A 121,840-nucleotide genomic window follows, 5' to 3' on the forward strand; every position below is an offset into this window, starting at 1 on the left:
CAACTGACAAATGCTATGTAGATTTACGAGGATATTCAAACTTTTTTATGCCATTACATTTACTATGTATGTATGTATGTATGTATATATGTATGGATGTATTTCTTGTACATTTTGGCTTAGGTGTTTATACTTATTTTAGGATGATTTCTGTTTCTCTACAGCTTTATCTCTTTTGTGTAGCAAACTGAAACTTTAAATGAGCAGAGGCAAAAGGAAATGGAATAAGTTTCGCTTTTGGCTTGTTATAAATTTTCTATGCGGTTTTTGTGTGACGAAAAATGAAAGTTTCTTTTTCATTCTTTTTCTGTTGGTTTTGTTTTTTATTTTTGTGGCTGTTGTTGTTGTTGTTTTGCTTAAATGCATCGTAAAAAAAATTCAAGTTTTTTTATGTTTTATGAGCAGAAATCTAGGAGTAAAGCATATCATATCTCTCAATGTGTCAGAAGCAGTAAACATAAAAATACACACATACATACATACATATGTATGTACATACATATGTAGTATCAGTATTTGTATGTACAATGTATATATTTATGAGCCTGGGCGTTGTCAATAAACAAAAATGTGGCATAAATTTCACCTGGCTAAAAGAAGGAGCTAAATCTTGGCAATGCCAGTCAATGAACCAACTTAGGATTTTTATACGTCCTTGGCTCTTGAACTTCTTCTTTCAAGGCGACATCTATTATGCAGAGAGCAGAAAGTTGGCAGGTGCGACAGAGGGCGGTGGCGGAGCTCAAATCTTGAGGAATAAAATTCAGTTACATAAATTATCAGTAAAATGACTTTTAGGACTTACAGAAGAAGCTCATGTTACATTTTATTGACAGTTTCGAGATTTTATGCATGTTTCCTCAGTTCTTGTTAGGCATAAAATGCCAATTATGGTAAATTGCTTTTCTGTACACCTCTCTGTCTCTCTCTCTCGGTCCGGTGTGGCTCTGTTTTTGCCTTTAGGGCCTCAGGAGTGCAATCCTTGATGACATTTAAATTAAATTTCATAAATCAGAAAGCATGTTTAATATTCATTTAACAAGCATTCAGGGGAATACCCAATACCAATAACAAATTCCAATTCCATTCTGTCAAGTGTAGGGCTTAGGTGCTGTCAATTACACACACTGACATGGTAACACACCAACACACACACACACACACACACACATGGTATATACTTGAATACATACATCCTTCTTGAAGTCAGGTGCCTGGCATCTTTTGTTATCTGCCATTGGGTAGCATCCTTCTCATTCCTCTCCCTCCCGCCATCTTTGTCTTCCTCTAGACATTCAGCTTATAATTAAATTAGTCTGCACTTATCGTTTTGGCATGGACCAAATTGTGAAAGAGTCTCTCTTCTCTCTCTCTCTCTCTCTCTCTCTTACGTATCTCGTCTTCATTGTTTCACTTTTTAAAATATGCTCAAGCATGGACCGCCGCAGGCAATTGACCCACTTTGCCCAGGTTCCAGGCTCATTTCCAGCTGCAGAGAATGAAAATGACAGCTTCAATTGTGAACTGTGTGGGGGAGGGGGAATGGGTGACTCCAACACCCACTTTTACTTACCTAATTAAGACGAAAAGCACTTCTCAGACACCAGCAATAAATAATATGAAAAATGCCAAATGAAAAATTCATTCCATTCAACGCACTGGAAAAAATCTGCACATTAAATATGCATTAAAAATGGCGAAGAAGTCATCAACTCAGTTGAACAGAACTTGACACTATTACTGCCATAATTTCAGTCAACTCTTAGTATATTTTTTCTCTTTTGAATAACTAGAGCTAAATTTGGTCTCCAGTAAGATTAAACTCTGATGCTTTAACTGCCCAATTTTTGAGGTTCTGTTTCTCTTTTTAGGTATATAATAATCATTATATCTATGATTGCTCTGTGACATCGTTTTCTGATTATAATCCTCTGATCTTGTTTTTTGACTTTTGACCTGGAGGGCTTTGCTAAATAAGCCTTGACTCAGGTTATGCCTTATTTATTTGATGGAAAGATGAATCTGCTTTGGAAACAATCAAAAAAAGACTTCAACGGCAGCTGCCACAAGGATATGGAGAAGCTTTATCACTTCACCTGGTGAAGAACTATGAATTTTCCTTTGCAAATACAAGTTACGAATCTTAAGTACGAGTCTGGTCCATGGATACGAGTCTGGTCCCTAGTCGGGAGCCAGCTACGAGTCTATCATATGTGTCTCTATGTCGGGGTGTGGCATTACCATGATCTTTCGGATACACATGTGGGATGACACACAAGACTCTTTCTTTAACCACTAGTTTACCATAAAACTAATTACACAGAAGCTTCGATTTAATGTTATAATTAGTTTGTTGATCACTTGAATGTACTTCTGGTTCCGAGGCCAGACTAAGACTTAAGCTACTCCAGAGATCGGAGACTTAAATATACCTCAAGAGGGCTAATCAACGTCTATTGATCGTACTGTCGATGTTGAGAGTAGGTCACTCTTCAGGTGAAGTCAGCAGGTTACAAAGGTGAATAGAAAAGTGTTTATGCTATGTGAAAAAAGGAAGTTAATATTGGGTGAAGCGTTACTTTACTTACTCTAGGTATAGGAAGACATTAATGGAACAAGTGGATAGTGTGGATTATTATGGGTCACAATGTACTTCCTAGGAATATGGGATGTGTGTGTTGTCAACGTGACTTTTAATGAGAACGGGTATACTACCCGGAACTTGTTCAGCATTATTCAGTTTCTGGTATTGCCTCTCGTCTTGCTGCATCATAGTTGGTCGTGGTGCAGGGCACGGTTCTACTTGTTCTGTAGGAGTCGGCGTATCGTAGAGAAACGCGTGTGCTAACTTACATATAGTCTGGTTAAAACAATCTCTTTCACCAAACGAAACACCTTTTTTAGCAATTTATTGAATCAACATCTTTTGATTGCTCTAACTATTCCTCTATACCAATTTATTCACTTCCAATTTGAAAACTAAAGCAATAAAAACGATTCTTTGACAGCAAAGAAAATCGAATTAAATTTCTACATTTTGATACTTGACTGTTCATGCATTTCAATTTCCTTCCCAAAGCTCTATAGAGAAAGAGAAAAAGAAACACTTATATTCCGATTATTATGCACTATTTGACTCCAAATGAAGAATTGAAAGTGGCCACTCACAAAGAAAATAAATTTTACGATCCAATCAAGCAAGTACATAAAAAAAAGCAAACAAAAATGCCAGTTCAGGAAAAATTTAGCAAACTAACCAGAAGAAACTACACACACACATCCACGCACCCACAATCACACACACACATGTGTGGTGAAGGAGTGTTTTGGCGACCATAAAAAGCAGTGTAATAAAATTTGAAAAACAAACCAAGCAACTAAATGTCTTTCACTTGCTATGCCCCCCAAAAATTTCTACGTTCCCTGTTCCACTACCTAGTTTTCTGTCATTGGCTAATGGTCAATGTCAGATCATGGAGTGAAAGAGGCCTGCAGGCATTTGTAGCCAAAAGGGTGTTAAAGTGTATGTGTGTGTCTGTGTGTGTGCTTGTGGGTGGACATGGGCGTAACCAGGATATCAATTAGATAAGGAAAGTCTCCGTCCAAAAAAAATAATTGATTGAAACTGTAAACAAAGTGTGGATTACTATATAGAAAGAGTTCCTCTAGAAATTGTTTGATAGCATTTTTAATTATTAGTGTAAATAAGTAGTTCATATTTTAATAGCAAAACGTTCATCTTAATTTATAAAGAAGACCGTATTCCTATGGCAAAGATTTGCTTAATATTTGAAAGCATATTAATAAAGTAAATTGTACGGTCATAGATATCCTGGCGACATTGTTCCTGTGGAAGTTAGAAATGTGTGTCTACAACTGAAATAAAACAAGTATTAAAAACAATATTCAATTCTTATCTTATACGAGGTAGAAAAGGCAGATGTTACTATATTTGGAGTTGCCAAAAATAGATTTTATTTAAGGTTCAATTGCTTGTTGAAACATTCTGTATACACCTGCCCCTTTGCTACGCCTATGTGTGGGTGTGTGTGTGTGTGTGTGTGGGTGGGTATGGGTGTTTAGGGTAGATAGAAACAGAAACAGACATAAGCGTCTTATTAGATTTTCGTGTGTATTATGTGTGTGTGTGTGTGTGTGTGTGTGTATGAGAGAAAGCTGAACATAAGTGCAAGACATACACATGAGTGGATTAGTTGGGAGCACAGGGAGACGAGACAAGAGAGGAACCCATAGGAGCCAGAGGACTCACATTAACAACTTCATTAAGACGTACAGCGATAGAGACAGAGACAGAGAGGGAGAGAGAGAGAGAGATGGGCTCTCCTGCTCTCGCTAGTTGACAGCTGCCGTTAAACTCAACTGTGAAGTACATTAATTTTTCTTCCAAAAGGATTTGACCATAAATCTATCTCTCTCTCTGTCTTTCTCTCGATGTGCCTGTAGGTTGTCGACTCATGAATTGACATACCATGTGTGTGTATGGGTGTGTGTCTGTGTGAGTTTTTTTTTTTTTGTCTTTCAAGATAGCTTGAAATTTTGAATGCATTCGTAGTCCAGAGCAAATTAGGTTCTCTTTTTCAAGTCATGGAATAGAAACTAAAAATTAATTAGAGAGGATTTTCATTTTTGTTGTGAGTGTTTTTTTTTTGTTGCTTGTTTCAGACACAATGAAAGCAATAGCAGCAGCCACAATACACCAGCAACAACAAAGCAACGGCAACAATGGAGAACAGCAAGAAACAAATCAAATTACACTAGCTGCTGCACTACTGTACTGGCTTTTGCTTCTGCCACAACGAGCCAAACATGCAACACACTTGGCCCAAATGAAAACTAGTTTCTGCCCAACATTTTTTGGCAACGTTTCAATGTCAGTAGCGACCCAGAGAGACAAATGTTGTTTGCCTGACCAACCCCCACTCCCGTTCATACCATTGCCCAGCACCCCTCCCTCTGTCAAGTGAAGGGAATTACTATTTGCGAGTGGAAAATGGAAAAGAGAGAAAAACCGTTTAAAGCACTTGAAAAACATGAAAATATGCTTGAACACCAAACAAAAAGAAAAACCAATTCAATTCACTTAGCAGCAAATTTTCAATTGAAGCATATAAAGTGCTCCGAGACACACACACACACACACACAAACTTCTAACTGGGGGGCAAATCTATCAAATGGAATGATTTGGGAACAATTTATTTAGAGTTTTGGAAATGTTCTACAAACATAAGTACATTCATATACATCTACATATATATAAACAAGACATTCATACTTAAGCCTTTGAGTAGATTTTGTAATCATTCATTATCAAGTAAGCTTAGTTTTTTTTTTTTTTTTTGTGTACCATTGCGTATACGTTATATTCTATTGCAGGAACGATTTTTCACTTGAAGTGGCCAAAGAAATATTTCAATATCCTGACATGGCAAAAAAATCTTAAAGAACTTTAATAGAATTACTTTATCATCTATCTTACTTTATGGGTGTAATACTTATTATTATTATTATTATTTCACTGTAAATACATTTGTCTTTTTAAAATAAGTATATACAATTGATATTCTTTTCAAATTGATTCATTTTGTCATACTTAACGAGAAAATTCATGAATTTCTTATAATGTTGGAAATATTATTTAGAGTTAAATCAAATTTGGTTGTTGTTCAACAACTTTATTTAAGTTATAATATTCTAAAATGTTTTAAGACAACTTGGAACTCTCATATGTTTTTTTTTTTTGTTTACTTACATAAAGATTTGTGTTTTTCGTGAAACAAAACCAATAATTATTGATAGGATGTTAAAAATATCTATTATTAGAATGTTATAATTTACATTTATATATTCAAGCAAAATATTTAATAAGGAGTCTTCAGTTTTGTCGTAGTTGATAACAATCAAACTTAATCACTTAATTTCTGTCAACTTTTGGAACAAATAACAAACATTTACGTCTAAGAAAAGTGGAATATTGTCAAGTTCTAGGAATTTCACACTAAGAAACTCAAATTTTTGTTGCACTGCATAATTTTGTTTGGTCTTTCAGTATATACATACATATATCTCCTTCACAGCACTTTGTAGCAACATTGCGTATACGTAATATTTTATGCTTCCTACAAAAAATAACAGCTGCCTGCTTGGTCAAAAATCTGCCTTCTTACCATTCCTGCTGAAATTACAATTAAGTAATGCTTTTCGTAGAGTACTCAAATAGTAGAGTGGTACGTTGGTTCCCCATTGGAATAGTGGTTTTCCTTCTGGTATAGGACCTAGAGAAGAGGTGAATGTCATCCATAAGTTCATGTATACACAGCCATTAGAAACATCATGCCAAATACAACTTTGTATACTTTTTATAAATATTTTATCTATTTAATCTATTACCCCTTGCAAAAACTTAACAATTTAGATATTTCAGAGCCCCTCATAGCTGATTAGTCCGTCCCTGTTGTGGCAGAACCTTACTCCAGTGCACATTAATGATAGCAAACACAGAGAAAATCTGCTTGCAAATTTCTTCTCTTTCTCCTCTAACTTGCATGTTCCTTCTCAGTCCTTTGACTGGGTCTGTCTCGCTCAGTGATTTTGCAATATAATATCGTTGACAGTTTTGTATTCTGTGTTCTGTTTTCTGTTCGCAGTCAAAAACATTTGTGTGCATGTGGTTAAGTATTCAAAAGTATTTACATTAAGGATACCAAAAAAGACGAAATTCTCAATACATGTGAAAGAAGAAGATTGTGGCAACAATAAATAACATTCAAAAGGGAAAATCGACACACACATACACACACAAAGGGAACTCTGACATAGAATTTGAATAAAAACTAAACATTATGCTGAAAATCATTTCAATTTAATTGCAGACATATCAAAGGAAAATGTTCTCTAAATTTAAATGTTTTTGTCTCATCAAAGATTTATAGAAAATTGTTATAATTTCGCTTCTGTCTCTGTGAGTGACTTTCAACTAATGAGATTTCAAACTTAATATATTTTTCAGCCGAAGTTTTCTTTAACATTCCATTGCTAAAAGCTGGGAGATGGGGGCTAGGTCGAAGGTCGTTTTGTGGCACGTCTCTTTACCGCACATTAGAAACAAAATAATTTTCTTTAAATTTGTCGATTTAATTGAGCGCAGCCAGGAGAGGAAACCACAAGAACGTGTGTGAGTGTTTGTGTGTGTGTGTTCATGTGCGGGCCCACTACCCCCTTTCCCTTTGCTCCTAATGGCAGCGGCTAAAAAGGGCCTGTTAAATTACGTTGATGATTACGACAAGTTTTAAAATGCGTGACAGAAACGTTTTCAAAGGCAATTAAATTGTCTGAAGGGTGAGCAGAAGAGAGCGAGCACAAAAAAAAAGTGAGGTGTCTGTGTCCTTTTTAATGGAGATGGAGATGATGGTGTAATATTTGCATACATGCATACGTAAGCGAGCAAATTAAAACTACACTGTCGTTTTATACCCATTAAACCAGAGAAGAGAGACGACCCTTTACACTCGACAACAAAGTTTATCCAGTCTAACAGAAACAGCTTATTGCTTTCCCTTTTCTTCGATAAGCCGTTGCTAATTATGGGTCAATATATCAAGTAAATGTTAAGCCCAAGGCGTTTTTTCCTAATCAATGAATAATAAATTTAAACCGTGAGACGTGTAATTAGACTAAAAGACAAATGTTTTGAACTGAAACAGGCTTGACTATGTGTTGGGTAAACCTTTTCTAATAAAACTGAGAGCAGTTCGATGGTATCGTATTGTATCTGTAGATTAAGTTGAATTCGTATAAGTTTAAAGAGTTTAGTTACGTACAGATATGGCTAGATCGACTCGACTGTTGATCCTGATTTATTATATGTATACTTTATGAGTACGGAAATGCTTCCTTCTGTTAGACGTTAATATACCATGCATCCTATGGGTACATCCTCATGTACCCTCAGGTACATCCTCATGTATCCCTTAGAGATCCTCATCTCTAAAGACTAACATGGCTGTTTCCACTTATGGGTTGAAAAAGCATACTTTTTCATATTGGCAACTTTGATATAAGTATTATCCTTTTCGCAGTTGGTATACAATGAAGTAAATGCCATAAATTTAACACTTTTTTGAGGCTGATCAAATTCAACTCGGCCCATAACCAGGCACTCCCAGAGGAGTTTACACATCGCGTACTCTTTCAGGGCATTCATTGAGTAGTTAAAAGCACTTTATGTTTCTGTTGCAATTAGCCCTTTGTTTACATTGCTTTTAAAAGTTGCTTACAATGTTTTTCTTCACTCGGTTTTCTAGTTGATTCTTGCATACTTTGTTAGTCTTGCAATCAATCTAGGTAAGTACAAGAGCATTAAGCTCATAAAGCAAATGAATAGATTTTCCGGCTTATGCCCTAGAGTTTTTTCAATTTTTATTTCACGGAATCGGAAGTCATCAAATTAGTTAAACATTCCAGTTCCATGGGGAGAGAGAATGGACTCGATGGTTGTCTCGACTGCATTATGGGACAAACTGAATCATTATTAGACAAATGCATGACAAGCGATTCAATTAAAGAGCCATAAACTGTCACACGACAACGACAACAAGGACATCAACAACAGGACGAACAACATCAATAAGGATTTCCAGCAGCTACCACCGCCATCGCCTCCCATCCTGTTTTACGCTGTGATTTTCCATTATCCTATATGCGGGTGTGACAGTCCTGTCACATGGGCCGCCAACCAAGTGGGCCTTCTCCATCTCCATCTCCAATTTGGCTTAATGAAGCCGCTTTTATTGCGTGGGGGAAAATGGGGGAAATTGCATTTCATTTCATTTCAGTTTTGCATTGATTGACGCTATTGGGACGGGATGATGGGTTGGTACTTTACCAAAACAGGACCAATGCAAAAATTTTTGTGGAATTTAATATTAAAATTTTCATAAATATTCAGTGCTTGATTCTGACCTGAATACGTTTCGCTTCGTTGTTATGTACCTGATTGTGATTTGGCCTATTAATTAACAATTCCATCAGGCATCTCGTCCCAATTTGCCAATGTGTGTGAAAATTGGTTTTTAATTAAATTGCCTTGTAATGTTCAGTAATTACTATATACATATATATATATATATTCGTCGTCTTTTTCTGGCCCTTTTAGAAGGTAATTAATGAGTTTTTAGTTAAAATAAAGAAACAAAACTCATTTCTAGGACTTTAGATGAAAAGTGGGTTGAGGTGGCTTGAGGAAATGTGGGTTGGGCTTGATGTTAGGAGAAGAAGCCAGAAAGCTAAAATGTGCCTGGCATTTTCAATATATTTAAGTACATGGCAAGGCATCGCAGAAGCAGAAGAGGAGTCTGAGTCTGTAACTGAGCTCATTAAATGCTTTACATGCTCCCCTCTTAACCCTCTACCCTCTGGCCCTACCATCCCTACTCTCACGCTCTTTCTACTTCAACCCATTATCCTTCGGGCTAGCTATGTGTTCCACATGTAATTTGATGATACAAAAGTCAAGAACCAGAATCGTTTGCAACTTCAAGAAGAGGCAAGAGAAGAAGCAAGAGCATAAGTCTTTAATTTATGCAAATGCCAGTGCGTATGTGTGTGTGTGTGTGTGGGAGGGAGGGAGGTAGGATATGTGTCTGTGTGTGGGTGTGCGTGTATGTTGCCTCATCAATTTTCCATTGACACAAAGAAAAGTTCTTCGTTTTGGGCCCAAAGGGCCTGGAAAATAAGTATGTACGAAATAGTCTCAGACACACACACACACTCACACACACTCACACACACTCACACACACTTGGACACACTTCGACACACATTGAGAAGAAGAAACTCGTTTCTATGCAAAAAGAATTGAAGAAAAACTCAGCCAAGTGAAATAACCATAATTTAAGTTACATATTTGGCTACAGAATTGTTAATATTATACGCGAACATTTCTTCTTATTTTTTTTTTTCGAAACAAAATTTAAGATTTAAAGATTTTTCGGAATCATCATATTCTGTAAACTTAAAAAAAAAAATTAAATTTGGGCTTACATACCTAAAGTTGGCTGGATAGTTGAGTGGATACTCAACTTGCTTAAAGCTGACGTTGAGGAAAATACTCAATTGGACCTTCGTTTCATGCTTGATCAATCTGACTAGTTTACATTGATGACTACTAAATTCAAAACTACTAAGTAAAAAATTCTAAATTATAGAGTGCTGGCTGCTGGGGCCTTCGACTCTCTCGTTGTGATTATATTTGGTTTACAATTTTTGTTTGGGCGAGGAACTTAAGGATAATATTTACATTTTTTTGGAGATGGTAGGGAAAGGAGTTGAATTGGGTTAAGATTTTTTTAAGAGGTTTTTAGGGATTGACATTCTTTTAGGATATGGCGTAATGTTATTTCTGTATTATCGCAGAATGGACATGATGAATTTAATGTTGGGTTGATATAGTGTTGGTGGGTAATGTTGGTGTGGCCAAGTCTAAGTCTTGTGATTTTAATTTGTTGGGATCTTGACGTGTTTTTTGGGGCTTTGTATTCAAGAGTCAAGAGTTTGGTACCAGTTTGATGTTTGGAATTAAAGCCGTTCGTTGTGGCATTATTGAATCAAATTTAAAGAACAAATTTTAGAAATTATAGATACATCCAAATGATCGTCTGGAAAATTACCTCATTTGCAATATATTATTCCATGATATAGGCATAATATTGCACTAAAAACATTATTATTTTATCCTATTAATATACTAGGCTTGATTCAACAGAAATTTACAATATATCAAAGAGTTATTCCTTTGTTATAAGGCATAATATCTTACACTTTGGATATGGTTCTATGAGTAAAATTTGAACCAAAAAGTATGCTATAGGGATTCCAAGAATTGTCTCCAGATTTCACAAAATCTGGACGTGATAGACAAAAACCAAGTATGCAGTTAGAATCATCGTATCCGAATTAGTTAGGAACACCTCTCAAGTCAGCAAAAATCATATGCCAATGTGATTTGATTGATTAATCTTTGAAAATAAACCATTAACACTGCTTTTTTTTGAAGCACATTGCTGCTGCTGAGACTTTTCAATATTTTGTTTATCAGTTTGGTTTTGAAAGTTATCAAAACAGGCTCTAGTTACCCTAACCAAAGGTTCTGATGTATCGTCCTTCCCTTCATCGTTTGTTTTTTTCATTCGTGGAAATAAAAATAAGTTAAATAAGAGATTTGAAATATCCCAGGTTTGTTTTATCGAGAGTCGACTGTTTTATTAAAAGTAATTATGACAGTATGGACTTAACTTTGACTTTACTTGAAGTTAATCAAATGTGGGTTTTGGCTTTTTTACATATTACAAACAACAAGTTAGGCCTTGGCAGTTCAAAAGGTTATCTTATTATGAATACCCAACTTTTGACATTACCGCCTCTCTGAGTTTCCCAGAAACAGATTGTTGGAGTCTTTATTTTGACATCTTAGTCAGAGTTCCAAGTATGTTTCGTAATATCAGTTGTTGTTACAGTTACAAGTAGAAAAATTACTTTGAATAAATAAACAATTTAGACGAAATTTCTGTACTAAGCATGATTAAAAAAGTTCATTTTGTTGTACATACATATGAATGTAAATACTATACACATGTTTTAAAAAGCCATTTCTTTTACATTTTGAATCCCCAAGCATTAAGAGCAAATGCCAAAAGAAATCCTTAAGATTTCCAGGCTTAATTACAATTTAACTTAAGGACTTAGACGATGACGACGACAACGACTTTCTTTACGCTCTCTCATCTGCCCCGACTCCATTCATCCTATTGCTCTGTATTGATGCAATGGGCTAGATAAATCCCCCAAAGATGGCTCGTCTTAAATCACTGTCTCTGGGATTATCCTTGACTTTTTATGTTTTGTTTGGATTTTTCGGTTTGAATTTGATGGCAAAAGATGAGAAACAGAGAGAGGGGACATTGGGATTTCTCCAAATCCATCAATATTAAGACAAACCCTCGGGCATGTGTGAGTGTGTGAAAACATAACGGTATGGGAGGATTACTGGTGTGGGAGGGAGTGTGAGAAATGATAATGATTAATGAAATAGATAACAGAAACCGATAAGGTAGTGCAAGAGTGCAGAGAGCGTGTACGAAAGAAAAAGCTCTTTACGGGCTTATCTTATCACAGCTTTTTTTTTTTTTTGTCGGCGGTGACTAAAGCCAAAACAGAAACAGAGAATCAAATTCACATTATAGTTGGGAAAGAGTTATTTATTGGAAAATCGTATACACGATTTCGGAGCTTTTTTGTGTTCAGTCCCTGATAAGATATGGCAACGAAAAATATTTGAATTTATTTAGAGCATAACAAATTAGTTTTCTATAGGAAGTAGATGAGTAAGGCAGTGAATGAGTGTGAATATGAAACGACTAGTGAACTTTGCTCTGCTACTTATACTGCTGTTTTCGAGCGGAGGATTGACTGAGAATATTGATGCCGATGATGGCGACAACCAGATAGATCGTTTCTGTTATCCCGAATCGAAAAAGAACTCACGTCTCTCCTGCGAATGCAATAACGTGAGTGCCTCCCCATGGGGCATGCGAGCCCTGCATATTGATTGCAGCTATAAATATTTCAAAACCGACGATTTAAACGCACAATTGCCGCTCTATATTGACACTTTGGACTTGTCGTGGAATAATTTGAATGGCTCTCCACCCATATTCATAGGCGATAGTCTGCATCAGTTGAATCTAATGCACAATAATATCAGCCAATTGATTAACAATAATTTCGCCAAATTGAGCAGTCTACGTGAATTGTATTTGGGCTGGAATAGCATTAGCCAAGTGGGCGAGAAGGCCTTTTCGGACTTACCGCACTTGCAGACTCTGGATTTGGCTCACAATAATTTGTTCTCCCTGCCCGGGCAATTATTCCTGCCATTGCTGGTGCTGAACAGTTTGGATTTGTCATGGAACCGGAAACTGAATCAGACAACAACGAGTTCATTGGATTTGTATGGCCAATTGGGCATTAGCTCCAAACTATCAATACTCCGTCTGGATGCCTGCAATTTGAGTGAACTGTATTTGCCAGAGAAGGTCCCCTTGAAGGAACTCTCACTGCGTCGTAATCTGTTTGAGCGTGTGCCCAAACAGCTGCCATCGAGCCTTGTACAATTTGATATCAGTGATAATTTGTTGGAGCAACTGCTACCCGAGGATACGGCCAACTTGTCACAAGTGCGACAGCTCTATGTGGAGGATATGCCCCGCCTACAAAGCATAGCAGCCCATGCCCTGGTACCCATGGAGCTACTGGAAACTGTGAGTTTCCAAAATAGTCGTAAACTCTCCCATTTGGATAGCTATGCCTTCGGCATCAATCCCGGCAAAGTGCCCACAAATCTCAAGACTCTGATATTTCGTGGCACTCTTTTGCGTGGTTTCAATAGCACTTTCATGCCACTTTTTCAACAACTTACCGAACTGGATCTCAACGGTGTCCCGCTACACTGTGACTGCGAATTAGTCTGGCTAAAAGACCTGAAAAGTGAGACCAACGGACGGTGCTATAAACCATCCAAAATACGCGGTCTTCTTGTCTCTTCAGCGAAACGCAATGCCTTCAGTTGCGATACTTGGCCGAGATGGGCTTATGGCTTGATCGTCCTCTGTCTGATTGCTCTCTGTGCTGCTGGTGTGTACTTAATTGTGATGGGTCTTCGGCCACATCGAGCTGTAACCATGAGAAGGAAAGTGGGCAGTGGCAGTCCCTATGCCAGAGTCACCATAGAACCCAATAGACAGGAGAATTTCCATCATTAGTAAAGTCCACAATCCATAGAGTTAAAGTCTGTAAGCAAAGTTTTACATAAAATAAGTAAGAAAATAAATAAATAAAATCCAAGTATATAACATTATAAACCGCCCCCACATTATCAGCCTGGCTATCTATAACCCACGCCGAATTCCACTCTATCATTTTTATTTATTCGTAAACTGGGGATTACTCATCGACAAATCAACACGTAGACCTTCAAAGAGAAATGCATGGTGTTCATTAGATTACAGACAGTCCAAAAACTGATGGTATTGAGAGAGTATATCCAGATAAATTTAAAACGAAAAGACTTTAAGTAGATAAAAACAAAATATTTTGAACGATTCGCTACTCTAATCCTATGGCTGTCATCTAAAGCAGCAACTTCAGTAAATTTTTAAAAATGTTTTTATTGGAAAAGAATGAAGGTTAGGATTATTTTATTCAGTCTAAGTAAAATGTTGTTCTCTTCGAATAAGGACGAACTATATACATATGTATCTTTCTTTCTTTTAAAGGGAGTAAGTCTTTGATTTTGCATCGTCTGCAGAGGCTTCAAATGAAATATATAATTTGTAGCCGATTAAAGAAAACCCTTTATATTTAGTCAAATGATGCCAAAAGAAAGGCGCTACGAATGCATATAATATTTCGAAATATATACAAATGTAGGTATATATATTCAGTTCTAATTCCAAAGAATTCATTATTGTATTGGCAATGTCCTTATATTAAAACGCAGCAACGTGGCTGAGATTACAAAACATTAGATAACAGAATTTACAGTACATCACTTCAACACGTAAATCAAAAACTACTTGTAAGTAGGAAAGTCGGAGTTAAAAATATCTCAACATGTTTAACTCATGACGACAACTTGAGCATAAGGTAAAAAGATGATTGGGTGTTGGAAATCTCGAAAGTTCGAATCTTTCAGGTATTAAGACCAACCTCTTAATTCAGAATTCTATTTACTTTTGCTGCGATTTTATTTGTGCAAAAAGGGGGTTTCCCTTAGCATACTCGGATGTACACACGTACTCATTAAGACAGTTCGGTTTGGAAAAGACAGCAGTTCAACGATAGATAGGTAACAACACTAAGAAAAACACTTTAACTTCTGATTTTTATGACAGACAAAGACTAAGACCAAACAAAGACAGGGAAGGTCTTTAATTTACACGCATTAAAATATCCTGAGATTGAAAAACAACTACATAAATATGTATTGTAGTAATATTTGAGCTAAGTATAAGGATCCCAAATGATAAACTCCAATAACACCCATTGTGCATAGATCTTAAGATACAGATAAGCTTTCTCTCACAACGAGATAGATAATCTTGAACCACGATATAAATCCAATAAAGAGGTATTCTGTGAGTAACAATTGATGTGAAAGGACGTGCTTTACTCGGTTTCGGTTTTCCAATCAACAATAGAACAAGTGCACATTTATCATATCATATCATTAGCATCGTGTTCCCGACTGAAAAACCTGTCGCAAATATGAGATTTTATGAACAACTCATTTACAAAGAGGTTTTAATTAAAGAGCATATACACAAATCTATAAAAAATAAGAGGAAGAGGTGTAATAATACTTAACAAAAAAAACAGAAATTATTGTTTATTAGTGGTATTTTAAGTTTCGGGTCCCAAAAAATAAAAAATAAACATTATTTGTTTAGAGATAAGTTACTTGTTCAAAAGTTTTATACTTATATAGAAGAGATGTCATAAAATTCGTTGCCTACTTTTTGGATGAATTCAAAAATTAGACTTATTTCAAAAAAGCACAAATAGAAGCAATACAACTGAGGTACAAATTGGTTTTAGGCACTAAAGTCTGCTTTTTTGTAGTTTTAGAGAGATTTAGATTAGTTCTGCTTTACTCTCCTGCCGTTGTGTTGGATAGGGCTAATGCATCTACTTACCTTACAGAAAATCGATGCACTCAAATTCCACCATAGAATGGAACCCTGGCATTAATGCGGCCCACAATAAAAATTAGGGCGACCTGGACGTAAGAAAACTTGTAGAAGCCCAAATGCAGTCGTGGTATCGGGAAAATTATTGGACCAGATTGAGAAGTATCATGAAAGGCGTCTACAGCGATTCTACGAAGGATTTCAGGAAAATGACAAAAAAGGAACAATTAATTTTAATACAACCGTTACTTAATAACATTGTCCATTGGATGGATGAAACGATTTGAGCTGAAGCTGAGCTAAAACTGTCAGAAGGTCAAAATACTGATTAGCTGACTTCTTTGAATATATCACTTCTTAATAAATCATACTATATACTTTCTTCGTTTGATGCTTAACACTACTCACCCATCTTCTAACGATTTGAGATCGAGCGGGCACGATACTGCTTGGAGAACAATCGATTAAGCACAACAACGAAGTTATTGAGAAAAACTATATGATATTGTGATCCGATCCGGCTGAAACTGAGATATACAACCCCTCTAAGTCCACGTGCAAATTCAGCTCTCTAGCTTTAACAGTCGATGAGGCAATCGTGTCCATCCAGACGGAACGACATGGCTATATGAACTTGTCTCGTCGTGCTGATCTGGATGGTTATATGGTCGGAAATGCTTCCTTCTTAGCGCTGCATCCTTCTGACCTAAGTTACTATATCTTTTATGGACGGGTAAAATAGATGCAAAATAGTCTAAAAGCTCGAAGCAAGAAACTAAAAAGTTCGAACAAAAAAGTATTATTAAACAATAATTCAAAAAGATCCCTTAACAACCCATGAAACAAGGTGGAACTGTGACGAAAATTGAATTTATAAAAAGCGTTTGTGGTTGTTTTCAGTAAGTCATGAAGTCTGTAAGTTGTTTCATCCTGGTTGTAGCACTTATTTTCTTGATTAATGGAAAAACCAAAGGAGATTTTAGGGGCACTTGTCAGCTACCGAAAAAACGCGAATTTTCTAACTTTTGTGACGAATCGATATGTCCAAATAACTTAACGCACTTAGGCTGCGGGAATCAAAATGTAAGTAAAAGTAGTCAGAGACCTATAACACAAAAGAACGCAAGTTACTTCTTGGCCATTATTTTCTTTGTTTATAGACTTGGGGAGAATCTTGCGGCACGGGGCGACGCAATTACCGAAACACCTCCCCAATTAAAGATTTTATTTTACGGCAACATAATACATTTCGAAATATTGTGGCCAAAGGATCTCTTCAAAAGCTGCCTCCGAGTGGTCGCATGCTCACCATGCGATGGCACAATGAATTGGCAAGAATCGCGGAATGGGCAGTGAAAAGATGCACCTTAAGTCCACCAACGGAATGCATTTCGACGGAAGAGTATGAGAGTCCTGGCTTTAACGCGGCCTACAATAAATTTAAGGGTAACCAGGACGTTCTAAAAATTGTAGAGTCACAATTGCAGTCGTGGTATCGGGAAAATCGTTGGGCCAGATTGAGCAGTATCATGAAAGGCGTGTCGAAAGGCGGGTGGGTAAAGAGCAACTTAACTTATCTTTATTAACTTTAATTATTTGTTATTTTATAGTCACGAGATAGGACACTTTCTTCAATTGATAGTTGGTGAGGCCGATCGCATTGGATGTTCCATATCGAGGTACACTAAAGAGGAATGGAATTATCAACTACTGGTCTGTATCTACAGCGATTCTACAAAGGATTTCAGGAACCCCGTTTATCTAATTGATAGAAGATCGGCTACAGATTGTGAATGTGGTGTCAATCATAGCTATAAAAATCTATGCTCGACAAGAGAAACTTCCAAAATAAAAAAAGGCAAAAAAGAAAAATGAGAAAAAAGGAAACGATTTGAGCTCAAATCAAACTAAAATTGTCAAAAGGTCATACTGATACTGATCAAATATTTCACTTCTAATAAATGTTTTGCCGAATAAGGATGCTTATTATTATGTTTCTTTTAATACCCTTGCAGAAGGTATTATAAAATTGGTCAGTTGTTTGTAACGCACGGAAGAAGACGTCTCCGACCCTATAGAGTATATATATTCTTGATCAGCATGAGAAGCTGAGTCAGTATAGCCATGTCCGTTTGAGGAATGATTGAAGATAAAGGAAAAATTGTAGAAAAGAGTTGAGTTGAATTGCAGAAAACAATTTTTCAACATGTAAAATTATAATTGCCAAGGACTGTAAGGGTATAAAAGCTTCGGCAAAGCCGAAGTTAGCTTTGATATTTTACTATTCAAATAGAATGGAATATTAGGAGAAAAAAGTCACTTTTTTACTAAAACGCAACTTCTGAATTATTTCAATAAACCTGCTACTGAATGTACCGCATTTTGTTAAGATTGGACCTAAATAACATATAGTTCTCATAGGAACAAGTGGGGATAATCAAGAGGAGGAGTCGTATATAGCACGGCACGAATCACGTGGACATATATCTATGGAAAACAGACAAACGAATTAAAAAAGTTAACTACAGTCATTAATGAAAGTGGGAAAGAATATCTAGTTTTAGTACAGGAAGCAGAATTAGGGGTTGAAAATGAAATGTAACCAGAACAGAAGACCCCGAAATAAGTATAGCCTAAATAGTTGATAGAACACGAAGTAAGAGATAAAAGGATGTATAGAAATTCTAAATGGTACCGATAGATTAACCTTTAAAACATGCTGTGAGATTAAGATTAATAAGAGAAGGAAAGAAAACTACGCAGGGAATCATTTTAAACTGATTCATTTATAATCTGATGTGCAAGATCCTATAAGATTTACTATTGAATAGAATGTTTAAGTCAGTTATTAGTTGAAAGTTAATTTATGGTCCATCAGTATTTACTTATGTATTCTTGAAAATAAAATGTGTTAACTTACTGTGTTATTGTTAAAACCTAACAGTCCACAGAGACTAAGGGTTTAAAATATTGTATTTTTTTATGGTCGGTCAATGGTCAATCCACGAGGCCTTCAAGGCAGATGTTCACTTACTATCATAGAACTAATTCAGTTATATTTTCAACAGAATCATTCACAGTGATAAAAAAAATCTAGTATCAGACATTTTAAAAAGTACAATTATCAGTGAATCTTGAGAAACAGGTTGAAGTGATCGAAAATCCCTTGCTAAGGTAGAGGATTTCAGAAGCCAATAGAACGATAATATTAAAAATTTTTAAAATAAAGCAGAAAGCCTAAGTGAACCCAATAGTAACATAATCAATCTCTAAGCCTTACTATTAGTCTCTTTCAATCTCAATTGAAAAGATACATAAGAGGAGTGGGCGATAGAAATGGTCGATTCAGATAGAAACAAAATAAAACGGCGAATTAATAGTTAATTAAGCACCAAACCAAAGAACTTAAGTTGAAAAAGAATAAATTCAAATAACAACAAATAATGAATGCTCAAAAATGCGAAAATCAAAGTCAAATCAAATGCTAAGGTAGATAACAAAAAACAAAAAAGAATTTCTGTTGTCTTCAACGATGATAGTAGTAATTAGTTAGTCAAAAAAGATTTCTTGGTAGTGTAGAAGTGAGAAGAAAATGGAAGGACTCGAATCCTATTATGACAGGATATCAGTCATGGTTTCGCTTTAAAACATGGGTATGTACATAAATGTGGGATGTGCATCAATCCCTCTGTCTACGAAGATGAGAAACTAGACAACGATCAAAGAGAGAACGTAAGCGTGTGAGAAAAGACGATCAAGAGGAATGACAAATGAATGAGAGATGACGACCAGAGAGTTGGTTTTTGCGCGTCGAACAAGACGGACGTGTTTTGAGGTCTTGCGTCATAGTCGGATGCAAGGTCAAGTTGAGTACGATAGACGTGTGCTAAAAATCAAGTGTCAAAGCCGAAGCGTCATAGACGGACGCCAAAGTCGAGCCGAGCCAAACGTCGATTGTCATTTAGCATGGTGTAATCTCTATTTAGACGTATCTAGACTATAATTATATCGTAAATAAAACTAAATTTATATCGTAAATAAATATCATCAGCATACTCTAAAGAGGCAAACCTTATCTCTTTTTATACCCTTGCAAAAGGGTATATTAATATTGGTCAGAACGCATAGAATATCCGACCATATAATGTATATATATTCTTGATCAGCACGACGAGGCGAGTTCAAATAGCCATGTCCGTCCGTCTGTCCGTTTGTCTGTCTGGATCAGCGCAAGCTCCTCCTAGACCATAGGAGCTACAGAGCTTTGTAGGTTTGTATATACTGCAGGGATTGTATATCTCGGATTCAGACGGGTCGGGCTACTATATCATATAGCCTCCATACAAACGGCAAAGTCACGAACTGTGACTTTTCTCAATAACTTCCGTCTTTTCACGAGCTTGTCGTGAAATTTATATAGGTGAGTTTATTACACCATTAAACGACTGTGTCAAATTTGAGGTCGGGCTACAGCTATAGCTCTCATAGGAACAATCGGACTTTCATCAGTAAATTCGTTATTTGCCACGCCAATATTCTTTAGCAAACATTAGGCTTTTTAGATAAAACGTTTTTCCACTTTCCACAAACAACTTGCAAAGGAATACAAATTTTGACGCGGTCCAAGTAATTCCCGGCCCTCTGGTCTCTATTTGTATTCACATTTCGTTATGAGAAACTAAAAAAAAAATATATCCAAAATGCTTTTAAAGCCTGAAACAAGAATATCGTTAAACCTTAATTCGAAATGATCTGTTAACAATCCATGAAACTAGGTGAAACTGTGACGAAAATGGAATTTTTAAAAAGCCTTTGTGGTTGTTTTCAGTTGGTCATGAAGTCTGCAAATTGTTTCATCTTGTTTGTAGCTCTTTTTTTCTTTTTGTCGGTTAAAAAAGCCAAAGGAAAATTCAATAGAATTCGTCACCAGCCGATGACAAGAGCCAACCCTTCAAAGTTTTGTGACGAATCGATATGCCCAAAATATGTTGAACACGTACTCTGCAATGCAAATGGAGTAAGTTGAATTGATATCACAAGTCCATATACCCACACGTTTGATTTAAGAGCTACTGAGATGATGCTACGTATGATTTCAATTAGGCTAGGGAGATGGAACAAAGTCAAAATCAGTCAGAGAGTCCAATTGGCCATACCAACTAAATACCTTATCCATCAAAGAAATTTATAAATGAAAATCGATTCGATTCCAATTTATTAATCAAACATAATTTTTTTTTTTTTTGTATACAGACATGGGAAGAAACTTGCGGCTCGGATCACGAGATATTCATAATGACGGGTAAAATAATAGCAATTATTTTACGGCAACATAATACATTTCGAAACATTGTGGCCAAAGGATCTCTTCAAAAGCTGCCTCCGAGTGGTCGCATGCTCACCATGCGATGGCACAATGAATTGGCAAGAATCGCGGAATGGGCAGTGAAAAGATGCACCTTAAGTCCACCATCGGAATGCATTTCGACGGAAGAATATGAAAGTCCCGGCTTTAACGCGGCCTACAATAAATTTAAGGGCAACCAGGACGTTCTAAAAATTGTAGAGTCACAATTGCAGTCGTGGTATCGGGAAAATTATTGGGCCAGATTGAGCAGTATCATGAAAGGCGTGTCGAAAGGCGGGTGGGTAAAGAGCAACTTATATTTTCTTTATTCCCTTTAATTATTGTTTTTTTTTCTAGTCACGAGATAGGACACTTTCTTCAATTGATAGTTGGTGAGGCCGATCGCATTGGATGTGCCATATCGAGGTACACTAAAGAGGGATGGAATTATCAACTACTGGTCTGTATCTACAACGATTCTACGAAGGATTTCAGGAACCCCATTTATCTAATTGATAGAAGATCGGCTACACATTGTCAACGTGGTGTCAATTATAGTTTTAAAAATCTATGCTCGACAAGAGAAACATCCAATATAAAAAGGGCACAAATGAAACTGGAAAAGAACAACCATGAAACAACTGCACTCGCAGGATCCATACAAAGTATTAAAGGCTGGTATTCTGACCAAGCAGAAACTAGAACATAAAACTGATAAAGTGACTTTTTCAAATGATATCCCGAGTAAGAACAACGAGGATACGGGTTCGAATCATTCATACTATGAATGTAGTTTTCGTCTAAGTCGAAGGTGATAGTTGCTAGTGCTTGTAAAATATAGTTAAGCTTGATAGTTTATAACTATATCGTATACTGCTAATAATTATAAAAAAAAAAACCTTTTTTTAAGACAACAATTTATTTGGTCGAAAACTTTGGGGTGTTTTGCTATAAGGATGATTGATCTAGTATTCGGAAAGGTAAGTTTAATAAGTTTGCCTTATTTTTTTCAACAAAATAGATTTAAAATCTCAAATTGTATTATTTATTTATTATCAAAAATATTTCGAAAATTTGCGTCAAGTGATTAAAGTCAAAAATCTAATGAAGGCAAATTGTAGATTGTCTATATTTGACGAATCAAGAACTAATATAGCTCCTTTCTGTGACAAAATTGGTGAGAAATTTTTATTTACTCACTGAACTTGGCAATTTTACACTGTGAGATAAATAAATATTGTAAAAAATTCATAATAAAGAACACGATAATGTAGAATGATTATTTTTTAATCTATGTCGTATATTTTTTGATTTTGTATATCAGACTAGGAAAAAATTAAGCCTAAAACTATGCAAAAATGTAGTATATAAATATTTTTGTGCAATTCGTTATAAAAACCGTGATGAATTGGAATAAAAATTTCAAAAAATAATATATATATATATAAATTTTAATTTCACTATGCCCACCTTTATCATTCACATTGGAGTTTATGCCAAAAAAAAGTCAACCTGTGAGCCCCACTGTATGTATTATACATATACATATGCATTGCAAGTCGTAAAATATTTGCTAATTTCGAATTTGATATGAGAATTAGGCAATTTGTTAAGCTCAACAAGTGCGAGACGACTTAAAGTGCTTAAAGTCAGTTGATATATGCAATATGAGAAAATCGGTAATCTTTATTTTTGCTCTTGCATCAATTATTGAAATCAGGGCGGATGAAAAGAAGCCGCCACATGAACTGGACTATTGTCATCCGGATCTCTGTACTAAGCCGAAAACCAAACACCTCGCTTGTGGTCATTCGGGGGTAAGTATTGGTAAACGATTTAAAAAGAAACCATGAAATTATTTCTAGTGTTCTTTGTGTCAAGGAATTCGACGAAGGTTGCGATCCAAAAGCGGTGATACATCGTATAAACACCAAACTAAAACATCTGATTCTAACCAAACACAATAATATGCGTAGTCAATTGGCCATGGGCTTACGTCACTTTACGCCAGCCAAACGAATGGCCACAATGCGTTGGAGTTCCGAATTGGCCTTCTTGGCCGAATTGAATGTGAAGCGATGTTCTATGGAACGCAGCAAATGCATTGGAACTGTGCGTTATCCACACGTGGGACAAAACTTGGCTTACAATATGTTTCGAGACGAGCAGAATGTAACTGCAATCGTTAGCAGTCAGATTAACATGTGGTTCCAAGAGTATATGAAAGCCGATATGGGTAGCATTTTGACGGGCAAGATTCCCTTGCATATCGAGCATTTTGGTGAGATCAAGCACTTCCTTCAAATGGCTAGAGATCGTGCCGATCGTGTTGGCTGTGCCATAGCGCAATATCCCTTGGTTGATGTATGGCATGTCCAGAGCTTGACATGTGTGTACAATGTGGGTGTCGATGATTGTTATCCCATCTATGCTTCGTCGGCTGTTGGTGGTAAATCCTGTCTCACGGGCATGAGTACACAATATCCGTTTTTATGCAATGTGGGAGAGAAATACGACTATATAATTTGTCCATCTGAAAAATTTATGGGCTTACCCAAAGCGCTATCCAAGCCAAGCCCATGTAATCCTCTTGCGAGTTCAGCTGTAACCCAGAAATCGTCCTTACTTGAAAATATTAGAACATGGTACAATGCGCAATCTAGAACAGGTGATGAAAACAAAGACACTAAATGTTGAAGCATCTTCGAAATTGAATTTAATTGTAAAGCTTGCTTCAAGTGACATTAAATTGATGGCAGTCAATTGTAACTGAATAAAACGCAATATTAATAATAATAAAGTTCGTAATTCATATTATTTCTTGTGTGTGGCCATAAATACTCAACTGTTGGCCATGTCGCACATGCAGCACGACGACAGCAACTGCAATTGAGCCCCACACCCCCAAAACCAGTTCGCCATCATCCTGGCCCATTTGTGACCTCTCCAATATGCTGGCCACAAAAAGATTTACGAGCAACACCCATGGACCAGAGCCCCCTACCGAATCCTCATACACCCAAAAACAAACTCTCTCACTTCAGCCAGCGGAATGCGGCGCATAAATAAATTTTCTTTTCATGTGTGACAACAAATTACACAGGCCGACATGATTTTTGCTGACGTTAACTTGAGAGGTGTTCTTAACTAATTCGGGTACGCTGATTCTAACTGCATACTTGGTTTTTGTCCATCACGTCTAGATTTTGTGAAATCTGGAGATCTGGGGTTGAAAAATAGGCACCCAAAAGTATACTATAGAAAGTTTGAAACAAAAATTTTCAACTTTTTTTACGGATTTTAGAATATTTTGTGTAAGAAAATTAGTTCTTGTTTGCACATATAACTAATATACAATTTATAAGACGCAGCAAATTCCCACAATTCTTTAAAATTTAAAAGCAGACAATGTTTGAAATCCCTATAGCATACTTTTTGGTTGCAATTTTACTCATTATAGAACTATATCCGGAGTGTAAGATATTATCCATTATAACAAAGAAATAACTCTTTGATATTTTGTAAATTCCTTTTTAATCAAGCCTAATATATTAATAGGATAAAATAATAATGTTTTTAGTACAGTATTATGCTTATATCATGGAAAAATATATTGCAAATTAGGTCATTTTGAATAATTTGAACGCATTTTTTTCGAAATCCTGACGTGATGGAGAAAAACTAAGTACAGGGCCGTGATTAGCAGCCCCCAATTACTATAGGAGACCTATTGAACTTCAAACACTTTTTCATGACCTCAAAAATGTCGGCCTGTGTTATTAATCTCCAACTCGATTCGAGTTCAGGCTCGAATGCCAATTATTGACACTTCAACGCGAAAGCAAAAAGCATATGTTCATACGGAAAAATATACATATGAGTGTTTTTTTTTTTTTTTTTTTGTGGTGTTTGGTTTTTATTTCTGCCTCACTTATTGATGGATTTATTTATGAGGCAATTTCGAATCCATTCGTATGCGAATTTAACAAATTAATTTCACTTATATCCGTAAGGCATTCTGATTTTAGTGTCAGAATGTTTTGATGGGAGGCTCTTAAAATAGAAACCAGTTCAAATTAATCCTAACATTTCTTTTTACAAGTTTTACGATTCTTTTAAGGGTGCAAGACCAACTTTATGTATGTGTTTGTGTGTGTGTGTGTAAGTGTCTATGCCTTTTTGAGAAGCCCTGGTTGTTTATTTTTACTCCGAAATTTTGTCTAGACCTCCAATCAATTACAACAGTGGGCCACAGTTTAAGAGGAATCGAGTGGAGTCTGAGGAGTTTTAACTGAATTTTCTAACTAATTTGCTTTAAAAACTAATTCAATTAATGTTTCGAATAAAAGATATTGAATGCAAACCAAGTCAAGCTAAATCTATTTTTGAAAGTACATAAAGTATTTTCGATTATATCCTTTAGATACTCCTTGGTAACCTTCTTGATGTATACTGTGCACAATGTGAAATATTCGAATAAATTGTTTAATTGATAAAATATTTGAATTAGATACTCAAACTCTTAAAATATTCGAAAACTTTAACAAATTAAAATTAATTGTATTATTTTAGATTATTTTAAGAAAAATGTAAAGAAAAAAATAAATATTTTATGTGCATATTTCGTTTATATATTTTAAAATATATTTAGAATTATTTAGTTTACAGATAATTAGAATTTAATAACAATTTGTAGCTTCTTACAAATATTTCTTCTATATTAATAAGTTATACGGTTTTTGTGTGAATAATGGTTAAATAATGTTTTACTACAAAAGAACAGCACATCTTAATCTAAAATAAATATTGATAAGAATCTACAAATTGTTATAAAATTATAATTATTATATTTGAACAAAAGGATTCTAAATTTACTCAAGTATAATGAATGCACATTTCTTTGTGTCATTTATTTGTCACATTTTTCAATTGCCAAAAAACGACTTTAATTTTTTTATTTGTTGACTTAAAGTACCTACGTATTGACCTGACTTAAATATAATGAAAAACGTATGTGGAATGTTATCGTGCAAAGTATATGAAGGAGGCAGGCAATTTGATTCCAAGAACGGCCTGGACAACCATTTCCCTGTAAATACTTCAAAATTTGTACATCTCACTCCCCGATCGTGCATTTGAAGTTATTTTTAAAAACGGAGGATTCCGGAGACAAAAATATGAAAATAATCTTAAGTTTGTTACAAAATTTTTATTTTTAATGATTGAACCTATTCAGTTAAACGGAAAAAAATCACTAATTCTGATACTCTCTCAGAAGATAAAAAAAATAAAAAATAAGTCAAATGTTTTTGAAAATGGTACTTCAGCGTTTTATTCTAATATGATTTAAGAATTAAAGAAAGACACAAATTATGTAAATCGGAATACTGGTTTAGGAATTATGGACAAATTCCTACCTCTGAGATCTTGAACCTATTCAGTTGAGCGGCAGTGTAAGTTTCAAGTGATTCTCAATGGATTGTCGGGAAAGAGTATGAGGAAAAATAACCCAAATTTTGATATCAAAATATGATTTCCTCTAGATGATCCAGTGAATAAAGCCTGTTCTTCTATTCCCACAAAATCGAGTCCCTCTGTTACTTTAGACGCAATGCCACATTACTCGATTCGAAGTCTTTTTTTCTTGACAACAAAGTGGAATAAAAAGTAATTGCTAACATTCTCAGAAATGCGTTAACGTGTTTAAATGTTTTGCAATTACAGCAATTGAGTTTTATTTTAAAATTTAAATGCTTCTTGGAAATTTTCAATATTTGGAAACGTTGAAAATATGCAAATGTTTAAATTTTATTTGATTGGAAAATTTTGTAGATACAAGAGAACACAGAGCAGTTCTTTACAAAAGAGATTTTAATATTTGTTTTTTGCTATTTAAATATCACAGAAAAAGTATAACAAAGTATTACAAATTTAGACCATAAAACAATAATAAATTTTTTCTTATTATATTAAAAAACAAATAAGCTAAGACAGGAAACAAAAGTTTTTGTAGGTGAATCCTTAATTAAGCGAGAAGAAGCTAACTTTGGCTGAGGATCATAACAACGATTTCGCTTTCCAAATTTTAATACAGTTTAATTATAATATATTAAAATAAAGATATATTTTTACTATTAAAGAGAACTTTAGGTTTGCGTATCATCGATTTGGATAAGTTTTGGATATGTTGTAGAATACCCGCCGAGCTGCTTGAAGTACACTCGGAGTTTTACCTATAAGTCACAGAAGCTACAACTTTAAACGCGATTTATTAGGAAAATATAGAATAGTGCGCCGAAATATTGCACACAGCTTCAAATGACGGGGTATTCTACAACATATCCAAAATTCATTCAAATCCGTGATTTGCATACCTGAAGTTCCCCTTATAAGATACTTATCAATAAAGTAGGCCCTTCAATAGATGGTTTCTCAGACGGCTATAGTAGTCCGATTCGACTTATGGTAACACTTGATCGCATTTAAAAGCTTAAATGTTAAGCTGCTCACTCTGATCAAGAACATAAGATTAGGATAGAAAAATCTTAAATATAATTAAACTTTTAAAACTAGACCAACTTCTTAGATATGTATAAGTCCTTGTATATTATTAGTCCTTGTAAAAAGTTTGTAATTTTACTAACCTTTCGTTCTATGTTTTGTTTAAATAAAGCTTTTGTTATAATTTGAAGTCAATATTTATTAAAATCATTTAAAGTTTTAAAAATCCCTTACAGGATACATAGATATTCTCATATGGGATTAAAGCCAGTTGTAAGTTAACAAGTTAATGTCTTAAGTATTTTAAAGACACAACTCAAAACCATATTGAGTTATTTATATTTAAGTATAATCGAAAATTGAACAATAAGCTTAATGCAGTAGAAAGCTGTAAATTGATCAGTACATTAACCTGTTAAACAAACCATTCAAGCATTATATGGTTAGACAAGTTGCACAAATATGTTCAAATTATAACATTTTCAGTCCATAAATCCGCTCACATGTGGTTCCGCTTTCGAATAGATCGACTGAAAGCAATATTTAGATAAAAACTTAATGCATGGAGTACTTTAAAAGTAAAAAAGCAAGAAGGACAATACTTTGATTTCCATAAACAAGCGTTTTTATGCTAAAGTAAATTCTGAAAAGAATTTCATATAAGACGCCAGTGAAGTGAATTCTCACAACGCTTGCGCATTTGTGGCGTGTGCCAGTGCCCCAGTGTGCCACGAGTTGCATGCACCGAAAACGAATCCACGGAAAGACTCCGAAAGGCGCCCAGAGCCGACAACCAAGCCAGACCAGGCCAGCATCCAAAAAGGCATTTGCCTCAGTCGAACGAAGCCAGCCAAAGGCAAAGCACATTGAATGCGCTTCAAAAGAAATAGAATAACAAAAATAACAAAACATATTCATACAAAAATAACAAATATTAGACAACAAAAAAAAAAAAAAAACCCAGAAAATATTACGTATACGTAAACAACGTAAAATCTGTTGTGAAAGCGCGTAAAGTTTCGATGTAAATAATTAGGCACAATTGAACAAACAGAAAGATGACTACTGATACCCCTTATGTATGGGCAAACTGATAGTGTTTTGTGTATGTTGTGTTAAGCCGCTTTGGGCTCATCAATAAGTTAGAATGCCTTCGATTGTAATGCCGATTGACGGGAGCATCATCCATGGCGGCATGGACTTAACTCCATGAATAAAATATCAAAAAAAAAAAAAAGAAAAACGCGCATTTCTCCCACACACGTCGCCCTCTGACTCACTTACGTCCTTATCGGCGGCAAATATGTAAGAAGAAATGCTTAGGCATTGTTGTTCTTGTTGTTTTTCTTGTTGTTGGTGCTGCTCCCCTTTTTTGGCATACCTTTTTGCATTTATTAAATATTCAGTCAAAGCAAAATCTCTGTTGTGCCTCCTTCTTTTTCATGCCTTTGATGTTGTCGCTCTCCTCGTTCGTTCGCTCACACAAAAGTGGCAAAAAAAAAAAAAAAAAACAAAAAAAAAAGGAAAAGAGACACCCAGTGGAGACAATGTGGCCACACATTTTCCTTGATATTCTCTGCCCCTCAATCCTCCTTTTAGGTTGTATCATGTTTACGCCAAGCAAACTATTAAGTGCCTTCTGTGTGACTATCTTGTTTATGTTTAACTCAAATCTCTGGGGCGTGTCAAATTCAAATTTCATTCCATATTAGTTAGTCTAATTGCAGGCAGCTAGCAGCAGCATCTAGCAGCAGCAGCCACAGCTGTTGTTTTGTTTAACAAAAAGCACAAATACGGCAAAAAGAAAATAGCAAAAAGAAAAGCATTTAAATAGACTACAAGAAAAACGACATGCTCACACTCAGCTGGCGCTCTGTGAAAAGTCATTAGACGTAGGCATTATCACACCTGCAGGACCACATTAGCAACAACAAATGAGCAGGGCATACCATTCTAATATGAAAATGACGCAAACCAGTTGGGAATTATTAGTCAGATAAGAAGGTAAATGAGAGAATAACCGCATGAAATTCTGAGAATAGTCTTAAATTCAATTTGAGACAAAATTTAACAGTTTTCATACCATTTTGCTTGGAATGTTTATTTTGTGGCCCTATCCAATTATTTGTAGCTTGTTTTTGTGGCAAAAATAGGTAGTTAAAGTTAAAGAAATTTGCCTCCCCTAAGTATGCAATAGACAGTCGAAGAATTCATTATATGAAAACTAAAAAAAAAACATTTTAAATATCCTTCTGTGGCTGAACAACTCTCCAAAAACCACTTTGTCTAACCACCGACATTCCAAAAGTTTTTAATAGTTCAAAAGAAATGAATTCTTCAATTACCTTTGGCATAGTTTTGGAAGCAAATTTCGTCCATTTATCAAATAGTTTAAACTGGATAGACTTGCTTGAAATTAATTATATGGTTAAGATATTTATGTGTATTAGGTTTATAGTTAAGGTGCATTTCCAAGTTTTCAACAATTTTGTCCCAAACTCCTCATTAAAGGCGTCCAAAGAAGTGAGCCAGAGAGTGTTTCATACAGTAGTTTCAACAAAAGAATGAATTGAAACTAAAGAACCCCATCATGAGTATATAACAGCTTATGAAATATATGTACATACATACATATGAATATGTCAATAATAAATACAAGTGGAAATTATTTGAAAATATTTAAAAACTAAAGCAAAAGAAACAGAGAAAAGGCATAACAGAAAAGCGTTTTCAATGGCTACAAGATAATCTTAGTTTTATGGAAATAAACAATTGTCTAACAAATCTCAAAGATCAGCAAACACATTAATAGTGTTTGAATACACCAAATACACTCGATGTTTGAATTTCCCATTCTTTTGAATCAATTTGTCAAGTTTGCTACTTTCACTCGTTTATCTAGAAAGATTCTGTTAGAATTACTTTTATTATTCTTAGTTGCTATTGGTTTTTTAAAGCTATATAGAAAATATTGAAATATATTTTCAAAATTATGGCAATCTTTCAGAGATTTGAAAAAGTTACTCCTCGATTCGCTCTTTGCAATTCCTTTCTTGTAATGGGTATTAAAAAAACGGCCAATCAATTTCCTGATCTTATACAACTTCTTATCCTTTTCTACAAATACAAAAATTAAGCTTAGGATTACCTAGTTCTGTCGCAATCGCTTGTTGTTGAATTAAATGAACAAAAACAAATCACTGAAGAGTTTCCTTAACAATATTTCCATAATTTTGTCAAGTTTTACATTAAATAAACGTTTTTTTTTCTTTTCTATATTAAATTTCGTTAATTACTTTTCTTATATAAATTTAATTCCATTAATTTCTTTCCTTTTTTTTGAATTTGTGAGTTTTCTTTTTTGTTACTTTTTTTGTTTAAGTTTCAGTCCAAAATCTTTAGCTAAGAGACGAGATTTTTGGGCAAGTTTCTTAGCCTACTCTTTGCGAAATGCTTGAAGATTTAACAAAAAACACCTTTTTTGGCCAAGTTAAAGGAAATCTTGAGCCCAAGTCTTTGACAAGAGGAAAACATAAAAAGGACTTGCTTACTTCAGCATCCACTAACACACACACACACACACACACACACACACACAGTTTCTCTCTTTCTCTCTATATCACTTCACGTTTTGCTCCCATTTGCAAACCTTTTCCATGTTGATGTCTTTCTGCTGCTGCTCCATCTCCATCTTCGCCTCTGTTGGCCCTCTCATCGTCCTTTTACTGATGGCATTTGCCTTTTTTCTTACTTGCGTTTTTTTAATTTTTTATGCGTGCCTTGCTGCATACTTTTGTGCCCAGGCAGAAAGAGTACCAACAACTGCAACAACAATAACGAGAACAGTAACAGCAAAAGCGACAACGACAACAACATCAACAACAACAACAACTACTCAAAAGTGCCAGGCACACGACAAGCCCAAGACCCAGACAAAGAGGCCGTGCTGAGTTCGAGGTAGAGACAGAGGAAGAGCCGTCTCCACCATTTAACTTCATTTACTTACATCTAAAAACGCAGTTGAAATAAACGACTTCACGACGCTGGCGGATTTGCTAAAAAGTAAGTAAAATCTCCTTCATCTTCATTCCGCCTCCACCTGTTCCAGCTTTTGCTTGGCATTCTTTCACCTGTCTCAACTGCTCATTAAATGCCACCAGCGGTGAGTGAAAGCATGAAGAACAAGAATGAAATGAAAACCAACGTCAGCTGTTGTTCTGAATATAATGACTAAGTGCCAACAAAACAAAACAAAAAAAAAAAAATAACAACAGCAGGAAAAAGTGTCTAAAAGGGGAAAAACTTGCTGATTCAATACTTTTTATACGAACTATAAACTTTTATTTCTATGTGTGTATATAAAAACTATAAACAGGTAGAATCTGACAGTTTGTTCCCGTTAACATTTTGGAACGGGAAATTCATTAGAAATTTCCGCGACAAAATTTAATAAAATATATAGAGACCTAGCAATGAACACCACACGGCGTATACGTAACATTTTCAACTATTTCACTCTGCTACTTCAGCAATTGTTTGCATAGAATTGAAGTAGTTTATAGAATGTTCCACTACTTCAACTATAAGCAAACTATTCCATTTTGTAGTTCATAGACTAACAACGATTTAGCTAGTAACTATGTGGGTAACTAAGAATTTTATTGAGTCCCATTGAAAGGTTGCTAAATTTTCGATCCATATTCAATTTTCTAATCTTCAACCTTTTAAATTGTCACACTTTTGTATGGCAAACAAAAAAGGAGAAAATTTTCCACCAAACAGCACATTTTTTTCGTGGCATACTTTGAGGCGCTGCCTGCGGCCTTTTCAATTTCCTCCACATCCATTCAGAGGCAATTGCAATTGGCCACAAAACGGAAAGAGTAGGCAAAAGGGGGAGACGTAGGAAATCGCATGTACATATATAGTATGTGGGCGTAAATAGGGGCTACCATGGCCATGGGCGTGGTATCGGTATGATGGTTGGGCTGAAGGCAGGATGCAGATGATGCAGGTGGCAACAGCTGCCAGCAGCAGCAAAAATATGAAAAGTTTTCCAAATACCTTTGTAGCACACACCGGCACACACACACACACTTATGCATAGAATGTTGCATCTGCCACAACATGCTGCAACCGAAAAATGTCACACAAGTTGAAAAAAAGGGATTTATGACAATGACAGGACAGGCAAAAAACCATAGAAAAAAAAAACTTTTCATATATTTGTGCTTGGCCAAGCTTAACGTATGCGTTAGACAATAATTTCAAGTGGAACCACAAAACGAAATTTCTGCGGGAAAAGAGACGAGATGAAGAGGAAGTGGCTCGGGCTATATGGCAGGAGCAGCTGCTGCACGCACACACACAGATACACACAGAAGGCCAAACAGAATAATGCAACATTAAATGAATAATACAAAAATATACAGAGCCAAGGGGGAAACCCTCTAAAATAAAATTATGTTTATTTTTCGGTTTTTCTCCCCTCTCATGAAAAGCACTTGAAAAAACCCGGAAAGTAAAGAAGAAAAAAGAAAACGACAGTAAAACTTGCCAACGACATAAGAAACTTTTGCTTGAAGCACTCTTCAAATTATGCTTATGCTTTTTTCTTTGCTTGTTCTCTCCTTATGTTGGTGAAGAATGAAAGGCGCATGGGAAGGATGTTGGGTGGAGGGACGGACGGGACATACAACTTGCTTACAACAAATTCAAGAGATGTTAACAGCCAAACAGGGACGTTGGCTGTGGGTGGGGGCGAAAATTCTATATTTATCTAACACATAGAATAAGTCGAAGTAGCGACAGCCACCGAAGTAGATGTTGCCAAGGATATGAGTAGGGCGGGATGGCTAGGTTGTACGTGTAAGGCAACGGACGAGATGATGTCACGCTAATCAATTTGTTTAAATTGGTATTACCATTTACAAACCGCTTTCATAGCATACACACACACACGCACACACCCATACACCCAAACACTTACACATTTAAGCAAACACGAAAGGGATGCTGATGAAAGTTCGATTGCTTTAGTCAAAAGGCAATAAGCACCGTTTCGGTACAGTCTTGGGTTAACTGAAATCGAAACCAGCCAAGGCAGTTGTTTGTTCGACGAACATTTGTTCACCATATATATAGTTCACTATTCTATTCTCTTATCTGTATATCTAATATTTACTGCTACTAACCACTTAAGGAAACACACGCTTCACACAAATTTCGTCTTCTAGGGAATCGATAAATTCCTGATTATTTTTAAATTCTCAATAAACTTTTCATTTTTCTTTCGAAAAGTAACCAATTTCCAAGAATGGAAATGGTATAGCGTAATCGAGGACGGTGGTTTATCTGATCCTAAAAGTCTAACCAGTCCAACAATTTGAGTTTGGAAAAAACAATTATTTAAAGCAATCATAGTTTATAGACAAAACATACAAAATATTTTCAATTTTGAGATGTATTATACATTAAGTACCTAATAAGCACATTTTCAGTCTATTGCATACTTTAAAGGGCAAAGTATGGTCAATTTACGGCCCTAAACCTGCGTATGTAAAGGGTGCCTTAGGCTCAAGCATTTCTTTGGTATGTGACAACTTTCCTTTATAGATAGCACGATTAACTGACATATCTTATCATTAATGTTCAGAAAACAATATGAACAATTAAATAATAGACCGTAAGCAAATTTCTTAGCGGTAAATGGCCAGTTCGTTTTGAGAATGGCCAACAGAGTCTGCAGTTAAGAAAGTATCAGTAACTGAAATTTCTCATTAGTTCTATTTGATTTAACTAAATATTTCAAATTAGAGGTATGTATGCATGGATGAGTCCCAAACCTCTTAGAACCCCCTTTAGACCCCTGATCTGATGTCATATTTATAGTTTATACTTGTTGTTAAATCATATGGAATTATTAATATTTTTGGTATATAAAAACAAGCGAAAAGTTTTCATTTAAAAGAAAATATCTTTCACTAAGAGTAAGGGAAATTGAATATGCTTCGTCTTTTAGTCCCAAATGAAAACGAAATTAGCTTAGAATAACCTTCAACCTTTAGAGATTAAAGGAACATTAATTAAGAGATAATGTTGATTTGTACATTTATCATTTTAGGAAATTCATTTTAGATAAATGACAAAGTGAGATGATTAAGATACTTAAGACACCTGTACATCTTTTCAGGGTTTTGTGTTCATTCTTTGATCATTTCACGATGTCAGCTCTAAATCTGTCCTGCAGACAAAGATGACAAACACTTGTCACACACACACATGTACCACACGTGAACCGCCTCACACATACACATTTAGAAAGAGACAGAGACAGCGAGAGAGAGACAAAAAGAAGCTTGAAATGTTATCACTTTGTGTTTATCGGGCTGCGACAGTTCCATTCCATTGTGCCAAATTGTTAATGCTGAGCATTCATTCTATTTTCTATTCTGTTTTGTCAGGCTTTTGCCTTTGGAGCTGCTGCCGCCGTTTGTTGTTATTGTTCTTGGCATTATCATTGTATCATCGTTCAGCATTCACATCCATATCCACTTCCACTCCATCCCAATCGACTCCTCACCATCCCACACCCATTTCTGACTTTCACATTTTTATTTTATTTTCTGCTTTTTCTGCTATTTTTTTCTTTTCTTCGTCTGCCACAAGAGAGAGAAAATTTAATGCTTTCTCTGGGTTCTTTCCTCTAGCGGCGTCTGGCGGTCGCGGCGCCAAAGTTTCTTTATGACCTTTGAGTGTGTGTGTGTGTGTTGAAGAGTGTGTGTGAGTATATATCCTAGATATATCTGCCTTACTGCTTGGCTGGTTTGTCCTGAATTGATTGATAAGGTTCTGTTGTTGTTGTTGTTGTTGTTGGTTCTTACTGTTAGCTGTGTGTGAACGAGAAACACAGTTGTCGCCACCAAGTTTATGATGTTTATGCGTAAAAATAACGCCAAAAATAACAACAACAACAAAAAAGAACAACCAAAAAAATGTAAGGAAGACCGAAAAGAGAGAATACCGCAAAAAAAACAAAAAGAAAAACTTTAAGCGGCCTTTGGCAAAAGCTTCAACTTTGACTATAAAAAATGAGAGAAAAGAAAGTACCGCAAAAGCATTTAACCTAGCCTAGATTATCCTTGACAGAGCTTTAATTCCTTTTTTTCTTTTTTTTTTTTTTTTGGTTTTTTAAAGCAAACAAACGCTTTAGGCTTCATGCGAGTGAATGAGCCGAGGAGAGAGACGTCCAAATCCCAGGCTCGTTTGCGTGGACAACAAAATTGTTATTGTTCTTGTTATTGTTGTTGCTGTTGTTGTTGGTTAGTTTGCCATTGCCTATAAAAATACTAACAAAAACTCAACTTGCCCACTAATTTGACCTGCGTTGAAAGTTTTATGAACCATCGCCCCGGGCCCGAAAGTTAAATATACGACTAATACTAATTACATGTGTTACTTTGTGTGAATAATTGCATGAGGGACGAACTGCCAACTGCTAACTGGGATTCTGAACCTGGTCTATTGGGATTTGGTTAGTTTTAATTGCTTTTCCACCACCTCATTTTTTTTTTTTTTTGCCGAACAACAACACCCACATTCATTGAGCCTAATAGTCATTAGATGGCTATTGATAGATAGGAGCAAAGTGCATCCAAGTTATTGCCTAATTGTTCGGAAACCAACATGACAATGCATCAAATTTTGTTAATTGATTGGCTTTTTTTTTTGGTTATTCTATTCATTTATGTAATCGAATCTCAAATACGTTATGAAATACAATATGATAATCAAATTGGTTTTATCTACTTAATCTGTTAGTTTTAGGGATATTTGTTTTTGATTTGGTTTTATCTATGAATCAACAAACTAGTAAACGATTCTGATTATAGTTGAACATTTTCCCATTAGGCATATACAATGATAAACTATTGTTAATATTTTTTAACATAATATATAAAAACCTTGCCCATAATGGTGACCCCGACGACTTTTGTCAAGTTTACTGTATGTACGCCCAAATTTATTTTATGAATAATAGTTCTTTATATAAACTGATGTTATAGAGACTTGACAATAGTTTTTAACTTTTATGTTAACTCTTTTTTTTTTGACTACCGCCATAAATTGTAATTTTAAAGTTTCCTCGTTAATTATTCTTCTTAAATTTATGAATTTTCTTTTCTGGAAAACACTATCGATTTTAACTTTGTGACCATATTGCCAATTTCTTGCTTTAAAAACTTTTCCTACATTATTCATAGAGTTTTATAAAAGTTGACATCTTCTGCTTCAACATCGAGAAAAGTTTGCCTATTAAACAATATTTAACCAAGTTCTCGATACGCCAATTGAAACGGTGACCCCGACGTTCCTCTACTCAAGTTGACTGGGCCAAAAGCTTTTAGCTAATTTCAAATATAAATATTATCATATTTTATTAGCTTTTTGTTTGATATTTATAATTTAAGTATAAAAAATATGTTTTTCCCACTTCTAATTATCATTTTGTTTTGCCTGGCTTAATTCGCTGATCCCCCAACGTCGTGGTCGTTTTTTCCGCTCCCGTCCCTAGAGTAGAGTTTAAAATATTTGTCGTTGTGTTTCGTTGGATGTGGGAGAAGTTTATGATACAAGTGAAATATAATTCATATTGTGCATACCAGAGCAGGAAAAAAAAAAAAAAAAGAAATTTTAATGCCGCCTGAAAAATAACGCTCAATAAATAATCCTTAATGTCCTTGCGAGTATGTGGGCGAGTGGGTTGACGCTGCTGTTGCCAATGCCATTGTTGCCGGTGCTAGTGGTGGCTCTGTCTCTGGTTTATGCTGCCTGATGTTGGCCCTTCTGCTGTCTCTCACTGGTTGTTTATATATTGTGTCGTATGAGCTTGAGGTTGACATAACTGTAGCTGTTGTTGCCATTGTAACCGCATCCCACACACACACACACACACTGAACACACACACTAAACCATTGAAGGGACCCTGACAGTGTTATGACGTGACTTGTCGCCTGGTTTCTGGCCCTAGTATCTCTGTGAAACATTGTCGCGAGTCCAAAAAATTTGTCAACAACGAGAGAGAGAAAAGGCAAATAAATTTCATGATTTTGTTGGTTTTTTGTTCCTCTCATTCCACCATTTTCCCGTAACCTCTGCTTAATTTCATATAACAACGTTTCATTTTGTTTCCTTTTTTGCTTCGTTTTTGGTTTCTTTATTAATATTTATGATTAATTTTCAGTTTTTCTCTCTCTGGCCACAATTTTACACCAAAACAATTCCCTCGGCTGCATGCGAAAGCCCGCAATGCTGTTCATCATGTCTGATGTGGATCTGGGCGATGGCTCCAATTTAAAATTACGTATTAACTGATAAATGAGTGACTTGACCTCCATTAGGGCCATGCGGTTGCCTATGCAACTCCTTTGACCAATGCCAAAGGGCAAATAACTAAATGGTTTAATCTCGTGCTTATGCTCCTCATCGAAGCGTTCGGGACGAAATTCGTTGGGTTCGTCAAAGTTTTCAGGATCATAGTGGAGAGCTATGATAGGGATATGAACTAGATCGTCTTTCTGTAATTTCAACAAGACCTTATTCTCATCCTCGTCGACCAAGTCAAAGTTTTCGGCACATAGCCGATCGATAACTATAGCTGGAGGCCATTTCCTTAGCGATTCAGATATAATGCAATCCAAATACTTCATCGACATCAAAGTGTCATAGTCTAAAGGTTTTCCCTCCAATCGATCTTCTACTTCCAAAATCTCTTCATAGAGTTTTTGCTGTACTTCCGGATTCATTTGCAGCTCATAGCTGGTGAAGCTCAAGCAAGTGGCCACTGTCTCGAACCCAGCTGAGAAAAAGAGCAAACACTGAGCCAAAAGATCCTCATCATTGAATTCGGCACGATCAGCCGAAGCTGGAAGACCCTTCGTCGATTCTTGTTCGAGTTTAAATTGTCGCTGAGCCTCCAGCAATTGTTGTATCATATCGGGACGGATAATAGTGTGTTCCTTGCGATACTTAATTGTTCCGAAAACCAGTTTCTTAAAATATTCCACATTATTCATGTCCATAACGGGAACACGAAGAGCCTGAAGACAAAATAAAACGATAGATTAGTGGTCAGAGAGTTGGAGAATTTTCCCATGAAACTGCAGTCTTATTTATATAATTAAACAACTACTAATTAAGTAATGTCAATTTGTGGTCAATTTTCTTCTTAAGTAATTGCTAATTCAAGTAATTTGTTAACTAACTATTTTATGGCAAGTAGTTAAACTTTGCGTTCTTTTCAATTATTAATTTTATAGGTAAATACTTTACTTATTTAAGCAAGTAATTATTTGTTTGATTTTAATTTCATGAAGTCAGTAAAAGTAATTAGATATACCTAGAAATTTCTGATTAACCAATTACTATATTAAGTGCAGAATTGAATTATAGAATAATTTACTGAGTATTTGGACTTAAGCAAAATAATTGTTTAAAATTTAACAAATCTACAAAATAGTGAGTTCAATTACTTCAATTATTTAGGAAAAGTCATAAGCAATCAGTTACAAACTCACCTTCATTAATTTGGGTAGCAGAATATACAAAGCCACTTTAAGTCCACCCCAGAAGCTGAATTGAGACACTCGTTGGCCAATTGTGTAAAATTCATTTTGTGGATCTTTAAAGGAATTGACCTGGACACCAAATGCAGCAGTGGCTATCACATCGTTGGTGTATCGTGTAAAGAACTCTTTGAGCTCCAACTCCGAGTTATTCTGCTCCTGCTGGATTTCTCGCCCAATGTATTCCACAGCCTCCAGATTGCATGCATGGATCAATTCGAACATCAAGCGTATTTTTAAACTGGTAAATGTTGGCGTCAAAGTGCTCCTCATTTGTTTCCAGCGGCGATCGCGCAGGGAGAGCAAACTCTTGAACATGACACTAGTGTCATTTGCCTCACTCAATCCCTTCCGATGATTGGCAAAGTTGTCGAAACTCTTAATGCCCACTTGGCGTATCAAGTGGGGATCTGCCAGATAGTACAGGGGTTCCCTCAAATTGTAGACGCCATAGACTTTATGTTGCTTCAGCTTCAAATGCAGATCAATGCTGAAAGGGAACTGAATTGCTCTCTTATTCGAATAACCTCTCTCTTAACTTGCTCTTACCTGTGCTTGAGATAGGAGCCCTGCCCTCTCATCACGGCGAGAGGGACATTGCCCAGCAGCGGCTTCGGTTTCACATGGGCCACATTTCTTTTAGCAAAATAATTGAATGGGGCCACCGACCATTTGTAAACTAAGTAAGCTAAAACTATTGACAAAAGGAATAGTTCAACGAGAACCATGGTTCAATATGTTGAAATGGCTCTTACTTTCGGTTCTTTCGGTGTTTGTCAGCCAATTGCTGAATTACCACTGAAAGCAAACAAAAAAGTTCTCTTTGCTTATATAGAAGAAACAGCTGACGAGAGAGCTGGTTAGAACGAGAGCGTCAACGTGAGCGGGAGATTAACAAATACAGGGTAGTTTTGGCCATAGCGAAATTCAGATACCCTAACGAATTTAGTTTGAGTTGCTTATTGTTAAAACAAAGCATCTGAATCAATATTCATCCATAATTTCCAAAAGCAACTTATTTGATAATAAATTGTAATCATAAATTTAACATATAATGCTATTTAAGAGTAAAGAGAAATACTTAATTTAGTTTGAGCTTAAATGTATGTATATCATAAAAATCATGACGTATCCGCCATGGTGGACACAGAAAGTCAAATAACCTTTACTTTTGAAGAGTATTTAAACAACCGGCAAATAATTCGTGCGAAAGAGACATTAAATTTGTATATATGATTCTGAGAGAGTTTTCTCTTTTAAAAAATATATTATCACTTAGCATAACTAACAAAAAGTGTTGTTGTTATTTCAAGGTGAAATATTATAAACAAAAATAATCCCATTTAATCACAACTCTATAACTTATCAAGTCCTAACTATAGATAATGCATTTAAGTCCATTTTACGCAATTTTTGTCAAAGATTGCATAAAATTTAAACAAAACTTAAAATTATCTCCGATTCTTTAGACGGAGTAGATAGTGTATTAAATATTCTACTATTCGTTGGATGTTTGTGGTTTGTTTACTTATTTCTTGAGCTCTATAGTTTCTCTTTCATTTTTAGTTTGTTTATTTTTAGGGAAAAATTTGGAAATAAAAATGGAATTCGAGAAACATTTCGACTGCTATCGAAATAATTTGTTGGTTTCTATCACGATTTGCACTTTAATCAGAGATAACAAACAGCAAACATTATCTTTCGCTCTAATAGAGGAAACTCCACAAAACTGATTTTAGCTGATGTAATGAACTAACTGCCTGATGTTTTTATGTTCCCGTCCCCTTCTTTCTTTCTTAGTTGGTTTTTGTTGTTTCCATTTTTGGTTTTTTTTTTTTTTTTTTTGCTTTTTGGCCACGTCATGTCGGTAATCTCATTGGCATAAAACTAATTTCAACATTAATCCCCCTTAAGTGACTCAACTATTTATTATAAAGGACTTAGTGTAAGAAGACAGCGAGAGACAGCTAGAAAGAAAACTAAAGTTAGAACTAAGCAAAGAGACGGCTGTTGGCCTCAAAATGAAAGTTCCCCAAAGAGTTTCTACCCAGATGTATAGTGTGTGAGTGAGTGTGTGTATGTGTGTGTGTCCAATATATACACCAAGTATGTGTTCAGGTTGAAAACTTTCTGCTTCTTCTTGTGGCCTGCACTAATTTGGTGGCTAGGCGATGGCATTTCCTTTTTCTGCAATCGAATCACGTCTGAAACAAATGACAAAATTTTCCCTTTTGCATTTAGCGGGGACAGTAGCAAAAATTTGGTGGGCGTTCACATAATGAAAATTTTCGTAGAAAATGCTAATGTTATTTGATTGTGTGTCTGAGTGATTCTTGTGGTGGCTCCTCCGTTCAGTTGTCCCTGTAACATTTCCAGGAATTAAATCTTTCATTCATTCTCAGTCATTCTGCCTCGTAATGTGTTTACTTTGGCAGCCAACCGAATGGCAGTTCATGTAGTCGTACTTGAAGCACTTTTTGTGCACTTCATTGCCAGCCATTGGAATTGGCCCAAAATGTCCTTCTCGCCTTGTTCGTTGTCTTTTCGTTTTTCGTTTTTCTCTTTTCTTGTTGTTCTTCTTCTTCTATTCCTGGCATTTGTCTCCCACTTGAAAGTGAACTGTCTATTTGTAGAGCCAGTTTTCCTTCTTTTTTTGTTTCTTTACCTTTTTTTTTTTTTTGGTTCTTGGTTCGTAAAACAGAAAGTTTTTGATACATTTCTTTTCGGTGTGGTGTAAAATCAAATGACGGCAAAGTCATTGTCAACCCCTTTTGCTCAATGTTGCACTGCCCCCTTAATTAGTGCCCCAAAATGTTGTGTTTTCATTAATTAACGGCCCAAATTGTCCAAATGGATACATGGCCCTAAAATGATATAATGCAAATATTTGCTTACTGCCAAGTAAATAATGCCCTTTGGCCCACACTTTATTCCCTGGCTATTTGCTTTGCCTACCCTTTACCCATTCTCCTGCTTTTCCATTATAAACCATAAGATGCTCATCGTCCTTTCAAGTGTTGGCCTTAGCCATATGCAAACGCACATCTGTATGTGTGTCTTATATTCTTATGCACATGTTTGTATTAGGACATACTTCACATTTCAAGCACACACACACACACACACACACACACTCGAAGTAAAGGGTTTGTTGTTCTTTTATTGAGGTTTTCCTATTCAAGATTTTAATTTTCCTCAAACTTGAGTTTCCATTTTCCAACTCAAACCAATCAATGTGAAGATCCATCAAAAAAACTATATTCGACCACATGGCATTTGGTCTTATGGATTTATGTGGTAAGTCCTTAAAATTGATGACCATAAGTTTGATAAATTGGTCAATGAAAATAATTATATTCGAAATATGATGGGAGCCTAAATTGGGTTGAGTTAAACACGTATATAAAATTGCATTTATTGTTTAAGCCTTTCATTTTGAAATGTATTTAACTTTGACATTTAATATGAACATTCATTACGTAACGGTATCAGATGACAGAAGTGTAAGGTGGGATAATCCATATTAAAGTATTCCATAAACTATTTTAAACTTTTATGTACTTGTAATTTTCAGTTGTGTTGGAAGGAGAGGGGGTTAAGCATATTTTGTAATGAGAGAGGGAAAGGTAGTTCAAATGAATTTCACTTTATCCACTTGCATTCCTTTTCACTGCTCTCCTTGAAATTAACCTTAACTACTTAAAATACTTGAGCTTTAAACCTTTCAGCAAAGTTTCACAGTGACAATTGACCTTTTGTCCTTTTTGCTGACACTGAACAAAAAGTTAGTAATTAAATTGTTTACTAAAATTTGTTTGCCGCTTAACTATGTATGTATATAAATAAGTAGAGCTACTTAAATAAATGGTTAAGCTTGTTTTATCAACCGATAGATGCATTTTTATGTAAACAATAATTCAAAAGTAATAAAGGAAATTAAGTTTTTCGTTTTAAGCACAATGTAAAAAATATTAATCAGCATTTCCATAGCAAAAAAACACACTTTTGTAATAAATTATCTCTTATGATATAAATAAATGAAAATCGAGCTTACAATTTACATGACCAGATTCGACAACCCGCAACAGCATTACTTTAGAGCTGGAACACCATTAGTAATGATTTTTTTGCTTTTTAAAACTATGGACATTTATTAACTAAAAATATACCTTTTAAAAATGTGTATACTTTTTTGGATAGAAAGAAAGAATCGAAAAACCTTCATCCGAGGGCAAAGATTGGAAGATAATGATCTGTATACAGTCCTCTATAGATGAGTTGCCTAAATGGCCCAATGGGGATAAGGGTTAAGGGTAAGGGTTCTTTTGATACCAAATACTTTTATAAGTATTGAGAATACTCTCAGTTCTAATTCAAAGGATTATCTCAAAAATGTTATGTAAATTTCTTTAGTCAATAATATGTTCACCAAAAAAATTCCAAAAAAAAAAGTAACTACGAAATGTGAATAAGTTTCCTTAAAAATTTCTTGAAAATTTCGATGGTTTTTTAAGCAAAACTAACTCTTAAAAAAAACACAGAGACTTTTTGCATTAGGATAGTCGGAACCAACAATGAGTTTAAAGTTTAAACAAATACTGATTATCGATGTGTCTAGATCGGATATCAATCCAGTCCTTAGATCAATTCTGTGGCTCTAGTTCTATTTTTGAAATTCCACTCATTTCTAATCTAGTTGATTTAAGATATATTGATTTATGCAATTCATTAAGCCTTTTGATGGATGTGCCAAGCAATATATTTATAGCAATTGGTTTATCAGTATTCTGTTTCGCATATATCAATACTTTGTTAGCCTTATTTGAGCCATTCTATTTATGTAAATTTTCTTTTCAATCGAATGTGTCTGACCGAATTCTGCCTAAGCAAAAGTTTCATAGCATACTTTAAGGCTGTATGTATGTATGTATGTATGTATGTGTATGAGCCATATTTGATTCGTAGATTTTATGCCATTTGTCATATAAATCTTTCAAGTTGAGTAGGAATAGGCCACAGAGAGAACAGCATGGAAAGAGCCATAAAATGTTTGTCGAGTTTGGCTTGGGCAAAGCCAAAAACGAAAATCCCTTTTGACTAACTGCTTATTGGGAATGCCAAAAAAAAAAAATAACTGAATGTGTATGACTCTGCGTGTGTGTGCGTGTGTGTATGCGGATGTGTGTTTCATGATAATCGCACCATAAAAGGCTTATACAAACTGCATAGTGGAAAAATGTTTTGTACACAAACACAAACAAACAAACTCATATGAAATGTTAATTTATAGCCCATATTATTATTATACAATCGCAATCGAATGGAAAACAAACATTTTCATTTTCCATTTCCCCAACTGGCCATTGAATGCATGAATTATTTATATTAGATTCTCACATTGGATCGCAACGTATTCTAAAATTGTTCGGCCACAATTGTTGGTGTTGGTTTTTATTCTCCTCTTGTTTTTATTCTGTTTTGCCAATAAATAAATAAAATTGAAACAAATATGGATTTTCATACACGCACACAGAGACACCCATACCTGGACATACGTGACCTCTGTTAAATTTATGTTCAAGTGGAAAATCGAAGTTATTAGTAAAAACCAAAACCGTGCCCAAATTTTTCTCAAATCAGTTTGAGTTTTTCTTTTTGGGTGTGTGTGTGTGTGTGTGTTTTTTTATGCATGCATCAAATTTATGGCCTGGCCCACATGCCTGAGCCAATATGGCACAAACAGATAACTGGAATCCGAGAGTCGCTACACGGAGTTGGAGTTTGTAGATTGGTTTCAATGGTTTTACCGCAGCTCTAGCCAGCTTGACATCAGCAGTCCCAGCAGTGTTCGAAATTTGTCTGTCAAATATTTGCTCACAGAGATTGCCATTGGCGGATTGGGTGACGCGATTTGATTCGCTTGTCAATCCCATAGAGATGTGCCTAGCTGGAGTTCTCTCACCCCCTCTCCCCCTCTCTCTCTCTCTCTATCTCCATCTATTTGTGTGTTTGTGTGTTTATATTTATGTTTTGTGGCTGCCATGGGATGCGCTGCTGTGTTTGAGAACTGGGTCAAAACACATTCAGGACTGTCACTTCAAAAATTCATATAAAAAAAAAAAAAACAAAAACAAAAATAACAAGAAATGTGCAAACAACAAAAATTGCCTAACAAATAGTCAAAAAACAAACAGGAATTCTCGACTAACAACCGAAAGCAATTTCGATATAGACAAGTTATGGTATCAAAAAGATTTCATGATTTTTTTTTTTGTGAAAAGGATAAAGTGTTCCATTTTAATATCCTGAAGCGGTCTCTGTCTTCCAAATGACTTTCAAACTATTCTCAGAAGTAAATTTTATCAAATTATAGACATTTTTTCTATTAAAATTTAATTTGGTTTGTTTTTGATTGATATTAAATCGTTTGTTTATCGACCTTGAGTTTTATTTTAGATGTTTCCAATACTTTTTGATCTTCTTTTGGAAATCATCTTCAGGGGATTATGTTCGAGTTTTTAAGTTCCGTTTGAAAATTTATGACTGAAAACAAAAACCCCAAAGAATATTTTATCCTCCAAAGAATATTTCAATATTTTGAAGAGGTGCATAGTAAATTGTACATAAAATATCAAATTTTATTTAGAGTTGTTTCTTAACTAAGCTTAATTGTATATTTAAGATACAGTTCCAATGTTATAATTTGATTTATTTAGGGGAATCTGTATTTAGATCTGTATCTAAAAATCAATTTTGAAGAACCCATATCACTGTGATAGTTTTTTGAGAAAAAGACATGGCAAAATTTGATGTTTTTCCCCAATTTTCGGTCCTGCAAATCGAACTGCATCTTTAGTTTTTTAAGTTATTACAATGTTTTCATACAAAATTTTCTCCTAAAGTTTTTCATCAAAGTTGCCATTTTTTCGAAAAGGGTCTTTTTTTCATTTGCTTCTAACTTCTAAAATATTCATTTTTTTTACAAACTTTCTTCAGCAAAGTTTCTTAGAATTGAAAGGGCTACAAATGTTGGCAAGATATCTAGCCTCTAAATTTGACCGTTCCTGAGCTTTGTGACATAATGTAAAAAAAATAGAATCGTGACCCTATTTCTTTTATGTTTTCTTTCTCGCTTGATCTTAATATGAGAAGAGACACCAGACCTAATATTCATTCATTCATTGTGTGCTTTATTTCCAGTAATATAAATGTTTTATTAAAGCTAATGTTTAAGTGAGGATAACAGTATTTTTATGCATAGGCTTTTCATCTGTGACATTCAAATAATAACTTGTCAATTATTGTACAAGCCTTTCGATATAGACAAAAATTTCAAGATAACAATCTTAGACTATCTTATTTCTACGACCCAGATAATAAAGGAAGCTAACTTCAATTTCAGACCTAATATAATCATTTAAATGAATTGAATGATTTTAGATATGTTAACGAAATTAAACTAACTGTATTTCTTTAGTTTTTGAAAAATATTAAATATATTTAATCATCTTCTAAGAGAATTAGAACAGTTTTTTAATCTGATATGCAAATATGCAGTTGCGAACTTCAAAATAGAATCAGTTGCTGAGGTAATGTGTTCAAAGGATTCCTAGGCTTATTTTAAGGTTCAAGGAACATGTGAATCCTTTTTTGAACGTAAAATACTTTCTACTAATGGAAGCAAAACCAGAGGGCCGGGGCTAACTTCGACCGCGTCAAAGTTTGTATACCCTTGCACCTATTTTGGTAACTCTTTCCTTACCTATTAGCCATCAATGTGGAAGAACGTTTTATCTAAAAAGGCTTATGTTTGCGAAGGAATGGACAATCATAGGAAATAACGAAGATATTGATCAAAGTCACTGTTTTCCACCGATCGTTCCTATGGGAGCTATATGATATAGTCACCCGATCTTTATCAAATTCGACACAGTCATTAACAAAAATATTAAATTAAGCAATGTTTAATTTGAAAACAATCACGTTAAAAGTAACGAAGTTATTTACAAAAGTCACTGTTTTCGACCAATCGTTCCTATGGGAGCTATATGATATAGTCACCTGATCTTTATCAAATTTGGCATAGTCGCTTATAGGCGTAGTAAACTCTCTAATATTAAGTTTCACGACAATAGCTCAGAAAATAACGAAGTTATTGAGAAAGTCACTGTTCGTGACTTGGCCGTTTGTATGGGAGCTATATTATATAGTCACCCGATCTTGATCAAATTTGGCACAGTCGTTTATAGGCGTAATCAACTCTCTAATATTAAGTTTCACAATAATAGCACGGAAAATAACGAAGTTATTGAGAAAAGTCACTGTTCGGGACTTTGGGGTTTGTATGGGAGCTATATGATATAGTGGTCCGATCCGGCTGAATCCGAGATATACAACGCCTGCAGTATATACAAGCCTACGTGCAAAATTTCAGCTCTGTAGCTCTTACGGTCTAGGAGGAGTTTGCGTTGATCCAACATTTTCAAAGATTTTTATAAAAATCCTTGATATACTCAAAAAATACCCATATACATATGTAAGTTTCATACGATATTTTCCATAACGCAAAATAAAATTTACATACAAAACTGGATTTTTGGTATTGTTGGATAACAATTTTTCAAGAAAAATTTACTTAACATTTTCATAGCCGTTTCAATACAAAATTTCGTGCTTTATTTGAAACTCATTTAGTTCTAAACTAATATACGTTTGTGAAATTATTTTAAAATTCTCTGGTTTAAGAAATTATAAATTTGAAAAGCAAAATTAAGCATTTTTATACATGTTATTTTTTTCCTGGTCATATCTAATTTTGGTTTCAACACAAAAACCGCTAATTATGCACAGTGAATTACCCAAAGTAAAAGGCTCATCTCTAAGCTGTGGGCCAAAAAGGCAGACAGACCCATGTCTGATAAGGACAATATGCCTCAACATATACATACATACATATATATATATCCCCTATCTACTGTGTGTGTGTCGGTGTGTGCTCACTCATTCAAATTTATGCTTATGCCTAAAGCCGCTGATTATGACAAATATGCCACGCTTCACTGGCCTTGTCGCTTATTATGATTATTATTTCGTTTGCTTGTTTCTGGTCAAATGCAAAATCCTTACCTTACCCCAGCCACCATTGCCATCGTCACCCAAAAATAAATAAAACTTTTATTATTAGCCCTGAAAGCCGGAGATCTAAAAAGCCCAAGGACCCCATACATAACACACAGACAAGCATCAGCATCCTAATGATGTCACACACACACACACATGTACACAGATAGATGTGTGTACACATACATACATATATACGATATATACAAACATATATCGTCAATTATCATGTGTAAATTGTTTGATGTGTGTCACCTGCCACATTTGCTTTATTGCCGCTCATTAGAAGTGCCCCAGCTCCTGGTCTCAGGCTTACAGTCTCACCTTAAGCTTCCACATGCTGCAAATTTTGAATGAATCCCCAACAGCCACTTCTTCATACGAGTCACCTTTAGCATGTTGCCTGTTTGACTTCTAACACGTTTTAGTTTTTATATCCCTCCCTGCTCGACTCCTTCTCCGGTTGACTTGGTCTACCGATTTGTTTGCGCTTCAAGTGACAAAGATTTTTGTTGTTGGTTTTGACATTTTGATGAATGGGATCAGTTGGCAGGCCAAGTCAAGCTAGTTATTCAGATGCGGGCGGGCTCAATATATCCTTGTCACATGGCCTATATATAGAACAGAAATTGTAAATAATTGCAAAAGTTATTACAAATTTGTTGCATTTAAGCTACAATTTTTTCTAAATGTGATATTGACATTATGTTATTGAAGTTTGTTTTCACAATAAATTGATTGGCAGCACTAATATTTTTTTTCCTTAGATTTTTCTTACATTTTCTAATACTGAAAAATATTTTGCAATATATATTAATTTGTTTTTACATTTTTAATGAGAACATTAAACATTAAAACACAGTTAAACTTAAGATTTTGTCATAGGATATAATGCATTATGCATTATAATAATTAAGGAAGACAGTTGCTTCACATGTACATTTGCAACACTGAAAATAATGCTTTGCTTGTGTATTCAAATTTTTGTAATATCTTATGAATAGAGTCGAGCTACATAACGAAGATTCATCAATAGCTACTTATGATGAAAGTCTCGTTAGAATATATCATAAAATCCTTAAAAATATGTTAGTGGAAAAGGTTCTGACATCTCTACAGGATACTACGTTTACCAACACTTAAAGTAACGCGCTAAGAACAAGTTTAATGGCACCACAATTTAACAATTTAATCATTATTAGAAAACATATTTTCACCTATTTTAAAGTCTTGCTAGAAGATTTAATTCTCAAATGTCAGATGTAAGAACTTGTTTTTCTGCTGAAAACTCCCCAACTCCACTGTAAGAACTTGTTTTTCTGCTGAAAACTCCCCAAACTTACCAACACTGAATTAAATTTTATGCTTGTTTCTTAACGTTTTATGATTGGAGAAACTTTAAGACAAAACACAGTTTAACGTGGCAAGTCTCGTTAGCAAATGGAAAATAGCCAACTTAGTTACGTTATGGCGTTGCCACTTTATTGTAACTTTTCACATTTAAATTTGCTGTACAAAAGCTGGGTTTTACCGTTACGTTGGTAACTAATTCCAGTTGATTTTATGGGCACTGCGTATAAGCTGCATAATTGTTTGCCACTAAACAATGGGAACTTGTTATTTTTACCGTTTTTTTATTTATGTACCTCCATATACATACATGTGTGTATGTGTAGATGTATGTATGTATGTATAGGTTTATGTATAGCAATCTTTTTGTTGGCGGGGTATCATTGAAAACAATCGTTTTGGGGCTTAGCCAAAATGGTCAAAATAACAATAACAACGGCTGGCAACCTTTCTAAGCCAAACAATAGAGAGGGGGCCAACAAAACCAAAAATAAAATCAAGGAAAAAAAAAAAGGAAGGATTATTTTGATTATTTGGCGTGTTTCAAATGTGGCCAAAGATAACAACAACAATCGAGGCCCCCCAAAAAAACAAGCTGCTGTTCATTTCAATGAACTTGCTTTTCAAACGAAATTTTTATCATGCTCGGTCAGGCAGGACTTTACGTTTTTTTTTTCTTTTTTTGCTCCTTGTTTCTCTCTTCCTTTTTTTTTTGCACATTGTTCTGCTAACAACAACAATAACAAGGCTATTGAAATAAAAAAGAGAGAGAAAAAAATGAACAACTACAAATCTGGTGAGGAAAATTTGCTTATGTTTTGCTTTCGTTTCTCTTTCTTAGACATTCAATCCTTGTGGCTAACGAGGAAACGGCAACGGAATTGGAATCATTCAGCAGGCCAAGTCCGACTGGGTGAGTCTGAGGAATCAGAGGCTCAAACTCTGGGCATTTATACGCTACAACAGCCGCATAAATTTCCGCTTCAATTGGACGTGTACAGCAGTCGGAGTGGCGGAGGAGGAGGCGGAGGAGGTAGCAACATCAGGGGCAGCGGTCGTGGTAATTGTAGCTGTGATTACCAGTTCCAGGACTCAAAAGCTTCGACAGCGGCAACAACTCAGCGACAACAGCAGCGGCAATCAACACTTTCCGAAACCAAATTTATTGAAAGTTCAATGGGTAAGCAACAACACCAACAATTACAGCAAAAGAGAATGCGTGTGAGAGAGAGAGAGAAGGAATGAAAAAAAAAGAAAGAAATAAAATAAAGCAATCAGCAGGCTGACTGGCTGCTTGCTGTTTTCAATAAGAATTTAAATTAATATTTCTCCCCTCTCGTTCTCATTGAATGTGAAAAGTTAAAATGAGATGAAATGAGATTCTCTCCATTCGACCAGAGCCATGAATTCCGGCTTTCGTTCTACTTAATTTGTCAATGGAAAAAGAAATTAAATCGATTTTTATTAAAGTTTTTCGTTTTGCAATGATTTTCCGTTTGCCTTTTTCGTGTTGATCCTCATTTCAAATTCGTCTCTTCTTCTTCATCTGGCTTGTGTAACAACTGTTAAGCTCTTGCACCAAATCGCATTAAGTGGCAACGCCAACAGTTTGAACTTTCGCTTAAGTAATCAACAAAAAGTTACCACAAATTGTGTTTCTTGCGAAATAAAATATGTAAATTTTTATGATCTTTAGAACTTTTAACTTTAATGATACTAAACGTTTAAAATTTCAAATATTTCAATAGTTTAAGCTGGTTGCTTATATTTGTCATGAAATTAGGATTTAAGACAGATTTGGAGCATTGTTAGTTGCAATTTTAAACTTACACAGTTCTTTTCACAAAGTAAAATAAATATAATGTTGTTAACATAAATGAAATATGTATAATCAAATGATTTAAGAGAAATTAACAGTGTGAATGCAACAGAGTTTTAATGAACTCGCAAAAATTAAATTTTTATGAGACCTTTAAACATCAAATAAAAAAAAATCAGGAACTTACTTAAAAATATCAATAAACTGAGGCTGTGTCATTTGAGTAAATTTCATAGGGATACTCCAATTTCTTCACCTATGTTCCTCCAAAAACTATATGATATAGTGGTCCGATCCTAATGATTCTCATACTTTATCTCACCTGGGTTATAAGTAGCTCAAATACCAAGTTCCAAGCTCTTAAGATGTCTGAGTAAAACTCATACGCACCGACGGACAGATGGACGGACAAGCGGTCATGGCTATATCGACTTAGCTTCTCATGCTGATCGACAATATATATGTACCTATATACCTTATGCGGGTAATGCCTCTGTGCAATACAAACTTCTGACCAATTTTTCCCTCTGCAAAGGTATAAAAACCAAAACTATTTTTCAACTGCACAAAGTAAAATTAACCCCTGTTCTCAAAATAATCAAATCAAAAATATAGAAACTATTTAAAATATGCAAGTCTTTGGTATGATCGATATTACTACTAAAGTATTTTAATTTTAAGTTCAAATTTCAAGTTCATTCTCACAATAATATGGAGTTTTTGTCATAGGCCTGTTGTTTTTGACCCTATAACCAATTGCTAAAGTCACACCTTCCTGCCAAAAACAATCAAGTCCGTCATTTTGTTAAAAAAAAAAAACTCCTAGTGATCAATTTTAAACAGTTTTCCTTAGAAAAATGTCAAAAGATTACCATTTTTTGGGCTTTAAATGTATTAACCATCGAAAATCGCAAATATTCTTCTTTTTTGGGGGTCTTTCGGTTAAAGCCTAATTAAACTTTTATATACTTGATTTAAGCTTAAAATGTAAAAAGTATTAACAGTTAGTTTCCTTGCCAACAATTAAAAATATTTTTCAATTTCAATTTGAATAACTTATTTTCATTTAATTGCTTTTTAACATCATTTTAATTGTTTCAATTTCAAATCGCTGGCCTTGCCCCCCTGTGGCAAGTGTAATTTAATACTCGACGTTGCCATATTATTTTCAATTCAAATATTTGGAATTTCTCTTTCGCCTTCTGCAGCTCAAACAATGGAGTGTACGAGCAGCAGCAATCAAAATTCTATTTATGTACTTAATGCCAGTTACAATGCATATGGGGTAAGTTTTCTGTTGCAATGTTATCTAAAAGTTGCCATTGCCTTTTTCTTACAAATATTGTTCTTCTTGTTGTTGATTTGGTTTTTTCCTCACATTTCTTTGCCTCTCTAAGGACTTTGGCACATATGCTGCTGCTGGGTCTGCTACGGCTGCTGCTACTGGGCCAACAAAGCGTGAACCAACAAGGACGAGGCCAAGTTGCAGTTTGCAGCATAAATTCAAAAGTTTCGGTGCCGGTTATGGCCAAGTGGGTGTGGACTATGGAGGCGGAAGCACATCAAACTACGTAAATCCTGCTACATCAATGTCAACCGCAATGTGTTCACCGGCAACGGCAGCGTTGCAGAAATTGTTCAATTGCAGCGTCTCTGTTGGCAGCGGCGGCGGTTGCCAAAATGTCAACAACAGCAATAGCACTGGCAACAGCAACAGCAACAACAACAACAATAACCCGACAGTCTCCAGCCATAACAATGGCTGTCTGTCAGCAGCAGGAAAAATGCTTGAGAGCACAGCAGGAGTTGGCTCGGCAGGTGCTGTTGCCCTACACAATGGCAGCAGCAACACCAACAGCAACATCACCGCAGCAACCAGCAACAACTCGAAGAAGAAATGCACCAAATCAACGCTTATTGCCAAGAAGACAAAGTTTTTGAAATTTCTCGAAGAAGAAAAATGGCGCAGCAGTGCCACAACGAGAGCACCAACAACATCAACATCCACAACAACGATGGAAACCTGCACATCAAGGTAACTATAGTAACTTATACTTATGTATCTAATACCTATATTTCAAAATAGTCGACTATAAAATGCTCTACTTTCTTAAATATACTTATCTTTAACATCTCTTAAAAATTATGACACAGACAGATAGGTACAGATGAGTCTCTAAAAAAAGTTTCGATCATAAAAAGACTTCGAAATCGATATTTATTTAAAAAAAGTTAATGGATTGTTCAAAAACTCTCCAAAGGGAAAAAAAATTTTAAGATTAAATACATAAACGGATAATTGGAAGCGATAGTTAGTAATTTAAAGCGATAGATTTGCACAGTGTTTGAATAGGGATTCCAGGGAGAAAAAGAATAAGCCAATCTGCATTCGTTGAATTCAAAATATGAACTGATTTTATTAACAAAAGTATGGAGTTTATATAGATAATCTTAGGCTCTAGAAGGTAAGAATTGTTCTTAAAATATCTTATTCTAATGAGACGATTTCGGTGGTTGAAAACGATTATTATTTTGAGCACGGTGTCGGCCACTTGAGATCCTGCCGTTGTGATCTTTTGGGTTAGGTTAGAACTACAAGTGTTTTTCCACAACGCGTGTGGCTGATTGTAATTCTAGTCGATTAGATTAGATTAGTTTTTTGTGACAAAAATACAGTTGTATTATATTTTCTTTAGTGCATCTGATTTGGTGAATTCGCTTCAGATGAACACGATGTTTATTCTTTAACAGTGTTTCTTGGAAAAAACTATAAACATTCATCTCACCAAACAAAGGTAGATCTCTCTTTTGCTTTATGAACTATCCGAACCAAATATACTACATAATTATGATTACAAGAAACAGAATTTGATATTTCGATTCAATTTTGATCCTTGAAATCAATAACTATTAACTCATTTATTAAATCCTTATTAACAGACGAAGCTAAAGTATTTTTTTCTAAAAAAAAACAATATTTTCGTCTTAAACAATGTATTTATTTTGATCTGATGGCATTTTATTAGTATACAGAATTATAAAACTGATTTGACAAGGACGAAAACTCCACAGTTGAGGGTTAAAAGGGAAGATAAAGATGACAAAATTATTTAGCAAGCCGATCCCTCTAAATCAGTCTACGACTCTACTCTATATCTTAATATAGACAATATTAATCAAAACTGGCTTTAATATTAACTCAATTAAAACTATGAAATCCTTTCTTTAAATAGAAAAACTAGTAACAAAAAAGTATTGAAATTCCTATCGATAGATAGATTCATGTAATCCTTGCTGATTTCAATATACTCTTGTTTGTGTAAAGTGAGGGTATGTGAAAATTCTTCTCATAAATGTTGCAAAAAAGAAAAATAAAGAAAAAAGTTTTAACTTTTATGGGCCACAAGTTTATTGGGGAATTTCGCCCACACTGATGATGACGATGAAGATGACGACGACAACTTGGTCATTAAGTTGCTGCCCCATAGATAGTTTTTTGTTCACCAGAAATTGGCTAGCCTTATGAGAATTTTATGGGACATTTTATTGGAACTAAACTGATGGTTGCGGTTCATTTCTGATGGATTTTGCTTCTATGTAGTTAGCTGATGTGTAGGTAAAATGCATTTATGTTGGATGAAACTTTCTTGCAATGCATTTATGTTCGATGTTCCAAGGAAAAGCCATAAGTTGCCATTGCCAGCATGCTTAGCTAAAAGTTGTTCCACTTTTAGTCTATCTTTTGCCTTTTCTAACTTTGGCTGGAAATTGAAAAATTAACGAGCATAACATCAAAATGCAGTGAAGCTTGAATGAGTCTAAAACCGGGTTGAGTTGCATCAGCTCACAAAGTTGATTAAAACGCCATAATCATATTTGTGAGATGCATCCACAAAAAAAAAGAAAAAAAAACGTGAAAAACAAAGGCAAAAAGAATGTTGGCACTAAAAGTTTTTCCCTTCCCCAATAGACATCACCCATGGCCTTTTAGAGTGCATCAAAAAGTAAAAAGAAAAAAACCGAAAAACGCACTCTCAAACTTTTCGACATGTAATCATGTCAAAGTTCGTTACAAAAGGCAACGGCACAGCAAAATTTTTCATTAATTGCATACACTAAGGGGCAGAAACTTGTGCTCCTTTGATTTATAAGCGCACTGGGCGCGTTTAATTAGTAAACGTCAAGCGTGGCCAACTGATAGGGCGAAAGGGAATCATTCTTTACCCTCATTTCATTACAGTGGAAAAAGAATTAATTAAAAATTTGCATTTCTTACTTATTATAGGGATACGGTTTTTATTTAAAGTTTTGACCCATTATGGATTATTGAATATATATCTCAATTAAAGAATTTTTTTGATTACTTATTTTATATACATAAAAATCGACAATAAAATTAAGCTCAAATGTTTCAACTTAACTAAATGGTTTTGATCCCGGGTAACTTTTAGAAAAACGAATTTGATTTGGAGATTCGATTCAAAATAAATTTATCCACTTAATTCGCTTTCACGTTGTCAATTTTAAAAATATCCTTAATTCATTCTTAAATGAATTATTTTTTATTATTCCAAAACTAATAATATATATTTTTCAAGATGATATCAAAATATCCTAAATATGTTTCTTCATATATAAATTATTAAATATTGATAAGTGATAAATTATAATTATAATAAGAAGAATAAGAAAAAATGTGCAAAAAAATGGCAAAAAATTCAACAATTTTCGTTTTTGATCAGTAAAGTTATTTATGATTTATGATACTAGATCCTATGATTTAGGAAATGTTTGGGATTATTTGAATTAAGATCCTAATAACTAATTTTTCTAATATCGAAATTAATGCTTAGTATGTCTCAATTATTATAAACACTACTTTTGGTTTTAAGGTTACTTTTTGTATAGACGCTGAAGATTATGAAATTTTAATTGTTTTGTCTCTTCTTATTTTTAACAATATCCTAATTAGTCTACTCAACGATTACAATAACCATCCATGATAAAGCAAGTACAATCTTTACAACAGTCGCCAAAATCGTTAACTTCTTGTGGCCTTAGGTATAAAAGTTCAAAGGTATTATAAACTAATCAAAACCAAATTTCTTGAGTTCTTAACACAATTTTATTATCAGAAAGTGTTTAAAATTTAATAGATGCCGTAACATAGATGTAGGATATGGCAACGTGGTAGTGTAAGGTCTGGCCGTAATAAGAAAGTTTGCCTTGGTGTGGCATCTCTCTGAGAGAGAGGACAGAATCGTAGAGTAGGGTTTGAAATCAAGTTATTCTCACAAGTTTTTTTGTAGTTTTGTCACAAATATTGAGTTGGATATAATCTTAATATTGGAATTCAATTCGTCATCCTAAGAACTAGTTTTCATCAAAGTCTGGCAACTTCTCATGTTTTGGTTTCCGGACTATGTGGCATACTTTGTACTTTCCTCTTTCCCTTTTCGGCGTGATTGTCGAAGTAATAACTTAAAATACTATTGTATTTTGGAAACTACTGTTTAATCCAAGTCCAAAATTTAAACACACTATTTATAAATATATAAAAGATTAAGTTCAAGCTTTTCCATTTATTCCCATTTATTCGTATTTTCCAATTGTATTAGTTTCCTATTTTGCATAAATACTACTTAACGATTCCCAGTATCATTTTACGCTTTTACTCAGATTTCTTCTGAGTCGTTTGCAAAGTTTATCAGCCGAGGATGTGAAAATTGCATTATTCATATTCGTGTGACACATACGTTTGCCGCAGTCCCCACAGTGCTTTTTGCACTATTTCTTTTATATATATTTTTCTTAGTTTTGTTTTGTTCTTTTTTCTGCCTGTGCATAAGTCGGCCCGTGGGAAATTCTTTTTCGCGCCGCGCGCACATTCATCAACTTTTCCTCAACGACTCCATCAAAATAAGTTGCGAAAACTTTTTTGCAAGTATTTTGCATTTTTGCAGTTGATAAGGCAAATGGTAAAAGAGGGTAAAGGAGGGGTCCAAGGAAAGTGGTGGTGATGGGGAGGAGGGGCAAAAGGAGGAGGCAGCAGAAGCTCGGCGTATCTGAGTTTCCCTTTTAATGTTTGTGGAATGTGAATAAATAGTTTTTTGTTGTTGGGCGCTGGTGATAAAGGTGCCCTCGAGGGAAATGAAAATGATGATGGGTCATTTATTTTTGGCTGGCTTGAACTTGAATTTTTGTTTGTTGGTCTCTAATTTGAAGAGACGTCTCTCTATGGCTCGATTCTTTGCTCGATTATTTACTCTTATGCGAAGTGAAAGGCATTTAATAAACGTTTAGTTTAGTCAAGCAAAAGCTAAATAAACTTGCCCTGCTCACTCACCCAATCTCTTTCTGACAGCAATGAGGCAGCCAGCTCTACATCAACATCATCATCATCATCATCATCCTTGGACCCTTACCACTCACATGTGGGCCAGCCAGGCGAAAAGGGACGAAGCAGCAGCAGTGGCAACAATGGCTGGCACTTGAAAAATCAGGAGTCAGCATCAGCAGCAAGAGTCGAGCGGAATAAATTGAACAATTGGAGCATGCATAATGATGACAACAACAAGTTGACCAACTATAACTACCCACAATACCAGCAACAGCAGCAAAAGCAGCAACAGCAACAACAACAACAACAATCTTTGAGTGCTAAGCCCCAAACAAGATCCAGTTTTGAGCTCTACCAAGAGGCAGCCGACATTTTGGGTCTAAGTTGTAGCCTCTGTGATAATTGCCGATGCCTGGACTGTCAGGTAAGTGTCCAATCTGAAATCAGTCTCTTATCAGTAATCTGATGATTGGTTTTGCCATTTAGAGCGGCTACTTTGATTGCGCCAATGACGACGACGACTACGATGATGATGATGACGATGAAAGCTATGCTGAGGAACTGATGGATGATGTCTGCGAGGCGTATGATTATGGCATCGAAGAGCTGCAAATGTTGTTGATGGCTACGACGACAAGACAAAGACAAGAACGAGGACAAGTCCAAATACATGGACACGAACAAGTAGAAGGACATCAGCAGGCCATGTGCTACGCTGTTAATTGCCAGCAAAAGTGCCAACAACTGCCAACTGAAGAACCTAACGAGAAGCAGCAGCAGGAGCAGGAGCAAGAGCAAATGCCAGGAGCCATGTTCACGTCTGGAGAGCAACATCATCGTTTGGCCATTGATTTTGATTTAATTAATGCAACAGCAGCAACAACTGGCAACCAGCCACAGCAAGCAAATTGTGAAACATTCAACGACTTGAGTCTAATTGAGGGGCAAGTCCAGCAGGAACCATTCACGTAAATTAAGGTGAGTTGCGACAAATTTGCATGCTTAACGGTAAAAGATTTGCTTGAGAAAACTAAACCTAAAAAAAAGTATAGCATACATTTTGGGGCGACAATATTGAACAAAAATGTTATTGAAGTTTGACTTTTAATTAAATTTTCAATTAAACAAGAATACGAAAATTAAAATGTAAATTCAATTTAAAATTATAATATCATACAGTTGGAAAAATTTTTATTTAATACCAAATAGTTCACTTCATTTATTGGTTTTTTGGGCTTAAGCCTGATCACATTATTTTTTATTGTTATTGTAATTGTTACTAATTTAAGTATCGAAATTATTTATTTGATTTATTTATGTAATGGTAAAACTTATTCATTTGGAGCATCAATGTAAACAAATTAATTTTAAAAGATGATAAAAATTTGGGGAACTAAATCAGATGAAATCATTCTTAAAGTTTAAAACAAGTTTTCTTAATTTTTAGTGTATTAAACTTTGTAATTTATCATCTTTAAGAAATATATGATTTATTCAGTCATTAATTTATTTATGTCTATTAGTCTATTAGTATCAATGTTATAAGTAAATGAATACCCGTCTTAAAGCAGGTTAAAAATGTTATCTAAAACCCTATGAATTGACTTAGAATGGATAACCTGATTAGGCCAAGCCAAATGGCAGTTTTTTTGTAAAATTGTTTCCTAAAACCTTTAGATTCTGTTGTGAATTGCTTTCAAAATTGTGCGAGTTCCGAACAAAGCCATTTTTCGTTTTTACGAGAGATCTATCATCAAAGAATTTGCATACATTTTTCTTTTGCTCAATCAATTTGAACTTAAGCAATATATTTATGATTCAAGAGAGTTATTTAAATGTTTTATTTATTTTGTGGTCTTTACAATAAAAGTTTTGGACATTTGCTGGCAAGTTGATGTCTCTGTATAGTTATGATTGCAATGTGATTTAGCCTCTGATCCCCACCCGCCTTTAACTTCAAACTCCGAAAACTGGAAATGGTCAAAAAGATAGCTTATGCAAAAGTGGCAAATTGCATTTTATAATGTACATACATACATATATATACAGATATATAGACAAACGGACAGTACAATAAATAAACCCTCAAAATGCTTGCTGAATTGGCAAAGCTCTTCCGGCTGCCACTTGGACCCGAACCATAACCGCAACAACTGGTCAGTTTTCGAGCACAAAATAAATGCATTTCTGGTTTCTAGGGTTCAAGGGGAAGGGCAATGTGGTCGAGGTGTGGTGGCGAGACTAAAGCCAAAAAAACTAGGAAAAAGGGGTCAGCAAATTTGATTTTCACATCGAAATGTTGGAATGGATTGAAAGAGGAGACTTAGAGAGCAGAAAGAAGGGAATATACAATATGCAAAACATGCACATTTCCATTTCCATTTCAATTTTTATATATTTTATACATATTTCGCACTCTGCGCTTTTCATATTCTTTCTTTCTGATGTAGTTGTTGTATGCATTTCAATTGAAACAACAGAAAAGTCAAGCAGATTTAGGATGTGGAGGGGGCATGGCAGATAAAAAATTCATAGCCAAATGGAAATCGAAATAACATTTAGCAAATGAAATTTTCAAAAGAGCTTGAATCTTGTTTGTTGGCCTCTTTAAAAATCGTCGACAAGTGATAAATGGTGGCAATAAATAGCAAAGAAAATATTTCAAGGATCTTCCTATAAGTGAGTGTGTGTGTGTGCACTTGGTGTTATTTAACCTTACAGAATGCAGGACACCCCATCGAGCTTGGCCATTTGCCAACCTAACAAAGGCAAAGACAATGCACAGAATGGAAAAAAAAACTAACAAAGAGACGGGAGAAAATAGAAAAAATCGCCTACAACTCCAAAAAATCTATTGAAAAATTATTTTACCTTATTTTCCACATGGCCAATTGAACAAGCCAAGCTAACACACACATGCTGAGATCTCCACATGTGTCTGTGTGTGTGTGTGTGTGTGTGTATGGATAAATCTGGCCCATAAAACTGCACTTGACTAAATGAAATTTTATGCCATGGACTACAGAAAATTTGACATTTCTCTCTCTCTAACAGTGGCTCGTAAGTGACAAACCAAATGAGAGAGAAAAACGAGTGACACTGCCAACTTAATATGGAAATTCAATTACAGGCTCTATTATGCAAGTGTCCTTTGTTTCCCTCCAGCAAATAATGCATTTGGAAACCAGGATTAAGAGTTTTGCAAATGCAAATTTCAAAATGAGTATGAGTATCTAAATTTGGAATGATGCTAGGAGGAACTTCGAATTGAAAGCCACATTTCAATTCTACATAAAGCCCAAAGCAGTTTAATCAGTTAAAGCCCTGTGAATAAGCCTGTTTTGAGACATTTTATAGTCTGAACTGAAACTAAAGATTAAGATTGGCTTTAGCTTTACTTACTTCACACAAGAATTGCAGCCAAATTTGAGCTTTTTATTCTCATTCGTTTCATTAATTTTTCCATTAATAGTTTTGTGTCTTTCGTGGACTCTTTCGAATTTTAGTGGATTTTTGACTAAAGGCAGCGGGCCTCGAATCCTTGCAGGACCTGTATCCATCTCTTAAACAAACTCACAGTCGCTTGAATGGCAAATTTCACATTCTTAACATTTACCTTGGCCAGGGACAGTGAATTACTTTCTTAAATAGGATACCTTTACTACCATTTGATTGTCAGGAATTGAGGCTAGATTCGAACGAGAGCTAAGAAAAATAGGCACACGAAATTCAACAAACTTTCTTTCTATGTTTGGTTTCACTGTGCCTAAGCACATTGTAGTGAGTGCACATGGAAAATGAAATGCAATTGCCATTAAACTCTCAACCGCTTAAAACGCCCACAAGACCCACCCAGCCCTCTTTCCATGCGGCCACGCCCATTCATTTCATGTTACCCATTGGCCATGGCCGCAATGGCAACCGCTGCTTAATGATGCTTGATTTAATTAATGCCGCATTACCTACGTGGCCAACGTAGTAGGAGTCCAGTGAAGAACCCTCTTGAGGATAGGGCAAATCGCAGACTAACCGGATGGCAATTGGAAAATTCGTAAATGCAGAGAATGAGTAAAGGGTATAGGGAAGGGCATGAGGGAAGAAAAGGGCATTGGAACCACATTGCCATTTGCTGATGATGATAATTTATTGCCCCCCTCCCGACCCCCACTGCCGATGGGCTTGGCGGGTGATTTCCGTTTTGGAGTTGGCCTCAAAGCGTGAGCAAATATTTGCAGTGGCAAAAACAAAAAGAAAAACGAAAGAAAACGACAAGGGATAAGGCCAAGTAAAGGAAATGGAAAGGCAAAGACTATGAACATGGCAAAGAGGAAACTTAAGAGGAAAGGGGGATAGGAAAAGGAATAAATATTGCAGGCATACAAATTGTTTACAATATTTATTGTTTGCTCAATGTCTTTGCCACCATTCGCCGTTTTGTTGACAATGATGAAATGGCTACCCAAGGACCCAGCCCATTTCACTCACACCCGTTCCCCATTACCACCCCAGTCGACCCACTCACTTCTATCCACACAGCAGGAGGAAATCAGAGCATGTGACTTGACCAACGAACAGGACCAAGACCAGGACCATAACCAGGACCAGGACCAAGACCATAACGAAGGCAATCCGCATTGACAGCCGCATCGACATTGGGCGTCAATGCTCATTTCCTTTAACATATTTTCATTTCCGTTTTTGTTGCTTCTTTTTTTTTATTTTTGTGTTCCTTACTTTTTGCCTTTCAGGGCTTAAATTGTAATTCATTAAACTTTATTGTTCAACATGGTTGACGGACCACTCTCTCCACCCCTCCCTCCCTCTACAACTCATTCCCTCAGTCTCGCCCCCTAAATTTTACGCCCATCTTCAACCGGAAAACCTCATTTATCGAGGACCGTAACACAAAACTTTTCGTAATTAAAATTTTCAAAATGCCAACACAAACAAAATTTGTTTTCGCTTTGTTTTTGTTTTTTCTTTTGTTTTTATAATATTTTTGCTGTTTGACTAATTATAATATTTTAATAAGCAGCCGCACAATCTGAAATTGTTCAAAAAATAATATTAAAAAATAAAAAAAAACAACCGAAAATAAAAAAATTAAGCTAACAAACCGAAAAAAATAACAAAACTTTTCCATCTTATTTGACTTAAATATTTTCCATCATGCCATGTTCCGGCCCTCTACACTAATTGTGCTAACAACTTGATTCCAGCTGAATGACTTTTCAACATTTTCCACCACATGAAAGAACCCAGAAAAATACAAAAAAATGAAGCAAGTAAGTCGACTCGTCGACTTGGGTATACCATACACCTGGTGAAACAAATATTTCAAATTTCGAAGACCAAATGTATGTCTATTAAATTGTTTTTACATGTCTTATACTATGTGCTATCTCGCTCACTCTACAAACACACGAGCACTCTAGCGCCGCTACTAGCCAACGGCCAATTCTGGCCTTGTGGACCGCGTAGTAAAATACATTCATACGCATATTTTACATGTTTCTAGTCCGATTTCAATAAAATTTGGTAGTTTGGTAGAAATAGAAAGGATAAATTAGTCTGCCAAATTTAAATGCGATAGTCAAAAAACTAAAGGAGGAAATCGTTTTTTTCTAAATTATGGAGGCGGAAGTGGGCGTGGCAAAATGTGAAAATATATAAATTCTCCGCGCATACTAAGCCAGTATACATACTAAATTTGGTGACTTTAGCTTTGTTTGTTTTTGATAAAATCAGTTTTGTTTAATTTGCGGGGGCGGAAGTGGGCGGGGTAAAATGTTTAAATAGCCAATATCTGCGCGTCTATTAATCTAGTCTACATACTAAATTTGATGTCGGTAGCTATCATAGTTTTTAAGGAAATCACTTTTATGTAAATTCCGGGGGCGGAAGGGGGCGTGGCAAAAAGTTTAAACAATTAGTTTCTGCGCGCTAACTAAACGAGCATATAAACCAAATTTGATGTCTCTAGCTATTATACTTTTTGAGAAAAACAGTTTTGTGTGATTCCTGGGGGCGTAAGGGGGCGTGGCAAAAAGTTTGAACAGTTAATTTCTGCGCACTAACTAATGGGGTATACAAACTAAATTTGAAGTCTCTAGCTGTCATACTTTTTAAGAAAAACAGTTTTATGTGATTCCTGGGGGCGTAAGGGGGGCGTGGCCGAAATTCCAATTAATGCTGAACATGTGCATACTACACGAGTATACATACCAAATTTGGTGGCTCTAGCTCTTATAGTCTCCGAGATCTGCGTGTTCATACAGACGGACGGACGGACGGACGGACATGGCTAGATCGACTGGGCTGTTGATCCTGATCAAGAATATATATACTTTATAGGGTCGGAGAAGCTTCCTTCTGCCTGTTACATACATTTTGGCGACTTTAATATACCATTTCACCCTATGGGTGTATGGTATAAAAACACACGCACAAACACACAAAATCAAAAAAGAATGCAAAGTAGAGAGAATAACAACGAAATTACAATGTAAGCAAATACCACAAAATATTTTAACTGAATGCGATTGTAAATGGGTGGGATGCCAAATTATGTTGAGTGGACCTAACAAAAAATCCTAAACCACATACACACGCACACACACACATACTTTGAGAGATCCCCCATCTTACCTCCATTGGGGTTACAGGGACCAATTCATATACAGAGGCCTAGGACTCAAAAGGGGAAGATTCACTCAGTTATAACTCATACGCACTGTATGCCGAACAATCTGACAATTTTCTGTTAATCGTTATAATAATGTATAAGAGATTAAAAAAGTTGATAGTTATCACTCTTATACAATCATAATTTAATCGATTTTGAATCATAACTAGCTAACTATTCTTGAGGAAGTTTTCATCAAGTCGACTTCAATTTACTTGCCTATCCAGCATTAATAGCCGATTCGATATAGCCATGTCTGTCTGTGTTCATGGGACCAAGTATTTGATATTCATCAATCGATTAGATTTACTTCTTGAATTTGTGAGTTGCCAGTCAATGTCTTCTCTTCTTGAAGGAATCACAGATTTTAAAATATCTTGGACTAGAAGAATCTTCATTATGAAGTTAGATTCTACATAGATATCTATCTGTCACAATTTATATATATATATATATATATATAAATAAACGGAACTTGTACAATTTATGTCCTGTTATCCCAGGTTAGATGGTTTAATAAAAGATCCTCACAGGAAACTAAGTAAGACATATCTATCTATCTTGATTCAATCTTTTGTCAATGATCTATAATTAAATTTAATTATTATAAAATCTGAAAAAATTCCCATATTAAAATAATTTAAAGTGGAAAATTTTTATCAAATTGAATCCCTTTTCGTTTTCGTCTTTATGTAAAAAATGATTCGACTTCTTTTCATTTCTTTCGGCAAAAGATTTTCTTATTCAATTTTCTTCTATTTTTCTTTGTTTGACAATTTTTGTTAAAATTAATCTTTTTGATAATTTACATGCACAAAACTGCCCATTGAGATTTAAATATTACTTGAATGTTTACACACTTGACAATTATTACCATAAATTTGCCACTTTTTAAATTTGTTTCATGATTAAATGGAATTTCGTTCGCTTAAATATTTTGCCTATTAGTGAACTTCGTTTGGCTACGCTCCTGTTTCTCGGTTTCTCAAGTCCTTATGCAAAGTTTTTCTCTCCCTGCATGTCCCGAAAAGTTGCAAACTTTTATCCTTATGCAAATTGATTTGTGTCGTTGTCGTTGTCGTCTTGGTCTTAGTCCTCACGTTGCCTCATTTCTTTGCCAACAATTTGGCTACCCATCTTTACCTTACCACATATACATAGGTATACATGAGATACGGACGGAGGGGACGGAAGGGGAGGAGGTTGGTCTATTTGATTAACGTTTTCTGGCTTTTCTAGTTTTTCACTCAATGTTTTGACATTTTGAGTTTGCATTTGCCTGGAAAACTATGTATTAACAAGTAAAATAGACCATATAAATTAATTAAAATGTCGCATGGATTTATCTTTTGTTTTTGTTTGTATAATATTAACAGAAACAGAAACAAAAACAAAAGCAAATATTTTGACATGGGGCATAAAGGCAAATGTTTTGTTGTTCCCAAATATTCATGAGGATTGTGTTTAACTACTTTTCAAAGTAGGCATAAATTTTCAAGTTTTTTTTTTTTTTCGGATTGCAAATGAATTTTTTATGCGACATAAATTATTAAATTTTCATGTGAATAATAATGAAATATTGTGTCATTCTTTCTCCCACCCACAGACACCTTGTGGAGATAATTAAATTTATTTAAATGGACAAACACTTTGTTAATTGAATGTAACATGTGGCCACAGTTCATTTTACAAAAGGAAATCGAAATCGAAATCGAAATGAAATTAAAATAAATAAAGGATAATTACCATATACTATATACGATATGTAGATTGGCTTTGACTCTGATATAAAAAAAAAATAGAAAACAAAAATAAAACATATAAAATTAAAAATTACTTGTGCCAAAAAAAACAGAAAAAAAATAATAAACCAAATCAATTCCAATTTCAATGCTAATCAAAAGAATATAAATTTATAATTATACATTTTTTAGGCTATAGTTACATAACAAAAAAAAATTAAATAAAAAATTAAATGAAATGTTAAATGTATCTAAATGGAATGTATCAATATAATATATATAAATTTAAGAATTGTGTGTGATGATTGGATTTTCTTTTTGATTGTAAATCAAAAAAAAATAAATATATATGTTGCAAGAAAGAAAATTTCAAAAAAAAAAAAAACCAAACTTGATAAAACAAACAAAATGGTTCATTAACTTTAATTAAAATTCCAGATAATAGATAAAAAATCAACTCAAACTCAGTCAACACATCGCATCGCATTGGCAAGAAAACATTCTGAGATAAACAAAAGAAAGATCATGATAATGATGATGAAACTGATAACAAAAAGTCAGTTGCAATTGAAACTCGTAGCGAACAAGTACAAAAATAAAAAGTGAAAAGTAATTATATATTCATGTATATATACATATATAGTAATTAGTGTAATTCCATCAAGAGCTTAAGTCTTGCCGAATATCTTATCTGAATAAAACGGAATCACAAATTAGTAACAAAAGATCCCCGCCATAAATACTATATATATAAAAAAAAAGGTATGGATAATTTAGGTATCTTGCTTATAGCATTGGCTTTGTTATGCTTTGCCATGTTTTTCCTAAGGGTAAGTCTAATTTTCTTTTCTCTAACTAAATATAAGTAGTTCACTTTGTATTTTTTTCCAGATTATATTGATTAGCTATCGCTCGTGTAAACAAATGCGAACGGAACTACAGGAATTGGCAACAGGTAAAAAATAATAATCTCTCCTTTTCTTATACCATGCACCCAATAGGGTGAAATGGTATATTAAAGTCGCCAAAATGTATGTAACAGGTAATAGGAAACTTTTCCGATCCCATAGAGTATACATATTCTTGGGCAGGATAAACAGCCGAGTCGATCTAGCTATGTCCGTCTGTCCGTCCGTATCAACCAGCAGATTTCGGAGATTATAAAAGCTAGAGTCACCAAATTTGGTATTTAGACCCCTGTAATATCTATGGTGTTCAAGTTTATTTCAAATTTTTGCCACGCCCATCTCCGCCCCCGAAAATTAAATAAAACTAACACAACTAGAACCACCAAATTTGGTATGTAGATCTGTTTGGTAAGCGTGCAGAATAATAATATTGAAAATTTTGGCTTTGGCCTTCATAATCTAAAAAAACCGATTGCCTTTTGCAATTTTTGGATTATCAAACCCAAGTTGAACACACTAACTAGTCCTATAAATGTCTACCAACCTACCAAAATTTGTTAGATTCGGATAAAAGATATGGAAAATATATGTACGTATGAACGAGTTTTACTAGGCGTGTTTTTTTGTATGAGTGTGAGCGAGATAGCACATGTTATGTGCCATACATATAGTGTCCAAAATTAAAAATATAGTCGATGGTATACCGAAGTCGGCGAAACGACTTACTTCAATTAAAGTTCCATAGTTCAAAATGCTTATTGTTAAAAAAAAAAGGTAATAAATCATGGAATTTGTCAGTGTAGAATATATGTATGTATATATAATACATATAATGCATATCTTTTTTGCGCACATATTTATCGTATCATCAGAATTTGATAAACATTCGTTACCCAGCCCCAAAAACAACAAAAAAAAACATAAAATTGTAAGCTACTGAAATCCTTCATGCCTTATCAGCTAATGATTACAAAGCAAATATCTCTCTGTCTGTATAGGTGAACCTGACCCATGCCTACCGTTTGACAAGGGTGGTGGGGGAGGGCTCCCCTCTCCGGGCAGGTGTTTGGTCGGGCAATCATCAATTTGTCGGTCAGGTTTTTTTCTTTAGTTTCGATTTTGATTCACTAACGAGCAAACGCCCACGCAACGACACGGAAATATATATATTTATTTAAGTGATACTCACTTTCGGTTGAAGTTTTCAGTCTTAAAAAAGAATGGCTCCATCTGTGAACACAACGACAACTATTCCGAGCTACACAATTAAGATAACGGATTACAATACTTCGATTATATACAATTCTTCGAATGAATATACTACTACTCCATCACAAGAATATCCAGATGAAGGATACGGTGCACCATTTTATTATTTCTATCCGACCTATGGAGTCTATGTGTTTCTAGTATTCCTTTTTGTGTTTTTGTTGCCTACGGCTCTCATTATTGTAAGCAAGACCGAACCCATCATCTTCATCTTTGTGCTTATCTAATTTGTCTTTAAATTTATCTATTCCGTCTCTCTCTCTCTGTGCCTCTGAACCCAACAAATAGAGTGCCATGCAACGCAAAAAACAAGCCAATGCACGAGCTTTGGCCCTCCAAAGACAACGAGGTAAACTTGATCTTTATCATTTCACATTTTTCTTTTTTCTTTTGTACTTTGTGTGTGTCTGTCTTTATAAAATCTGTTTGAGTGCGGTAAGGAAACCGAAATTAATCAGTCCCAAGTAGAGGTAGTAGATATTCAATTTGAATAAGTCCCATCGTTCTTTAAGACTCAGCCAGGTCTGGGTTCTCCTGCTTAGCTGCGTATGACTTCTTTGTTCGGCATAGGACGATTGTACACAGCACTTGGACATAACCCAGAAGGCAGTCATGCGATTCTGGGTCTTTAGTGTGGACTCAATGCCACGGATTAGATCATTCGTTTTTAATATGAGCAACATTTGACGATCCACCTGTTCGAGAACATCCGAAATGTGAGGCAGCACCAGCGAGGTATTACTTTGGAGAGTATTTTTCTGCAACAGAAAAAAGAGTAATCAGTGATTGAGTGATTCATTTGGGTTTATGACTAACTCACCTCTTCTTTGGAATATTGAACTTTACTAATGCCCTGCATTACGGTCTCCCAAGGACGTCCTGTCACCATGCAGGCAAAGAGACCATACAGATCCCCCTTTATGCCCAATTGTTCGCTATGTTTGCGCATAGCCTTGCGATCCACATTCAATATGCTTAGCCACAGATTGGAATAGTCATAACGAAATTTATCCGTTAAATTGGCATATAAACCATGATCCAGCAGTATGATTTCTAAATTATGCTGCGGCGTCCTTCGTACTAATATATTTCCAGGATGGGGATCACTGTGCACAAAGCCGGTGGAGAATATCATTTCGGAATACAATTGTCCGATTCGATTGGCCACCGCAAAAGTATCTATTTGATTTTTCTTTATATAATCCAAATCGGTGACATGTCCACCCTCTAGATACTCCATGACCAGTACTCGGGAGGTGCTCAATTCCCAGTAGATTTTTGGAACCTTTAGCCAATCGTATTTCACAAATTGTTTGGCTACCTTCTCGGCATTGCGACCCTCGTTGAGGAAATCCAATTCAATTGGCAAATTTTTCTTGGACTCTTCCACCAGCCATTGGATTTTGAAATCGGGAAATATTTTAGCCAACATTTTGACAGCCAATTCCATGGTCTTCATATCCACTAGGCTGTTGCCCTTTACATACGGATGCTGTACCTTAACTGCGACAATTTCGCCCGTTTTCAGACGCGCCTTATGAACTTGAGCCAGAGAGGCTGTCCCCAGTGGTTCTCTTTCAAAACTATCGAATATATCCTCAGGATTTTGCTTTAAATCCTGTTTAATGACCTTAAATAAATCTTCGATAGGATTCTGCGGTGCATCCGAGTGTAGGACCTTCATGGTTTGCACGAATTCCTTGGGCAGTAGATACTCCAGAGCGCCAATATGTTGGCCCACTTTGATGTACACTCCACGATTTGTGCATATCAGTTCCAGAAGCTTCTCGGCGGCAATTTTGTGGACACGACTCTTCTCCGCTTTGTACTCTGGTGTGGATTTATCCCATTCCCTGTAGTAGAGTTCCCGTTTGTAGGTCAACGCCACATCGACGACCGCACAAGCAGACCGCGTGAGTCGCACCAATCCCAAAGAATTCAGATCATAGTCATTTGTATGCAGACTACGGGCTGTGCCAATAAGGCCGGCACCCAGGGCACTATAGCCGACTAGACGACGCAGCATTAGCATTGTAACTAAAAAGAAGAATAGATGGAGAAGGTTAAATGGAAAACACCGTGAAAATGTGAACTCAATCAGGTGTAAAGTCAACAGGTTGTCAATACCCATTAGCGCACCAAAACTAAGGCTTTCTCTTTCGATTATGGCCAACTTTATTGAACTTTGTACCAACTTGCCACCGAGACCTGTTGCATCTATGCAAATTGATGTATTTACAAGGCAACTTTCACCTTTTTTTCTTTTGACTAGGCCAATTATGTAAGGCTAGGGCTCTTCTGGCCAAGTTGGTGGCAACATTTTTGAACATTTATGATTCATCGACATTCCACTTACAATTACGAGCGCTTCTGCCTAGACACCTTAGGTGTAGGTGTTTATTTACAAATAAATTTAACAAATTTCTTCATGCTACCTCAATAGCGCAATAACAACAACAAAATGTTACCTACAATGTTAATAACATGTTGCTAGAATGTTAATAACATGTTGCTCACAAATGAGTCGAACACTTTATGCCAACGTCGAACCAACGGGTCCAACCAAAGCGTACCAGCGTCGCACCGACAAAATAAAATTGTTCAACACCAAGAAAGTTCGCGCTTTTATTTGAAAAATTTAATTATATCTTTTAATTTTCATTTAAGCACGCCGCCAAATGGAAATCAATGTAACCAGCAATAACAATTGCTCTGGAGGTGGATCTGGGGTCAGCAACATGTGTCCCGTTATTGATGAACCCAATAACATAACCATTCTGCCAAAAACTCTGGATCTGCCGCCTAGCTATGACGAAGCAGCATTTTATCCAAATAAGGATCAATCACTCAGTGGAGCTGCGTCCACATTGACCATATTAACCAGTACCAATGTCGAGAGCAGTAATCCAAGTCTGGCAGCAGCTGCCGGAGTAGTGGGTCCCAACGAACCACCACCAATCTATGAAGTGGAAAACACTGTCACCACGCGCGTGGTTTAAACAAAAGTATTATCCTTTGCCATTTACAAGTTTATAAATAAATCAAACAGCAACTCTTATGTACTTATTACTCTTTTTTATGTTAATGTACCTTTTATACACATGAGACGGCTTAATTTGTACATTCTTCGTGTTCACTATTGTAAATAATAAATTTCCTTTCTCTTAGGAGTTACAAACTAAATGTCTTAATGGCGAAACATTAACCTTAATTTTCAACGTTTCAAACTCAATTTTACACACTTGAAATAAATTTTTAATTATGCTTAACATGAAAACGGTTTAAATTTAAAATAAACAGGAAAAAAAATAAAATAATGAATACAACTTCAATAAAATAAAGAATACAACTTCAGTAACGCGGCAACAATAAATGCAAACTTTAGCAACGTAAAATTTCATCCAATTGAGGGCCCCAACGGCCATAAGGATCCTTGGCCAAAATGAACATATTATCACACCAAGAATAGCCGATTACACGATTCTCAATAATCTTTTTAAAGGCAACATTTTCATTAATTAGATCTCTGTAATTGTCATTAGAGACAATCGCAGCATTCCATTCATAGGCAATTTGCAATATGAATCTAGCAATGAAGAAAGCAAATATAATTGAATTTCCATAGCAATGGAGCATCCAACACTTACCGATCATCATAACTGCTGGACATTTGACCAGGTAAATTTTTACAAGGTGTAAATACAATTTTGCCCTCTTTGTACAAACGATCGAGTAGCTCTGGATTCGAGGATTTTGTTGGATTTTTGCGAAAAAGGGGTACCACAGCCTTTACATTATGACCCATCTTTTCGAAATATTGCAGACAATATTTGATACCCTCAGCGGAAAAGACATTCGAATTGCCGTGGCTGGAAAAAAAAAACAAAATGTGATAAGTCTCATTGAAATCAATGTGTGTTTGTCAATTTTACCCAAATGCCACGTTACTACCATCTATAACAATGGATCGCTTATGATTTTCTGGTCCGGACTCTGTTTTAGTAACTTCCGTTTCCGACCCTTCCTCGCTGGGATTAAAGGTATTGGTATTATATGCTGTTAATTTCTTTCTATCTGATGTCGTGAAGAGGCTATCATTCAATCGAGTCTTCTTTACAGGACGTTTTGGCTTCTTCATTGGTTTTGCGTCTGCCTTTGGAAGTTCTGTTCCACTTGACAATGGGATATAGTCTTCGAGAACTATGATGGAATCATCTGAAACAGCTTTCGATTCTGGTATATCAAAACTATCATCTATGGTGATTATTCCAGTATCCTCGTTATCTAAAACTTGAGGTTTATGTGTTTTGCTTATAGTTGAATAAAGTAAACCATTATCAGTTTTCTGTTTCCACAACAATTCGGCATTACGTTTGCTATCTTTAAGAATAAACGAATCATTGTCGTTATTTTGCATCTTTTCATTGGCATTAGTATCATATTTGGTCTGCTCCTTTAGCGAATTTTCTTCGGTTTCTATGTCAATGTATATTGAACTGGGATCCAAGATGATACAATCATCATCACAGCTGCTATCAAGCTCTTCTATAATTTCACCATCTTCTATTGTTTCATTTAGTAACCCACTCGAAGCACCGCAGATCTAAGGAAAAATTATTTAGTTAATTGTATAGTTAATTTCAGAATTCGAGCCCACCTCGGGAGGTCTATAGAACTTTGGTTTTGGCAAATTTGTTAAGGGCTTCATGGGTGTTGGATTTTTATTGTTGGTCTTGAAATCCAGCTTGCGTTTAGGTTTTGGTAAATCCCTCAAAGGCTTCGGTGTCTAAAAATAAATGGACATACATAGGTATTTTACTTAAATCTAAAGTTTGTTGTTTTAAACTCACCTTGATTATCTTATCATCTTTGAATTTTTGAAAATTTTGTCTAAGAAGTGCCCTTAGCTTATTCTTGGCTTCTGGTTTTTTCTAAATTGATGAAAGAGAAAAAAATCTATTAATTTAACCTGATATTATTATACTTACCTCGAAATTTGTTTAATGATCTTTAAAGTTCTTTAAATTGAAACAACAGGATACAAGTTTTTTTTGAGGTATATAAGTATATACACATACAATAAAGTTTATTTTGGAAATTGCATGGACAACAGGACTTATTACGTATTATACTAGGCGTATGTAAAACCTAACTATAGGATACCAGTTTCTGCTTTTGATTATAATTTTTTCTAGAACTTGCAGGAGACATGGTAAAAAGGAGCGAATGATCCTTTGTTAAGTATGCATGTACTTTTGGTGTATCAGGTTCTGTAGTTCAGCATAAATAACATAAAAATCGCACTAAAATTCTTGTCTAAAATTTGCCCTACTGTTCCTGCTTCAATTCGGCAATTTCATTGCGGATGTTGGAGCGAGCCAACTCCTCGTACTTTTCATGATATTCGGCAGTGGCATAAATGCTGGGTATCAATAGTAAAGTTTCTAAAACTTTAACCCTCATCGCTTTATAGTTGGCATCATCGAGATTTGTATATTCCAAGCGCAATAGTTTGGTATAAAGTTTGTACTCCTCCAAAGGTGCACTGCAAGAGGGAGGCGTTCAAGTGAATCATTCATACGAAGGTGCCAAATACTTACGCTAAAATTACCAGATCCATGTCCTGCAACATATTGGCCTCCTCTTCATAGACACAATGCGACATTAATTCCATTTCTAGCTCGTGCTCCTTGTTCTTGCTACGTCCAAGGAGATTGCATATTATGGTTTTACCCTGTTCATCCTCAAACTGGGCATCACGGCAGAATTCCTCGAAAATCTCACAGTTCTGTTGGACACAACTGCGATTGCCATCGAAATGATAATACTGGAAAAAGGCTGCCAACACAATGTTGAATCTGTGCCGTTTAACACACTCGGACAGATGCTCCATTTTGCTGTGCATCATCTTTTGCCAGTTGTGATAGGCTCGTGTGGGTGAATCCTGGCTCAATTGTTGCTGGATTCGTGTGTACCACTCGCTGGCCACCTGTTCGGGCACTTCATAATGGGAGCAGACTTGCTGCCAAATTTGCTCCATTTTTCACAAAATTTAATGGTGGGATTTTTCCGTTTTCCTCTGTTGGCCACTGGGACGACGATGATTCAATTTTACACTTTTCACCTTCACTTATTTTCTCCCCCTCTTTTGGGTGTTGGGCTCTGGCGCTTGCGCCTTTGCCGCAATAAGAATCTTCCCTGTCTGCCCTCCCGCCAAAAGCCCACCGACAGCCACCAAACGAAACAAACGGGGCTTCTAAGAAAACGCGCGCGTAAATAGTTATTCTTTCTATTGTACTTACCATAGCCCCATTGCTGGTTCCAGGACTGAGACGCAATTTAACCACTTCTTGGCGGTGCTTGTTTTTCTTCACTCTGGCATTTCTGTTATCTTGGCGTATCTGTCGTTTGGTTTTTGTTTGCCCTTTGGGCTTCTTAGCAGACTTTTTGCCCATGTCTACGATACTTTTTTAGAAATTTTAATTAAACATAAAATTAAAATTAAATCAGCTGAAAATAAGATTTGAGATGACAAGAGGGCCGATAAGTCACGTCGGCTTGCAATAACTGATCGGCGCGACATTATCGAGCTGTATTATCGATTTTTGGTTTTACTTTCTATTGAATCCAGTGTGGGAAAGTTATGCATTGAAAATACAAACAATTGTAAACAAATTGTTAACCTTATTTAATAGTTGGATGAATTATATTTTGTGGCCATCTGAGAGTCTTCGGTGAAGCATTCAATGGCAGACTGCGTGCTTTGCTTGAGCTACAGCTCAATGGAGACGGCCTTAGGTCTTTCCTCGAACGAAGGATTGCAGTTGAACGCTCGTGCGACAATAAGCAAACATTTCGTGTTCGTTGAGGTGAGTGTAATAAATTCACTTTCTTGGCTCTAACCGGCATAACGCTATCTTACAGCTACACCAAATCGATAAAATCTCATTGGAGGTAATATGCCAGGACTGTTGGCATAATGTGCTCTCCTTCAATGAGTTCTACGAACGTGTCTTTGAATTGCATCAACATCGAAGCGGAGTTGTAGAGTTTTGTGGCGAAAGTGAAACAGTTAATCCCTTGTACGAACAGGATGCCTTGGCCGAGGAGGGAATCTTTGAGCCGAACGAAATTAAATTGGAAGTTACTGAGCTGGAACCTCTGTCTAAGATGGAGGTGAATGCAGAAGATCTGGTGGATTCTGAACAAAAGAAGCAGAGCGCTTTGAACACCAATTCGGATGGCAATCAACCGCTCGCTGAACTCCTGTCGACGGCTTTTGAGGCTGCTCCACTAAGGCGCAGCACACGACGAGGACGTCCATCAAATGTGTCAAAAGAATCTTTACCCTGCCCTAAACAAAGAAATAACCTGCCGAAAGTTAAGTTGGATGCAAAGATTGTGAATCCCATAGATGCAAAGAAAACGCTGCTGGATTCAGATGGCGATCGAACCTTGGCCGAACATCTGTCGACGGCATCTGAATCTGCACCACGAAGACGACGCGGACGTCCACCAAAAGTTCGAAAAGAAGAACCTCTTCCAAAGGTCGAAGAACCTTCGCTAAAGATTGAAGAAGCTCTATTGTCTCCCAATGAGACCACGAACGAACTTGCTTTGGATGACGACGATGAAATTAATTTTGTTGCTGCCGAGAATGAGCTTGGAACCGATGATTCCGAAATCTCTTCCTCTGACACTGGTGACTCTTTGCCGGACATAGAACCCGAAGAGCGGTATGCAATAATTCCCAAACGAGTGGTAGTTAAACCCAAAAAATATCGCAAGCGCAAGAAACCCGTAGATCCACCAGTCCGTCCCAGTCGTGCGGAAATCGAACGACGTAAGGCGGAGAACGAAAGACGCAAGGCGGAACAGGATGGCTATGACGAAATTTTATTGTCATTTTTTGAGAAATTTTCATGTGACATTTGTAATCTTCTTGTAAAAAATTATGCGGACATGCGAATTCATCAGCGCATGACTCACAACATTGAAGTGGGCTACATGACTTGCTGTGGACGGAAGTATTACACACGCAAACTATTCGCCGAGCATGTTCTAGTCCATCAAAACCCAGATCATTTTAAGTGCCATCAATGTGAGCTAGTTTTCCAGGATTCACGTACCCTTGAAGTACATAAAAGGGCCCATGTAGCGGAAGCAAATGGCCGGGTTACAGGCTCAAAGGGGAAGCCAACTTATCAATGCGAAAAGTGTCCGAAATGTTTTAATACCAAGCCTGCCTTCGATTATCATAATGCGTCCAAGCATGTGCCCACATCAGAGTTCAAATTCCAATGTCTTGAGTGTGACAAAAAGTAAGAAACATATACATACATACATACATAGATAAATGCATATGATGTACATACATACATGGGGTCTATTCTTCTTTTTTAGATTCCCCATACATCGCAGATTAAAAGAGCATATGCGTTTGGTCCATAATCCAGAAACCTCCATTATATGTGATAAATGTGGTAAAACTTTATCTTCGCCAAAGTATCTTAAGCAGCATCAAGAGCTCAAGCATTCCGATGAGCCGCGGGTCCAGCCAAAACCAGTACAATGTGAAATCTGTGGAACGTGGCTACGCGATAAACGTGGACTGACAAAACACGTCAATTCGGTGCACGAGCCACCCAGTGAGAAACATATTTGCCAAATATGCCAACATCATTCCGCCAATTCACGTTCTCTGAAGCGTCACATATATTACAATCATATGGCTGAAAAAAAATTTAAGTGCGGCTTGTGCGAAAAGTCATTTAAGCGACCGGGGGAGTTGAGGGTGAGTAATTTGCCAGCGCTAACATTGCCTTTTTATAAAGTTCCCACTTCTCATTTGGTTTGACAGGAACACACATCAACGCACACCGGTGAAGTGCTATACACCTGTCCCAATTGCCCCATGACATTCTTTTGTAACGCCAACAGACACAAACATCGACAGCGCTTTCATCGCGCCGAATGGGAAGCCGATCGCATGCACACTCCTAGGGGTCCAAAAAAACGATGAATACATTGTTTCTGTTTTTCCAGCAGCATTGACTTCGAAATTTGTAACATTTTGTTAAAACAAAAAAAAAACCTCATCATGTATAAATAAATAAATAAGAAAATTTGTAAGTTTTCGCTTTTTGTTGTGATTCTGATTTTCGTCTTTGTTTTGATTCTGACATCGTGAGTCACGCTGAGTCTGTTTATACCTTATACTGGGATCTACTCACATTATAATGGGTTTTTTGCCTTATACTGGTTTTTAATACCTTATACTGGGATTTAAATCAACCAAAACAAGAAAAAAAAAATAATAATTTTTAGTTTATATTTTGTGACCACTTAAGGGGACTCCAGTGAAGCATTAAATGGTGGCCTGTGTTCTTTGTTTCAGCCACTGCTCATCTGAGACGGCACTAGGCCTGTCCTCCGTGGAGGGATTGCGGCTAAACGTTCTTGCGAAAATTAACAAACATTTTTTGTTCTTTGAAGTGAGTGAAAATCCCATTACTTTGTTTCTGACAACCGGCTTATTTTCGTTTTTTGCTCTAGTTACCCCAAACAGAGGGCAGTTCCACCAAATCTTTGGAGGTAATATGCCAGGATTGCTGGCAGATTGTGCGCTCCTTTAATGAGTTCTACGAGCGTGTCTTTGAACTGCATCAACATCAAGGCGGAGGTGTGGAGTTTTGTGGCGAAAGTGCCACAGTTAATCCTTTATATGCAGTCGAATTGGATGCCTTGGCCGAGGAGGGATTCTTTGCGCCGAACGAAATAAAAGTGGAGGTCAATGAGCTGGAACCACTGTCCAAAATGGAGGTGGACGGAGAGCTAGAAGATCCAGTGGATACGAAGGAAAAGAAACAGCTGCTGGCCAGCGATTCGGATGGTGACCGACCATTGGCTGAGCTTCTATCCACAGCCACTGAAGCAGCACCCCGAAGGCGGAGCACACGACGAGGACGCCCACCGAAAATTCGAAAAGAATCTCCACCTTCTCCAAAGCAAATGAAAAAGGAATTTGAATCGGACGACGATGCCAACGATATGGATTTTGTTGCTGCCGAAGCTGTTTTAGGAACCGATGATTCCGCTAGCTCCTCTGATGAAGATGACAACTCCAGCCGCATTCATTCAGATGGGGACTCCTTGCCAGACATTGAACCTGAGGAGCGTTATGCGGAAATTCCTAAACGCGTGGTAGTCAAGCCCAAAAAGTATCGCAAACGTCCGAAACCAGTGGTTCCACCAGTCCGCCTCAGTCGTGAGGAGATCGAACGACGCAAGGAGCAGCAAAATGAATATGACGAGATCATATTGTCATTCTTCAAGAAATTCCCATGTGACATTTGTAGTTTGCTTGTACAGAACTTTGCAGACATGCGACGCCATCAACGCATGTCGCACAACATTGAATCCGGCTACATCAATTGTTGTGGACGCAAATTTCACATACGCAAGGCGCTGGCCGAGCATGTGCTAGTTCATAGAAACCCGGATCATTTTATGTGTTCCCAATGTGGAAGAGTTTTCCAGGATTCACGCACACTGGAATTGCACGAACAATCCCATTCAACGGAAGCAGACGGCACGGGTTCGGGCACTGGGACTGGGGGAGAAACTAAGGAGAAACGAACCTATCAATGTGAAAAATGTCCAAAAAGTTTTACTACAAAGGCGGCCGTTGAGTATCATAATGTGTCCAAGCATGTGCCCAAATCAGAGTTCAAATTCACTTGCCCCGAGTGCAATAAAAAGTAAGATACATATATCCAATGAGTTAAGTTGATTATATTTTTATATATGTAAATATTTTTTTAGAATTCCCACGGAACGTAAACTGAAGGAACATTTGCGATATATGCATGATCCAGAAACCGCCATTATATGCGATAAATGTGGAAAAACTCTACGCTCACAAACGAATCTCAAGAAACATCACGAGCTCGAACATTCCGATGAGCCGCGTCCCAAACCAGATCCAGTGCAATGTGAAATTTGTGGGACATGGCTGCGACATCTCTCAGGGCTGAAGCAGCATATGAATACGGTGCATGAGCCACCCGGTGGAGAGCATCGTTGTCATATATGCAACAAGACATCCACCAATTCGCGTGCCCTCAAGCGTCACATCTATCACAATCATTTGTGTGAAAGAAAGTTCAAGTGCGGCATGTGCGAAAAGGCTTTTAAGCGGCCACAGGATTTGAGGGTGGGTATTTAATGGTTTTTACTTGATATAGTTGTTCACTTTCTGTTATGTATTTGACAGGAACACACATCAACGCACACCGGTGAAGTGCTATACACCTGTCCCAATTGCCCCATGACATTCTTTTCAAATGCCAACATGTACAAGCATCGCCAGCGTTTGCATCGCGCTGAATGGGAAGCCGATCGCAAAAAGCCGTTGCCGCCAAACATTATGAAAATCTCACAGGGGGCCACGACGGCGATGAAGAAACGTCAAGCAGCAGCAGCTGGTCTTTTTCCTCAAATGGATGGCATAGTGGTCGCCTCATCAACTCCTCCTCCTGCTCCTCCCGCAGTCCAGTAGCATTAATTTTTATGGTATTAAGTATTTATGACGTATAGATAAAGGAGAGAAAACTCATCAAATGCACCCCATAAATATAAATAAGTAGATTTACAATTGATTTTGTTCGATTTATTGCACTAATTCTCATCCTGTGGTATCTTTATGGCCTCACACCAGCCCTCCTCGCGATGTATGCTTGCCCAATGTTGGGCTAGTGACAGGCTAATGGCCTTTCTATAGACCATGCACGTAATGTGGGGCAATTTTTCAAATCGTACACGCAACAGGCCCAATTTGGCCAGTGAGTAACGCCAGTTTTTCATTAAATTTGCATTTTTACCCACATGCTGAGAGTCCGGTGTGATAATCACTAAAATTCCCTCGGGTCGAAGCAAATCATAAGCCTTTTGGCAACATAATAGACGCTGATCTGCGCTGGGCATATACTCCAATAGTAAACTGAAGATCACACAGTCATAATACCCAGCGGGTAGTTTCTTTACAGATTTTCCTTTGCCCTGTTCATTATGTTCGTGTGTGACCAATTCTGTCAGTTCTTTATCCACCTCTACTTTAAGAAAATCAGCCTGTAAAACATCTTCTGTGGCTGGACACAAATCCAAAGCTGTCACTTCGAAATGTGCACTATTTCGGAAGGGATTAAAACAGCTGCCAACATCTAAAACACGTAATATATCCGGTGGTTCCTCCCTATACGAACAGCTCCAGGTATCCTTTACTTCAAGTTCCTTCTCATAGGAATCAAGCAACCTCTGCTCCCGCTGCCTCTTTTGCATGTAAATGCCTTCAGTGTAGAAATATTTCGTTATATAGTCCAGGGTCCATTTTATGCGACTCCTGGCATGTAGTTCAAGATTATTCTCATTGGTCTCCCACACTTGAGACAACTCGCGCATGGCCTGAGCATATTCGTTTAGTTTTTTCGCATTCTTGGGACTGGTGTGTTCCTGCCATGCTGCTTCAGCTCCAAGTGTCTTGGTCAAGTGACGCAGATTTTCGTGACAGCTCTTTACTATATTGGCCAATCTCTGGTGCTCTTCTGTGGCCATCTTTTTCGACTTAATTAATATTTATTTAGCAATCTCTTATCGTTGGTTTTTGTGTGGGAAGTCCTCCACCTGTAGCTTATGATAATGTACAGGGCAATGAGCTCTTTAGATGATTACGCTGGGCAGGTGTTCCGGCCACATGTCACCTTCAAAATGGATAATTATGAACTAAAATTATTAGTAAAAGTTACTTAAACATTTGTATTTAGTTAGTTTTTGGCGTTTAGTTAAAGTTTCAGTTTAGCAGTTCTCGCCGTTCACGCTTTCGCCGTTTCAGACCACCTAATTCGCCGTTTCCGTTTTTCGCCGCTCAGCAGCGAGTGCTCGCGCAACTACTGAAATTTAAATTTTATTTAGAAATTGAATAGTCCTTTTTTAAAGTATAGCCGTCACAGTTATATTTCAAGTTATTCATACAATGTCGAGATAGTATTGACGTGTTTTTTTTACAATTTTATACAGTTAAAGACCAAGAACAAAGAATGTGTTTAGGATTTGTGAAAACATGAAACACTTATGAAATACATCTTGAAAAATGATGTGTAGGTGTGTGTGATTAGCTTTTAGTTTCTCCTTTTCTTCTAGTTAGTGTGTCTTGATAGGAGCTTACCAAGTGTTTAAGCTTCAATATTTTAAGTTTTTTTTTTTTACATTGGGCATGAGCACTTGGATATGTTTTTCATTATCCTCCATAGATATTTTTTTTGTTTAGTGTTAATTTTGTGTTAAGGCTTGCCCAATGTAAAATTATTTTATATCGAAGCGTTTATCTGACTCATATTTTTCCAATCGTTTTTTGTTGTTGCAGTTACAGAGCTAACAAATGGAAAACTATGTCTAAACGCAACGATTGATCATATTGTTACAATGTTGTGATTGTTGTGTAAATATATATATTGAAAGTTTCTAAACTACTTAGTGTTGATTTAATCCGTCATCATTCAATTTAACAGCATTGTTGTCCCTCATGATCCACCAATTTGTGTATACGTTGTTTTTGTTGTATTGCTATTTTTGAATCCATTTCTTCAACACCACCAATTGAAGCTTATAGAGTCGCTGGTGTTATTTCTTGTGTCTTTTGTGGTTGAGTATAGATTTGCATCACTAACTTGTTTGGTATTTGAAAGGCATTTGGAAGTACACTTAGAATTTTGAGCCTTGTTTCAAATCTGTGTTAGTTCATGCAAAAGGAAAATAGTTCGCATTCTCATTTGGTATCTTCTTCCGATTCATTTATAGTGTGTCGATTATTTCAGCATTATTTTACGTGTTCTTGATACATCGTTCCATAAAAAAAAAAAAAATTTTTGGTTGAAGTTGGCTAAAAGGAACAATATGTGTAATGGGGATAAAGTTCATTTCATTTTGCATTTTCTCATTTTAAATTCATAAAATTAAATAACGTAAGCTTACTAAATACGTAAAAAAAAGCAACTACAGTTACCAATAATAATGATAAAAAGCATTCTACAAAAATGAAATTTGTATACTTTTCTACCGCTACTTAAAACGATTTAATTACTTGGAACTGCACTGCAGCTAGCGGCCAGCTTCATTATATTTACAGAGTGCCAGGATTGCCCCAGCTCTCAGTTCGAGGCCGCAATGGGTATTTGGGTTATGGTATTGGGTGAGGAAGTTCCCACAGGTATTGCAGGAACGGTTTTGTTCAACTGCTCTTTTATGGAAGACGATTCTTCAGAAACTTCTGTAGCTTTAACCTCACTTGAGGGCAAACTACGACGGGAACTACGCTTACGTGGACGTACAGCTCCAGCGTTTTTGCCTGTTTTGTTTGGCGATTGCGTCTTCATGGTGGTGGAATCTGGCACTGACGGTTTATCACCACCAGCTCCGAATTCAGTGCTTGCTGAACGAGAACTAGAAGTCCCTCCAGTTGTTACACTTTTGGCCGATGAAGGACCATTTGCGCGACGGCTACGACGGCGATTATTGTTGGATTTTACGACCGGCTTAATAATGGTCTTATTGGGATCGAAATAGCTATCCAGTAATTCCACAAGCTCGGTTTTATCTTCTGCCTTCAAATTAGTTATCGACTGCAATGCCACTTCCAATCCTGCGCTGCGATTTTCCGTCCAAATATTGTTCAAAGAAGACAAGTCGAAACCGTTCTCGGCCAAAACAATACGAAACTTGACGGCACGAACCCTGTGATACAGGGTGGTCTTGAAATAATTCAAGAACACTGGACGAAACGAATTTTGACGTTCCAAATTATCATTTTGATTGTCTAGCTCACGTATATCAGCCTCAATGGGCTTGGCAAACGGTTGCAAGGCATTGAAAAGATTATCCAAAGCATCCGAAGACTCAACCTCTATGGCGGCTTTAGAATTGCTTAGTTGCAAAGCCACATTAAAGGTAAGTTTAGCTCGGACACTGGCATTGCCATCGAATATATCTCGCTCGTATTCTAGATTATTTTTTGGTGCATTTGACTTTTCGATACCGATACTGGAACCAGCGTTGCTATTGGATGTGCTAGTGCTGTCGGCAACAGTATCACCGCTGCTTGATGAAGTCTCCTCCTTGGTAGTAGAGGTAGTGCTGCTGGTAGAAGATGCCTTCAATGAGAGCATCTTACTCAATTTGCGTAGACTGTAGTGCTTGGTATGGTTATCTCCCAATGAGGCTTTGGCCAAATTTAATGAATTGGCGAACGACTTCACAGATTTGGTGAATCTTTCCAGAAGACCATATTTTTTGAGCGACTCCAAAATCATGTAAGGTATAAATTTACGTTCCTCATGATAAAGCAAGACAATACCGTCTGAATTCGGATTATTTAATTTCAAATGCTCCAGCCAATTGAGAAAGTCCTTAAGAGCAGCTATCTCCGATTTCGATTTAATAATCTAAAGGAGACGCAATTAAAGAAGTAATATCGTATTGGGATTTGTATAAATTTGACTATTATATAGACATACATATGTATTTAGTGGAATATAATACTAACCTTGTAGGTCTGCATGGACTTTAGCATACGATAAAAACCAATCGAAATAACGCGAACTTGATGGCGTTGGCGAGCCGCTGGATTTAGATTCATATACGGCATGATATATTGTTCAAAATGATCATCCGGAGTATAGGCAGCCAATTGGACAATCTAGTAAAGAGAAAATGGTTGAGGGAGGCGAAAATTGAGGTTAGATTAGCAGAAGCCTAAAAGTTCATTGAACCTTTTTCCTCTCTTTCCACCCACTCACCTCGTCTATTAAACGGCGGCCAGTTGTATCGATATCAACAGATACCATTATAAAATTGCCCTCAGGCAATTCCTCCTCAATGCCAACATTATATTTAGATCCAGTTGAAGTGGGTGCGGTAACACTCACATTACCTCCTTCTGTATTGTCGGCAACCATTTTGGGTATATGATCTACATATAATAAAAGAAAAAAGAATTTAATTATAATTCACATCGATTTGTTTCCAAGTCTCACTTTAGTTCGAAAAATTTGTCTTGATTAAATTTGCAAAAATTAATTGTCAAAAATAAATTTGACGTTTGAAAAAAAAAAAAAAAATCTGCAGAAAAAAAATGAACTGAGAAATAGAAATTAACTGTGGCGATATGCCCACTCTGAACTTTGCCTTTAAAGTGCCATGGGAAAAATTGAAAATACCTACTTATAACCCAAAAATCGCGGTGTAACGGTTAATTTCCGGGATATGGGGGAGCCTGGAAACGTTGCCCCCAACTAACTTCGCCATTTTGCAGTGCCCTTCTCTCGCTCGCTCTCTTGGTTTTCACCATCTCACCTTGCACTTTATTCACTTCACTTCACTTTTATTACACTTTATCTTCTTCGCTTCTTATCACTCACCTTTTAATTTGAAATCCTCTTTTTGCTCTCGTCTCGCGTTTAACTCGATGGGCTCTTTCGCTGTTTACGAACTTTTTCCTTTATTTTTCAAAAGGGTAAAGCGAGATTTGCTTCCGTTCGACGAGCTTTCACAAATAAGAAACAATTCGTAGGACTAACTAAAACGAAATGAAATCAGTCTCATCCGAATCGAGTACCTTGAAATTTGGCCAAGCAAAATCCAAACTCAATGCCTACTTGAAAGCCAATTGCTATTAAGTACAATGGGCCAACAACATCAAAATATGTGCATTTGTTTTACGGTCCCACTGTGCCACACAACTAATAAAATAAAAAATTATAATTTTAAATATATTAATTTTACAACTTACTAAAGAAAAAAAAAAAAAACAGTTTTGTGAACAACGCTTTTTATTATCTATGTAATTATATTATTTATTTATTATCAACAAAGTAATTCAACACGCATGAGTGAAGTGCTCACGAACCTCCTCAAACCCCCTCGCAAGTTCGAACCATCACTAAATTAATTTTAAATGATTTTCTTTAACTTTTATCATCAAATGCAAGTTAGCTGAAAGCAAAAGAATGGTTTTTTAAAACGATTTAGTTCTAATGTTGAAAATGCAGTAAGACCCTTTGTTTCATTAATATTTAGCCATAGATTTTAAACGTTTGAAGCAGTTAAATTTCCGCCAAAGTGTCAGCTGTTTTTTCGTAATAAACGGCCACACCAAAGTTATCGATATGTCCGATAGGCCAATCAGCTGATTTTTTTGTCATGCTTTCTCTGAGAAAGTTTCTCATCACATTTCTTTCGCAACTTTATAAAACGTGGAGTCTATGCCATTGATTGAACTTTATTGAATCTTTAATTACAGATTTACAGCTACATTTCCAAAGATACACACACACTCAGGCGCACACAATTGCATATAGATTTCGGACGCGCAGTATACAACTACAAAGCGCGCACGTTTTTTTTCTTTTTATTGTTGTTCTATTTATTCCCATCATAAGAATTAGTTTGCTTTTGCAAGGAGAAGCACGGACCGCGTGTTTTTTTGTGTTCTCTTATCGCTGCTGCAATTTCGCTTTGACAGCAAAAGAAATCAAATATTGAAGTAATTGTATATTATATCTATGGCGCAAACAAAACAAATCAAATTTTACAATCCATCGAGTTCGGCGAGCTCCGACAGGTAAACAAAATTCATCAGACGTAACAAGAGTGCTCGAAATGTGTGAAAATCAAATCGTTGGCGGGGGGGGAAATGATCTCTCCCAACCCCCCACAAAAAAGCAGTCGCTAAAATGTGATACACACGCATTTATGCACAAACACCCACACACACGATGTATGTACATAAAGGCACATACACATGTATTTCTCATTCATCATTCTTAGGCCTCCAGAAGCTAAAGGCGCAATTAAATATACATATGTACGTATGTATGTACATTCATATGTACATGCATATGTATGTATGTATGTATGTATTTGCATACCTGGCCATATGATAAATTTAGTTTCAATAGATTATTTGTTTTTACCTGGCAGACTGCAGTTTGAAACACGAGGGAAAGAGAGGACCAAACCAAATTGTATCTCTATCTCGTACTCTATCTTTCCTTCGTCTCCACTTTTGCAGCATTTTTGTTGTTATACCCTTGCGCACAAAGAGTATATACGGTTTGTTATGCAGAGATGTTGTTGGAGAATTTAAATTAACTTTATTTTGAAAATAAATATGTCCAACTAAGCAATGTTTTGTTTGGTTAGTTTATTATCACATCATTTAGTTTATTGTTCAAAACAAAATTCGGTCATGGCGCATATTAGATAGGGTATTAGAACTTCGATAAAGCTGTCTACCTTTATTTGTTGTTTCTCTCTTTTCAACCTTAGCTCTGCCTTACACAGATATTCTTTTTTTTCTTGTCAGTCCGTTTCCAAACGCGCGTGCTGCATGTTGTTGCTGTCATTTCGCCGGGTTCGGGTTCTCTCTTTCTCTGCCATTTGCAAATATTCACAATTAGCTCACATTATTTTTATTAGATATCGAGAAGCAAAGACAAGATACAACAAATACCAATAACATTTCGGGCATTGTTCAAACACTGGGCCTTTTATTGTAACGAGGAACGCAAATCACATGTGATCAGCCGGCAAATAAAAAGGCCAAAAAGAAAAACATTTTCGGGCTCTTTCGCTCTCTTTGTGTGTGTGTTTGTGCGTGTGTGTGAGTCAAAGAGTGATTGACCCATTTCACCGAAAAAAAAACTGAGCAAGAAAATCGCAAAACGCCGACCATCCGCCCACAATATCACTCATCATCTTCACATCTTATTCTTGTTGTTGTTGTTGTGGTCGTTCGCCATGAGCAGCATCACGTTTTTATGCAGCAAATCAAATGAAGCCAACAACAATCCAAAGGGGAGAATTGCAACCAATAGTATCAGCAGCAGCAACAACAACAACAACAATAACCACAACAACTCTGTCAAGTCAAAGGTTAAGGTCGCTGCTGCTGCCGTCGCCGTCTCTGCTGCCGCTGCCGCTCCCCCGCCTGTAGTCGCGAAAACCAATGGTCACATGTAAATTGAAAATTCATTGCATATTTTTCGTCCATTTTCCACCTCTCCTATCCAAAATATTCCCCTCACTTCCTCATCACTCTTGCTCATTGTGCTTTAATTGTTTTGTTTTTATTGTTGTGTTTTGTGTGTTTAATTAACACGCTTTTTTGTATATTATTTCTTTTTTGTTAATATGTGTGTTTATCGTGTCAGAGTCTGGCGAACATACGCACACAAACACACACACACGCTGACACACAGCCAAACACACAAAAACGATAGCGTCAGCAAACTGCGTCTGTTTTACCATCCAATATGGCGCTGCTGCTACCGCTGCCGCCGTCGCTGCTGCCGCTACTGTCGATCAAGCCACGTCCCCTGCTCTGTATTACCTTCTTAATTTTTGGCAATTGACTTCTTAATACCGTTACAATACCAATGGGGGAGTGTATATGTGTGTGTGTGTTCATCTAGCTATCCCTTTCCCTCTGTACATGTAAATGGTTAGCAACCTGTTGCGCTCTCTTACGTTTATTTTTGTTATTTTATTGTAAAAACTATAAATACATTAAATTTGACTGATACATGCCGTAAGAGGGGGAGGAACATGCAAGGGGATTGCAAAAAAATTACTTTTAGTCTGTCTGCCAAAAGAGTGCAATGCACGATAATACTGGGGGCAGAGCCTGCAAAAAATATTACATTGAAAATATATTTGTATTTTCACCGAAAATTCTATATTAGAACCTTCATTATTTGATCTATTAAATACTAAAGCTTTCGCTATGAAAATATTTATTTCGTCATGTAGCAAAAAGCCGGTGATGATAACTAAATTCATTGGTAAACAATAGATTACCTTGTTAGAGAAAAATTTTAAATAAAATAATGATATTATTAACTAAAAGTGAAATAAATTTACATTTTCAAGGCAACTTAAAAAATTAAGCAAACCTTTTTTTTAGGGTGTATTTTGTTTTTTAACAAATACAAGCTGTTTAAATATTAGATGTAAGTGACGGTTGTTTTGAATCTAGAAAAATATGTTCTTGGTTAATTTAGTTAATTTATTATCTGTTCCATATTGTATGTATGCCTTCGTGTGATTGCGCAAAAAAAGAAGAAGAAAACGTAGAGTAGGTCAGTGAGTAGTATACCTTTATATGTCTGTATGTGTGCGTGTGTGGGTGTGTATCCTTGATTTATACAACTTTAAAGCTTCTATCCTTTGGTACCTTTTGTCTCCCCTCTTGACCTATTTTCAATAAAACAAACCAAAATGCCGTCATCATCTTATCCATACCAATCACTATCAATCAATTGATTGCCTCACTCCATGCTAATCACAAGAAAATGTTTTTGTTGTTTCTTGTTGAATAGCTGACTAATTGTGAAAATATTTTTTTTTTTTTATTCTTTTTTGACGCATTTCAGTGACGATCGCTCCGATGTAACAGAACAGCTTTATATTGATCCTGGGGCGGGCGGTGGTGAACTCAACTGTTGCCCAGCCTCGCCCACCACAGTGCCTGCCAAATCGGCGCTGGAATCGCCAATGCGTGGCCCATCTGGCCGGAGACAGCGCACTCGAACCACATCGATTGGCAATCAAACGACCACCGCAAATCCGTCCGAATGCATAATACGTGCAAATAATCGCACCATATACACAGCTGGTCGTCCGCCATGGTATAATTGTGCTGGCCAACAGGTGGAACCATTCGTAATTGGCATCTGTGGTGGCAGTGCATCGGGCAAGACAACAGTGGCCGAGAAAATTATTGAGAGCCTCGATGTTCCATGGGTAACACTGCTATCGATGGATTGTTTCTATAAGGTGTGCAAATCTCTTGGCGTATGAATTTGAAGCATTTTTAATAGTTTTGACTTTTTTGGTTCAGATTCTTAACGAGAAGCAACACGAGCAGGCCTTACTAAATGAATATAATTTTGATCACCCGGATGCCTTTGATATTGAGCTATTGATCGATGTGCTTACCAAACTGAAAGAGGGACGCAAAGTGGAAGTGCCAGTGTATAATTTTGTAACACATGGTCGTGAAAGTCAAACAAAGACGATGTATGGTGCCAATGTCATTATATTTGAGGGCATTCTAACTTTTCACAGTCCCGAAGTGTTAAAGCTGCTCGACATGAAGATATTTGTGGACACAGATCCCGATATTCGCCTCGCCAGGCGTCTAAAGCGGTAAATATACATGCATATAATGAAGTTCCTTTGCTAAAAATACAAAAGACTTCAATGACCTTTTGAAAGATAATTTATAAAACTTGTTTTCATTTTGTAGCGACATCTCACAGCGTGGACGTGATCTGAAGGGAGTTCTAAAGCAATATTTGAATATGGTAAAGCCTTCCTATGCCAATTACATAGCTCCAACTATGGCACATGCCGATATAATTGTGCCACGTGGAGGGGAAAATAAAGTTGCCATACATCTCATTGTCCAGCATGTGCATACCCAATTGCAATTGGTGAGGACCTACAAGAGTTGGGGAAGAAAATATGGTTAACAATTTTTGGTTTTTTGTCATATCAGCGTGGCTTCAAGTTGCGCGAGACTTTAGCGAACTCGTACAAGGATCAGCCTATGCCGGAATCACTGCATTTAATTCATCCAACTCCTCAAATTAAGGGACTGCATACATTTATCCGCTGCAAGAATACATCGCGAGATGAGTTCATATTTTATTCGAAACGTCTCATTCGATTGGTAATCGAATATGCCTTGAGTCTCTTTCCCTTCAAGCAGACGACAGTGGAAACACCACAGGGTGTCCTGTATGAAGGAAAACGCATGGCTTCAAGAAAGATATGCGGTGTCTCGATATTACGTGCCGGCGAAACAATGGAGCAAGCTGTTTGCGATGTCTGCAAGGATATACGCATTGGTAAAATCCTAATTCAAACCAATTTAAAGACAGGCGAGCCAGAGCTCTATTATTTGAGGCTGCCCAAAGATATAAAAGACTACAAGGTGATACTTATGGATGCCACAGTGGCCACTGGAGCAGCTGCAATGATGGCGATACGTGTCCTTCTCGATCACGATGTGCCCGAGGAGAATATCATTTTGGCCTCGCTACTGATGGCTGAAATTGGTGTACACTCCATAGCATATGCCTTTCCTAAGGTAGGTCTGAATAAAATACAAAAAAAAAAAAAACGCCCAACAATATTATTCCTATATTGCTTTTTTGGCAGGTTAAAATTGTTACTTCCGCTCTAGATCCGGAGATTAATAGTAAGTTTTATGTTATACCCGGCATTGGTAACTTTGGCGATCGTTACTTTGGCACCGAACCCTCCGATGAGTACTAACATGGAGGATTAGAACGACGAAGATGAGGACTTGGTTGCCGGTCCATCCAAAAAAACCCTACAGACAGAACCAACAAGTTTCTAATGTATCCCAAATTAGGTTAAGAGCAAAGCGTTACTTAAATTATGAATTTGAAAAAAAAAAGAAAATTTAGCATTTGTTAATTTTTGGGGCGAACCATTTCTTCAACTTTCAAATGAAGCGCCAACTGAATTTCCTAGGTTTTTGGGGTTGCCAGACTGTTTCGGGAATCAAACATAAATCGATAAGTCAGTAAATCGATATCGACCTTGAAAGCACCTGGGCGCGCATTTTAAAAACCAATACATTAAAAAAAGATTTTGGAATTTCACTTTTTAATATACAAAAAAATCCATGTATTTTCCGGAATTAAAAATTTAATTATAAGATGAATTTCAATTCGAATTTTCATTACTCATCGTAAATGCTTTTACAAAGACATTTTAATATATTTTCTATATTTTTGTTGTAGATCCTTTGGCATTGTAATCTTAGATCAATTTTTAATGTATAGTCAAAATAATACTCAGACTGATCTAAAAACATTTGTCTCTCACTTTTAGTTGATTTCTTTAGATGATATTGTTGATTGCTCTATTGAATAAACTGACTAGATGCAGCATAGCGCTTTTCTAAAAATATTATCAGCTATGCCGACATCTTGCCAATTCGAAAAACAGATGACAATGATGATGCTCAAAAAATGGCACACAAAATATACATTCACAATTCAGATTCTAATACTTTTTGTGGTAGTTTTTTAATGTTTTTGTCAACTATTTGTGATTTTAAAGTTTCTTTTCATTTTTATTTTCTTGGTTTCTTTTTTGTGGTGGTTTCTTCTATTTATTTTTTATCAATGACTTATTCTGTTTTGTTTGTTATTATGAAAAGCACTTAACAAGTTTTCGGTTTTTCGATGTACGGCAATTGTAATCCGTCAACGGTGAAGACTAATTGGCAACTGATTTTGGTTTTGGACTTGAGCTCAGCACCACACCTCGGCCCATAGTCGGCCGATGAAGAAGTTTCAATTAGTTGGCAAATGGCTTGACTCACACACAAACTTATTGTATATATATATACAAACATACAATTCAAATCCAAGTCTAAAACGGGGATTGAGCCACATACGCACACAAACACAACACAGTTGCACACATACTACTGCAAAGTGGGGGTGATATATACATATGTATGTAGGTATAGGTATATGTACTTGGCCACTCTGTCAGGTAGCTTGAGTCTGAGTCCGAGTCGTCTGTCTCCACACGCCGCGCCGTTTAAACGTTTTTAGCGCAATGCCACCTGTTTTGAATATTAATGAACTCCCCTTTATATTTTGTGTGTAGAAAAAAATATGAAATTAAATGAAATAAAAAAAAAAAACTATATTGTACTTTGTATATGTATATACATATATATCTGTGTGTTTTTGGAATTTGTCGCCATTGGCTTAAGCGCACTTCCGTTTTACAGACCAAGACGAAAAAGAATAAGCCCTGCAACTCACCTGTACACACCTGCACACTCACACGTGTGTGTGTGTGTGGAACTTTAAACGATCCTCAGTGGTTCTATGGGTTTTCTGTGAACTTAAGCATATAGGGCCTTTACATTACAGATATTTATGCGTAATTATTAAAAACAGTCACGTGCCGTTGTAGTCGGCGGGTCTTCTATATACATACATACATATGTACATACATATGCATTTGGCTGTACCTGTATCTTTACCTTTTTTTTCTTATATACTTACATTTACCTACATATATATATACATACAGATATGTATATGTAGTCATTTATCGGCGGGAGTCTCTAACATCAGACGTTAAGATTACGTTTCTCTTTAGAAATGCAACACTGGGATCCATAACAACAACAAATAAAGTTTTGCTTCTGTTTTTGGAAAGTCATAATTTGAATATTATTATTCATATACATACGCCACACGATTTGTTTGGCCATAAAGTCGGCTTGTATATACCTATACATAACATAAGTTCCAAAACTCAATGGTGACATTCCAATTGATCGCACAGAGTATAAAATATATACATATGTATATATATTTGGATTTCTCAGTTATCACTGGGACTGCATCATACATATATACATATGTATGTAGTATGATATATGATACAATATAAAAAGCTTTTAATCACATTATTAATATGCACAATTCAAACTGTCATCGGCCATTTGGACTTCAATGATCAATTTGTTTCATAATCCAACATTTTCGTAGGTGTTTTTTTTTCTTTTCTATTTTTTATTTTCAAATTTTATTGATTTCCCATGTAAGTATGTGAATAAGTGACTTAAGCCTGCGCTTTCTCATCCTCAACTTTTGGTATAGAAATAATCAGTCAATTGTTATTTCAGGCACATGCCAACGGGAAATGCGTTTGGCGTTGTGGCATTATATAGTTTTATATGTACATATGTATATACATAGGTACATACATATATGGTATATGGTTAGGTGATTTGATCTGAAGGAAGTGAAAACTATAGGTAAATATAGCTATAACTGTTACTACCAACTTGGGCTGAGATCAGAAGCTGATTGATTTCTTCTGAAGGAAGTGAAAATCAAACGTCTCGACATTTCTAGATACAACTGTTATCCATCAATTGAGGAGTTAGAAAGATTTAGTCACAGTTATCTATTTACCACTCTCTGTAGAGAAAACTTCTGCGTAGTACTCCATGGCTTGTGAGGGATTCGTTCTTTAATGGGGAACCCGAATGTGCCATCCTAGAGTGCCGTATCAGACACAAAAAGCAAAGAATCGGTGGACAACACTTAAGAAAAAGGGCAATTTTTTCAAAATTTCAGAACAGGTCAATTTACAAGTCGAAAGAATGTTAAAACATTAGTCAAGCGATTGCTAATCCCTGTTCTTAAAGACAAAATCTTTTGGTCCAAATTATGAACAGAATTACTGAGAAACAGAATTGGAGATACTATATGTATATGTATCTTCCATGATACAATTGGTAGGACTTGGTAAGTAATCGAATTAGTAAAGAAGAGTATCTAGCTATATGCCGGTTCCCCATGATGACTCAATTGTTTTTGAAAAGCTTTTTTATTATGGCCCAAAATTGATGTCATTAATTTGAATTATCATCGTGTTGATTTGATAACTTACATTAAAAATCTAGGATGATACAGTTGCCGTCTATCGCAGGGACCACCCTGTGTTTTGGGTTTAAAACGTAAAATTTCATTTCAAATAATGAGAGAGACTAATGAAAATTCAAATGAAAAAGTAAATTATTCAAGTCAATTCAGTTTAGTTGTCTGAAAATGTTTCTACCATTAAAAGACAATTAAATATGTTTTTCATGTTTTTTTTTTATTAATAAAAAATTCAAAAATTTATTGCTTGGAAAATGGTATTGCAAAAGGTGTTTGCATCTTGCGGTTTTATTTGCTATATAATTTGTTTGATTAAATTTATAGTATTTCTAGGTACAAGTACAATAATTGAATTTCATATATGCATTTAGTTCGATCTGTAAGGTGCTTATATATATGTATATACTAACTATATAGAGAAAGTTGACACGATATTTGGTTTTTCTTAATCGCATAGATGGAGACTCTAACATTATAAACAATTCGATTCTTTTTGTTTTTATGCATTTTGAGTAAATTTTTTTTGTATGTTGTGTTAAGCGGAGCAGAGTAGTTGGTTAGTTAGTATATATTTTTTGGATTTTTTTCGTTTTAAATTTTCATTTGTTTTTTACATTCATAATGTTGAATACTATTTTCGAAATAAAATGTTCTGTTTTTTTTTTTTTAAGCTATTTTAACGAAAAAGCGAAATGGAAGCACCATTATATGTAGTTAGATTTAAGATTAAGAACAGAAAACAGAAAGCATTCGTTGAGTGAGGAGGAGAAGCAGCAGCAGGAAGCTAGTTTAACTGGCTCTGGAGCTGACCATCCTTCCAGCGTTGGATCCTTGCCTTCCTGGTTGCTGTAGCTGTGGCTTGTTGGGTGCTGACTAGCTGATGGTGGCCGCCGCACAGACGTTCACAATTACACGTTGTGGCTGCAATTGCCTGTGGCCAAAAAAAAAAAAACATATTGCATTTTGTGCTTTCGTTTTTTTTTTTTTTTGTACAGGTAAGTTGCTCCACATTTGCTACAGTTGCACAACAATGAACGCGCTTGTGGCCATCCACACAAGAGTCTTCTCCTAAGTGGGAGATGGCTAAGATGGAGTTTAGCTGGAGCGCGGCATTGTGGCCTCTGTCATGGTTGGCGATGGCGTACATGATGAAAAATATTTTCGATTTTGAGTCAGACAGTGGTGTCGTATGTGAAAAAGCACCTTTCTCTCTCGCAGCGAAGCAAGCGAATGTAACTCTAGGCAGACCGAAGGATGCAAAGAAGATGCGAGAACCTGACTGTGGGTTGGTCTAGGGTTAAGGGGAAGGACTAAGGCAGACTAAGGCAGCTAGCAATGGAAAAGCTTTTTCGCCCGCAGGTGGAAAAGTTTTCCCAAAGATTGACTGCTGCATCTGCTTAGTTGGAGCTTAAGATTCGTTTGTTTTGAATGAACCGAGCCTATGACTTGGTGAAGTGATTCTTGGGGGGGATTTTTCTTGGAGTTGGGGGTTTATTTTTTTTTTCAAAATCATATTGATAAATTAAAGCAACAAATTGGGAAGCTCTGCTGAGTTATTTTTTAAGGAAACTGAACTTAAAAAAAATGTTGGTTTTGTTTTTCTTTCGTTTCTATCATTCATTTTCGATATTTTTCTCTCATTTTTTTTTTTTGTTTTTCTTTTTATGCAATATTCAACAACCAATACCAAGAATTTGTTGTCAAAATAGCCTTGTAGCATTTTGTTCATTGGTAAAGTCTTTGATTATTAATTTAGTGCTTTTTGTATTGTGAGGAATCTATGGATGATTGTTTTAAAATTTTGAAGTTTTTTGACCAAAGTGGTCTAAGAGTTTGAGTATCAATAATTAATTTTTTTTAACGGTTTTCGTGATAGTATTTTTCTGGTATTCTTTTCTGTATTTTGTCTGAGTGTTGACGATATGCACTTGAAACGAGTATGTAGCGAGTCAAATTTGATGGACCAACGAGTTGCATTCCAACGAGTAACGAGTGCATATCTTTTTAAAGTGTGCTGTTGTTATTGTTGTTTGTTTTTTAGTATATACTACATACAAATTGTGTCAGTTTTGAAAAAGTTCTGAATTAAGTAAAAAGAATTGTTCGTTAGATATAGTTAGAGAGAGAGAGATAGAGAGAGATAGAGTTAATAAAGTAAGGTAAACAGATAGAAAGATTGTTCAAAAGAGGATGTTGATCTACAAAAAGTACTAAATTAAAATAATATTTTTCTCTAGTTTAGTTTTCTGGTGTTTGTATTATTTTTGTTTCGCTTTTTTTTTTTTTTTTTTTTTTTTGGTGATTGATTTGATTAAATTATTTTTATCATTTGCATTAACTTTCATCAATCAAATACTGGTTATAAGAATATTGTCCAACATTCCAACAAACCCAAAATCGGTTATATATATATATATAGAAGTATATATTTATGATTAGATTCATATCAAACAAACCAACATACCAAGTAAAGCATATATAAAACTAATTATAAACGAACTATACAAGAAAACAAAATTCAAAACCAAACAAATACTAAATCTGAGTGTAGTTGGTGTTCTTATGTGTGTGTGTGTGTGTGTGGGAGGGTGGAGGGGGGTGGTGGCTGGTGATCGGTGAGAAGGGGGAAAGCGTGTGTGTGTGTGTGTGGGTCACCAAGTAAAAGGCCTAAGAAAAACTAGTGCAGAAACTGTACTTCATTTATTTTGGACTTACCTGAAAAGGAGCCAAAGCAAAATGAAGGAGCAGAGATGAAAGGAAGAAGAAGAGGGATGGCAGATGATACTATATACTATAAAGCTTTAAAGAAAACATGCTCCAATTGCTGGACGGAAGATGAATTTTTTGTTGTTGTTGTTGTTGTTTCTTAAAGCATGTTCTTTACAAGAGGTGAAAAAGAGAGTTAACGAATGGTGCAAGGTGATGTATTAGTTAATTTAGAGGTGAAAGTTAATAGCTGAGAGAAAAGTTTTCAAAGTTAATTTTTTTTAGTAGTAGTTTAGTATTATGCAATAATGTTATAATAAAAATGTTTATTTTTTGTTTTTAGCCAATTTTCTATTACACAAAATTAAAATGTTAATCCTTAAGAATACTCAATAATTGAAAAAATTTGAAATTTTCTTCTCTTCTTATGTGTGTGTGTGTGTGTTTTTTTTTTTTTTAAATTTATCACTAGCATTATGTATGTATGAATGAAAATTGAGTTGCTCAAAGGGGATGAAAGGATGTGGGATGGGATGGGATGGGATGGATTGGCGGAGGGGATGGACTACTTACAAACTAATTATCACTTGTTCGAACATAAACTGAAAGATTTTGTTCATGAAATGATTCAGAGTTTTTGTTTACTTTTTACAGTTGTTCTGTGTCTTGGATGCTAACTACCATATAGTACATAATTTAATAATTTTAGGTATGTAAGTAAATCGATAAGTTTTTAGGGTCATTCGTGTGATATGATTTCTTGAGAGAAGAGAGAACTAAGCTTAATATAATAATTATGTATGTATGTATGTATGTATTGTGTGTGTATGAGTAATAACAAATAATGTACTTTTGACTTTTTGCTACTTTCAATGATCATGACTTTGGAATAAACAAGATGTGAGCAAATTTCATTTTAATTTTAAAATTTTCTTTTTCTTCATTTTTGTCCAATGATAAATACTTTAATTTTTTTTTTTGTTTTTTGGGGTAGTTTTGGTAAAGAATATTTACAAAAACCGATAAATTGGTTTCAATCTAAAGTTATTCCAAGTTTACACATGAGTTTTATACGTATGCTTGTTAGTTGTTGTTGTTGTTGTTCTTTGTCTCTTTTACTTGTTTTTGTTTTGTTTGGTTTTTAACTATTTATAAATGTAAGTAACAAAAAAGAAAAAATTTGATGTAACTACCAAAGAGTTTCCTACTTAAGCTTTACATGCTTTTAGCTTTAACATGCATTGATAAAGGATTGCCTTATCTATAACTCTAGTTCTCTCACTTTCTCTCACTCTCTCTGTGTGTGTGTGTATTAGAGAAAGTCAGACAGTAATAGAGTGAGAGTGAGAGAGACAGAGTAGATAAAGGTTTTATAGAGAGACAAAGAGGACAGGACTTTTTTTTGTAAAAGTTTTTCCTCCTGTTTTTTTTTTTAATTCATTTTCAAAAATTATGCATTCTCATTCAGATAACAATCCTTGCTACTGGCAAAATAAGCTTTTCATTAACTTGTGAGTGCTTTTAGTTAACGAAATACAAAAATAATATCAATTTAAACTTAACTACAAATCAAATTTATATGTAATTACTATATAAACAAAGAGTTAACTTTTTGTTTTGTTTCATATGTGAGTCTTATATGTTTTTTATGTTTGTATGTATGCATGTGTGTTTGCAAGGTGTTGGTGTATGTGTCTGTGTGTGTTTTCACTTTCTATCTGTTGCTTAATTGATTGAGCAATATGCCTATTAGCCATATTATCATTATGTTTATGAGATGCTGGTAACCGTTTTTTGTATACAAATTTTTACTAGAATTGCACATATCTTCCTCACAAAAGCACATATGTCCATTGCCTGAACTTTCCATCATGCACACGTGATCGACCATGAACAAATTGATTTGTAACTGTGACGTACACATGCGTCGAACCACTTCGTAGGCTGTAAAAATATACAAGTAGCAAAGTTAGTTACACTCACTTAGCTAGTTAAGCAATTTGCAATTCCTTTTGGAGATTTCCACAAAAAAAATGGGCACATTTTACTCACGTGATCTCTGATGTCGCACCATTTTCACACAGCAACCATTGCAGGTCATCAATGGAGGTTGATCTCGAGGCAGGGCCGTATAGTTAAAAGGATCCTACGAGGAAATATAATAAATCAGTTTTCAATTCTATACTAAATATCGAGATATTTTGAGTGTGAATGGTCTCATTTTTTCATAATACTTAAATTGTATTGGTCTGTCTGTTTCTATGCAAACTAATCTTACAATTTGTGAGTTATTTAAACAAAAGCTTTTATTTAAGCGTCTTGTTATTATAAGCAGCACATTTGTCGAAATCAGCCCGATTGAACCACTATAATATATAGAAATCGTTTAAGAACGACTCCGACTCTGTGGTTATAGAGACTAAAGTTTGATGGGTGAATGGTTGGTCTCAAAACAAACTTATATGAAAGGGCCTCCGGTTAGTATGTCTTCCGGATATAGTGTCGGTCCCTTGAGCTTCGTTATAATCAGGATTCTACTGTGTATTTAGGTATGAGTTCATTTTGGAGTTCCGAATCGGAACAAAATTAATTTAAGTTTCATTTGTGAATGGTTTTTAAACCAATTTGATGATAGTCCTAGCAAATGAATTTTATTTTTTAACAACTTCGAACACATATTTGTTGTTTATTGGAGAGCCCTTTAAAAGGGTATAAGCATTTCAATTAAAAACTTTCGAAAACGAGAAAAAGTCGATTCCAATTCACATCTCTCACATTTCTTTCCTGGTTGTCTGCTTAAAATAATTCTTGTAAATTAAAGGTTAGAACGAAATTATCCATTAAAATTTAAAATGATTCTCAACACTTTATAGATTAATAGAAAAATATTTTAAAGACAAGGCCAATGATTTGAAACCTAATAATTTGGCTCCGAATCACTAGCCAGAACAGTTCTAAATCCTCATTCAACAAAAACATTTGGTATGGAAAACGAGAACAGGCTTAATTATTTAAATATTTCATTTTAATCGAATTTAAAAGTCATTTGAATGTTTTAATGAAATTGGCTTAAAAGTTTTGTTAACTTTCTGCTCTTGCAGCTTGTTTCTAAAGCAACAAAAAAAATTTAATCAAAGTTTTTGTCTTATGTAGAATTTGTTGGTTGAAAAAAAATCTTTACTAAAGACTTATTATCTGGCTTTATCGCAATCCTGAACTTCAAGAAATTATAAAATTATATAAGTACAAGCAAAGTGGTTTTATATTGGTCGTAAATATAAAAATGTTCCAAAGACAACTTTTTAGATCTTTACTTTTACTTTTGAGGTTCTTTTTAATAAGAAATTTACCCTTTGATATAAGCAAAGTTAGTTTAGTTCAAACATAACCTAAGAATATTAATTTTAATTGTTACCTTGCATCTGGCATCTGTCCAGGAATCACATTCATAGCAGTATATAGAACGCGCTGTGAAAACCGAATTGGTATTAGTATATAATTATAATAAATTCAATTAAAATCCATTGCATATTTTAAGCTATTTTTACTAAATTGATATTAGAAAATAGAAGTAAGTACAGTACGTAACAAAAGCATGCTACAAATTGAAATTGCATTGCAAAACGAGAACAAAACGTAAGAGTATATTTTACACAATTTTATTAACTACTTATGGTGCCAGAAAAGGGTTTTCTTTCGGTTTTTTTCTTTAATACAAACACATTCACACTCACACACACAATTAAAATCTATGTATTTAGGAAAATATTTAGTAATTTTTTGGTTTTTAACTTCTTTTTTGTCAAAGTGATAAGAGTTATGGAAATTTCAATTGATTGCCTAACATATTGAAAAGCTTATGGAAAATATCTGTGCAGAAGGAAAAGCCTAAGAGCTTGACAAAGAAATTATACGATTAAAGGATTTTCGAAAAAGTTGAAATTTTTTTGAATAATGATGATTGAAACATTTAGAAGCAAAATCAAAGAAACAAAAGCAAAAAAATTTTTAATTCCTTAATCATGGAGCCAATAAACGGAATTGTTTAAAGAAATATTAAAAATGTAAAAAAAGTACATATAATATATATACTTAGACATGATTTATAGATTTATTTTTGTATGTTTCTTTTTTTTTTTTTTTTTTTTTTTTTTGTAGGTAAGCAAAATTTTAAGCAATGGTTTAATGGATTCATACTTTGACATTCAGCTGAGGCTTGTGGAATCCATATTAAGGTTAGAAATCCAAATATGGCTGCAAATAAACGATTTGGAAAAAAAGAAGAAGAGCAAAAGTAGAAAAGTAGGGTATACAGAAAGTCTATAGAAGAAAATCATAAACAATTACAAAAAAAAAAGAAGAAGGAAACTGTAGACCAAAGTAAAAAAGAAAAACTAAAACTTGGAACAACAATCGAAATTTCTCCACAGACACATTTATTTCGAGGAGGTGAGAGAACTCCACAGCAGGAATACAGCAACAGAAGGCAGAGAATATATTTTATATATATATGTGTGTGTGTTTAACTATATAGACACAACCTAGACTTACTTTTGAGGAAGAAAAAAAAAACATTCTAACTAGTTCAGAGTCGGTTTTAGTGGGTGGATGGTGAAAATGGGTGACAAGTTTATGATTACAATTACATTACAATCACAAGTTAATGATACCAACTCAGTGGGAAAATATTACAAAGAGCCAGAAAGAGAGACAGAGACAGAGACAGAGAGCGAGACAGGTGAAAGAGTTTTGTTTTATTGTTATTTGTGGGTGGCAGAACGTTCACTTTTTACTTAGTAATTTTCACTTTCAAGACGCATACGTGTGGATGTGACCAACGTTTTATTTTACAGCATTTTGTTTTTTGGTTTTTGGTTTATTATCAATTTACAGTTAACAAAAACGGTAACGGTAACTCAATTTTGTGTGGCCTTTTTACAAGGGATTGTTTTTTGTTTTTTTTTTTTTGGTTTATAGTTCTTTTTCAAGTCATACTCTTGCACTTACTATACTAATTACAATAATATACAGTTGTTTATTAGTTGTTTTGGGATTTTTTTATTTTGGAATTTGCACTAATCTTTTGTTGAGATTTGTAAACAAAGAGAACTGGCTAACTTTTAAATTATACCTTCAAAAGTAAAAAAGTAATACTACATTAAGTCTAATCTTCTGTACTAATGGAATGACGGGTCTTCAAAGGACAAACCACTAAATAAAATCTTTACATATGTTGAACTCTATATTCTAGACTTAAATATATTTTTGAACAATTCAAAATCGACTTCTGGTGGTAAGAAAATTATATAATTTTTAGCTAAAAAACATTCTTTTGAAAACTTGCCTCAAGAGTTTTCTTTTCTCACAACTTACAACATTTAAAGGTCGTCCAATATTTTGGAAGTATCTTCTATTCCAAAATAGTTATTTAAATTGTTTATTTTGTAATTTTCTCCACTTATATTTTACAATCTAAACTTGTAAACAAGTTCATAAGAAGATTGTTTTAACAGAGATCAGATTAATGAGTCATTTTAGAGCGCTTCTGACATATGTAGGTGGATCTAAAATTGGGGAAATGTGCCCCCTAAAGTATGCAATATGCAATATGACATCCATTGTTTTCAATCAATTTAAAGCTTTTCGCATGCCTTGCAATTTAAAAAGGCTCTATTAAACAATGTTTGCTTTGAAGATTGTTATTTACGCTCAGTACATTCCAAAAATTCTTTGAATGATTCAAAGTACGCATTTCAGGGCATCTTATTTATACTTAAAGGGTAAAATTTCCCCCATTTTACAGTCCCAGAATCGCCTTGGCGTGTTGATGATGATTTATGTAGAGTACAAAAAGAAAATATAATGTCTATAGTTAAACTTGTTACCCTAAAAGGAGTTGAAATTGATTAGAAGTAGGGATCATAAGCAGCTCATTAATAGGCGTCGTGGGAACCTTTTCGAAATAAAATAAGCCCATTTATGACTATTTTATTCAGAAAGAGGATTTTGTATAAGATTCCTGTTCTATCTGAAATAAGATGCTGAATGAGATCCAATAAATTTCATGTTTTAAATTTCCAAGGCATAGCAACAGAAGGATCTAGGACTGTAAAATGGTGGAAATTTGTCCTTTAAAGTATCAATAAGCATTCTTGCAATAACAAGGCTTTCTGCTCTCAACCTAAAATTGAGTAAAAGAGATTGAATGTAAGGTGCTTAAAGAAACTTGATCGAATTATGTACTTTTGAAAGTAAATTTTAGATAAATGAGCATAAATTCCTATATACAGTTTTGAGATATTTTCATGTGACAATGACATCGTTTGATTCTTTATTAAGTTTTCCAAAATTAGATTTTGTTTTTATTCTTAAGAAGGTTCAAAAAACTAAATTTTTAATGTACTATACAATAGAGCACTTGTTGATTATGATATATACATATGGCCATGAATGTATATACATGTATATGTATATGAATATACACAGAATGATGCCAAAATTAAAGATAAAAATCAAATAATAACGACTTGTTTTTTAATTATGAACTACTTAGTTATAAATGAAAAATGTATGTTAGTCGGTTTTATTCTATTCTTTCCATTCATCGAATTTAATTCTTCTTTATTTAGATATAAGAAAGATTTGCCAGACTGAGATATTATAGATAGGAACCATAAATATAGATTTTGTCCTTCTTATGCAAAGATAACGAAAAACTCAATAGAGCGATTAAATTCTTTGAAAAACTAATAAATACAAATAATTAACCACAGCAAATCAATAGACCTGTGAGTTCCCTCAAATTGGTTATATCGAGGTTTTACTCTATTACTAAACATATTACCAATTTGACAATGAGTTTAGCTCACAGATTCACCAGACATGAAGTTGAGAATTTCTTCAAACAAATAAGTTTGAAAATATTCCAAAATTGAGTATTGGAAATGTCTAAAATGAGATATTCGAAAAACTTTAGGAAGTCGTGACCACAGAACAGTCTTAAAGTCTTTCTGTAAAAAAGACACCAAACTAACCAAGATACCCTTAACTCACATAAGTTGAGTCGTTTTCTGCAAATGATTATGTTTTTTTTTAACTCTATCTGAATTTGAAAGATAAAACTTAATCGTTTTAAAGTAAATAATATTATTTCAACAAATTTTCAGTGCAAGAGTATGAGAAACTTCAGCATGGCCGAAGTTGGTTTAGTACAAAACATAACAAACAATCGAACAAACAAACAAACAAACTAAAAAGTTTTAAATTGTTTTTGGGTTTTTGTTTTTTTTTTTTTGTTTTGGTTTTAATCGAATTTTGCTATCCAACTGAAACTTACTTGGAAAACAATTATCACTTGTTGCGAATTTTGCCAATGCCAAAATAACTTTATGATAAAAACAACGAAAAAATTATATATGTATATATATGAAAAACCGATGAATAATCAGAGAAAAAGAAACATAAAACAGATCAAAGAATTGTTTGCTGTTGTTATTGAATTCATCGGCACATTAGGTTACGGTTACTTGAATACCCTCAATGTAGTCTTTCGTTAGATTTACTCAGAGTGCTGAATTATTAATTAGCTTGTCACATCGCACATCGAAATATATATATGTTTAGTTTAAGAATCCATTCCACTTGTCGATTTCTGCTATATACATTTCATTTTTTTTTTTTTTTTCATCTATTTATACCTTTCAGATTTTCTGTATTAGTTTCTTTGATGTTTGTATGTAGTTTATTGTTAATAAAAATCTCTGTTTATCGACCTTCATTGTTATTATTGTTGTCTTGTAAACTGATTAATCAAATTAATGGATAGATATAAGGACTACGTGATTTTGTTACCTGTCAATATGAGCAGCCAATTGCAGCCGACTGCATTTCTAATGGCTGGCAATGACATCTTGGCAAGGAGTCCAATGTCCTTTCCTTTGCTTTTGCTAACTGAAATGATTAAAGGACATTATTTTTGAGGCATTTGAACTTTAGAAACTCACCTCGCTATTTGGTTGATTAAAGAAAACTCAGGAATTATACCTTATCCTGATCTCAAACATTTTGCAGCCGTCACTGAAGATGAAAATTTATGAAGACGTTTTATTAAAAATATATCAAATGTCTTCCCCTATCCGGTTGCCATCCCTTGATAATCTAAAATTTATAGTTGCTATTTTTAAAGAATTAAAGCTACTTCTCCCTCTGGATTTGGATTTTTATTGCATTGCACTCATCAGTCATTTTATGGCCTGTTAATGGACCATAGTTGCTTAAGGGTTCCAGTGGAAAAAGAAATCTCACAATCTAAAAGCATACGTCAAACTAATAAAAAATATATATATGTCTGTATATATCAACATGGTTCTCTGAGAACAAGAAATCGAAATAATCTAAAAATAAACTACCACAACCTCTAATAATGTGTTCTAGGTCAACTCAACTCAACTCAAGTCAAGTCATGGCTAATAATGATGTCAATCGACCCTTGTCTGCTTTTGATTCCGATTCCATCACTCACACTTATTGCGCCAAAGAATAATGCCGATGAAATGTATTTGATTCTTAATTCGTTAAAATCTATGTTGAATACATTCGCTTTTGACACTTGTCTTGATTTCTACTTAGAATTTGCATTTATCACTTTTGCATTGGCAGTTTTATTGTCGTCTCTCTATTGCGATTTCTATTGCATTGAACTTTGGGCAATGCCTCAACCAAGAACAAAACAAGAAGAAACAGAAAAATTAAAAATATGCTAGAAACCAAAGCAAACGTCAAACATTAAGTATTTGTGGTATTTGAAAGACAACAGCGAACGGCAAATACCCTTACTCTTACCCTAATTATAGTAAATGAAACATATTCAATATCTATTAAACATGATCATTTAAGATTTACTATGTTTTAAATAGTCATTGTTATTAAGAAATATTTGTGGAAAGACTTTTATTGAATATTATAATTGAAAATAAACTATTTCAAACTCTTATCTGATTCCTTTTGGAACTAAAGCCGATTAATGCCTTATAAACCTTTCAAAAATAAAAACAGATCTAAAAAGAGACGAATGCTAATAACTAAGTTAATGGTTAACGGAATTTGGTTTTTTAAAAAATTAGGGAACTATAACAGATCATATATTATATGAAATTTAATGAAAATGAGACAAATAATTAATAACTTGAAACTGCGACAGAAAAATATTCAATTTAAAACGTTAACTTAAGTTAACAAAATGTTCCATTTAATAGAAGAATGTAAAGTAGGACCTTGATTGAAACAACTTCCTAATCTTCAATCTTACATTTCGTCAGTGATATACACTGCCAGCCACTTGAATAAGAACACTATTGTATTCATTTTGTAAGCTTACTCTAAAAAAAATGAAAACTTAATTTTGTTTATCGCATTTTCTTATAATTAAACAGTATCACCAAGTGTTCTTATTCAAGTGACCGAAAATAAACATCGCTTTTTTGTACTTCATTCATAATTTTTTTTTTTCGAAATTAAACAAATTTATAAATTGGCAATTTTATGTATGTATTCTCATGGTAAATCATTAAACCTTGATTATAAATTAAAACCAAGTCAAGACTATAAAGAGTTTTAACATGCTAGAACGAATAAAAACAAATTTCGGGTGTTCCTATTGAAGTGGCTGGCAGTGTATATCGATTTTGGTTTAAAATATCTTTGGTATATTTTCTTTACTTCTGGCTCCTAGAACTCCATCAGCTCTTTTAGTTAAATGTGAATGATTTAAAGATTTGTCAGAAGATCTATGTTCAATATAGAATTATTCGCCTTAATAAAGAGCTTAATTTATAGGTAGGAATTAAGAAAAAAGTAATGACAATGTTAAAAAAAGAAAATGTTATTGGAAAGAGTGTAAAAAAGATATTTGGATAAACTGTTTTCCCTTGAATTATTTTTCAATGATCCTTTTCTTTTTTTTTTTTTTTTGTTAATTTAAAGGACCTTTGATTAGTTAAAGTACTTTTCTTATAAACTTATTATTAGGTAGATAAATGTAAAATATCAAGTAGTTTGAACTTTCGAAAACATTTATTTAATTACTTATTTAAGTAAGCTTCCAAGAAACTGCATTATTTTCTCTTAAAATTTGTACCTTTGTTTGAATATTTTAACTTTCAGATCAATATAAAAGTCAATATGCTCACAATTGCCTATTAACTTTATAAATAAATAATATTGTCGCACGATATTTTCAGGTTAAGGTTTTTCTTAGTGTTTTTTTTCTGTCGCTGGTTGAATGGATGGGTGGATGGGTGGCTAAAATTAGATCTATTATACCGCTAATAATAAAGAATTTTCAATTGCAGCGTCAAATCGCGTCCCACTACTAGTCAATAAACATACGTTTAAGTGGGTCAAATGATGGGTCATTGTCCTGCGAACCGGGGGAGGGGGCAGTTAAAGAAGCAACAAGTGTTTTAATTTGCCTATAAAATCTATTATATCTATACACTTTAATGACTATTTGTCGAGTGTTAATGGTTAAATTACAGCGTGTAGCCGGTTATTAAAATCAAAACACAATTTCCATGGCCAGGCAAATGGAGTGTGGGTGGGTTTGTGTATGGGCTAGTTAGCGTAGACAGCAACCGGGGCAACAAAAATACAAGAGAACTCCCATACAAAATTTTCACTTTCTTTTTCAGTTTAGGCTTCCTTCCTACTTTTTTTTTATGTTGATTACTTGCCCTTAGACAGTTTTTAATGCTGTTGTTGTTGTGGTTGATTTTTTTTTCTTAAATGATTCAATTAATGCGGCATTTTGTCGCTTTCCTTTTGTTGGTTTTTTGTTTCCCCCGTTTTGTGGCACACGCGATTATTGATTTTGCTTTTTGAGTTTGTGTGTTTACACTTCAACACTTGCCACTCAATGTTTCACAGAAGACAAAATTTTTTTTTTTTTGTTGGTCGTTGTTTCATAATAAAAAGACACAAAAAATCGATTTGGGGACACAAGCAGCGGCAGCGGCAGCAACAACACAAGAAAGTGGGGCACAAGTGCAAAAGGAAAATAAAACCAAATGCTCAATAATGCAATTTGAAGGATTCCGCAATTGTTGGCCAAACAAATTTTATTCAATTTCTTTGAAGAAAACTTTTAAATTTTCAAATTCAATTTGACATTGAATTTCTATTGATTTGCTTCACGGTTTCACTTTTGTTTTCACTTATATGCATAAAAATGCCATTTTCTTTGATTGTTTTTGTTGTTGGCTTTGTTTTTAATTTGTTTAAATTGTTGCTGTATTAGCTGTTTTTTTTTTTTTAAAATTTTTTCTTATATATTATATTCAATATTTTCTTTTCTACGGAAATCTTAAAAGACGCAGTGGGAAGCAACTGATTTTTCTTCTTCTTCCTCAGCTGCAGAAAAAGCTTTATGTTCATGTTAGTTAACAGACTCAAAAATGTGGAGCCAAGTAGTGTTGGAAAATGAATAAAGTGGCGCTTTGGGGGGCAGTAGCTTTTATTGGCGCTACATTTAAATGTGAAAATTACATGCAAAATTTGTAAATCTTACAAATAAAAAAAAAATGTAGGGGGAAACTAAAAAAATTTATAATAATTCGAAAAAAAATGGAAAAAAGTTTGACATACTGGGAAACAATTTGTAATAATTTGAAAAAAACTGAAAAATGGGACATCCGAGGAAGAAAATTAAAAAAAAAAAACTGTACTAAATCTAGCAAAACTTAAAAAAATGCAAATTAATTTTTGTCTAATTTATACATGTACATATTTTCTTAATTTTTCCTTATTTTTTTAAACAAATTTGTTTTTAAATTTTCCAAATCATTTTCTGAAACTGATTTTGTTAACAAATAAGATCTTCAAAATGGCGAAGTGACCTAAAATCTAGCTTTTAGCAAACATCTCGAAAACTATGCTTAAAAAAACAGATTTTGTCATTGATTATCTCGATTTTACATCATGATAAGAAATTGTAGAGAGAAATTGTAACAATAACACAGGCCGACATGATTTTTCAAAGGAGTTCTTAGCTAATTCGGGTACGCTGATTTTGACTGCATACTATGTTTTTGTCCATCACACACAGATTTTGTGAAATCATGGGTTCTGGAGTTGGAAAATATGCACCCAAATAAGTACTACAGAAAGTAAAAAAAAATGTTCAATATTTTTAACAAATTTTAGAAAAAAAACTCTTGTTTGTAAATATAAAACAACTTGTTAGACGCATAAGATTCCCATAATTCTAAATAATTCTTAAAGAGCAGACAATTCTTGAAATCCCTATAGCTATTTCAAATTTCAAATTTAAATCATTATAAACTTTATACAAATTGTAAGATATTATGCATTATAACAAAGAAATAACTCTCTGTAAATTTATTTTGAAACATACCTTTTTTATTAATAGGTTAAAATAATAACGTTGTGTATTTAAGCTAGGTATAAGGATCCCAAATGATAAATTCCAATAATACCCATTGTGCAATTCGTAGATCTTAAGATACAGATAAGCTCTCTCTCACAAAGAGAGAGATAATCTTGAACCACGAGATAAATCAAATAAAAAGGTTTTCTGTGAGTGACAATTGATGTGAAAGAACGTGCTTTACTCGGTTTCCTAAATTAGTCCTAAATTCCTATTATAATGTAATATTATGTTTATGTTATGTAATAAAATATTGAAAATGAGGTCATTTTAAATCATTTCAAGGCATCCTGACGTGATGGACAAAAACTAAGTACAGGCCCGTGATCAGCACATCACAATTACTATATGTAGGAGATCAATTGAACTCAATACACTTTTTCATGTCCTCGAAAATGTCGTGACACTTAAACAATTTTGACTTCTTCTATATTATGGATCATGTCTCAATATTGTACTATCCCTTAGGCAAATAGCTTTATATCACCAAGGTCTATTTTGATCCCATCCAACATCTTTTAAACAATTAGGTTCCTATTGGTTTATATTCTAAAGTGGGAAATTAATTTCTTGTCTCCTTAAAGATCGATAGGAACAAGGTCTTGACCAAATTAACATCTTATGAAAGAATGTTAAATGAAAAGGTCTTAAATATCTTCCAGAATATCCCCTTTAGAAATCACTATTGAATTATTAAAGCTCTTTTAATTTATTGTTATTGAATAAATTGTTTGTTTTTACTTTATTCCAAACTCATGAAAATATAAGTAGGTTGTTGTTTTTTTCTTTGTTTTTAGCACAGCTTAAATGTACGTACAAGTATTAGTTTATAAAATGAATAAATAGGTACATAAATTATATACGAAAAGAATGCACAATAGTTACAATAAACATTTGTTTCTTTTGATTGTTTGCTTTGAATGAACATGAATAATTGGATATGTTGATTTTTACGCCGGATTCGAGACACAGCAATTGCTTCTTGGACCTAAGCAAAATCGCGTGAACCGTCCAATTTGCGTAGCTGCAAAGAAAAGAGAAAATGTACCACAAAATCATTTAAAAAATTATATCAATTATGGAGTATTTACAATGATCTTGGGTATACACATATGTGTGTGTATGGATTAGTGTGTTTGTGTGTGTCTTTTGTCTGTATGTGTGTAGATGGTTGCGTGAGTTTTGGAGTGGAGTATTCAATAAAAATACTTATCGCTCCAGGCATTTATCAACCTAACTCTCACCTCGCGTTCATCGGCATGTGTGCGATATTTCTCGGCTGCTTCGCCTGTTTTTGGTTGAGGTTTAGCCTCCAATATCTGAGTATAGAGCAAAGCGGCAGCCACACCTCCAAGTATGGGGCCAGCCCAATAGACCCAATGTGCAGTCCAGATGTCAGTGGCAAAGGCAGTTCCAACGGTACGAGCCGGATTCATGCTAGAGCCGGTATAACGGATTGTTCCCAAATGGCCCAAAGTCACCGACATGCCAATGGCCAGTGGAGCGGTATACTTCGAATCTGGCTTATTGCCATCGCAGGCCCCAAAGACTGTCAAGACCAATAGCAGTCCCAAGAAGAACTCAATGCCAAGACCCTGGAGTTCGGTTATATTCTGAGCCAAAGTTGTATGTCCCAATCCATTGTGATAATCCGCATCGAGGAGGATCTAAAAAGGCAAACAATAACAAAAGACGATGAGTAATAATACACAAACAAATAAACAGTTCCATAAAGTAGAGTAAGAACCACTTGTTTTTGATAAGCCAACTTTTTTTCGCTTGTAGTCTGAGTGATCATTCAGCGGATGTTGCGGTTACGCATTCTGCGATGACATTGAAGGCAAAGAACATTATATAAGATTCATTTTCAAATTCATTTGATAAAATTTATAAGACTGAATGCCACTATTTAATATTAATATATATATTTCTTAAACTCTATTTAATGTTTAAGAGCTACAATCATATGATGACCTAAAATTATGATTCCAAATGATTCCAAGTCATTCTAGATTCCGATTCATGAGAGTCCGAAGATCAAACATTTCAAACATGATAACTAAAAATTTAAATCTTCCTAGCTACAGAATTCATGCATAATTTTGATTTAAAAACTTCTTTAAGTTCAAGGGAAATTAAAAAATGGGAGAAAAAGATCTATGAAACACAAAAGCTTTGATTTCAACTTAAGGCCAATAGACAGGGAGGTTAATATTAGTAAACATTTGCCACACAATCGAGTAAAACTCTAATACATATTATTATAAATGTTCATTACTAACTTAAACTTGTATTTGTTTATTGAACAAACTAATTGAAGTCATCGCAGCAAATGACTTCACCACTCGCAGGCTCAACTGCCTCTAAATGGAAGGTTCTCCCGAGTGTGGATAAGGTGACTTACTTAGGCCTTACCCTTGATAGGCATTTAAACTGGAAAGCTTACACCAAGAAGTCAGCCAAACTGAAAACTCTCCAAAATGCAGTGGTTACTTGGCAGGAGATGTAAGCTCAGCACGTGCAACGAATTGCTGCTCTATAAGGTCATTCTGAAGCCTATAGAAACTTATGGCTTATAACTCTGGGGCATTGAAATTATGCAGCAAGCGCAAATCGAAGTGATTCCTTACGTGGCTAACTCAGTCATCCACAGGGACCTTAACATACAGCCAACAACTGCTGGGCAACTGCATAAAGCTTAGACGTCTGAAAAGAATTCTCCCACTTGACCTGCCCTTTAGACCAGAGACTGACTGGTGATTCACAAGATTTGCTTATTATCCCTTCAGGATAGATCGCAAATAAAAAAATGTGTATGTGAAATTTAAGTAATATACAAAAAAGTCAGATGAGGAATGGTCTTTCTCTTGAAGCATACGCTGCGTATGAGTTATCTTTACCCTTTGCCAGAAAATTAACTTTTAAGTCAATCGAAAATGTGTTAAAATCAGAGTAAATAAAAGATGTTTCATATTTGCCTGTGAATAATTATCTTTTTTAACAATTTCTAAGAAACATTTTTCCTTTTTGTAAGTAACAAATCTAATTATATGTTTCTAAAATATTCAAACAAAAATGTCTCATCTGAATGAAAAAAAAAATTTTTAAATCATAAATTCGAAGTGCAACTATTTTGAATCAAGAACTTCCCCAACAATGAGTTAATACTTTACAGTCACGCCATTTACACTGGGGGTCAGCATTTTAGGTACACTTTTGTTTATGTTTTTTGAATCTCTTAAATAGTGAATGAAAATTATTGATTTCAAAATGTCAGCTAGTTCTTTTATGAATTTAATTGATTTAGCATATTGTTTTAAGGGCATTTAAGTTATCATAATCATAAGTTTTCCAAGTGCAATAATTTATAGTGACCACATGGAAATCAAACGCAGTTTCCCTTTTAATCTAATATGTCTTAATTAGAATCAGAATAACATCTGTTGATATCTTATAGTTTTCCTAGACTTTTGTTTTTATTCGTATTAGTTTTTCTTGCCATATCACTCACCTTTACCGCTGCTGTTCCCGATATAGCGCCCAGACACTGGAAGACTATATAGAAGATGGCTCTCAATAGACTCACACGTCCGGCAACGAGCATGCCAACTGTAACAGCGGGATTGACATGTCCGCCACTCAAATGGCCAACAATCTGCAAGATCAAAGGCATTCATTGAATAATATTCATAGAATTTTTAACCACTTTGTAAACTCACCGTAATGGCCATGAATACACCCAGACCAAAGGCCAAGGCTTTGAATGTGCCATCTTCGATTTGAGTGCAGGCGCCGCAGGCAAAGAAATTCAATATGAAATTACCCAAAAATTCACCAATTAAAGCCTGCCACAGACGAAGCTCCTTCGATTTGAGCTCATTGAGACCGAGGGAATATTCAAATTTGCCCATTTCACTCGCTCTGTAAATGGAAAATGGAAATGTTGGTAGACAACTTAAATGGCAGTGTAAATAATTGTTGAACATGAGCCCATAAAAAAGAAATATACATACATTTGCAAGTGTTTTTATGGCTTTCTTTCTAGCTAAGGAGAAAGGCTACTAAAAACGCATAATTCAGACAATGTCTGGCTTGCATTTCCGTTACAAATTCAAAGTGATTGACACTTGGATGTAATCGTTTGAGATCATTAAAAAGTTGCAAGTGTATATATGTATGTAAGAATGTGTGTGTGTGTGTGTTTATAGCAGATTTTATGGCAAGTGTTTCCACTTGAGATTTGAGGTTTTATCATATTTGGCTTTACAGTGAGCAAAATGCGGTCAAGATTTTGTTTAGCTAAACCAAAAAGGGGTTAAAAGCAGTTGACCATGCCCCCCCACAAACAGAAAGATAGAGAGAGAGAGAGAGAGAGAGAGAGAGAGATAGGCATTTGGCCCCCCTTCTCATCAATCAATGAATTGCTCAATGTTAATTCTCATTTAATCTTTAGGCATATAGATTTCAAGTTGTTCATCATAAACATTATTTCTGCTTCTTTTACATATGTACATACACATATGTCTGTATTTTTTTTAGCTAATGAATTTTATTTTTGCGTCATTTCTATAGTGTATCATATCAGAAACTGATTTCAAGTGCTTGAGTTCTTTTTTTTAATTGAGAGTGTTCGATTCTTGATCGATAGATAAATGAGGCAAGCTGATTGAAGGAGAAGCTAACAATCGCCCAGTAAGAGTAAGAGTGAGTGGGGGGGCAGGGTAGTGGGGCTCTCATTGTTTGAATGGACTAAACAAAAGACACACAATAACTGCTATTCAATGAAATTTTCGTTTCAATATTTGCTGTAAATTGCAAATACTCATATATTCGTCATTGTCTGTTTAATCATAGGAAATTGCAATGTGTTAACTAACTAGCTAACTAATTATAATTATGGGAAATTATTTCTATGACATTCCTGGCATTAATTTGCTCTCTCATCTGTTATAATAAGGTGAGAGTATAACAGTTCCCCTACCCTATTGAACAATTAACACTTGGCCAATCTATTTGCTAAAGGCTTAAATGATAAGGCTAAAAAATCTTTAAGTAATTTAATATGTCGAAAAATAGTAATAACTGTCGTTGTTGTTGTTGCTGCCTATTTATGGTCTATAGTTTTATGGCACGTTCTACAGAGTCCGTGCTAATTCTGGCATAATAATCTTGAAACAATAATAAAGTGAAAAGTTTGTTCAACAAATTAGCACAAAATATATGTATGTATATATAAAAATAATGAAATGAATATGAACAAAATGCGAAATATTTGCACACTTTAATGTGTGTATATATGTATGCATTTGTGTGTGTGTGTGTACGAATATGTAAAGGAAAAGTGAATGCAACTTTTATTATTATAATTTAAAGTCACATTCAAAAGTTCAGAGAACTGAAAAAATGTGTAAATACATCAGGTTGATTTACCGAATATGTATGCCAATTAAAGAAATTAATTAAAAACACACACACAAACACAAATACGAATAAACAAACATCAACAACAACAACACACAAAGATAACAATAAATGAGAGTCAAAGACAAAGTCAAAGATCGGAGACATAAAAAGGTTCTTCAGCTCGCGATGATGTAAGAAGTTATCAAACTTTTTGTTTAAGAACAAGTTCAGGTTGACTCGTTGACATTTGTTTCATTTTGCCAGATTTATGGCTTAAATGGGAAAATAGTTAACGAGCTGATTTAACTAACAAACTGTTATACAAAAATATTTAGATAAATAGTCATCGAATAAAGCTTTGAATTGATTCATGTTAATGATGTAAACGACATAATAAAAACTGTTATACAGAACTTACAACTGTTATATTTCTTAATCATTGCTAGAGCCATAAAATGTATGTGTGAATTAAGTTCCAAAGTTAAATGCTTTTTTAACTTACATTGACATTAAAGTTTTTATTTTAAAGTAAGCCATTAAATCTTAATGTTAAGCAGCTTTAAATGTTTTACACTCAATAATGTTATTTTTATGAAAGTTATTATTTTTTTCAATATTTTTAAAGCCAAAATAATAATTCTAAATGTATAACAGCTGTTTATATCTTTTATATGTAATACATTTTCAACTGTTATATTATCATTTAACTAAATCAGTTTTGGGAACTAATTATTTGAGCTGGAACTAACAATTCAGACGACTAACTGTAAATTGTCAACTATTTGAAAGGTATGATCATTTCATTCTGTTATACAAATGCTACAAACGTTAACTTTCTCTGTAATAAAGTTTTAATTTGTTATACACACGCTTGTACAGCCATCTCTAAGACTTCTCTTAGACTGTTATAATAGGAAAATCTATTTATTGATCAGAAATTGGAAGATAATGGAACATAAAGTAAAGTTCAGATGTCAATTATTCTTGTATAACTTATGATATTGATTACTTATTGATTCGTTTGCTTTGTAAATTTAAGATAGTAACTGTTTCTATTGATTCTTTCAAACTTCTTCAAAAAAAACGCTGCAACAAAGATCTACTTGAAACGTTTTAGTCTGTTTTTTGTCACCTCTTAGACTGTTATACTTAGAGTTGCATGATTTGCATTTGACTGTAAAACACTTTCGGCATGTGAACTACTCAATAATTTACCTTAAATACATAATATTTTCGTTTGAGCTATATAAAAATAACTGTTAAATGAAACATTAGTATCCCAGACTCCTCTAGCCCCACCTAAATTGCATCATTTGTGATAAAAACAAAAAACCAACAACATTTAAGACACAAAGTCACAGTCTTAGCTGGAGCCGATGATGTAAGATTTTGGCGGCTTCCTTTTTGAACAGAAATCTATTATATGAAAACTTTGTTAACTGTTATACGCGCCAGATCAAACCTCAATTGTCGCAATGTGTTTTTGTTTCGGTTTTTGTTTTTTGTCATCTCACTTAAAAAGTCATAAAACTCAATTTAAAGTGAAATTTATATGCAATTGAGCTAAAAATCGCGATGTGGGTAGAGTTTAAATAGATGAAATAGAAACTCCTACACGTGTTGTGGTGTTTCAAGTGAAGTCACACTAACTACACACACACACACACATACAGCATAGATAAATATATATGTATGTGTATTTGTAGATAATTGTCTCATTATGAATATGTCCAACCATCCATCATACATATATGCCTATGTATATAGTGGGCTTTGTTGTTGCTACTGTCTGACTTAATTAGCTCAACGTTTCCCCAAACAATAGAGAGGTGAATAGAATTATATAGAAATCCTAAAAGCTTATGACCACCAAAACCGAAATGATTTCATGCAACACTGAGCTCAAAAAAAAACAAATACGAAAAAAAAAAATGATATAGATTTCTTCTACTTTATATATGCATCTTTTTTTTTTTTTTTTTCTTTTTGATGATTTTCATATGTATGTATATAGATTTGGCAGCAAAGTAAACCAAAAGAAATGAAATGAAATGAAATGATGTTGTTTTCATTATATTATGACACATGTGATTCTAGTTTATCTGTTTGATCTAGCTATAAAGCAGAAGAAACAACAAAAAAAAATCAAAAAACAAGAACCACCATTAAAGGCAAAATGTAGGTAAAAGATTTTTCTTTTTTTTTTTTTTTTTACCTTTTTGTGTTTCGGTTTTTCTTCTTTACTTTACACTCTTCGGGAACTTGTTAATAAATGCCGTCACCTCTTGTGTATGTGTGTGTTTTTTCTTTCTTAATTTTAAATTTTAACGCTTACAACAAATGTACAAAATATTACACAAAATTTACACTGGTATTAGTAAACAGATTTATAACTTTTTTGTTGTTTGCTTTTTGTTTTTTAAGTGAACCGCGCACTTTGACTCGACGACAAACACTAAGCGGGACCCGCATTAAAATGAAAATGGCAAGACCTGAAGACAAGCAAAAGGCACAACAACAACAACAACAACAATAAAAAATTAAATATAATACAAAATACATGTAAGAGAGAGAGAGGGAGCAAGTCAACGAGCAATCGCCAGAGAACGAAAGAGCGAACGATCAAACACGAAATATATAAAACCAAAGAGCGCGGGCGCAAACGATTAAAGGAGAAGGCGAATTTGTTGTTTCATTAACATTAAAAACAAAAGCTTATCAGACTAAACGAACATTCTATACCCTCCGGAGAAAGACACACGACATTCGCATTGCTTAAGGTTTTACTGAAATCATTTAAAATTATTAAAAACAAGGGAAAATATTCTTTAAAAAATTAAACATTTTGTCTGTGCAATTTCTGTGAGTTCTATTTTTTTTTTTTTTTTAACTCCTATATGGATATAGAAAAGTATGGAGAAAAGTAAAATTTTGGTCCCTGTTCAAGGACAAAAGCAAAAAAATATTTTACAGTTTATAAAATTCCTGAGTTTAACTTTAAGGGAAAAGGAAAACATCTATAATTATAAATTAATGCTTAAAATTAAAACGGGTAATAAAATAAATTAAAAATTATATGAATTGCAGGCCTTTCAGAGCATTTTCAAGGATATGTATTAAAAATATTATAGAATTATTATTATAGAAAGCTAAAATACTTCTAATCATAGTTAATTACTTCAAGGATCACGACTTGGTCCTTGTTATCAAAGCCTCAAAGTCATCAAGATTATATAACAGATATATATAAGTGTAAGATCATTTCGTGTAAAAAAAATGTTAATAAATAATAAAAATAAACATAAACATTAGGACAAACACCACTTAATAAAAATAAACCCAAGCCTAAATAAAACAGATTCTTAATGGTTAAGTAAATTAAAATTAAAGAATAAAATAAGTTAAAAGATTAAGATAAGCCAAGTTTAGAATTTAAAAAAGAAAAAAATTTTTTTTTTAATTTTTGAACAAAACGCCCCAAAAAAAATGTTAGATAGGTTTTTTTATCGCACTTTCTCAGTAGCGATCAAAAGATCGCAATTGAAATTGTTAAAGAAAATCCAAAATTTGGTTAGATCGGTCAAGCTATAGATTTGCTATAGCACTGTTAGGCCATACATTAAAATTTGTGTTTATTTTTTACATTTAAGTGTAAGTAAATAGAGTAGAAGTGAATTATTTGTATATTAACCTTGTAAAATTAAATATTTTAATCAATCTTAAGAAAATAATATTAAAATAATAATAATTTAGACTTTGCCAAATAATTACAGTGGCGGCCACGAATTTAAGACGTTTCTATTTTTGATTTTAGTTCTGATTTTCTCAGAGAGAGAAAGAGATGGAGAATAGAAAGAGAGTTTTGCATAAAATGCCCCTTATTGATAGGGGAAAAAAACTATTTAATTTTGATTCGATTTTAATGAAAAATATGTTATTCGACGGGAAATTTAATGTACTTTCTTTCGTAGTTCAAGGATAAAAGTACTTTAGTACAAATTAGTGTCGTAAATGGCCTCGCCCAAAGGACCATAAATGTCCATACAAAATTCACATTTTCACATTGGCTCCAAAGCGAAAGTTGAGGCTAAATTGAAAATTTTTCAAAATTATATTTACATATACATATGCATTTTATTTAAGTTTTGTTGGATCTACAACTTCTTCAAAGATTTCATACTTCTATCTGTAATATTTCAGATTTTCAAAAAAACACCTTAAATTTGTGACAACCAAAATACGGACTTTTCTTTGTTCAAATGCATCTGTGAAAAAACGGAATAAACTAAGAAGTTAAATTCTACGGTTCATCATCTGAATACAATTTCCGACAAATTACAGAAAAAAGTATTCCATTAAGTTATTAAGAAGCCGAGAAAATCTGAATTAAATTCAAAAAAAAAAGTCTTTAAATCGTGGCCGCCACTGTATAAATATTCACTTCAAAAAAAAAAAAAAAAAAAAAACAGTTTTAAATCTTTATATTCACTCTCAATTGTTTAAAAAAAAAAAAAAATTTTTTATAGTTGGATGAAACAATATAATATTTATAATCCTAGTTTGTCTTTCGTTAAGGTTTTAAATACTTTTGTTCTGCATTTTAAGTACCATTACGTTGGAATTGTAAAATAAATTATAAATATGTAACACGAAACACTGCAAAAATTTAAGTAATCTCTCCCTTTTTATCGACATATTTTGTTACTTTATCTACATATATAGAAAACATAATGCAAACTTAAGACCAAAATAGTTGAAGTATATTTTAAAATGCACATTCATCATTTCTTAATGCATTACAAATTAAGTAGTTAATTAAGTAAAATTAAGTGATTTATTACACAGGCCGACATTTTTGAGGTCATGAAAAAGTGTTTGAAGTTCAATAGGTCTCCTATAGTAATTGGGGGGTGCTGATCACGGCCCTGTACTCAGTTTTTCTCCATCACGTCAGGATTTCTAAAAAAATGCGTACAAATTATTCAAAATTACTTCATTTGCAATATATTATTCCATGATATAAGCATAATATTGCTTTAAAAACATTATTATCTTATCCTATTAATATACTAGGCTTGATTTAAAAGAAATTTACAAAATATCAAAGAGTTATTTCTTTGTTATAATAGATAATATCTTACACTCTGTATATAGTTCTATAATGAGTAAATTTTGAACCAAAAAGTATGCTATAGCGATTCCAAGAATTGTCTGCTTTTAAATTTGAAAGAATTGTGGGAATTTGCTGCGTCTTACAAATTGTTTATTAGTTATTTGTGCAAACAAGAACTAATTTTCTTACACGGAATATTCTGAAATCTGTTAAAAAAGTTGAAAATTTTTGTTTCAAACTTTCTATAGTATACTTTTGGGTGCATATTTTCCAACCCCAGATCTCCAGATTTCAAAAAATCTGGACGTGATGGACAAAAACCAAGTATGCAGTTAGAATCAGCGTACCCGAATTAGTTAAGAACACCTCTCAAGTTAACGTCAGCAAAAATCATGTCGGCCTGTGTAATTATTTTTTATACCATTTTTGTGCTCTAATATAGGCATTTTAGCAAATACTAATAATTAAGGAAAACAAAGAAGAAACTTTCTTATGACTTATGACTTGAAAATACTCTTACTGCCTTTTTAAATACAGAAATTAAAAAACAAATACTCTTATTGTAAAAGGCATTATGGCAAGTTATACTTAAGTTATGAAAAATTTCACATAAAGGGCAAGCACAACAATAAAGTGAAAAGGCGTTAAAAAAGTGTATCCCCCCATTTTGGCAATTTCACTTTACCCACTGATCATGACAATGAAGTTTTGTGCTTATCAATTACGAGTCGGCAAACCCCCAATAACCTTACCTTTCTTTTATGCATTTTATGAATTGTTGTTAGATATTAAACACATAAAAATCAAATTGTTCTAGGGGATAGGGTCCAATACACTTTTTGTCTCTTGACGTGAGCAAAAAAGTTTCCATTCAAAAAATATTACTGTGACTTCTATTTGATTAAATGGGAGTGATATGATGCCATAAGAAACTTATCAGAAACTCATCAAACACGTGATAAAAATGTGTAAATTCAAATAGAATTTTAAATTAAAAAAATTATGCAAATAATGAAAACAAACAAAGAGAAGATCTGCAGTTGGTTGTAATTTTTATGGCATCTTTTGGGGTTTACTGCCGCAAAGTAGGCAATGGAAAATTTTCGACACAAATCTTGTAACGAATTGATATTTACTTTTCCAAATGACATTTGAACGGTACCCACACACACACACACACACACACACACACACACACACACACACACACACCCTCCACACACTCATACTTATGCAAATGCATCCATCTTAAGTAAAAATGTCACTTCCTGTGCTTTATAGTCAATGAAATTCAAATTTATGGCATTTGCTGACCTTTCACTTGACAGGTAGACATTGTTGGACACGCCCTTGAGTCCTTGGGCAAGGCCTAAGTCCTTGTCCCTTACACGTGGTACTGACTGGCAAATAAATTCCCCCATTTGAAAGTCATCATCATTCCTAGGCAAAAACAATTATTTTAATTAAATTTCACTAGCCTCCATATTTCAAGTTACTACATATAATGGCGGAAGTTTATTCAATACTAAACGATTTAAGCAAAAAATATATAAAAAGTGTCACATTGCGTTACCCGACACACACACACACACACGCACACAGTTCGAAATAAAGCTATTAAAGCAAATCTGTTCGGCTTATCGGTCACAGTCATAGCTGATCGGTGTAGAAAACACATTTCCATCAATTGATCTGAAACACGTACAGCTGCTCCGTGCCCAACTTATATAACATTTAATTTTAATTTTCTCTTCTTCTTTTTGTTTTTTGCACTTTTGTTCTTAAAAATACTTATTACTAAAATAAACAAAAGAAAGAGTGAGTACTGATGGCTGGGCCGGCCAATAAAGCCAAGCCAAGTGCTTCTTGGTGTCAATCAAGTTTTGCTATTTAAGTGCAACAAAAACAAAAAACATGGAAAAATTTTATTAAAAAATAGAGATTTTTTTACCTTGCTAATTGCCTGGCACGCGCAGGAAGTTGTTGATGTCGTGTGGCCAACAAATTTTTATTAGTTTTAATATTAGTTAAACTTTTTTTTTTGGTTTGTTTTGGTAAGTTTTTTGCTTGTTGCTTGCAGTTATGGACAAGAATCACAATTCCCACGATACAAAACACTTGGCACAATGGTAACAACAATGCT

General features: G+C 34.8%; 15 protein-coding genes across 32 annotated transcripts; 7 read left to right on the top strand and 8 right to left on the bottom strand.

The window, feature by feature from the left end:
- Positions 1-12,343: 12,343 nt before the first annotated feature.
- LOC137576724 (leucine-rich repeat neuronal protein 2) lies at positions 12,344-13,935 on the top strand. Its single transcript, XM_068289982.1, has one exon. It carries the CDS (start codon positions 12,412-12,414, stop codon positions 13,834-13,836), a length of 1,425 nt encoding a protein of 474 aa, XP_068146083.1. The 5' UTR covers positions 12,344-12,411; the 3' UTR covers positions 13,837-13,935.
- An 8,841-nt stretch (positions 13,936-22,776) lies between these two features.
- LOC137577475 (antigen 5 like allergen Cul n 1) lies at positions 22,777-23,903 on the top strand. The gene is made up of 2 exons (XM_068290956.1): positions 22,777-22,926; positions 22,991-23,903. The coding sequence occupies exons 1-2, from the start codon at positions 22,777-22,779 to the stop codon at positions 23,804-23,806; spliced, it is 966 nt and encodes a 321-aa protein (XP_068147057.1). The 3' UTR covers positions 23,807-23,903.
- Positions 23,904-28,461: 4,558 nt separating this feature from the next.
- On the top strand, positions 28,462-66,304 carry LOC137576682 (AF4/FMR2 family member lilli). 5 transcript variants are annotated; one of them, XM_068289928.1, is made up of 9 exons: positions 28,462-28,915; positions 31,414-31,672; positions 50,547-50,618; positions 50,707-50,885; positions 52,733-52,809; positions 52,922-53,559; positions 57,889-58,288; positions 58,351-58,842; positions 66,156-66,304. In XM_068289928.1, exons 4-8 carry the CDS (start codon positions 50,882-50,884, stop codon positions 58,834-58,836), a joined length of 1,605 nt encoding a protein of 534 aa, XP_068146029.1. In that variant the 5' UTR covers positions 28,462-28,915; positions 31,414-31,672; positions 50,547-50,618; positions 50,707-50,881; the 3' UTR covers positions 58,837-58,842; positions 66,156-66,304. The 5 variants fall into 5 exon arrangements, with proteins under 5 accessions (XP_068146029.1, XP_068146025.1, XP_068146026.1 ...); XM_068289924.1 differs by having other exon boundaries at positions 50,547-50,885; XM_068289925.1 differs by having other exon boundaries at positions 31,418-31,672; positions 50,547-50,885.
- Cyp9c1 (Cytochrome P450 9c1) lies at positions 37,817-39,990 on the bottom strand. The gene is made up of 3 exons (XM_068289810.1): positions 39,785-39,990; positions 39,188-39,725; positions 37,817-38,710 (listed from the first exon to the last, which is right to left on the bottom strand). The coding sequence occupies exons 1-3, from the start codon at positions 39,961-39,963 to the stop codon at positions 37,844-37,846; spliced, it is 1,584 nt and encodes a 527-aa protein (XP_068145911.1). The 5' UTR covers positions 39,964-39,990; the 3' UTR covers positions 37,817-37,843.
- A 435-nt stretch (positions 66,305-66,739) lies between the features above and the next one.
- LOC137575975 (uncharacterized) lies at positions 66,740-71,651 on the top strand. 4 transcript variants are annotated; one of them, XM_068288773.1, is made up of 4 exons: positions 66,747-66,900; positions 66,957-67,121; positions 67,183-67,246; positions 71,136-71,651. In XM_068288773.1, exons 2-4 carry the CDS (start codon positions 67,056-67,058, stop codon positions 71,465-71,467), a joined length of 462 nt encoding a protein of 153 aa, XP_068144874.1. In that variant the 5' UTR covers positions 66,747-66,900; positions 66,957-67,055; the 3' UTR covers positions 71,468-71,651. The 4 variants fall into 4 exon arrangements, with proteins under 4 accessions (XP_068144875.1, XP_068144873.1, XP_068144874.1 ...); XM_068288774.1 differs by having other exon boundaries at positions 66,740-67,053; XM_068288772.1 differs by having other exon boundaries at positions 66,741-67,121.
- Positions 68,824-70,930, bottom strand: Adck1 (aarF domain containing kinase 1). Its single transcript, XM_068288768.1, has 3 exons — positions 70,825-70,930; positions 69,289-70,505; positions 68,824-69,226 (listed from the first exon to the last, which is right to left on the bottom strand). The coding sequence occupies exons 2-3, from the start codon at positions 70,498-70,500 to the stop codon at positions 68,882-68,884; spliced, it is 1,557 nt and encodes a 518-aa protein (XP_068144869.1). The 5' UTR covers positions 70,501-70,505; positions 70,825-70,930; the 3' UTR covers positions 68,824-68,881.
- LOC137575973 (NEDD4-binding protein 1) lies at positions 71,524-75,039 on the bottom strand. Its single transcript, XM_068288769.1, has 6 exons — positions 74,771-75,039; positions 73,319-73,399; positions 73,126-73,254; positions 72,401-73,071; positions 72,116-72,337; positions 71,524-72,054 (listed from the first exon to the last, which is right to left on the bottom strand). Exons 1-6 carry the CDS (start codon positions 74,921-74,923, stop codon positions 71,850-71,852), a joined length of 1,461 nt encoding a protein of 486 aa, XP_068144870.1. The 5' UTR covers positions 74,924-75,039; the 3' UTR covers positions 71,524-71,849.
- Positions 73,538-74,760, bottom strand: LOC137575974 (uncharacterized). Its single transcript, XM_068288770.1, has 2 exons — positions 74,069-74,760; positions 73,538-74,013 (listed from the first exon to the last, which is right to left on the bottom strand). The coding sequence occupies exons 1-2, from the start codon at positions 74,506-74,508 to the stop codon at positions 73,797-73,799; spliced, it is 657 nt and encodes a 218-aa protein (XP_068144871.1). The 5' UTR covers positions 74,509-74,760; the 3' UTR covers positions 73,538-73,796.
- Positions 75,040-75,112: 73 nt separating the features above from the next.
- On the top strand, positions 75,113-77,600 carry LOC137575971 (transcription factor grauzone-like). The gene is made up of 4 exons (XM_068288767.1): positions 75,113-75,337; positions 75,393-76,789; positions 76,872-77,262; positions 77,329-77,600. Exons 1-4 carry the CDS (start codon positions 75,215-75,217, stop codon positions 77,488-77,490), a joined length of 2,073 nt encoding a protein of 690 aa, XP_068144868.1. The 5' UTR covers positions 75,113-75,214; the 3' UTR covers positions 77,491-77,600.
- Positions 77,601-77,746: 146 nt separating this feature from the next.
- Positions 77,747-80,124, top strand: LOC137578348 (transcription factor grauzone-like). The gene is made up of 4 exons (XM_068292096.1): positions 77,747-77,962; positions 78,024-79,228; positions 79,293-79,683; positions 79,744-80,124. Exons 1-4 carry the CDS (start codon positions 77,840-77,842, stop codon positions 80,026-80,028), a joined length of 2,004 nt encoding a protein of 667 aa, XP_068148197.1. The 5' UTR covers positions 77,747-77,839; the 3' UTR covers positions 80,029-80,124.
- Samtor (S-adenosylmethionine sensor upstream of TORC1) lies at positions 80,118-81,355 on the bottom strand. Its single transcript, XM_068292099.1, has one exon. The coding sequence runs from the start codon at positions 81,078-81,080 to the stop codon at positions 80,148-80,150; it is 933 nt and encodes a 310-aa protein (XP_068148200.1). The 5' UTR covers positions 81,081-81,355; the 3' UTR covers positions 80,118-80,147.
- Positions 81,356-81,654: 299 nt separating this feature from the next.
- On the bottom strand, positions 81,655-85,140 carry exu (exuperantia). Of its 3 annotated transcripts, none has more exons than XR_011032578.1 (5): positions 84,938-85,140; positions 84,317-84,489; positions 84,064-84,216; positions 82,606-83,962; positions 81,655-82,404 (listed from the first exon to the last, which is right to left on the bottom strand). XR_011032578.1 is itself a non-coding variant. In XM_068292097.1 (4 exons), the coding sequence occupies exons 2-4, from the start codon at positions 84,473-84,475 to the stop codon at positions 82,673-82,675; spliced, it is 1,602 nt and encodes a 533-aa protein (XP_068148198.1). In that variant the 5' UTR covers positions 84,476-84,489; positions 84,554-84,705; the 3' UTR covers positions 82,424-82,672. The 3 variants fall into 3 exon arrangements, 1 of the variants encoding a protein (XP_068148198.1); XR_011032577.1 differs by lacking the exon at positions 84,938-85,140 and adding an exon at positions 84,554-84,705; XM_068292097.1 differs by lacking the exons at positions 81,655-82,404; positions 84,938-85,140 and adding an exon at positions 84,554-84,705 and having other exon boundaries at positions 82,424-83,962.
- Positions 85,141-85,859: 719 nt separating this feature from the next.
- l(2)k01209 (lethal (2) k01209) lies at positions 85,860-90,978 on the top strand. Of its 2 annotated transcripts, XM_068290908.1 has the most exons (7): positions 85,861-86,139; positions 87,326-87,535; positions 88,952-89,354; positions 89,419-89,726; positions 89,827-90,013; positions 90,079-90,672; positions 90,744-90,978. In XM_068290908.1, the coding sequence occupies exons 1-7, from the start codon at positions 86,081-86,083 to the stop codon at positions 90,858-90,860; spliced, it is 1,878 nt and encodes a 625-aa protein (XP_068147009.1). In that variant the 5' UTR covers positions 85,861-86,080; the 3' UTR covers positions 90,861-90,978. The 2 variants fall into 2 exon arrangements, with proteins under 2 accessions (XP_068147010.1, XP_068147009.1); XM_068290909.1 differs by lacking the exon at positions 87,326-87,535 and having other exon boundaries at positions 85,860-86,139.
- Positions 90,979-94,272: 3,294 nt separating this feature from the next.
- On the bottom strand, positions 94,273-108,125 carry qvr (protein quiver). Of its 7 annotated transcripts, none has more exons than XM_068289610.1 (7): positions 107,470-108,125; positions 104,748-104,815; positions 104,591-104,689; positions 104,076-104,123; positions 100,155-100,207; positions 98,792-98,885; positions 94,273-98,683 (listed from the first exon to the last, which is right to left on the bottom strand). In XM_068289610.1, exons 3-7 carry the CDS (start codon positions 104,646-104,648, stop codon positions 98,454-98,456), a joined length of 483 nt encoding a protein of 160 aa, XP_068145711.1. In that variant the 5' UTR covers positions 104,649-104,689; positions 104,748-104,815; positions 107,470-108,125; the 3' UTR covers positions 94,273-98,453. The 7 variants fall into 7 exon arrangements, with proteins under 7 accessions (XP_068145711.1, XP_068145710.1, XP_068145707.1 ...); XM_068289609.1 differs by having other exon boundaries at positions 104,743-104,815; positions 107,470-108,124; XM_068289606.1 differs by lacking the exon at positions 104,076-104,123 and adding an exon at positions 100,937-100,993 and having other exon boundaries at positions 107,470-108,122.
- Positions 108,126-109,871: 1,746 nt separating this feature from the next.
- On the bottom strand, positions 109,872-117,052 carry Prip (prip). Of its 2 annotated transcripts, none has more exons than XR_011032265.1 (5): positions 116,800-117,052; positions 112,901-113,102; positions 112,693-112,836; positions 110,273-110,848; positions 109,872-110,205 (listed from the first exon to the last, which is right to left on the bottom strand). XR_011032265.1 is itself a non-coding variant. In XM_068288939.1 (5 exons), the coding sequence occupies exons 2-5, from the start codon at positions 113,090-113,092 to the stop codon at positions 110,170-110,172; spliced, it is 795 nt and encodes a 264-aa protein (XP_068145040.1). In that variant the 5' UTR covers positions 113,093-113,102; positions 116,800-117,052; the 3' UTR covers positions 109,872-110,169. The 2 variants fall into 2 exon arrangements, 1 of the variants encoding a protein (XP_068145040.1); XM_068288939.1 differs by having other exon boundaries at positions 110,426-110,848.
- Positions 117,053-121,840: the final 4,788 nt, after the last annotated feature.

This window comes from Drosophila tropicalis, unplaced genomic scaffold (genome assembly GCF_018151085.1).
Source record: "Drosophila tropicalis isolate 14030-0801.00 unplaced genomic scaffold, ASM1815108v1 contig_593, whole genome shotgun sequence".
NCBI classification, from domain to species: Eukaryota; Metazoa; Arthropoda; class Insecta; order Diptera; family Drosophilidae; genus Drosophila; species Drosophila tropicalis.

What these genes read in the sequence shown, in the direction of transcription:
- Samtor (XM_068292099.1), bottom strand. Translation starts at nt 81,080, where the DNA reads ATGGCCACAGAAGAGCACCAGAGATTGGCCAATATAGTAAAGAGCTGT.
- LOC137575971 (XM_068288767.1), top strand. Translation starts at nt 75,215, where the DNA reads ATGGCAGACTGCGTGCTTTGCTTGAGCTACAGCTCAATGGAGACGGCC. An exon ending in AACATTTCGTGTTCGTTGAG is followed by an intron (nt 75,338 to 75,392) that starts GTGAGTGTAATA and finishes GCTATCTTACAG; the next exon opens with CTACACCAAATCGATAAAAT. An exon ending in TGTCTTGAGTGTGACAAAAA is followed by an intron (nt 76,790 to 76,871) that starts GTAAGAAACATA and finishes CTTCTTTTTTAG; the next exon opens with ATTCCCCATACATCGCAGAT.
- Prip (XM_068288939.1), bottom strand. Translation starts at nt 113,092, where the DNA reads ATGGGCAAATTTGAATATTCCCTCGGTCTCAATGAGCTCAAATCGAAG. An exon ending in GTGTATTCATGGCCATTACG is followed by an intron (nt 112,837 to 112,900) that starts GTGAGTTTACAA and finishes TTGATCTTGCAG; the next exon opens with ATTGTTGGCCATTTGAGTGG. An exon ending in CGGGAACAGCAGCGGTAAAG is followed by an intron (nt 110,849 to 112,692) that starts GTGAGTGATATG and finishes TTGCCTTTTTAG; the next exon opens with ATCCTCCTCGATGCGGATTA.
- exu (XM_068292097.1), bottom strand. Translation starts at nt 84,475, where the DNA reads ATGGTTGCCGACAATACAGAAGGAGGTAATGTGAGTGTTACCGCACCC. An exon ending in GCCGCCGTTTAATAGACGAG is followed by an intron (nt 84,217 to 84,316) that starts GTGAGTGGGTGG and finishes TCTCTTTACTAG; the next exon opens with ATTGTCCAATTGGCTGCCTA. An exon ending in AGTCCATGCAGACCTACAAG is followed by an intron (nt 83,963 to 84,063) that starts GTTAGTATTATA and finishes CGTCTCCTTTAG; the next exon opens with ATTATTAAATCGAAATCGGA.
- LOC137576724 (XM_068289982.1), top strand. Translation starts at nt 12,412, where the DNA reads ATGAGTGTGAATATGAAACGACTAGTGAACTTTGCTCTGCTACTTATA.
- LOC137575973 (XM_068288769.1), bottom strand. Translation starts at nt 74,923, where the DNA reads ATGGGCAAAAAGTCTGCTAAGAAGCCCAAAGGGCAAACAAAAACCAAA. An exon ending in AGTTCTATAGACCTCCCGAG is followed by an intron (nt 73,072 to 73,125) that starts GTGGGCTCGAAT and finishes ATTTTTCCTTAG; the next exon opens with ATCTGCGGTGCTTCGAGTGG. An exon ending in TCCAGCAGTTATGATGATCG is followed by an intron (nt 72,055 to 72,115) that starts GTAAGTGTTGGA and finishes CTTCATTGCTAG; the next exon opens with ATTCATATTGCAAATTGCCT.
- qvr (XM_068289606.1), bottom strand. Translation starts at nt 104,648, where the DNA reads ATGTCATTGCCAGCCATTAGAAATGCAGTCGGCTGCAATTGGCTGCTC. An exon ending in GGACAGATGCCAGATGCAAG is followed by an intron (nt 98,886 to 100,154) that starts GTAACAATTAAA and finishes ATTTCCTCGTAG; the next exon opens with GATCCTTTTAACTATACGGC. An exon ending in GGTGCGACATCAGAGATCAC is followed by an intron (nt 98,684 to 98,791) that starts GTGAGTAAAATG and finishes ATATTTTTACAG; the next exon opens with CCTACGAAGTGGTTCGACGC.
- LOC137577475 (XM_068290956.1), top strand. Translation starts at nt 22,777, where the DNA reads ATGAGAAAATCGGTAATCTTTATTTTTGCTCTTGCATCAATTATTGAA. An exon ending in TCGCTTGTGGTCATTCGGGG is followed by an intron (nt 22,927 to 22,990) that starts GTAAGTATTGGT and finishes CTTTGTGTCAAG; the next exon opens with GAATTCGACGAAGGTTGCGA.
- LOC137575975 (XM_068288771.1), top strand. Translation starts at nt 68,420, where the DNA reads ATGGCTCCATCTGTGAACACAACGACAACTATTCCGAGCTACACAATT. An exon ending in TGCCTACGGCTCTCATTATT is followed by an intron (nt 68,651 to 68,756) that starts GTAAGCAAGACC and finishes CCCAACAAATAG; the next exon opens with AGTGCCATGCAACGCAAAAA. An exon ending in GGCCCTCCAAAGACAACGAG is followed by an intron (nt 68,818 to 71,135) that starts GTAAACTTGATC and finishes TTTTCATTTAAG; the next exon opens with CACGCCGCCAAATGGAAATC.
- LOC137575974 (XM_068288770.1), bottom strand. Translation starts at nt 74,508, where the DNA reads ATGGAGCAAATTTGGCAGCAAGTCTGCTCCCATTATGAAGTGCCCGAA. An exon ending in ATGGATCTGGTAATTTTAGC is followed by an intron (nt 74,014 to 74,068) that starts GTAAGTATTTGG and finishes TCCCTCTTGCAG; the next exon opens with TGCACCTTTGGAGGAGTACA.
- LOC137578348 (XM_068292096.1), top strand. Translation starts at nt 77,840, where the DNA reads ATGGTGGCCTGTGTTCTTTGTTTCAGCCACTGCTCATCTGAGACGGCA. An exon ending in AACATTTTTTGTTCTTTGAA is followed by an intron (nt 77,963 to 78,023) that starts GTGAGTGAAAAT and finishes TTTTTGCTCTAG; the next exon opens with TTACCCCAAACAGAGGGCAG. An exon ending in TGCCCCGAGTGCAATAAAAA is followed by an intron (nt 79,229 to 79,292) that starts GTAAGATACATA and finishes ATATTTTTTTAG; the next exon opens with AATTCCCACGGAACGTAAAC.
- Adck1 (XM_068288768.1), bottom strand. Translation starts at nt 70,500, where the DNA reads ATGCTAATGCTGCGTCGTCTAGTCGGCTATAGTGCCCTGGGTGCCGGC. An exon ending in TTCAATATTCCAAAGAAGAG is followed by an intron (nt 69,227 to 69,288) that starts GTGAGTTAGTCA and finishes TTTCTGTTGCAG; the next exon opens with AAAAATACTCTCCAAAGTAA.
- LOC137576682 (XM_068289924.1), top strand. An exon ending in CCAGTTACAATGCATATGGG is followed by an intron (nt 52,810 to 52,921) that starts GTAAGTTTTCTG and finishes TGCCTCTCTAAG; the next exon opens with GACTTTGGCACATATGCTGC. An exon ending in ATGGAAACCTGCACATCAAG is followed by an intron (nt 53,560 to 57,888) that starts GTAACTATAGTA and finishes TCTTTCTGACAG; the next exon opens with CAATGAGGCAGCCAGCTCTA.
- Cyp9c1 (XM_068289810.1), bottom strand. Translation starts at nt 39,963, where the DNA reads ATGGTTCTCGTTGAACTATTCCTTTTGTCAATAGTTTTAGCTTACTTA. An exon ending in GGCTCCTATCTCAAGCACAG is followed by an intron (nt 39,726 to 39,784) that starts GTAAGAGCAAGT and finishes GTTCCCTTTCAG; the next exon opens with CATTGATCTGCATTTGAAGC. An exon ending in TGCTACCCAAATTAATGAAG is followed by an intron (nt 38,711 to 39,187) that starts GTGAGTTTGTAA and finishes TTTTGTCTTCAG; the next exon opens with GCTCTTCGTGTTCCCGTTAT.